At 44.4% G+C, this 144,179-nt stretch overlaps 4 protein-coding genes and 3 non-coding genes across 7 annotated transcripts; 3 read left to right on the top strand and 4 right to left on the bottom strand.

The window, feature by feature from the left end:
* Positions 1–5,746: 5,746 nt before the first annotated feature.
* Positions 5,747–5,841, bottom strand: trnai-uau (transfer RNA isoleucine (anticodon UAU)). The gene is made up of 2 exons: positions 5,804–5,841; positions 5,747–5,782 (listed from the first exon to the last, which is right to left on the bottom strand). It is a non-coding gene; the product is annotated as a tRNA-Ile (tRNA).
* A 12,117-nt stretch (positions 5,842–17,958) lies between these two features.
* On the top strand, positions 17,959–32,987 carry LOC137315216 (beta-1,3-galactosyltransferase 5-like). Its single transcript, XM_067980091.1, has 2 exons — positions 17,959–18,167; positions 30,737–32,987. The coding sequence occupies exons 1-2, from the start codon at positions 18,060–18,062 to the stop codon at positions 31,673–31,675; spliced, it is 1,047 nt and encodes a 348-aa protein (XP_067836192.1). The 5' UTR covers positions 17,959–18,059; the 3' UTR covers positions 31,676–32,987.
* Positions 32,988–34,735: 1,748 nt separating this feature from the next.
* Positions 34,736–40,573, bottom strand: LOC137315201 (beta-1,3-galactosyltransferase 5-like). Its single transcript, XM_067980079.1, has 3 exons — positions 40,451–40,573; positions 37,770–38,457; positions 34,736–34,755 (listed from the first exon to the last, which is right to left on the bottom strand). The coding sequence occupies exons 1-3, from the start codon at positions 40,571–40,573 to the stop codon at positions 34,736–34,738; spliced, it is 831 nt and encodes a 276-aa protein (XP_067836180.1).
* Positions 40,574–55,877: 15,304 nt separating this feature from the next.
* LOC137315200 (probable G-protein coupled receptor 139) lies at positions 55,878–89,492 on the bottom strand. Its single transcript, XM_067980078.1, has 3 exons — positions 89,429–89,492; positions 78,250–78,600; positions 55,878–56,854 (listed from the first exon to the last, which is right to left on the bottom strand). The coding sequence occupies exons 1-3, from the start codon at positions 89,490–89,492 to the stop codon at positions 55,878–55,880; spliced, it is 1,392 nt and encodes a 463-aa protein (XP_067836179.1).
* A 9,111-nt stretch (positions 89,493–98,603) lies between these two features.
* On the top strand, positions 98,604–103,561 carry LOC137315222 (probable G-protein coupled receptor 139). Its single transcript, XM_067980093.1, has 2 exons — positions 98,604–98,802; positions 102,663–103,561. The coding sequence occupies exons 1-2, from the start codon at positions 98,604–98,606 to the stop codon at positions 103,559–103,561; spliced, it is 1,098 nt and encodes a 365-aa protein (XP_067836194.1).
* A 9,205-nt stretch (positions 103,562–112,766) lies between these two features.
* trnar-ucg (transfer RNA arginine (anticodon UCG)) lies at positions 112,767–112,855 on the bottom strand. The gene is given in 2 exon segments: positions 112,767–112,802; positions 112,819–112,855. It is a non-coding gene; the product is annotated as a tRNA-Arg (tRNA).
* Positions 112,856–115,649: 2,794 nt separating this feature from the next.
* Positions 115,650–115,746, top strand: trnai-uau (transfer RNA isoleucine (anticodon UAU)). Its single transcript has 2 exons — positions 115,650–115,687; positions 115,711–115,746. It is a non-coding gene; the product is annotated as a tRNA-Ile (tRNA).
* Positions 115,747–144,179: the final 28,433 nt, after the last annotated feature.

Genomic DNA, 144,179 nt, shown 5'->3' with positions numbered 1-144,179 from the left:
CGTTTTCCAGATGTTTTTCCTATTACATCTGTGAGTAAAGATTCCATTATCTTTCCAACCTCAGAATTTAAGCGAACTGGTCTATAGTTCCCTGAACTTGTTCAATCTCTCTTTTTAAATACAGGAAGAACATTAGCTGTCCGCCAGTCGTCTGGCACTATTCCCTTTTCTATTGATTTTTATTTATATATTATAGTTCCTCTGCAATCTTTTCCCGAACATCTTTCAATATATGTGGATGAAATCCATATGGATTAATGGTTTCATCCTCTCTATGTTTGAATTGTTTATCAATTATTTCTCCGCCCCCCGCCCCCGCCCCCCGACACCGTGCCTTTTACTTTAAATGTCTTTAGATCCATTTTGATCTATTCATCTGATATCATACCCACTTTATTAGTCTCCCTGGTAAATACTGAGGCAAAGTAACTGTTCAATATTTCTGCCATTTCACTGTCATTACCTCTGAGCTAATCTTGTGCATCCCTTATTAGCCCTACCCCTATCCTATTTTTTCTTTTGTTGTTTACGTGTTTGGAGAACACTTTAACTATTTCCTTTTATATTCCTTCATACTTTAATTTCGTAGTTCATCTTTGCTTTCTGAATTGTTTTTTGACATCTTTCCGAACTTCTTCTTATTCCCCTTAGTCAACCTTTCCTTTATTGTCTGTACAATTGGAATATGCCTTCATCTTCAGCTGCTTATGTATCCAATTTTTTTCATTATTGGCTCGATCTCTTTTGTTTTTTGGAGCAATATATTTCTCCTGGACTCTATTGATCACCATTTTAAATATTTCCCACTTTTGTTCTATCTCTCTGTCTTTCAACATTTTTTTTTTCAGTTTAACTTCCCGAGATCCATTCTCATCCCCTCAAAATTCGTTTTTTTCCCCAATCTATTTCTTTGGTCTTTGTCTTATTTACGTTTTTTTCAATCATTATTTTAAACCTTATTATGTTATGATCGCTATTGCCAACATGTTCCACTATGCGTCCCTCTCTTACCTGCTCCTGTTCATTTCCCATTACTAGATCCAGCAGTGATTCCTCTCTTGTTGGGCTTCTCACATTCTGAGTAAGAAAGGAGTCCTGTACACACTGAAAAAATTGCATCCCCCTTCCCCCTTTACCGACCTCTTCTTGTCAGTTTATTTTGGGGTAGTTGAAAACTCCGATGATTATTATTCACTGTTTTTTACTGATTTGATAGACTTGTCTAGCTATTTCTTCCTCCACTTGGCTTCCATTATTCTGTAGTCTGTAGAATATACATATTACCGTGGTCGATCACTTCTTATTCTTTGCCTCAACCCACATGGATTCCCTTTCTATCCTAATATTATTCAAGTCCCTTTTTTCCATTGCCATTATATTGTCTCTAATTCGTACAGCTGCTCCTTCCCTTTCAATCATTTCTAAATACGTCATATCCTGAAATATTTAACAGCCAGTTCTGTTCTTTCTGTAGCCATGTTTCAGTGATCCCGATAGCATCTGGCTCCTCGCTTCGAATTACTGCCTCCAGTACCCCCGTTTTGTTTTGGATGCTGTACACAATGCTGTACAGGCAACTTAATTTGTTTTTAATATTTGCTCCCTCTCGCTTCATTTTTAACAGTCAGTTTGTACTGATATTCTTTACCTGTATTTGTTCCGTGACTGTTTAGTTCCTTTCCGTGTTCTTCCCTTTAATCTCATATCCTATTTCTTTTATCTTCAGACTTATATTATTTTCACGAGATCTCTCCCCGTTTAAGGTCCTATCCACAAACCCTTTTATCCTTTCCGCTAGGACATTGGTCCCATTCCGTCCTAGCGGTACAGCTCCAAACTGTCCCAGTACTGATGACAGCATTGCATGAAATGGAACTCTTCCTTCCCACACCAGTCCTTCAGCCACGTATTCACCTTCCTGATCTGCCTATCCCTGTGCCAATTATCACGTTTCTCGATAACAATCCCGAGATTACCTCTCTGAGGTCCTGTTTTTTCATTTAGTTCCTAACTTCTGATAATCCTTCAGCAGGAGCTCCTCCCTTATCTTCCCGCCGTCATTGGACCCTAGATGGCCCACGACAACTTCTTCCCCCTTCCAAGTTCCTGTCAGGAATATAAGATGTTGAGAACAGTATTTAATATTCTGCAGGATAATGAATATAAACAGCAGGAATGTTGTGTGAAAAAAATGGATAAGAGCCGTTTTTGGGTGCAGGTAGCGGAATGCGCTATTAACCGCGCCCAATGACACTTGCACAGGCAAGGTTCAGCTGGACCGAGGAACAAGCTCCCATCAGCGTTCCATTCCGGGCCTGACACGTGGAATCAATGCAATTCATACTTTCCACCACCAGGGGAGCTCAATCTCTGAAACGCAGCATGGTTCTTCGAAATTTCTTAAAGGCATCTTATTTGCTCAAAAAATAACAGGCTACTGTCTGCACCGAGTCCGAACGGAGATCAGCCATTGCACACGTAAAACACAGATGCAGGTTGCATCCCTATGTTTGCACACTGATGTTTAAACATTGAATAAAGGCTGTGCACTCCGAAATCCCACATCCTCCAATCTGCACGACAGACCTCACCAATCTGCCGATCTGAGTTGGTACCAGGTCTGGAGAGTCCATGCACCAAGGTTCTCTGCTGATGCTGAGAGATCTTCTTCCAAAAGGTGGAAGAAGGAGTGACATCCTATATCCGCAGAGCGGGAGGGAGTGGGGGGTGGTGCAAGAGGTCCTCCAGACATATATCAAAAAGGCAGCGGGAGGCAGCGGGGGACGATGTCAATGCCAGGCGCACAGCTTCATGAACATGGAAGCAGTGCAGGAAGAAGTTCAATGCTCGGACATCAGTCGTCAAGGTGAGTGAGGTCAACTCTCAAGTGGCGTCTCCTATGGACTGCACCACGCAATACACCCACCATCTCCCATATCCCAACAAACTCTTCCATTAGTACTCAACTCTTTGAAGGAGAGGCTTTCTCTCACCCTCACACATTACCACTGTTGCAAGCCGCCCACCCACAACTCACAGGTCACACAAACTGGCAGCTATTCAAATATGACAGGCACATCACCGAAACACACGTCCTGCTTTCTTGAAGGAAAAGGTGGCGCATATCAGGAGGCAGCAAGTGGCAGTGGCATTTAGCCCGCCGAGCCTGTTCCACCATTCAATGAGATCATGGTGGACCTGTGACCTAACTCCAAGTCCCCGCCTTAGCCTTAATACCATTGTTTCACAGAAATCGATCAAACTCAGATTTACCATTCACAAGTGAGTTACATCAACTACCGTCTGCAGAAGTGCGTTCAACACGTCTCCCACCCTTTGCCTGTAGAAGCAGAGGTTTTGTGGATGCAACTAATGTGGAGAAAATAAAATATCTCCAGATGTTGTGCAGATTGAAGCTGAATATGAATTTATCCCAATTCACGCGATGTTATGAATGCAGAATGAAAATGCTCCTGCATTGGCTGGTAATCGAAAACCAGCTTCCTGAAAGGCACGCAAGAAATCGACGTTCCTATGCAGCAGTTGGCTGCATGTGTCCACTCGGAAACCTGTCTGAAAGAACATACAGACTCACATGCCGAAAATGTCAGTGTTTGATGAGACCATCTCTAGTGGCGCAATCGGTTAGCGCGTGGTATTTATATAATAGCATCAGGCTTGAGAAATACCGAAGTTGTGAATTCGAGCTTCACCTGGAGCAGTTTACCGTTTTGCTTCTGCACATTTCCAGCGGAGTTCAAGGTACAACTGGTCAGTTCCATAAAGCATTTCATTCTTCGTGTTCTCATGTGGGCATTTCGGGTCCTCTGGCCGGCGGTATTGCAATAGCAGGTGTGAGTTTATTTCTTCACAGGCCGGACAGGGGGAGATTGGTGACAGCGTGAAATGGCAAAGGAGGCGGCACGAGATCTCTAAATCTAAAGAACCGAAATCACAATTCTTCTTTACGTGAAATAGACATGCTTCTGTTTGAAGTGTCGTGTAGGAAAATGGGGATCGGGCGGGAAAATGGAGTCGAGGTCGAAGATCAGCCCTGATCTCATTGAATGGCGGAGCAGGCTCGAGGGGCCGTAAGGTCTATTCCTGCTTCTATTTCTTATGTTCTTATGTAACAGCTGACCCGATCCTCGTTGCTTGGCGGTTTGATTTGCAAAATCCCGACGCCTATCCGCTTTATCCAGTTTGTTGCTCCCACTTTCACGTTCAACTTGTTTCACTTCCTGGTCATGTGATATAAAATAGCGGAGTGCAGAAGGTTCATCGCCCGCAGGAAGATCAACGGTGGAAGGAATGAAAGCAGCAATTTTGCGTCGCCACTAATGATGAAACGCACACGTTCCCTTTATTTTTCGTTGTTCTCTCTTCGAGTAAACTTGGGGGAAAGTGAAGCGAATTTCAGTGACTGGAAAATCACCAGCGGTTCCGGCTGCATATGAAGAAATTGGCGACATGGGCATCTGAGAGGCTGAAATGGTTCACATTGTTCCCGAGTTTCGGTAAGAGGCAGCACGGATTGATTTGTAGCGCTGAATGTCTCTGCATTCTACCGCCCACGGAGATGATGCTGGAAGTGTCTGCAAGGAGTGGGTGGAGGATAAAAAGTATCTAATTTATTCGAAAAAAGAAATCAGATCAGCCCAACTAAACTCAGTGTTAACCATCCAATTAACAAGCTGCAGATAACTGCACCAATCCAAACATTTCCAGGTAACTATGGAAGAGACTCACTTTGAAGCAGTTTAGATACTAAGCAATCTCTGTACAAACAAGGGACGGGTGGTGTGAACAGGCAATCAGTGGTCTTTCTAACTGATCATCTACTGTCCAAATGTTTCTGGTAAAAATGGTGATCAGAGAAGATCAAAGCCCTTTTCTGAGAATGTTCACCAAAGTTCAACATATTGACAACACAGCGCAGGCATCGTATCTCCCGCAGTTGTTGCTCCGCTGGAAAAGCAGAACTGGACAGCTGTTCTAAAATTAACTACCGAAACAGGGACTTGGGTCCTGGACCTTCAGTTCACTTCTTTGCTTAAAAGTCGAATGATCGAACGACTGAGCTATCCAGGCTCGTGGTGGTGTGAGTTTCCATCATACAGATTCATGGTCGTTCTCGGAATTATCCCTTGTGGGCGTCGAACTCGGGTGAGGGTCCATTTTATAAAATTTTCAGTAACGTTTAGAGGGGAATCCTTGTTTGTGTTGTAAGAAATATGGAGAGGAAACTCGTGAGTTTACAATTCTTCTTGTTTGTGCCAAATGTCCTGTCATTCGTTCGCACCAATTAAAAAAACACTTTACCCAGTGGCTCAAAAGCTAAACTTGTCCCACACGGGATCTGGTAAAGGTCTCTCGACCTGTCAGCGGACCAACAACTTAAAGCGGAATAATTCCACGTTACTCAGTGACTCCGGGAAACACATTTACCTTCCGAATTTTCCAACACGACACTTCAAACAGAAGAATGTCTGTTTCATGAAAAGAAGAATTGTGTGTTCGGTTCTTTAGATTTCAAGATTTCGTGCCGCCTCCTTTCCCATTTCATGCTGTCGCCAATCGCCCCCTCTCCCGCCAATTAACAACTAAACTGACACCTACTATTGCAATGCGGCCGGCCAGAGGACGCGAAGTGCCCACATGAGAACACAAAGAGTGAGATCCTTTCTGGAACAGACCAGCTGTCCGCTGAAATCCGGTGGAAATGTTCAGAAGCAAAAGGTTAAATTGCTCCAGGTGAGGTTCGAACTCACAACCTCGGCATTTCTCGAGCTGGTTACTGTTATATAAGTACCGCGCGCTAACCGATTGCGCCACTGGAGCCAAGTGGAAACAAAGCTCCAATCAAACCCTCTAATTTCCGGCCTGTGAAAGAGTATGTTCTTTCAGACAGGTTTCCAAGTGGACACACGCAGCCAACTGCTGCTCGACCATTGGTGTTTTAGTGGTCGAAGACTTGCCTGCCACACAGGAAGCTGGGGTTTGATTACCGGAGCATTTTCATTCTGCATTCATGACATCGCGTGAATTGGGATAGATTCATATTCAGCTTCAATCTGCACAATATCTTGAGACATTTTCTTTTCTCCACGTGTCTTGCGTCCGCAAAACCTGGGCATTCTGTCCTCTTGCGCTGAAACATGCTCTGGAATCAATTCAATCCTGCCGTCTGTATCGCTGAAATAATGTGGAAATCAAATGAGAGAATGTTCACTGTAAGTGGGGATACTGCCGGACTTGATTGGGATTTGAACCCTTCACCTCTCGCATATATAATCAGTTGAACCGCCCGAAACGAAAATTATAACCCGAGCCACCACGCACAAGCCCATGTAACCAGACCAAAATTCGCAGCCATCCCGAGCCGACCAGCCAGCCTTTCAGGCCACTTCTGACCATCCAATCTCGTTTTCTATTCCGATGTTCAACAATGTCAAGTTGAGCACTAACGACTTCAAGTCACCAATATTAAGCTCTCGTTTTGAATGAACGACTTGTATTGTCAGGTAAAAGTTTGCAGAATTCATTGCTCTGAAGCTACATTGTCATCTGCAGGTTATACACTGAACCATAAGTATAATAAAATTGCTAATTTTTCAATGTGAGAGCGAAGAGACATAAATGTGGAGACATTACTCCGAATTCATCAGCTGGGTTTGTGTTTTGCTTTTCCCCCTGTCTCTCTCCCTCTCATTTCTATCTCCCTGTCTGACTTTCTTTGTCTTTTTTTCTCTCTCACCCTGTTTCACGTTCTTTGTTCCTCTCTCTCTCTGCCCCGTCTCTCTCCCTTCCTTTCTCATCCCTCTATCTTTGTTTTTCTGTCTCTTTTTTTATCTCTATCTCTCTATTAGCCTCTTGTCTCCGGCTCTTTTTTTCTTCGTCTGTGTCTCCCCCTCTTATCTCAGTCTTTATCTGTCATGGTCAAACTGTCCCTCCATCCTGTCTCTTTTTCCCCTCTTTTCTTTGTCTTTTCCTTTCTCTCCCCTCTCTCACTATTTCTCGCTCTCCCTGTCTTTCTCTCTCTGTTTTTATTTTACTTTCTCAATCTTGCCTCCGCCTCAACCATTTCTCTGTCCCTCTCTTTCTGCCTTTCGGTCTTTGTATATCTACTTTGTCTCTTTCTGCGACCACACTCTCCCGCTCCGTCTTTATCCTCTCTATTTCTACTCTCTCTTTCATTCGCGCACTGTATCTCTCTCTGGCTCCCCTCTGCCCCCTCTCCGCTCTCTCTCACTCTCTCCGTGTCTCTCTCTCCCCCTATCTTTTGCTTGTGTTGATCATTACAGAGTTGTTTCCTCACACTTCACAGTCTATCTCTCTGTTTCACTCTGCCTTTCTCTCTCACACTCTCTCTATCTCTCTTTGTGTGTCTCTCTCTGCCCTCTCCCTTTCGCCCTGACTCTCTCTTTCTCTGTATCTCTCTCTCTCCATCTACCTCTCTACCTGTCCCCCTCTCCCTCTCTGTTTCTCTCCTTCGTGTCTGTCTTTCTCTCACTGATTCCCTCTCTGCCGCCTCCCTGTTCTGTCTCTTATCTCTCGCTATCTTTCTCTCTCTCGATCTCTCTCTGTTTCTCGCTCGCTGTCTTTCTATCTGCCTTTCTCTCACTCTCGCTTTTTGTTTCTGTTAATCATTACAGATTTATTTCCTCTCTCTCTGTCTCTCTCCGTATCTCTCTCCCTTCCTCTATCTGACTCTCACTGCCTCCCTTTCTATCTCTCTCGCTGTCTCTCTCTCTCTCATCTCCCCCGTCTCTGTCGATGTCTCCTTTTATGTCTTTGTCCCACTGTGAGATTATGTCTCTGTCTCTCTCCACCTCTGTGTCTCTCTGTCTGACTTGTGCGTGCGTACGTGTGTTTGTTTTTCTCTTTCTGTCTCTTCCTCACCCTCGATCTCCCTCTATCTCCCCTTTCTGACTTTTTTACACATCGAGTTGTCGTGATCAGGGATGATCACCCTCCTAAGAGAGAGGTTGAGGCAGATTCAATCATGGCATTCAAAAGAGAATTGGATAAGGACTTGAATGGAAAAAAAATCAGGGCAACGTGGATAGGGCGGGGTGTGGGACTATCTGGAATGCTCTTGCAGAGTGCCGGCACGGAATCGACGGGCCGAATGGCCTCCTTTCGTGCTGTAACGATACTCTGAATCTATGATTCGAACAGTCCTCTGGGTTGAGCGGGAATATTTTCGGTAAATATGCCATCTTCCAGTTGCAGAGAGTTTTACAACTCTGAGTTCGTTGAACCCAACAGCACAGGAGGAGGCCATTCGGCCCATCATAGCGGTGTCGGCTCTTTCTCGGCTATAGAATTAGTCCCACTCCCCTCCTCTTTCACAATAGTCCTGCAAGTTTTTTGCCCTTCCAGTATTTATCAAATTCCCTTTTTTAAAGTCACAATTGAATCTGCTTCCTCCACCCTTTCGTGCAGTGCATTCCAGATCATAACAGCTCGCTGTTTAAACGGAATTTCTCCTCATCTCCCCTCTCTGGTTCTTTGTTTAATTATCTTAAGTTGGACATGAATTTAGATTTGAGGTTAGGATCAGATCAGCCATGATCTTATTAAATGGCGGAGCAGGCTCGAAGGGCCGATTGGCCTACTCCTGCTCCTATTTCTTATGTTCTTATGTTAAATCTGTGTCCTATGGTTAGCGACCTTCAAGCCAGTCGAAACATTTCTCTTTCTTAACTCTATCAAAACCTCTTGTAAGTCTGAAGACCTGTAATAAATCTCCCCTTAAACTTCTCTGCTCGAAGGAGAACAATCTCAGCTTCTCTGGTCTCTCCACGTAACCTACGTCCCTTATCCATGGCTCTATTCTCGTTAATTTCCCCTTAACCGTTTCTGCTCGAAGGAGAACAATTCCAGTTTCTCCAGTCTCCCCATGTAACTGAACTACCTCATCCCTGGAACTATACCAGTAAATGTCCTCTGCACCCTCTACAAAACCTTCCTAATGGCCTTCCTAATATGTGGCGCCCAAGAATTGGACACAATACTCCATCCGAGGCGTAGCTCAGTAATTTATAAAGGTGTTGCATAATATTATTTTATGACTGTAACTAGTTCACTGTGCAGTATCTACCAAATAGGCAAAGCCCTGCGTTCAGAAGGTGACCAGCAAGAATGTTTCCTTTGCAGTATGCCCTGTCCGTGAATTTATACGTTCTGCCACTTCACAGCTGCTATCAGGGCACCTATACACAACTCCAACTACAGCCTTATGACCTTTTTGATACATTAATTCTACCCATAAAGTCTCCACTGCCTGCTTACCTCTCGTTATATCCTCTCTTATCATCGAAGCATTTCATCATTAATCACTAAGGCTACTCCTCCCCCTCTTCCAGTTTCCCTATTCTTCCTGTACACCTTATAACCTGATTTATTCAGTTCCCAGTTCTGATCGTCTTGCAGACACGTCTCAGTAATGGTTACCATCCCGTACCCTCGAGTTTGCGTATGCAGTTCATTCAATTTCTTCCTGATACTCCGTGTGTTTGTAAAAAGAACGCTTTATTTGGGTCACAAACCCTACCCTGTCCTTCTGCTCTAATGTTGTTTTTCCAACAAATTTCTTATTTCTCTCTCCTAATTTAATTACTTTATATCTTTTAGATTTCCCATTACCTGTCGTGCCTAAACTGTAATTTCTGAGCACTACTTCATTCTCTTCCCTTTCGTTTGTTTTAGAATCATTATTCATACTACCTTTTCAACCTGAGCCCTCCCCCCCCCCCCCACCATTTACTAGTTTAAAGTCCTTGTGACCTAGCTTTCCGCTAGGACCCAGGACCGAGCTCGGTTCAGGAGCAGTACATTCCAATGGTACAGTTCCTTCCTGTTCCAGTACTTGTGCCAGTGTCGCATGGAATGGAATATTCTGTTACATGCTCAAATAAATAAGGTCTGTCGGTACCAGGCAGCGCTTACTTCTCTTAGAGCTTCAGAGATCCTCCAGCCCAATGTTCAGCTGGAAGATTTCACCACATGAGATGGAATTTCCTTTAAGCCGCACCTTCAATTCTGCTCAGTCACAGAACTTGGTGAGTTTTACTCTTTTTTACTTTGCATGTTTCTCTCTATCTCTGCCTCTGTCTCTTACCCCTCTGTGTTTTCCCCTGATGGACTTCTCAGGTTTCCTTGAACGGGCAGTTCTGGAACCCCGGCATGGGAACGTGAAGGTGGTGTCGTTCCCCTCTGCCTACTGCCCATGTCCTTCCACGTGTTAGAGGTCGCGGGTTTGAGAGGTGCTTTCTAAGAAGCCTTGGCAAGTTGCTGCAGTGCAACCTGTGGATGGTCCACACTGCAGCCACGGTGCGCCGGTGGTGAAGGGAGTGAATGTTTAGGGTGGTGGATGGGGTGCCAATCAAGCGAGCTGCATTGTCCTGGATGGTGTCGAGCTTCTTGATTGTTGTTGGTGCTGCACTCATCCAGGCAAGTGGAGAGTATTCCATCACACTCCTGAGTTGTGCCTTGCAGATGGTGGAAATCATTGGGGAATCAGAAAGTGAGGCACTTGCCACAGAATACCCAGCCTCTGACCTGCTCTTGCAGCGACAGTATTTATGTGGCTGGTCTAGTTAAGTTTCAGGTCAATTGTGACCCCCAGCATGTTGATGGTGGGGGATTCGGCGATGGTTATGCAACGTCCAGGCTTGGGCTCCTAAGTGGCAAGTAACATTCGCGCCAGACAAGTGCCAGGCAATGGCCATCTCCAACAAGAGAGAGTCTAACAAACTCCGCTTGACATTCAACGGCATTACCATCGACGAATCCCCCACCATCAACATCCTGGGGGTCACCATTGACAAGAAACATAACTGGACCAGCTATAATATATATATATATATATATATATATATATACACACACACTGTGGCTACAAGATCAGGTCAAAGGCTGGGTATTCTCGGCGATTGACTCAACTCCTGACGCCCCAAAGCCTTTCCACCATCTACAAGGCACAAGTCAGGAGTGTGATGGAATACTCTCCACTTGCCTGGATGAGTGCAGCTCCATCAACACTCAAGAAGCTCGACACCATCCAGGACAAAGCAGCCCGCTTGATTGGCAATCCATCCACCACCCTAAACATTCACTCCCTTCACCAGCGGCGCAATGTGACTGCAGTGTGTACCATCCACAGGATGCACTGCAGCAACTCGCCAAGACTTCTGCGACAGCACCTCCCAAACCTGCGACCTCTACCACCGAGAAGGATAAGAGCAGCAGGTACATGCGAACAACACCACCTGCACGTTCCCCTCCATGTCACACACCAACCCGACTTGGAAATATATCGCCGTTCCTTCATTGTCACTGGGTCAAAATCCTAGAACTCCCTTCCTAACAGCACTGTGGGAGAACCATCACCACACGGAATGCAGCGGTTCAAGAAGGCGGCTCACCACCACCTTCTCAAGGGCATTTAGGGATGTGCAATAAATGCCGGCCTCGCCAGCGACGCCCACATCTCATGAACGTATAAAAAAAAACTAAGCCAAAAAATCACCTCCAGCGGAATGCACTGTCTTTGTAAATGACTGGGATTCGAACCCAAGGACGAAGGAAACCTGAATGCAGGTGCCTTCAACTCCCAAATCCTGGGAGCAGCAGTCACACTCCCTAATTTACAGATTAAAACCAAAAGACATGTTCACTGATTCCAGACTTCGTTAAATGCTTCTGGAGGACCGAGAGACTGGGATTCTGCAGGGTAGTCTGATCAGATCAGGTTGGTACCTCGTTTTTAGGTACGACTGGTGCTGCTCCTTGCTTGCTCTTCTGCACTCCTCATTGAACCAGTGTCAATCCCCTGGCTTGTTAGTTTATGTTAGAGTGAGGTCTATGCCGGGCAATGAGATTACAGATTGTGCTGGAATACAATTCTGCTGCTGCTGATGGTCCACACTTCCTCATGGATGCCCAGTTTTGAGCAGCTAGATTTGTTCGGAATCTATCCCATTTCCTACGGTGGTAGTGCCACACAACACGTTGGATGGTGTCCTCCGTGTGAAGTCGGGACTTTGTCTCCACAAGGGCTGTGCGGTGCTCACTCCAACCAATACTGTGATGGACAGATGCATCTGCGACGGGTAGATTGGTGAGGACGAGGTCAAGTAGGTTTTTCATTCGTGTTGGTTCGCTCACCACCTGTCGCAGGCCCAATCTGGCAGGTGTGTCCTTCAGGACTCTGACAGCTCGGTCAGTAGTGGTGCTACCAATCCACTCTTGTTGATGGACATTGAAGTCCCCCACTCAGAATAGGTCAAGGGTTCATTCACCACTGCAGAGACTTATGACCATGATCCAGGCTGACACTCCCATTGCCAGTACCGAGGGACTGCTCCAACATCGGAGGTGCCGTCGTTCGATTGAGATGTTAAACCAAGGCCCCTCTTAGAGCAGAAAAGGTTAAGGGGAAATTAACGAGAACAGAGCCAGGGATAGTGGCCTTCAGTGACGTGGAGAGACCAGAAAAGCTGAGATTTGTCTCCTAAGAGCAGAAAAGGTTATGGGAAGATTTATTAGAAGTCTTCAAATTTAAAAGGGGTTTCGATAGAGTTCAGAAGGAGAAATTGCTTCGACTGGCAGGTAGGTCGGTAACCAGATGACACAGATTTAAGATTATTGGCCAAAAAACCAGAGATGGGGGATGATGAGGATCTTCATTTATGCAGCGAGCTGTTATGATCTGGAATGCACATCTGGAGGAAGCAGTTTCAATGGTGATTTTAAAAGGGAATTGGATAATTACTTGTCGGGGAGAAAATTGCACGGTTATGGGGAAAGAACAAGAGAGTGGGACCAATTGGATACCACTTTCAAAGAGCAGACACAGGCACGATGGGCTGAATGGCCTCCTCCTGTGCTGGAAGATTCAGCGTACACTAAGGTGCAATACTGCGTGCTACCAGAAGATGGCACCGTTGCCTAAAATATTCCCGCTCCTCCCAGAGGACTGTTGATTAAATGCAGCCATGTTTGGCTCTCGACATTTTACAGTAACATTAACTATTCACTTTATATTGATGTTTTCTTTCTTCCTCCTCCAACCACCTACAGGTACCGACTGTCGCTGAGGGACGGGCCTCACAGACCCAGGCTGCCTCACTGACACGGCGCGCCAAAGGCTGTATCTCCTGCATCACAAGAGACACTCGGTGTCAGCACCTGCCGCACTTTCCAGCAGGAGGCATCACTGAATGGAGTGGTAAAGGGAGAGAGACAGACAGAGGGGGGCGGGGGGTGGTGGTGGTAAGTGAGAGAGACAGACAGAGGGGTGGGAAAAGAGACACAACATGGGGGTGGGGGTGGGAAGAGAGACACATCGAGGGGGTTAGAGAGACACATTGCGGGGGGGTTAGAGAGACACATCGAGGGGGGGGTAGAGAGACACATCGAGGGGGGGCAGAGAGACACATCGAGGGGGGGGGTAGAGAGACACATCGAGGGGGGGTAGAGAGACACATCGAGGGGGGGTAGAGAGACACATCGAGGGGGGGTAGAGAGACACATCGAGGGGGGTAGAGAGACACATCGGGGGGGGGGTAGAGAGACACATCGAGGGGGGGAAGAGAGACCCATCGAGGGGGGAAAGAGAGACACATCGAGGGGGGGGGGAAGAGAGACACATCGAGGGGGAAGTAGACAGATATTATCGGGGGGAAGAAGACAGATATTGTGGGGGGGGGGAGGGAGACAGATATTGTGGGGGTGAGGGAGACAGATATTGTGGGGGGAAGGAGACAGATATTGTGGGGGGGAGAGAGACAGATATTGTGGGGTTCAGAGAGACAGATAGAGGGGGGTGGGAGAGACAGATAGAGGGGGGTGAGAGAGACAGATGGAGAGCGGTGAGAGAGACAGATAGAGGGGGGTGCGAGAGACAGATAGAGGGGGAGAGAGAGACAGATAGAGGGGGAGAGAGATGGAGGCAGAGCGAGAGAGAGACAAAGGACAGCTGGAGAGAAAGAGACAGAGAGAGATAGAGATGGAGAGAGAGAGAGACTCAGGACACCTAGAGAGGAAGAGACAGAGCAAGAAGGACAGAGAGAGAGAGAGAAAGGGGCAGAGAGAGAGAGAGATAAAGGGGCAGAGAGAGAGAGAGAGAAAGGGGCAGAGAGAGAGAGAGAAAGGGGGAGAGAGAGAGAGAAAGGGGCAGAGAGAGAGAGAGAAATGGGCAGAGAGAGAGAGAGAAAGGGGCACAGAGAGAGAGAGAGAAAGGGGAAGAGAGAGAGAGAGAGAGGCAGAGATAGAGAGAGAGACAGGGGCAGAGATAGAGTCAGGGGCAGAGAGAGAGAGGGGCAGGCAGAGAGAGGGGCAGAGAGAGACACACACACACAGGCGCAGAGAGAGACACACACACAGGGGCAGAGAGAGACACGCACACAGGGGCAGAGAGAGACACACACACAGGGGCAGAGAGAGACACACACAGGGGCAGAGAGAGACACACACACAGGGGCAGAGAGAGACACACACACAGGGGCAGAGAGAGACACACACACAGGGGCAGAGAGAGACACACACACAGGGGCAGATAGAGACACACACACAGGGGCAGAGAGAGACACACACACAGGGGCAGAGAGAGACACACACACAGTGACAGAGAGAGGCACACACACAGGGGCAGAGAGAGACACACACACAGGGGCAGAGAGAGACACGCACACAGGGGCAGAGAGAGACACACACACAGGGGCAGAGAGAGACACACACACAGGGGCACAGGGAGACACACACACAGGGGCAGAGAGAGACACACACACAGGGGCAGAGAGAGACACACACACAGGGGCAGAGAGAGACACACACACAGGGGCAGAGAGAGACACACACAGGGGAAGAGAGAGACACACACACATGGGCAGAGAGAGACACACACACATGGGCAGAGAGAGACACACACACAGGGGCACAGGGAGACACACACACAGGGGCAGAGAGAGAGTCACACACAGGGGCAGAGAGAGACACACACACAGGGGCAGAGAGAGACACACACACAGGGGCAGAGAGAGACACACACACAGGGGCAGAGACACACACACACACACAGGGGCAGAGACAGACACACACAGGGGCAGAGAGAGAGACACACACAGGGGCAGAGAAGGAGACACACACAGGGGCAGAGAGAGAGACACACACAGGGGCAGAGAGAGACACACACACAGGGGCAGAGAGAGACACACACACAGGACAGATAGAGAGACACACACACAGGGCAGAGAGAGACACGCACACAGGGGCAGAGAGAGACACACACACAGGGGCAGAGAGAGAGGCACACACACAGGGCAGAGATACACACACACACAGGGGCAGAGAAAGACACACACACAGGGGCAGAGACACACACCCAGGGGTAGAGAGAGAGACACACACACAGGGGCAGAGAGACATACACACACAGGGGCAGAGAGAGACACACACACACAGGGGCAGAGAGAGACACACACACACAGGGGCAGAGAGAGACACAAAGAGGGCAGAGAGAGAGAGAGAGGGCAGAGATAGAGAGAGACACACCAAGAGTGCAGAGAGAGAGAGACAAACACACAAAGGGCCGAGAGAGAGAGACACACACACAGGGCAGAAAGAGAGAAACACACAGAGGGCAGAGAGAGAGAGACACACACACAGAGGGCAGAGAGAGAGACACACACACACAGAGGGCAGAGAGAGAGACACACACACACAGACGGCAGAGAGAGAGACACACACACAGAGGGCAGAGAGAGAGACACACACAAAGGGCAGAGAGAGAGACACACACAGATGGCAGAGAGAGAGAGAGAGAGACAGGGGCAGAGAGTGAGAGACAGAGGGGCAGAGAGTGAGAGAGAGTCAAACAGAGACAGAAACACAGACGGAGACAGATCAACAGAGAGACAGACAACGACACAAAGAGACAGAAGGAGCGACACACACACACAGACAGAGAGTGGGGCAGAGAGCGAGACAAAGAGAGAAAGAGACAGATTCTTTAGAGAGAAGGGGAGAGAGGCAGAGAGAAACAGAGAGGCTGTGCAGGTTGAGGAAACAAACCTGTAATGATCAACAGAAAAAGAGAGTGAGAGAAAGAGACAGACAGAGAAATAGCGATAGAGATAGAGGTGGATGGATAAAGAGAAAGAGACAGAGCAGGGAGTGGGCAGAGGGGATTCAATGAGAGTGAGAAAGACAAGGAGTGGTGGAGAGAGAGGGAGGCGGAGAGAGAGGGAGGCGGAGAGAGACAGAAAGAGAAAAATAGTGAGACACAGACAGAGAGACAGTGAGAGAGAAAGAGACAGTGACATGCACGGGCACAAAGCGAGACAGCATTTGACAGATTCAGAGAGAGACAGAGTGAGACAGAGAGATCAGCGAGGGTGACAGGGTTGAGACAGTGAAAGAGGGAAAGACAAAACGGAGAGACTGAGAAAAAGACAAAGTGAGAGTGATAGAGTTCATACAGAGAGTACAGACAGTGTGTGGAGGGAGAGAGAGAGCGACAAAATAGACAAAGAAAGACAAAGAGCAGGACAGAGAAAGCATTGAGCAGATGCACGAATGTGAATTTAAAATAAAGACACAGCGAGAAAGATAGGGAGAAATATAAATTGAAGGAGACAGAGGGGAGAGAGAGAAACAGAAAATAGGAGAGAGAAAGAGCGGCAAAATGGAAGGGTAAAGGGATAGTGGGACAGTGATAGATAGAGACAGAGACAAGCGGGTGAGACAGAGAGCACAGAAAGTGAAAAAGAGACGGAGGCAAGATGGAGATCGAGACGCACAAAGAGACATAGAAACAGAGATAGAGAGCAGAGAAAGAGAGACGGGACGCAGAGAGCGGGACAAAGAAATTGAAACAGTATGTGCGAGAAAAGCAGACAAAGAGGGACAGGGAGGTGGAAATGTAAAGAGAGAGAGACACCAGCAGACAGCGAGAGGGAGGCAGAGAGAGAGAGAGATAGACGGAGACAGAAAGAAAGAGAGGGGAAAGATAACGACAGGGACAGACTGATAGGGAGACAAGTACAGAGTGAGACAAGTACAGAGTGAAACAAGTACAGAGTGACACAAGTACAGAGTGACACAAGTGCAGAGTGATACAAGTACAGAGTGACAGACAGGGAGAGTGACAGACAGACAGAGAGAGTGACAGACAGACAGAGAGAGTGACAGACAGACAGAGAGAGTGACAGACAGAGTGAGAGACAGAGAGAGTGAGAGAGTTCTGTGTCTTTCTCTGTTTGAAAGGGATGTGCTGTCAGTCCCGGATCATTCGATGTCATGGAATCATAGAAAGGTTACAGCACGGAAGGAGGCCATTCGGCCCATCGTGTCCGCGCCAGCTCTCTGCAAGAGCAATGCAGCGAGTCCCACTCACTTGCCCTTTCCTCGCAGCCCTGTAAATGTTTCCTTTCAAGTCTGTATCCAATTCTCTTTTTTGAAAAAGGATGTAACGTTTGCAATTCTCCAGTCCTCTCTGGCACCACCCCCGTAACCACAGATGTTTGGAAGATTATGGCCAGTACCTCCCCAATTTCCGCCCGTACTTTGGAGCGGCGGAGGCGGCGGCGCGGACCGAGTGCAGCGGCGGTGGCGGCAGAAGGAGCGAAATAAAAGCCACGGCTTGACGGCCTACATTCATTGAGCAGCGGAGGCGGCGAGAGCGGAACTAGTGGAGCGGCGGAGGCGGAAGAGGGAGCGAAATAAATGCCCCGGCTTGAAGGCCTGCACGCAATGAGCAGCGGAGGGGGCGAAAGCCGAACTTGTGGAGCGGCAGAGGGAGCGAAATAAAAGCCCCGGCTTGAAGGCCTAGATTCATGAGGAGCGGAGGCGGCGAGAGCGGAACGAGTGGAGCGGCGTAGGCGCCATAGGAGCGAAATAAATGCCCCTGCTCGAAGTCCGAAACTCACTTGAGGCGGCAGGAGCTGGCCCAGTCAGTGAGACGAGAAAAGACCCCGCTTCCTGTCGCAGTCTAAATATCTACGGCGCATGCGCGGACCGGAGTTTCCGTTGCGGGCCTGCGTCTTGTGCCCATGCGCCGTTACCTGCCGACTGCGCGTGCGCAGTGTATGACTCACGCTGGCCCGAATCAGCCAAAAACAAGGAGTGACGTCACAGGACAGCAGGTGGGCGATTGGCTGGTAAGTTTTGCAGTTTTTTTTTACCTGGAAGTTAGGGAATTGGGTAAAATCAAATTAAAAGCTGGAAGCGTAAATCCGCTGTAAGTTTATTAATTTTAATAACTTAAATTAGTTTATTGACCAGGCTAATAAAACTGTAAATTAACAGGGATGCTCTGCTGCGTCTGCCAGAGTTGACCGATGCCGTCCACCAACTCTCCAGAGGGAATTTCCCCAGGGCTGGACGGGCTGACCGTGGAGTTCCTCAGGGCCTTTTGGGACGTCCTGGGGGGCGACTCCGCGCGGGTCCTGGGGGAAAGTCTGGCGACCGGGCAGATGCCCGTTTCGTGGCGCAGGGCAGTCGTCGACCTATTGCAAAGGAAGGGGGATCTCCGTCACCTTAAAAACTGGCGCCCGGTCTCCCTCCACAGCACGGATTATAAGTTCTTCACCAAGGCGATGTCTGCTCGCCTTGGCACCGTGCTGGCCCACATGAAACACCCCGACCAGTCCCGCACGGTCCCGGGCCGGAAGATCCACGATAACATCCACTTGGTCAGGGACCTGATCCACCATTCCCAGAGGGCTGGTCTGAGGCTCGCCTTCCTTTCCCTGGATAAGGAGAAGGCGTTCGACAGGGTGGTTCACGAGTACTTATTCGGGATCTGTGCGCTTTCGGGTTCAGGTCACATTTCGTCGCCCAGATCCGACTTCTATACGCCACCGCGGAGTGTCTGATAAAGGTTAACGAATCCTTGACGGCGTCCCTTCGTTTCGGGAGAGGAGTGCATCATGGATGCCCCATGTCCGGCCAATCATACACAGTCTGCGTGGAGCCTTTCCTGCTCCTCTTGCGGAAGAGGTTGTCGGGACTGGCTCTGCGCGAGCCGGGCATGGAGGTCATCCTTTCGGCTTACGCCGACGACGTGCTCCTCGTGGTCACTTGCGGACGATGCACGCGTGCCAAAAGGTGTACTCTGCAAATTCCTGCACCAGGATCAACTGGGAGAAATGTTCTGGACTCCTGGTGGGTCAATGGCGGGCGGACTCCCTGCTGGTGGAGCTACGGCCTTTTGCCTGGAGCACCACGCACCTCCGGTACCTGGGAGTCTATCTTAGCCCTGCCAAGGTAGCCTGTCTGGCGAACTGGCAAGAGCTAGAGGCCAAAGTCACCACTCGCTGAGCACGCTGGACAGGACTGCTCCGAGTGTTATCCTACAGGGGTCGAGTGCTGGTCATAAACCAGCTGGTGGCCGCCATGTCGTGGTACCGGTTGGTCACTTTGATCCCTCCTCCTGAGTTTGTCGCCAAGATTCAGGAGAAGCTCATCGACTTCATCTGGGCCAAAGGGATACACTGGGTCGCTGCTGCGGCCCTGAGTCTCCTGCTTCGGGAGGGCGGTCAGGGGCTGGTGTGCGTCCACACCCGGGTGGCGACTTTCTGCCTTCAGACCCTGCAGTGATACCTGTACATTGACGATTCTCCTAGATGGCGTGCGCTGGCGACGTATTTCTTCCACCGGCTGCACGGCCTGAATTACGACACGCAGCTCCTGTTTATCATGTTGCCGGGCGGCCGCACGTCATTGCAGGAGCTGCCTGTCTTTTACCAGGATCTGATCAGGGTCTGGAATATGGTTGCCTCCCGCCCGTGCTCTCGCCCGTCGGGGCTTGCGGCCGTCCTGCAGGAGCCGCTGCTCAGGAATCCGTTCCTCCACGGTGTCGGCTTCGGCCGCACGCGGCAAATGGAGCGCATGGCCCTGGCCGGTGAGTTAACCAGAGTCTGGGACGTCCTTGATGGCGAAGGGGCGGGCTGGATGGCGCCGGACATGCTGGCTGCCCGGATGTCCTCGTTGAGTGTCGGGGGCACGGCCGCCGTAATCCGGGCGTTGAAAGTGGCAGTCGAGCTATCCCGTCCGATCTGACCCCCGTCCGGACGGAATTCCTCATCGGCGTCAGGCCCCGAATCGTCCCTCTGGGGGCCGTGCCCCACAACTTGAGCCATCTCTCGGAAATTCCCTCCGTTCCATTTCGCTCTGCACGGAGGGATTTCCTCTACGGGCTGCTCCTGCACAGTCTCCACTTCCTCGCCCTCTTCTCTCGCCGGGACATGCCCTGGCGTACCATCCTGCCGTCCGGCAGAGGCGGGGGTCCCGAGTGAAAGGCTCTCTACTCGGGGATCCTCCCGTGTGCCATTGGGGATCTGGGGTGGAGAGTGTTGCACGGAGCAGTCATGTCCAATAAGCGGTTACGCCATTTCACGGACTCCCAGGCCGCCTGCACTTTCTACGGCCTGGACGAGTCTGCGTTTCATTTGTTCACTGCATGTGGGAGGCTGCAGCCCCTGTTTGATTAGTTAAGGGGGCTGCTTCTCAAGTTCTGGCTGCACTTGAGTCCCACACTCCTGATCTTTGGCCGCCCTGTGAGGTGGAGGGGGGCGGGCAGATCGGTGGGCGTCCTCTTGGGCCTGTTCCTGGGCCTGTCCAAGGTGGCTATCCACAGGTCCAGTTTGGGCGTGGCCCTTTGGGGCGGCCGCTCGGACTGTCTGCCTCTCTTCCGCGAAATTCTCCGCGACTGGGTGGCTCCGGAGATGGAGCTCGTGGTGTTTTACCGGAACGCTTGAGGCTTTCCGCGACCGGTGGGCACCGCAGGGACTGGAGGGCATCCTGGACCAGCATAATTACATTTTAATTTGACACTTGTTTTTGTTTCCTTTGGGTTTTCCTGCACATAATCACACCCTAAACCCTCCCCTCTTATAAAAGGGTGGCCTAAAAACACAAAAAAAGAAAAATATAGAAAGAGAAAAAAAAATAACAGGGAATGGAACAGATTGGCTGGTAGTTGGTGAGCGTTTCTTTTGGTATTGAGTATTTGTTTAAGTCTTAATTTATTTTTGTTATGTTTGGTAAACAATCAAATAAGTCAAGGTGTGTCAGGGCAGCTCACACCCGTCGAATGCACGGCCTGTGCTGTGTGGGAACTCCAGGGCGTTTCCCGTTTCCTGGACAACTGTCGGTGCAGGAAGTGACGTCAGCTGGAGGAGATTGAGCTCAGGATTTTAGAAATTGAGCAGCAGATGGCGTCACCACGCTGTAACCACGAGGCTGGGAGCTACGTGGATGGCACGTTTCAGGAAGAGGACTGCCCGCAGCTTAAGAAAGTGCAGGCTGAAAAGTACTGGGTGATCGCCAGACAGACAAGGAGGACCAGGCAGGTAGTGCAGAAATGCCCTGTGGGCATCTCACTCTCCAACCAGTGTTCAGTTCTGAATACTGGTGGTGGAGAGGGTTCCTCTGGGGAGTGCAGCCAGAGCCATGTCCACAGCACCATGGGAGACTCAGCTGTATAGGGGGAAGGGGTAGGAGAAAGGACAAGTGAGAAATACTGAGAGGGGATTCCATAGTTCGGGGAGCAGACAGGCGTTACTGCGGCTGTAAACGTGATTGCAGGATCGTATGTTGCCTCCCTTGTGCCAGGGTCATGGATGTCACTGAGCAGCTGCAGAACATTCTGGGCGGGAGGGGGTTATGGTGAAGAGCCAGATGTCGTGGTACATATCGGCACCACTGACATAGGTAGAAAGAGGGATGAGGTCCTGCAGACAGAGTTTAAGGAGTTAGGAAAGAGATTAACAAGCAGGATCTCAAGGGTACTGATCTCCGGATTACTCCCAGTGCCACACGCTAGTGAGTATAGAAATAGGAGGAGAGCAGATGAATGCGTGGGTGGAGAGATGGTGCAGGAGGGAGAACTTTAGTTTCCTGGAGCATTGGGACCGGTTCTGGGGGAGGTGGGACCTGTTCAAGCCGGATGGGATGCACCTCAATGGGGCTGGGTCCAATATCAATGCGGGGAGGATTGCTCGTGCTATTGGGGATGGAATGAACTAACTTGGCAGGGGGATAGTAAACTGGAGGCGATTCAGAAGGGAGAGTAACAAAGCTGGACGTGGAAGGCAAGAAAGTAGTAAGTGAAATTGGAAGGCAGCGGAAGCAAATAAGAACAAAATCGGAAATAATGTTAAAAAGGCAAAATTAAAGGCAATTTATTTGATAGTAAGCAACATTCGCAACAAGGTAGTTGAATTGACGGCACGAACAGAGATGCATGGGTAGGATCCAATTGCCATTGCAGAGGCGTGGCTGCAGGGTGACCAAGGCTGGGAACTGAATATTCAAGAATATTCGACATTTAGGATGGACAATCAAAAGGGAAAAGGAGGTGGGGTGGCGCTGTTAATAAAGGATGAGATCAGTCCAATAATGAGAAAGGTTCTTTGCTCAGAAGATCCAGATGTAGAATCAGTTTGGGTGGAGCTAAGAAACAGCAAGGAGCAGAAAATATTGGTGGGAGTTGTTTACAGGCCACCAAACAGTAGTCGTAATGCAGGGCACGGTATAAAGCAGGGCATTAGAAGAGCATGCAACAAGGGCAATACAGTCATCATCGGAGACTTTAATCTACATATAGATTGGGCAAACCAAATTAGCACTCATATTGTGAGGGACAAATTCCTAGAATGTAAAGGAGATGATTTTTTTAGATTACTATGATGTGGAGATGCCGGTGTTGGACTGAGGTGGACAAATGTAAGGAGTCTTACAACACGAGGTTATAGTCCAACAGCTTTATTTGAAATCACAAGCTTTCGGAGGCACCTGACGAAGGAGGAAGCCTCCGAATGCTTGTGATTTCAAATAAAGCTATTGGACTATAACGTGGTATTGTGCGACTCCTTACATTAGATTACTATGTTGAGGAACCAATTAGGGAACTGGCTATTTTAGATCTAGTATCGTGCAATGAGAATGGGTTAGTTAATAATCTTGTTGTAAATGAGCCCTTGGGGATGAGTGACCATACTATGATATAATTCCTCATTATTTTTGAAAGTAATGTAATTCAATCCGAAACTAGGGTCTTAAATCGAAATAATGAAACTGCAAAGGATTGAGACGCAAGATGGCTGTTGTTGGGTGGGGAACTACATTAAAAGGTACGACGGTAGAGAGGCAATGGCTAACATTTAAAGAATTAATACATAATTTTCAACGAATATATATTCACTTAAGGCACAAAAACCCAACAGGAAATGTGGTCCAACCGTGGCTAAAGAGAGAAATTAAAGTTAGTATTTAATCAAAGAAAGAGGCATATGAACTTGCCAGAAAAAGCAGTAAACCTGAGGATTGGGAACATTATAGAAGTCAGCAATGGAGAACCAAGAAATTGATAAAGAAAGGGAAAATAGAATATGAGGGTAAATTAGCGAGAAACATAAAAAACGGACTGTAAAATCTTCTATAGGTATGTAAAAAGGAAACGATTGGCGGAGGCAAACGTGGACCCGTTATAGACAGAGACGGGAGAATTTAAAATGGGGAATATGGAAATGGCAGAGAAATGAAATAAATGTTTGTGTCTGTCTTCACTGAAGAAGACACAAAAAACCTTCCAGACATACAAGTGAACCAAGGGTCTGGCGCAAATGAGCAACTGAAAGAAATTAGTAATATTAAAAAAATAGTATTAGAGAAATTATTGGGACTGAAAGTTGATAAATCCCAAGGACTTGATGATCTCTATCCTAGGGTTTTGAAAGAGGTGACCATAGAGATAGTGGAGACATTGGTTGTTATCTTCCAAAATTCTACAGATTCTGGAATGGTTCCTGCAGATTGGAGGGTAGCAAATGTAACCCTACAATTTAAGAAAGGAGAGAGGGAGGAAACAGGGAACTACAAGCGTGTTAGCCCGACATCAGTTGTAGGAAAAGTGCTAGAATCTATTACTAAGGATGTGATAACAGGACACTTAGTAAATAATAATAGGATTTGACAGTGTCAACATGGATTTATGAAAGGAAAAGCATGTTTGACAAGCCTATTGGAGTTCTTTGAGGATGTAACTAATAGAATAGATAAGGGAATCAGTGGATTGGTGTATTTGGATTTTCAGAAGGCTTTCGATAAGGTATCACACAGGAGGTTGGTGATCAAAGTTAGAGCACATGGAATTGGGGTAATATATTGGCATGGATTGAAAATTAGTAAACAGACAGAAAACAGAGAGTAGGAGTAAACGGGTCTTTCAGGTTGGCAGAATGTTACTAGTGGGGAACAGCGGGAATCGATACTTGGATATGAGAGGACCAAATGTAATATTTCCAAGTTTGCTGATGTCACAAAACTGGGTGGGAATGTGAATTGTGAGGAGGATGCAAAGAGGCTTCAGGGGGATATAGACAGGTTAGGTGAGTGGGCAGGAACATGACAGATTGAATATAATGTGGAAAATGTGAAGTTATCCAACTTTGGTAGGAAAAACAGAAATGTGGAGTATTTTTAAATGGTGAGAGGTTGGGAAATGTTGATGTTCAAAGGGACCTGGGTGTCCTTGTATATGAGTCACTGAAAGCAAACATGCAGGTGCAGCAAGCAATTAGTAATGAAAATATTATGTTGGCCTTTATCAGAGGAGAATTTGAGTACAAGAGTAAAAATATCTTAATGCAATTATATAGGGCCTTGGTGAGACCGCACCTGTAGTATTGTTTACAGTTTGGGTCTCCTTACCTCAGAAAGCTTATACTTGCCATAGATGGAATGCAACGAAGGTTCACCAGACTGATTCCTGGGATGCCGGGATTGTCGTATGAGAAGAGATTGAGTAGACCAGGCCTATATTCTATAGAGTTTCGAAGAATGAGAGGTGATCTAATTGAAACATGCAAAATCCTTACAGGGCTCAACGGGGTAGATGCAAGGAGGATGTTTCCCCCTGGCTGGGGAATCTAGAATCAGTGGTAACAGTCTCAGAATAAGGGGTCGGTCATTCAGGACTGAGATGAGGAGAAATTTCATCCTGGAGACCAATGGCCCTGAAACTGCTCAGAATTCTCTTCAATACAGTTTTTTTTAAAACTCGTCAGTGGCCTTATGGCCTAATGGATAAGGTGTCTAATCTTTGGTGCTGAATTGTGGTGTTATCAGACGATTGCTGATTCGAGTCCTGCTGTGGTGGTTTTATACAGTGGGTTTTGATATAGTTCAGAAGGCGATATTGTTTCCACAGTGAGGAAGGTCATTGAGGACACAAATTTAAACTAATTGACCGAAGAATCAGAGCGGGGAGATGATGTGGATTTTTTTTTTCTGCAGCGAGATGTTATGATCTGGAATACACAGCATAAAAGGGGGTGGACGCAGATTCAATGGTGACTTTTGAGAATAAATTTGATAAAATCATAAAGGGCAAAATTTGGCAGAGCTATGCGGAAAGAGGAGGGGAATGGGACTAATTGGATAGCTCTTTCAATGAAACGACACACGCACGATGGGCTGAATGGCCGCCTCCTGTGCTTCAAGGTTCAACGAACGCTGAGATGAAATATTCCCTGCCACATGGAGGTGGCACCTGTACTTAAAAAACAATCGCTCCCCCGAGAGGGGCTTTAGTGAAAAGCAACCAAGTTTGACCCTTCACATTTAACAGTAACTCTGGGAACATTAGTGATTACTTTATATTGAACTTTCCATTCTCCCTCCTCCCACCACCACAGATACTGACTGTCGCTGTATATTAATTATTTGGACTTAAATATAGGGGGCATGATTAAGAAGTTTGCAGATGATACAACAATCGGCCGTGTGGTTGATAGTGAGGAGGAAAGCTGTGGACTGCAGGAAGATATCAATGGACCGCTCAGCCGGGCAAAAAAGTGGCAAGTGGATCGGTGAGAGATGGATGACGGAGAGACGAATTGTTGAGAGACGGATTGGTGAGAGACGGATGGGGAGATATGAATGGGATGGGATGGGTGGGGAGAGATGAATTGGAGAGACGGATGGAGTTGAGACGGGTGTGGGTGAGATGTTTGGGGGAGAGCCAGATGGGGAATGGGGGATGGGGAGAGAAGATGAGGAGTGACAGATGGGGAGAGACGGACGAGGAAGGACGGATGGGAAAGACGGATGGAGAGAGACAGGTGGGCGAGAGATGGATAAAGGAGAGATGGATTGTGGAAAGATGGATGGGGAGAGATGTTGAGGAGAGGTGGATAGGGAGAGGCGGCTGAATAAGAGATAGATGGGGAGAGACAGATGGCGAGAGACGTAGGGTGAGAGGCGGGTGGAGAGAGATGGATGCGGAGAGATGGATGGAGAGAGACGAATGGGGAGAGAAGGATCGGAGGGACGGATGAGGGAGAGGCTTATTGGAAAGACCGATGGGGAAAGATGGATGGAGAGATGCAGATGGAATTGGACGGATTGAGGAGACGGATTGAGAGAGACGGAAGGGGGTGAGCAAGATGGAGAGAGACTGATGGGGGAGAGACGGATGGGGGAGAGACGGATGGGGGAGAGACGGATTGGGAGAGACGGATGGGGAGAGACGGATGGGGAAAGAAAGATGGAGAGAGGCAGTTGGGGAGAGAGGGATGGGGAGAGACGGATGGGGAGAGAGGGATTGTGGTGAGATCAATGGGGGAGATGCGGTTGGGGAGAGATGGAAGAGGAGAGGTAGATGGGGGAGATGTGGATGGGGAGAGATGGATTAGGTTGAGATGGATTGTGGGGAGATGGATGGGGACGACGGATGGAGAGAGACCGATGGGGAGACTATAAGCCCATAAGAGAAAGGAGCAGGAGTAGGCCATTCGTCCCCTCGAAGCTGCTCCGCCATTTAGTGAGATCATGGCTGATCTGATTTTTACCTCAACTCCACTTTCCCACCCTTTCCCCAGATCCTTTGACTCCCTTGCTGATCAAAAATTTGTCGAACTCAGCCTTGAATGTATTCAATGACTCAGCCTCCACAGCTTTTATGGGTAAAGAATTCCAAACATTCCCGACCCTCTGGGAGAAGAAATTCCTCCTCATTTCCGTCTTAAACGGGCGACCCCTTATCCTGAAATTATGCCCCTAGTTTTAGATACCCCATGAGGGGTAACTTCTTCTCAGCATCTACCCAATCGAGTCCCCTCAGAATCTTGTATGTTTCAATAAGACCTTCTCTCATTCTTCTAAACACCAATGATTATGGACCCAAGTTGTTCAAGCTTTCCTCATAAGACAACCGTTCCATGCTCAGAATCAATCGAGTGAAACTTCTCTGAACTGCCTCCAATGCAAGTATGTCCTACCTTAAATAAGGGCACCAGAACTGTACGCAGTGCTCCAGGTGTGGTCTCACCAACATCCTGTACAGTTGTAGCATGACTTCCCTGATTTTATACTCCATGCCCCGAGAAATAAAGGCCAATATTCCGTTCGCCTTCCGGATTATCTGCTGCACCTGTATGTTGATATTTTGTGTTTCATGTACGAGGACACATAGATCCCTCTGTAAAAAATATTTTGTAATATTTCTCCATTCAAATAATATTTAGATTTTTTATTTTTCCTCCCAAAGTGGATGACTTCACATTTTCCCACTTTATATTCCATCTGCCATTTTTTGCCAATTTGCTTAAGCAATCAATATCCCTTTGCAGACACTTTGTGACCTTATCGCAACTTGCTTTTCCACCAATCTTTGTATCATCAGCAAATTTGGCCACAAGACATTCTGTTCCTTCATCCAAGTCATTTATATATATTGTAAATATCACTGATCCCTGCGGCACCCCACAAGTTACAGATTGCCATTTTGAAAATAACACTTTTATCCCGACTCTTTGTTTTCTGTTATTTGGCTAATCCTCGATCCATGCCAATATATTACCCCCAACATCATGAGCTCTTATCTTGTGCAGAGTGACGGACGCGGGGCAGACGGATGGGTGACAGACGGATGGGCTAGAGACAGATGGCGTGAGAGGGTACGGAGGAGATGGACCAGAATGGAATCAGTGATCAGGGACTTCAGTTACGTGGAGAGACTGGAGAAGCTGGGGTTGTTCTCCTTGGAGCAGAGAAATATTTAATAGAGATGTCCAAAATATGAGGGGTTTTGATAGAGTAAATGTTGAGCAACTACGAACACTCGTCGGAGGATTAGTAACCAGAGGACACAGGTTTAAGATAATTGGCAAAAGAACCAGAGGAGAGATGAGGAGACATTTTTTTACACAGTGAGTTATGATGAGCTGGATTGCACTTCCTGAAAGGGTGGTTTAAGCAAATTCAATAGTAACTTTTAAAAGGGAATTGGACACATACTTGATGGGGGAAAATTGCAGGGCTAAGAGGAAAGAGTTGTGGAGTGTGATTAATTGCTTAGTTCTTTCAAAAATCCTGCACAGGCACGATGGGCCGAGTGGCCTGTGCTGTCTGGTTCTATGATCCCATTATCCTCTCTGATTCTTTTTTTTTACCTGTGCACTAACTATTAGTGTCACGTGTAACTGGACACCCAAATCCCTTTCCTCTTCCACAATTCTTAATCTCTTGCAATTAAGAAAATGTTCCTATTTCTATTTCTTGTGGATATGGATCACCTTAAACTTCACCACATTAAATTTCATCGAACAAAGTTATGCCCATTCAATTAGCCCGTCTACTTCATTTTGTATTTCCTCTCATCTACATTAATTACTGCGCCTTGTCATCTACAAATTTCGATGTACAACTCTATCGTCCTTCATCCAAGTCATTGATGTAGATGGTGAAAAGCTGCGGCTCCAGTACAAAACCCTGGGGAACATCACTTCTCACATCCCGTCAATCACAGTGCAGTCCCATTATCCCTACTCTCTGTCTCTTACCACGCAATAGTTTCCAACTCATGTCACAACTATTGGCTTTTTTAATGGACTGGCATGATTCAGAATCTTCGATACAATATGCGAGAGACTGTCTCTGGCTTTCTCCTCCTGCGAGCCTTGAAGTGGGAGCGTCACCGTATGTTCGAATTTGTGCTTCTCAAACTACAGTTACTTAAATTAATTTAAGCACTGCTTTGCTGTTGGAAACAGAACTGGCCCCTTTCGAGTACAGAAGCCTTTGATTTAAGTTTAGCGAAGTGCAGAGATATTTGGCAACTGAGCCCGAAGCTCCAGAATGGAAGTTGGTTGGATCACTGTTGGATCAGTGCGTAACTTCAGAAGCCGGTTAATTAATGATGGACGAGTCTCCATCTTTTGCCTCTGATGAAAGCTGATTTTATCCAGTGTGTTTCTGAGCGACACAGAGCGGGACGGCCCAGGATCTATCGTTGGCCTGTGATGTTGGCTGATTTTATCCAGTGTGTTCCTGAGCCACACAGAGCGGGACGGCGAAGGATTCATCCTTGTCCGCTGATTTTAGCTGATTTTATCCAGTGTGTTACTGAACCACACAGAGCGGGACGGCCCAGGATCCATCCTTGTCCCCTGATTTTAGCTGATTTTATCCAGTGTGTTACTGAACCACACAGAGCGGGAGGGCCCAGGGTCCATCCTTGGCCGCTGATGTTCGCTGATTTTACCCTGTGTGTTACTGAACCCCACAGAGCGGGCCGGCCCAGGGTCTATCCTTGGCTTCTGATGTTAGGTGATTTTATCATGTGTGTTCCTGAGCCACACAGAGTGGGACGGCCCAGGATCCATCCTTGGCCTCATTGAGCCCAGCTGTGATGCTCCATACATGGTAAAATACCCTGCCAATACTCACCATCTGGCCCCGCAACGAAGAACAAGGCTCTTGTATCAGAACACGAGCTGTGCCCGTGAAACCAGTACCGCAGTGAGAGTCAGCAGCGATTCGAACCTGTGTAACAGTGCACATAAAAGTTAAATAATGTTTACACAGGGAGGGACACGAGGAGCAAAGGTGAATTAGATACCTGCAGGGAATCGATAGTCGGAGCAATTTAGATACAGTCGCAATGAGCAACCAACGTTGTTTTATGGGTGTCAGGCGTGATCACAGGACGAAAGAGTGATTGGTTGTTCTGGGACGCCCCCAAAGCATCATTCAACGAAGCCATCGACATGCTGAGGGCGCGGGGGACACAGAGCCGGTAGGATTCAGGCTGCAGGTCATTCTGTATTTTCAGGGATCACGGGACCTGTTCTCAAAATTTTGTGAGCTTGTATTTCTGAGCTTTCAATCGCAAACATGATACCTGGGTGTAATTGCAAGATTCACAGCACAAGATCGAAGCTGGACTGAAAGAGTTTTGGGGAAGTGACAGATATCAAGAAGTGTGGGCTTTACTCTGTACCTGTGCTGTATCTGCCCTGGGAGGGTTTGATGGGACAGTGTAGAGGAAGCTTTACTCTGTATCTAACACGTGCTCCATGTGCCCCGGGAGTGTTTCATAGGACGGTGCAGATGGGACTTTATTCTTTATCTACCCTGTGCTGTATCTCCCCTTGGAGTGTTTGATGGCACAGCGCAGAAGGAGCTTTACTCTGCATCTAACCCGTGCTGTGCCTGCCCCAGGAGTGTTTAATGGGGCTGTTTAGAGGGAGCTTTACTCTGTATCTAACCCTGTACCTGCCCCGGGAGTGTTTAATGGGGCTGTGTAGAGGGAGCTTTACTCTGTATCGCCCTTAGTTTTATTTTGTTTATTTTGCTCAACTATATTCTTGTTTGAATTCAGTAATTTTCCTGATTAATTGTGTACATTGGCCATTCATATTCTGATGCCCTTGTTTTGCAGATGAATCTCAGGAAGCTAAAATACTACCTGCTCCTGCTCTGCTCTCTATCTGCTCTACTCATTCCGGTTTACATTTTGATAATTAGAGTATATCATTCCCAACGTATCATTCAGAAGGATGCAGAATCCACCTCAGGCCAACTGCATGGTTTCCTGGCGATTCCTGACTCCCGGTGCGACACCGACCCTCCATTTTTGTGCACACTGGTGACCACGAGACATGAGCAGCTGGAGGAACGGGCCGCCATCCGGGAGACCTGGGGCAAAGACAGACGGATTGGGGAGAGACGGATTTGTACATATTTCCTCCTGGGTTACGATGGTGCCCACCAGTCAGATATCGAGAGAGAAAATCACCTCCACAAGGACATAATTCAGAGCAATTTCACCGACACCTATTACAACCTGACGATCAAAGTGTTAATGGGAATGGAATGGGTTCATCGATTCTGCTCTTCAGCAGTTTTCATCATGAAGACAGACTCAGACATGTTTGTGAATACCAATTACCTGACCCAGCTCCTGTCGGTGAAGAATACGCACAATTTCTTCAGTGGAGTTGTCTTCTATAATTGGGGCCCAATAAGGGATAAAAATAGCAAATTTTATGTTAGTGAGGAGGAATATCCTCATTCAAAGTATCCGACATTTTGCTCTGGGACAGGTTATGTCTTTTCCGGTGACTTGGCGGGAGCGATCTGGAATATTTCGAGGGATGTTCCTTTCCTCAAACTGGAAGATGTTTTCGTTGGGTTGTACCTGGCCAAACTTCAAGTCTCCCAGGTCAGCCTGAGTTCCAGGGAAGTCTTCTCCACTGGCAAGGTTCCATTTTCAGTGTGCAGATTTCGGAGCATAGTGACCTCACACTGGGTTAGACCTTTTGAGAACCGTCTCTATTGGAAAGAACTGGAAGACTCAACAGATGCAGGATGTTCTTAGAATTGTAGAGTCATGGAATCAGACAGCACAGAAGGAGGCCAATCGGTCCATCTTGCCTGCACGTAGAATGAAGATGATGATGTGGAACGTTTCCCTCGGGTGTTCGAGCTGCTGGTCAATCACCATCAGTGGGACAGAGAGAGGGGGTCGAGTTGCCCTGTGCCATCATTAAGCGGCCCAGCACCTCTGGCCGACTGCTAGTGCCATTCTGGGAAACATGGTGAGCTGTGAATACCCTAGTCGAGAACTCTATGTACGCCCTTTTATTCAAGACTCTGTAAACTTTTATTCACTCTGAATCTCATTCTCCCAGTATATTTTTCTATTGATGGATTTCCCTTACTCCATCTCTGTCTTTCTCTGCTACTCTCTCTATCTCTATCAGTGCTCCTTTCACCACTCACGGACTCCTTGTGTCACTCTGCTGCTCTCACCATTCACAAATTCACTATGTCTCTGTGCTGCTCTCACCATTCACAGACTCCCTGTGTTTCTCTCCTTCCCTCACTATTCACAGACTCCCTGTGTCTCTCTGTTCCTTTCATCATTCACAGACACCCAGTGTTGCTCTCCCCCTCACCATTCATAGATTCCCTATGTCTCTCTGCTTCTTTCTCCATTCACAGCTTAACTGTCTCTCTCTGCTCCTGTCAACACACTCAGACTGAATGTGTCTCTTCTCCTCTCACACCGACAGATTCCCCGTGTCTCTCTGCACCTCTCCCCATTCACAGACTCCCCTTTTCTCTCTGCTGCTCTCACCATTCACTGACTCCGTGACTCTCTCCTCCTCTCACCAATCACAGACTCCCTGCGTCTCCCTGCCCTTCTGCACATTCGCAGACTTCCTGTATCTCTCTGAACCTCTCCCAACTCGCATATTCCCCTTGCCTCTCTGCTCCTCTCATCACTAACAGACTCTCTGTGTCTCTCTGCTCCACCCACAATTCATAGACATCTCTCCCTTTCCCTCTCAACTTCCACTTCCCTTGTTTTCGTTTTCATTTTCTCTCTCAGTCTGTGTCACTTCCTTTCTCTCCTTACTTGTACCGATATTAAACAAATGTGCCCCTTAAGCCGACATAATTATGGGGTAGATCTTCAAATTGAGGTTTCATGATCACCCTGTAGCACGATCACAGAATCTGTAAGGTTCCTGATTAAGGGACCGTCATCGCGTGTTACTTTTGGGGATAATATCGCCGCAGTTATTAATAGGAATTTAATCCTTCCTCTTCTGAGGTCTCCGTCCACTGGGAGCGGTTCTGTCCGATAATGGGTTGTTGTGTTTAATTAAAGCCTGTCTGCTTTACTCAAGCGTGTCCAGTGATCCATCAAGTTCACGGGTAACTAACATTGCAACAGCAAAAGAGCTCAGGGTTAATGAGAAGTTAAACAGGTCGAAATTACAGTGAGAATATAGCAGAGTGATTCGTCTCACAGGACCAGAGGGGCACTTGGACCCCAAACATCTACCGAGGCTTGAAATTACAGTAAGAATATTGCAGAGTGATTCCCCTCACAGGACCAGAGGGGCACTTGGACCCCAACCATCTACCGAGGCTTGAAATTACAGTGAGAATACGGCAGAGTGATTCCCCTCACAGGACCAGAGGGGCACTTGGACCCCAACCATCTACCGAGGCTTGAAATTACAGTGAGAATACGGCAGAGTGATTCCCCTCACAGGACCAGAGGGGCACTTGGACCCCAACCATCTACCGAGGCTTGAAATTACAGTGAGAATATGGGAGGGTGATTCCTCTCACAGGACCAGAGGGGCACTTGGGCTCGAACCATCGGTAACTCAGCACGGTCCGAGGAAGTTACCTGGGCCCTTCCTGAACTGTGCTCGGCTCAGTATCACGCGGGGTGAGATCAACATCAGCAGAGGCCGGGAGTGGTATCTCGGGCGTTCACCACACGGACTGCAACGGTTCAAGAAGGCGGCTCACTCCCACCTTCTCAAGGGCAATTACGGATGGGCATAAATGGTGGCCTTGCCAGCGACGCCCACAACCCATGAAAGAATCATAAAAGAAAAATTGTGTGCGGCCAATATCACACTGGACTCACATCCACCAGCTCAGCGCAGCTCGGGTAGAGAAGCTGTGGTTAAGCTGCTGTATATAACTTTGTTCGTTTTATCTTTCAAGCATTTTAAAGGTTTCACCGATTTCCCACCGGATTGTTAAAGTAATCGAGGGCACTTTGCGCAGGTCGCACCATTCCCCTTGTATTATTCCTGGATCGTGTGGATCGACACCAGAACCGCCCTCATCGTTTGAGAAAAGGGAGAATTTTGTTGCACCGTACAAGGTTCACAACCGGATAAAGATCAAACGGACTTATTCATGTGCAGAGCAATTCACAGAAGGGCGCAGTGTGAGTGAGATGTGAAACCACATTAAACAGAGTTCACAACAGGCTAAATAACTAAACGGGGTTTATTCATGTACAGGGTAACTGACAGAAGGGAGCATTGAAACCCCGTCAAACACATTAGCTGGAGATCGTTCACAGAGGGTTAATCAGACAGACCAGAGCGGGCAGATCCTTTGCAGGAGTTGAGATGAAAGTAATATTATTTTTACAGAGGGAGATAGCATTCCAATTCCCCGTCACGACAACAGATTCCAGATGATGTAGGACTGAGGTGAGTTTACTTCGACGGAAATAAATTCCTTCTTTACTCCTTTTACCTGACATGAGTTAACGAGTAATGGTTGGCAGTTCCTTAATGTATGCCCGAGGTTCCTCTGGACCCTAACGTCAGTTATCTTTTACTTGTTGTGTCCAACCCGTACTCATGATCTTTACAAGCTGAATACACCATCAAAGAACAATCTACAAGGAAACGAGCTGACAATTCTCCATCATCCGAAAGGTAACCCAGAAGTGTGTTTGTGCCGCATCTACACTAAACTGCTCTGCACTTCATACAATTCAAAAGTTAATGTATTCGGGGTATTGCAGTAAACAAACACACAAATTGGCAGCAAGCAAACGGGCTGCAATTCAACCCATGTGCAACGTTTATTCCAGGCGTGATTATTAAAATTACGAGCAACGAAAGGAGACTGGAAAGAAGAACGGAGAATCAGCAATCAATACTTAATTTTACTGGGATGGAAAGAGTTATACCCCTGAAACAACAAAGCTCACACGGCCGCTAGCTCCATATTTCCAGTCGGATGCCTGTCTGAAAGAACATGCAGCCTGACAGAGTGCAAAATCCACCCAGATCACACGTGTCCAATAAGAACCATCAATGAGAGAAGGGAAAATGGCCCCGCTCAGCCTGGACCCCGGGATCTCTAGTTGATCAAACAATTAATCCACAGATCTGGGTATCATTGTATTCATTACAGCGACTGATGTCAGTGTTGACCAGCTGTCTGGTACTGTTTCCTGATGTTTCAGGCATTTTACTGACAGGAAACCTCTTCTCCCCGTTCATTTCACTTGTGTATTTCTGAGTTAGAGGATGTGAATCTCGGTGGCTGGCTGGGGTCAAAGTGCCGCCCTGGTCCTGTGAGAGGGATCATCCTGAAATATTATGTGTTCGTGCTGCAGGGTTAGAATGAAACCTCAGTTTCAAGAGCTATCCCATAATTATGTCAGCTAAAGGTGTCCATTTATTTAAGGAGAGGAGAGAAAGGTAGAGACACTAACTGAGAGAGAAAATGAAATGGAAGAAGGGACGTGAAAGTTGAGAGGCAAAAGCAGAGCTCGAGAATGACATGTGCTCTGAGAATGAATATTGGAGAGACAAGGACACAACAAATGTATTCAGAGAGACACAGTGAGTCCGTGAGTGGTGAGAGGAGCAAAGTGAGGCAGGGACATTGTGAGTGGTGAGAGGAGCAGAGAAACACAGGGAGTTTGTGAGTGGGGACAGGAGCAGAAAGGCAAAGAGATGCTTTGAATGGCGAGAGGAGCAGAGAGACACACTGAATCTGTGAGTGATAAGGGTCACAGGGAGTCCGTGAGTGGTGCGAGAAGCAGAGAGTCAGAGGGAGCATGTGAATGGTGAGAGGAGCAGAGAGACACGAGGAATATGTGAATCGTGAAAGGAGCAGAGAGACACATGGAGCCTGTGAGTTGTGAGAGGAGGAGGAAGACACAGGGAGTCTGTGAGTGCTGAGAGGTTCAGAGAGACACGGGGAGTCGGTAAGTGGTGAGACGAGCAGAGAGACACAGTTCATAAGACCATAAGAGATAGGAACAGGAGTAGGCCATTTGGCCCCTCGAGCCTGCTCCGCCATTTAATGAGATCATGGATGATCTGATGTTTACCTCAACTCAATTTTCCCTCCCTTTCCCAATATCCGTTGACTCCCTTGCTGATCAAAAATGTGTCTCACTCAGCCTTGAATGTATTCACGGACTCAGCCTCCAATTTTTGGGGTAGAGAATTCCAAAGATTCACGACCCTCTGGGAGAAGAAATTTCTCCTCATTTCCGCCATAAACGGGCGACCTCTTACTCTGAGGACATGCCCCCTAGTTTTAGATTCCCCTATGAGGAGTAACAACCTCTCAGCATCCACCCAATCGAGTCCCTTCAGAACCTTATATGTTTCAATAAGACCTCCTCTCATTCTTGTAAACTCCAATGACTATACAGCCAACCTGTTCAATGTTTGCTCATAAGACAATCTTTCCATACCTGGAATCAACCTCGTGAACCTGAACTGCCTCCAATGCAAGTATACACTTCCTTAATTAAGGACACCAGAACTGTCCGCAGTACTCCAGGTGTGGTCTCACCAGCACCCTGTAAATTTGTCGCATGACTTCACTGTTTTTTTGCGCCATCTCCCTAGAAATAACATTCCATTTGCCTTCCAGAATAACTGGTGCACCTGTATGTTGACTTTTTGTGTTTCATGTACGAGGACACCCAGATCCTTCTGCACCGCAGCATTTTATAGTATTTCTCCAAGTAGCTTCTCTCGCCACTTAAAGACTCCCTGACTCGCTCTCCTCCTCTCACCATTCACACACACCCTGTGTCTCTCTCCTTCTCTCGTCATTTAAAGACTCCTTTTAGCCCTCGACTCGTCTCAACATTCACAGGCTCCTTGTGTCTCACTGCTCCTCTATCCTTTTCACGGTCTTTCCTGTGTGCGACTGCTGCAATCACCACTCACTGTCCCTCAATATTTCTCTGCTCTTCTCAGATCATGGCTGATCTGATTTTTACCACAACTCCACTTTCCCGCCTTTTTCCCATACCCTTTGACTCCCTTGCTGATCAAAAATGTGTCTAACTCAGCCTGTAATGTATTCAATGACTCAGCCTCCACAGCTATTTTGGGGAAATGATTCACGACCCTCTGGGAGAAGAAGTTCCCCCTCAATTCCGCCTTTAACGGGCGAACCCATATTCTGACAATATGCCCCTGAGTTTTGGATTCCCCCATGAGGGGTAACATCCTCTCAACATCTACCTTATCGACTCTCCTCAGAATCGTTTATGTTTCAATAAGATCTGCTCTCATTTGTCTAAACTGCAAAGAGTATAGACTCATTCTATTCAACCTTCCCTCTTAAGACAAACCTTCGGTATCCGGAATCAACCTAGTGAACCTTCTATGAACTGCCTCCAATGCAAGTACATCCTTCCTTCAATAAAGGCACAAGAACTGTACGCAGTGCTCTACGTGTGGTCTCATCAGCACCCTGTAACGTTGTAGCATGACTTATCTGCTATCATTCTCCATCCCCCGAGAAATGAAGGCAATATTCTATTCACCTTCCAGATTACCTGTTGGCTTTTTAAGTTTCATGTACGAGGACACCATGATCCCTTTGTACAGCAGCATTTTGTAGTATTTCTCGAACTAAATAATATTTTGCTGTTTTATTTTTCCTTCCAAAGTGGATGACTTCACATTTTACCACATTATATTCCACAGGGTGTCTGTGAGTAGTGAGAAGAGCAGATAGTCACATGAAATATTGTGAAAGGATGTAGGAGCAGAGAAACACTGAGAGAATGTGATTGGTCCAGAGGAGCACAGGTAAACATGGAGAGAGAAACAGAGAAAGGCAGAGATGGAGGAAGGCCAATCCAGTGAGAGACAAACGTTCTGGGAGAATGCGATTCAGATGCCGGGGGTGCTGATCGGCTTTATTGATGGCACAGGCGAACTTGTGCTTTGGATATTCCTCCTCACTAACGTAAAATTTGCTATTTTTATTCCTTATTGGGCCCCAATTATTAAACACAACTCCACTGAAAAAATTGTGTGGATTCTTCACCGACAGGAGCTTGGTCAGGTAATTGTTTTTCACAAACATGTCTGAGTCTGTCTTCATGACGGAAACCGCTGAAGAGCAGAAACGGTGAACCCATTCCATGCTCATTAACACTTTGATCGTCAGGTCGTAATAGGTGTCGGTGAAATTGCTCTGAATTATGTCCTTGTGGAGGTGATTTTCTCTCTCGATATCTGACTGGTGAGCACCATCGTAACCCAGGAGGAAATATGTACAAATCCGTCTCTCCCCAATCAGTCTCTCTTTGCCCCAGGTCTCCCGGATGTCAGCCCGTTCCTCCAGCTGCTCATGTCTCGTGGTCACCAGTATGTTCAAAAATGGAGGGTCGGTGTCGCACCGGGAGTCAGGAATCGCCAGGAAACCATTGAGTTGGCCTGAGGTGAAATCTACATCCTTCCGAACGATCCATTGGGAATGATGTACTCCTTTCCAAACCAGAATGAGTCGAACAGAAAGAGAGCTGAACAGGTGGCATCTTGCCTTCCTGGGACTCATCTGTAAGAAGGGCATCAGAATCATATAATCAGAGAAATTTAGGGCACAGAATGAGACCATTCGGCCCATCCTCTCTGTGCCGGCCGAAAAAGAGCGATCCAGCCGAATCCCACCGTCCAGCACTTGATCCGTAGCATTGCAGATTATGAGACTTCCAGGGCATATACAAGTGATTTTTAAATATGATAAGTTATTCTGCCTCTTCCACCCTTTCAGGCAGTGAGTTCCGTACCCCAACCACCATCTTGGTCAAAAAAATTCTCCTCAACTCCCCTCTCATCCTTCTACCAATTACTTTAAAACTTTGCCCATTTTTTTTGATATCTCTGCTCAGGGAGATAGGTCCTCCCTCTCCAAACTATCTATGTCCCTTATAACTTTATACACCTCAATTAAATCTCTCACCACTTGCCGCAGGCTCAGTCTGGCAGCTATGTCCTCAAGACTCGTTCAGTAATTGTGCTACCGAGCCAACCTTGGTGATTGATATTGAAGTCCCCCACCCAGAGTACATTATGTGCCCTTGCTACCCTCAATACTTGCTCCAAGTGGTGCTCAACATGGAGGAGTACTGATTCATCAGCCAATGGACAGCGGTCGGTGGCAATCAGCAGGAGGTTTCCTTGCCTTTTTTTGACCTGACGCCATGATACTTCCTGGGGTCCACAGTCATTGTTGAGAACTCCCAGGGCCTCTCCCTCCTGAATGTATTCCATTGTGCCCCCACCTCCGGTGGATCTATTTGGCCAGTTGGACATGACATACCCAGGGACGGTGATGGAATAGTCCGGGACGTTGGATGATAGGTATTATTCTGTGAGTATGGCTTTGTTAGGTTGTTGCTGGAAGAGTCAGTGGAAAATCTCTCCCAATTTTTGGCACAACCACCCAGATGTTAGTGAGGAAGATTTTGCCGTGTTGACTGGGCTTGGTTTTTTGACTTTGCCGTGTCTGGTGCCCAGTGGTCCGATGCCGGGTGATCCATCCGGTTTTAAACTTATTATGACTTTTTTAAGCGGTTTTGTACAACTTAGTAGCTTTCTAAGCCATTTCAGGTGGCGATTAAGATTCAACCACATTGCTGTGCGTCTGAAGTCACTTATAGGCCAGACCAGGTGACGAGGCAGATTTCTTTTCATAAAGGACATTAGTGAACCTGATGAATTTTTGTGACAGTGCGGTAGTTTCATGGTCACCATTACTGATACTTGCTTTTTATTCCAGATTTTATTTAATTAGCTGAATTTAAATTCCCCAGCTACCATGGCAGGAGTTGAATTCATGTCGCCAGATCATTACCCTAGGCCTCTCGATTACTAGTCCAGTAACATAATCACTGTTCTACCGTAACCATATCCTGCGTTATTTGCATTTATGCACATGCACTCTAAACCCATCTTAGACTCCTGTAATAAATCCGACCCTGACACCTTGTGGATGGTGAAGAGTTCTTTATTGAGGTGATCAAACCAAGCACAAAATAAAATAATTACAACGCTCACGCCATAATTATAGGAACGGAAAAAAATGACTCCATTCGCTTCTGAGTAGAGATGCTCGACCTGCTCGGGTGTTTCCTTCTTCTTTGAATCTTCTTCCTCTCCGACTGACCCCTTACAATCACCTGTACTTACACTGGTCTTATATTCGGTACCAGCCCGACCCTTGCACCCGGAGCCTCGAAAGGTGACGTCGTTTTTCGAACATAACAAGTCCATGAAAGATGAGGTTGATTGGTTATTGTCAGATCGATGAGTGGGAGATTTGAGGGCCTTAGCTCAACAGGCTAAATTCTTTACCGCGGTGACTAAGGTACGATTGGTCGACGATGAATAGTTGATCTCTACTACGAAGCATTATCACGAAATTCCTTTACAAACATTGCCTAAATCTACAGCACAGAATTTTAGTTTTTACATTTTCATTGCCAGCAGCTTAGTAAAATGATGTACGCATCGTATTTTCATGGGCTCTTGCTCAAACATACCCTTACCTGTCCATTCTTGCACTGCCTCACATTTGCCATCTGCTTGATCCATCCTATTTCTGAACTACCCTTTACTCGAGTGCTGTTTGTCTCTCCTAGTCCTCTGTAAACCTTGTTTCTCGTCTCCATTGTTTCATCCTGGTGCCCATTCACTTGTCAATTTCCCCACGGCTCTCGTTAACCACCCCACGAGGACATTGATCCCAGCTCTGTTGAGGTGCAACCCATATATGTTGACCAGATTCCTTCTGCCCGAGAACTGGTCCCAATGCTCTTGGAATCTGAAGCCTTCCCTCCTGCACCGTTTCTCTAGCCACGCGTTTACCTCTCTGATCCTGCTTTCTCTGCCTGTTCCCTGCATCGATTCCGGTGTTAAATGTCTGTTCACTGTACCGAGTCGTGTATTAAATGTCTGTTCACTGTACCGAGTCGTGTATTAAATGTCTGTACACTGTACTGAGTCATGTATTAAAAGTCTGTTCACTGTACTGAGTTATGTATTAAATGTCTGTTCCCTGTCCCGAGTCATGTTTTAAATGTCTGTTCACTGTACCGAGTCCTGTATTAAATGTCTGTTCCATGTCCCGAGTCCTGTATTAAGTGTCTGTTCCCTGTCCCGAGTCCTGTATTAAATGGCAGTTCACTGTACCGAGTCCTGTATTAAATGACAGTTCCCTGTCCCTAGTCCTGTATTAAGTGTCTGTTCCCTGTATCGAGTCCTGTATTAAATGTCAGTTCACTGTCCCGAGTCGTGTATTAAATGTCTGTTCACTGTCCCGAGTCGTGTATTAAATGTCTGTTCCCTGTCCCGAGTCCTGTATTAAATGTCTGTTCCCTGTCCCGAGTCGTATATTAAATGTCTGTTCACTGTCCCGAGTCCTGTATTAAATGTCTGTTCCCTGTCCCGATTTATGTATGAAGTGTCTGTTCCCTGTCCCGAGTCCTGTATTAAATGTCTGTTCACTGTCCCGAGTCCTGTATTAAATGTCTGTTCACTGTACCGAGTCCTGTATTAAATGTCTGTTCCCTGTCCCGAGTCCTGTAATAAATGTCAGTTCACTGTACCGAGTCCTGTATTAAATGTCTGTTCCCTGTCCCGAGTCCTGTATTAAGTGTCTGTTCCCTGTCCCGAGTCCTGTATTAAATGTCTGTTCACTGTCCCGAGTCCTGTATTAAATGTCTGTTCACTGTACCGAGTCCTGTATTAAATGTCTGTTCCCTGTCCCGAGTCCTGTATTAAATGTCAGTTCACTGTACCGAGTCCTGTATTAAATGTCTGTTCCCTGTCCCGAGTCCTGTATTAAATGTCTGTTCCCTGCCCCGAGTCCTGTATTAAATGTCTGTTCCGTGTCCCGAGTCCTGTATTAAATGTCTGTTCCCTGCCCGAGTCATGTATTAAATGTCTGTTCCCTGTCCCGAGTCCTGTATTAAATGTCTGTTCCCTGTCCCGAGTCCTGTATTAAATGTCTGTTCCCTGTCCCGAGTCCTGTATTAAATGTCTGTTCCCTGCCCCGAGTCCTGTATTAAATGTCTGTTCCCTCTCCCGAGTCCTGTATTAAATATCTGTTCAGTGTACCGAGTCCTGTATTAAGTGTCTGTTCCCTGTACCGAGTCCTGTATGAAGTGTCTGTTCCCTGTCCCGAGTCCTGTATTAAATGTCTGTTCCCTGTCCCGAGTCATGTTTTAAATGTCTGTTCACTGTACCGAGTCCTGTATTAAATGTCTGTTCCATGTCCCGAGTCCTGTATTAAGTGTCTGTTCCCTGTCCCGAGTCCTGTATTAAATGGCAGTTCACTGTACCGAGTCCTGTATTAAATGACAGTTCCCTGTCCCTAGTCCTGTATTAAGTGTCTGTTCCCTGTACCGAGTCCTGTATTAAATGTCTGTTCCCTGTATCGAGTCCTGTATTAAATGTCAGTTCACTGTCCCGAGTCGTGTATTAAATGTCTGTTCACTGTCCCGAGTCGTGTATTAAATGTCTGTTCCCTGTCCCGAGTCCTGTATTAAATGTCTGTTCCCTGTCCCGAGTCGTATATTAAATGTCTGTTCACTGTCCCGAGTCCTGTATTAAATGTCTGTTCCCTGTCCCGATTTATGTATGAAGTGTCTGTTCCCTGTCCCGAGTCCTGTATTAAATGTCTGTTCACTGTCCCGAGTCCTGTATTAAATGTCTGTTCACTGTACCGAGTCCTGTATTAAATGTCTGTTCCCTGTCCCGAGTCCTGTAATAAATGTCAGTTCACTGTACCGAGTCCTGTATTAAATGTCTGTTCCCTGTCCCGAGTCCTGTATTAAGTGTCTGTTCCCTGTCCCGAGTCCTGTATTAAATGTCTGTTCACTGTCCCGAGTCCTGTATTAAATGTCTGTTCACTGTACCGAGTCCTGTATTAAATGTCTGTTCCCTGTCCCGAGTCCTGTATTAAATGTCAGTTCACTGTACCGAGTCCTGTATTAAATGTCTGTTCCCTGTCCCGAGTCCTGTATTAAATGTCTGTTCCCTGCCCCGAGTCCTGTATTAAATGTCTGTTCCCTGTCCCGAGTCCTGTATTAAATGTCTGTTCCCTGCCCGAGTCATGTATTAAATGTCTGTTCCCTGTCCCGAGTCCTGTATTAAATGTCTGTTCCCTGTCCCGAGTCCTGTATTAAATGTCTGTTCCCTGTCCCGAGTCCTGTATTAAATGTCTGTTCCCTCTCCCGAGTCCTGTATTAAATGTCTGTTCACTGTCCCGAGTCGTGTATTAAATGTCTGTTCCCTGTCCCGAGTCCTGTATTAAATGTCTGTTCACTGTACCGAGTCCTGTATTAAATGTCTGTTCCCTGTCCCGAGTCATGTATTAAATGTCTGTTCCCTGTCCCGAGTCCTGTATTAAGTGTCTGTTCCCTGTACCGAGTCCTGTATTAAATGTCTGTTCCCTGTCCCGAGTCCTGTATTAAATGTCTGTTCACTGTCCCGAGTCCTGTATTAAATGTCTGTTCCCTGTCCCGAGTCCTGTATTAAATGTCTGTTCCCTGTACCGAGTCCTGTATTAAATGTCTGTTCCCTGTCCCGAGTCCTGTATTAAGTGTCTGTTCCCTGTACCGAGTCCTGTATTAAATGTCTGTTCCCTGTCCCGAGTCCTGTATTAAATGTCTGTTCACTGTACCGAGTCCTGTATTAAGTGTCTGTTCCCTGTACCGAGTCCTGTATTAAGTGTCTGTTCCCTGTCCCGAGGCCTGTATTAAGTGTCTGTTCCCTGTCCCGAGTCCTGTATTAAGTGTCTGTTCCCTGTCCCGAGTCCTGTATTAAATGTCTGTTCCCTGTCCCGAGTCCTGTATTAAGTGTCTGTTCCCTGTACCGAGTCCTGTATTAAATGTCTGTTCCCTGTCCCGAGTCCTGTATTAAATGTCTGTTCACTGTACCGAGTCCTGTATTAAATGTCTGTTCACAGTACCGAGTCCTGTATTAAATGTCTGTTCCCTGTACCGAGTCCTGTATTAAATGTCTGTTCCCTGTCCCGAGTCCTGTATTAAATGTCTTTTCGCTGTCCCGAGTCCTGTATTAAATGTCTGTTCACTGTACCGAGTCCTGTATTAAGTGTCTGTTCATTGTCCCGAGTCCTGTATTAAATGTCTGTTCCCTGTCCCGAGTCCTGTATTAAATGTCTGTTCCCTGTCACGAGTCCTGTATTAAATGTCTGTTCCCTGTCCCGAGTCCTGTATTAAGTGTCTGTTCCCTGTCCCGAGTCCTGTATTAAATGTCAGTTCCCTGTCCCTAGTCCTGTATTAAATGTCTGTTCACTGTACCGAGTCCTGTATTAAATGTCTGTTCATTGTCCCGAGTCCTGTATTAAGTGTCTGTTCCCTGTCCCGAGTCCTGTATTAAATGTCTGTCCCCTGTATCGAGTCCTGTATTAAATGTCCGTTCCCTGTCCCGAGTCCTGTATTAAATGTCTGTTCCCTGTTCCGAGTCGTGTATTAAATGTCTGTTCCCTGTCCCGAGTCCTGTATTAAATGTCTGTTCCCTGTCCCGAGTCCTGTATTAAGTGTCTGTTCACTGTCCCGAGTCCTGTATTAAATGTCTGTTCACTGTACCGAGTCCTGTATTAAATGTCTGTTCCCTGTCCCGAGTCCTGTATTAAATGTCAGTTCACTGTACCGAGTCCTGTATTAAATGTCTGTTCCCTGTCCCGAGTCCTGTATTAAATGTCTGTTCCCTGCCCCGAGTCCTGTATTAAATGTCTGTTCCCTGTCCCGAGTCCTGTATTAAATGTCTGTTCCCTGCCCGAGTCATGTATTAAATGTCTGTTCCCTGTCCCGAGTCCTGTATTAAATGTCTGTTCCCTGTCCCGAGTCCTGTATTAAATGTCTGTTCCCTGTCCCGAGTCCTGTATTAAATGTCTGTTCCCTGTCCCGAGTCCTGTATTAAATGTCTGTTCCCTGTCCCGAGTCCTGTATTAAATGTCTGTTCATTGTCCCGAGTCCTGTATTAAATGTCTGTTCCCTGCCCCGAGTCCTGTATTAAATGTCTGTTCCCTCTCCCGAGTCCTGTATTAAATATCTGTTCAGTGTACCGAGTCCTGTATTAAGTGTCTGTTCCCTGTACCGAGTCCTGTATTAAATGTCTGTTCCCTGTCCCGAGTCCTGTATTAAATGTCTGTTCACTGTCCCGAGTCCTGTATTAAATGTCTGTTCCCTGTCCCGAGTCCTGTATTAAATGTCTGTTCCCTGTACCGAGTCCTGTATTAAATGTCTGTTCCCTGTCCCGAGTCCTGTATTAAGTGTCTGTTCCCTGTACCGAGTCCTGTATTAAATGTCTGTTCCCTGTCCCGAGTCCTGTATTAAATGTCTGTTCACTGTACCGAGTCCTGTATTAAGTGTCTGTTCCCTGTACCGAGTCCTGTATTAAGTGTCTGTTCCCTGTCCCGAGTCCTGTATTAAGTGTCTGTTCCCTGTCCCGAGTCCTGTATTAAGTGTCTGTTCCCTGTCCCGAGTCCTGTATTAAATGTCTGTTCCCTGTCCCGAGTCCTGTATTAAGTGTCTGTTCCCTGTACCGAGTCCTGTATTAAATGTCTGTTCCCTGTCCCGAGTCCTGTATTAAATGTCTGTTCACTGTACCGAGTCCTGTATTAAATGTCTGTTCACAGTACCGAGTCCTGTATTAAATGTCTGTTCCCTGTCCCGAGTCCTGTATTAAATGTCTGTTCCCCGTCCCGAGTCCTGTATTAAATGTCTTTTCGCTGTCCCGAGTCCTGTATTAAATGTCTGTTCACTGTACCGAGTCCTGTATTAAGTGTCTGTTCATTGTCCCGAGTCCTGTATTAAATGTCTGTTCCCTGTCCCGAGTCCTGTATTAAATGTCTGTTCCCTGTCCCGAGTCCTGTATTAAATGTCTGTTCCCTGTCCCGAGTCCTGTATTAAGTGTCTGTTCCCTGTCCCGAGTCCTGTATTAAATGTCAGTTCCCTGTCCCTAGTCCTGTATTAAATGTCTGTTCACTGTACCGAGTCCTGTATTAAATGTCTGTTCACTGTACCGAGTCCTGTATTACATGTCTGTTCCCTGTACCGAGTCCTGTATTAAATGTCTGTTCCCTGTCCCGAGTCCTGTATTAAATGTCTGTTCCCTGTCCCGAGTCCTGTATTAAATATCTGTTCACTGTACCGAGTCCTGTATTAAATGTCTTTTCATTGTCCCGAGTCCTGTATTAAGTGTCTGTTCCCTGTCCCGAGTCCTGTATTAAATGTCTGTCCCCTGTATCGAGTCCTGTATTAAATGTCCGTTCCCTGTCCCGAGTCCTGTATTAAATGTCTGTTCCCTGTCCCGAGTCCTGTATTAAATGTCTGTTCCCTGTCCCGAGTCCTGTATTAAATGTATGTTCCCTGTCCCGAGTCCTGTATTAAATGTCTGTTCACTGTCCCGAGTCCTGTATTAAATGTCTGTTCCCTGTCCCGAGTCCTGTATTAAATGTCTGTTCCCTGTCCCGAGTCCTGTATTAAATGTCTGTTCCCTGTCCCGAGTCCTGTATTAAATGTCTGTTCCCTGTCCCGAGTCCTGTATTAAATGTCTGTTCCCTGTCCCGAGTCCTGTATTAAATGTCTGTTCCCTGTCCCGAGTCCTGTATTAAATATCTGTTCCCTGTCCCGAGTCCTGTATTAAATGTCTGTTCCCTGTCCCGAGTCCTGTATTAAATGTCTGTTCCCTGTCCCGAGTCCTGTATTAAATGTCTGTTCCCTGTCCCGACTTATGTATTAAATGTCTGTTCCCTGTACCGAGTCCTGTATTAAATGTCTGTTCCCTGTCCCGAGTCCTGTATTAAGTGTCTGTTCCCTGTCCCGAGTCCTGTATTAAATGCCTGTTCCATGTCCCGAGTCCTGTATTAAATGTCAGTTCCCTGTCCCGAGTCCTGTATTAAGTGTCTGTTCCCTGTCCCGAGTCATGTATTAAATGTCTGTTCCCTGTCCCGAGTCCTGTATTAAATGTCTGTTCACTGTACCGAGTCCTGTATTAAATATCTGTTCCCTGTCCCGAGTCGTGTATTAAATGCCTGTTCCCTGTCCCGAGTCCTATATTAAATGTCTGTTCACTGTACCGAGTCCTGTATTAAATGTCTGTTCCCTGTCCCGAGTCCTGCATTAAATGTCTGTTCCCTGTCCCGAGTCCTGTATTAAATGTCTGTTCCCTGCCCGAGTCATGTATTAAATGTCTGTTCCCTGTCCCGAGTCCTGTATTAAATGTCTGTTCCCTGTCCCGAGTCCTGTATTAAATGTCTGTTCACTGTCCCGAGTCGTGTATTAAATGTCTGTTCCCTGTCCAGAGTCCTGTATTAAATGTCTGTTCACTGTCCCGAGTCCTGTATTAAATGTCTGTTCCCTGTCCCGAGTCATGTATTAAATGTCTGTTCCCTGTCCCGAGTCCTGTATTAAATGTCTGTTCCCTGTCCCGAGTCCTGTATTAAATGTCTGTTCATTGTCCCGAGTCCTGTATTAAATGTCTGTTCCCTGCCCCGAGTCCTGTATTAAATGTCTGTTCCCTCTCCCGAGTCCTGTATTAAATATCTGTTCAGTGTACCGAGTCCTGTATTAAGTGTCTGTTCACTGTCCCGAGTCCTGTATTAAATGTCTGTTCCCTGTCCCGAGTCCTGTATTAAATGTCTGTTCCCTGTACCGAGTCCTGTATTAAATGTCTGTTCCCTGTCCCGAGTCCTGTATTAAATGTCTGTTCACTGTACCGAGTCCTGTATTAAGTGTCTGTTCCCTGTACCGAGTCCTGTATTAAGTGTCTGTTCCCTGTCCCGAGTTCTGTATTAAGTGTCTGTTCCCTGTCCCGAGTCCTGTATTAAGTGTCTGTTCCCTGTCCCGAGTCCTGTATTAAATGTCTGTTCCCTGTCCCGAGTCCTGTATTAAGTGTCTGTTCCCTGTACCGAGTCCTGTATTAAATGTCTGTTCCCTGTCCCGAGTCCTGTATTAAATGTCTGTTCACTGTACCGAGTCCTGTATTAAATGTCTGTTCACAGTACCGAGTCCTGTATTAAATGTCTGTTCCCTGTACCGAGTCCTGTATTAAATGTCTGTTCCCTGTCCCGAGTCCTGTATTAAATGTCTTTTCGCTGTCCCGAGTCCTGTATTAAATGTCTGTTCACTGTACCGAGTCCTGTATTAAGTGTCTGTTCATTGTCCCGAGTCCTTTATTAAATGTCTGTTCCCTGTCCCGAGTCCTGTATTAAATGTCTGTTCCCTGTCCCGAGTCCTGTAATAAATGTCTGTTCCCTGTCCCGAGTCCTGTATTAAGTGTCTGTTCCCTGTCCCGAGTCCTGTATTAAATGTCAGTTCCCTGTCCCTAGTCCTGTATTAAATGTCTGTTCACTGTACCGAGTCCTGTATTAAATGTCTGTTCACTGTACCGAGTCCTGTATTAAATGTCTGTTCCCTGTACCGAGTCCTGTATTAAATGTCTGTTCCCTGTGCCGAGTCCTGTATTAAATGTCTGTTCCCTGTCCCGAGTCCTGTATTAAGTGTCTGTTCCCTGTCCCGAGTCCTGTATTAAATGTCTGTCCCCTGTATCGAGTCCTGTATTAAATGTCCGTTCCCTGTCCCGAGTCCTGTATGAAATGTCTGTTCCCTGTTCCGAGTCGTGTATTAAATGTCTGTTCCCTGTCCCGAGTCCTGTATTAAATGTCTGTTCCCTGTCCCGAGTCATGTATTAAGTGTCTGTTCACTGTCCCGAGTCCTGTATTAAATGTCTGTTCACTGTCCCGAGTCCTGTATTAAATGTCTGTTCCCTGTCCCGAGTCCTGTATTAAATGTCTGTTCCCTGTCCCGAGTCCTGTATTAAATGTCTGTTCCCTGTCCCGAGTCCTGTATTAAATGTCTGTTCCCTGTCCCGAGTCCTGTATTAAATGTCTGTTCCCTGTCCCGAGTCCTGTATTAAATGTCTGTTCCCTGTCCCGAGTCCTGTATTAAATATCTGTTCCCTGTCCCGAGTCCTGTATTAAATGTCTGTTCCCTGTCCCGAGTCCTGTATTAAATGTCTGTTCCCTGTCCCGAGTCCTGTATTAAATGTCTGTTCCCTGTCCCGAGTCCTGTATGAAATGTCTGTTCCCTGTCCCGAGTCCTGTATTAAATGTCTGTTCCCTGTCCCGAGTTATGTATTAAATGTCTGTTCCCTGTCCCGAGTCCTGTATTAAATGTCTGTTCCCTGTACCGAGTCCTGTATTAAATGTCTGTTCCTTGTCCCGAGTCCTGTATTAAATGCCTGTTCCATGTCCCGAGTCCTGTATTAAATGTCAGTTCCCTGTCCCGAGTCCTGTATTAAATGTCTGTTCCCTGTCCCGAGTCATGTATTAAATGTCTGTTCCCTGTCCCGAGTCATGTATTAAATGTCTGTTCCCTGTCCCGAGTCCTGTATTAAATGTCTGTTCCCTGTACCGAGTCCTGTATTAAATGTCTGTTCCTTGTCCCGAGTCCTGTATTAAATGCCTGTTCCATGTCCCGAGTCCTGTATTAAATGTCAGTTCCCTGTCCCGAGTCCTGTATTAAATGTCTGTTCCCTGTCCCGAGTCATGTATTAAATGTCTGTTCCCTGTCCCGAGTCATGTATTAAATGTCTGTTCCCTGTCCCGAGTCCTGTATTAAATATCTGTTCCATGTCCCGAGTCGTGTATTAAATGCCTGTTCCCTGTCCCGAGTCCTATATTAAATGTCTGTTCACTGTACCGAGTCCTGTATTAAATGTCTGTTCCCTGTCCCGAGTCCTGTATTAAATGTCTGTTCCCTGTCCCGAGTCCTGTATTAAGTGTCTGTTCCCTGTCCCGAGTCCTGTATTAAATGTCTGTTCCCTGTCCCGAGTCCTGTATTAAATGTCAGTTCACTGTCCCGAGTCCTGTATTAAATGTCTGTTCCCTGTCCCGAGTCCTGTATTAAATGTCTGTTCCCTGTCCCGTGTCCTGTATTAAATGTCTGTCCCCTGTACCGAGTCCTGTATTAAATGTCTGTTCACTGTCCCGAGTCCTGTATTAAATGTCTGTTCACTGTACCGAGTCCTGTATTAAATGTCAGTTCACTGTCCCGAGTCCTGTATTAAATGTCTGTTCCCTGTCCCGAGTCCTGTATTAAATGTCAGTTCACTGTCCCGAGTCCTGTATTAAATGTCTGTTCCCTGTCCCGAGTCCTGTATTAAATGTCTGTTCCCTGTCCCGAGTCCTGTATTAAATGTCTGTTCACTGTACCGAGTCCTGTATTAAATGTCTGTTCCCTGTCCCGAGTCCTGTATTAAATGTCTCTTCCCTGCACCGAGTCCTGTATTAAATGTCTGTTCCCTGTCCCGAGTCCTGTATTAAATGTCTGTTCCCTGTCCCGTGTCCTGTATTAAATGTCTGTTCCCTGTCCCGAGTCCTGTATTAAATGTCTGTTCCCTGTCCCTAGTCCTGTATTAAATGTCTGTTCCCTGTCCCGATTCCTGTATTAAATGTCTGTTCCCTGTCCCGAGTCGTGTATTAAATGTCTGTTCCCTGTCCCGAGTCCTGTATTAAATGTCTGTTCCCTGTCCCGAGTCATGTATTAAATGTTTGTTCACTGTACCGAGTCCTGTATTAAATGTCTGTTCCCTGTCCCGAGTCCTGTATTAAATGTCTGTTCCCTGTCCCGAGTCCTGTATTAAATGTCTGTTCCCTGTCCCGAGTCCTGTATTAAATGTCTGTTCCCTGTCCCGAGTCCTGTATTAAATGTCTGTTCCCTGCCCCGATTCCTGTATTAAATGTCTGTTCCCTGTCCCGAGTCCTGTATTAAATGTCTGTTCCCTGTCCCGAGTCATGTATTAAATGTTTGTTCACTGTACCGAGTCCTGTATTAAATGTCTGTTCCCTGTCCCGAGTCCTGTATTAAATGTCTGTTCCCTGTCCCGAGTCCTGTATTAAATGTCTGTTCCCTGCCCCGATTCCTGTATTAAATGTCTGTTCACTGTCCCGAGTCTTGTATTAAATGTCTGTTCACTGTCCCGAGTCTTGTATTAAATGTCTGTTCACTGTTCCGAGTCCTGCATTAAATGTCTGTTCACTGTCCCGAGTCCTGTATTAAATGTCTGTTCCCTGTCCCGAGTCCTGTATTAAATGTCTGTTCCCTGTCCCGAGTCCTGTATTAAATGTCTGTTCCCTGTCCCGATTCATGTATTAAATGTCTGTTCCCTGTCCCGAGTCCTGTATTAAATGTCTGTTCCCTGTCCCGAGTCCTGTATTAAATGTCTGTTCCCTGTCCCGAGTCCTGTATGAAATGTCTGTTCCATGTCCCGAGTCCTGTATTAAATGTCTGTTCCCTGTCCCGAGTCCTGTATTAAATGTCTGTTCACTGTCCCGTGTCCTGTATTAAATGTCTGTTCCCTGTCCCGAGTCCTGTATTAAATGTCTGTTCCCTGTCCCGAGTCCTGTATTAAATGACTGTTCACTGTCCCGAGTCCTGTATTAAATGTCTGTTCCCTGTACCGAGTCCTGTATTAAATGTCTGTTCCCTGTCCCGAGTCGTGTATTAAATGTCTGTTCACTGTCCCGAGTCCTGTATTAAATGTCTGTTCCATGTCCCGAGTCTTGTATTAAATGTCTGTTCCCTGTCCCGAGTCGTGTATTAAATGTCTGTTCACTGTCCCGAGTCCTGTATTAAATGTCTGTTCCCTGTCCAGAGTCCTGTATTAAATGTCTGTTCCCTGTCCCGAGTCCTGTATTAAATGTCTGTTCACTGTCCCGAGTCGTGTATTAAATGTCTGTTCACTGTCCCGAGTCCTGTATTAAATGTCTTTTCCATGTCCAGAGTCCTGTATTAAATGTCTGTTCACTGTACCGAGTCGTGTATTAAATGTCTGTTCACTGTCCCGAGTCCTGTATTAAATGTCTGTTCCCTGTCCCGAGTCGTGTATTAAATGTCTGTTCACTGTACCGAGTCCTGTATTAAATGTCTGTTCCCTGTCCCGAGTCGTGTATTAAATGTCTGTTCCCTGTCCCGAGTCGTGTATTAAATGTCTGTTCACTGTCCCGAGTCCTGTATTAAATGTCTGTTCACTGTCCCGAGTCCTGTATTAAATGTCTGTTCCCTGTCCCGAGTCGTGTATTAAATGTCTGTTCACTGTACCGAGTCCTGTATTAAATGTCTGTTCACTGTCCCGAGTCCTGTATTAAATGTCTGTTCACTGTACCGAGTCCTGTATTAAATGTCTGTTCCCTGTCCCGAGTCCTGTATTAAATGTCTGTTCCCTGTCCCGAGTCGTGTATTAAATGTCTGTTCACTGTCCCGAGTCCTGTATTAAATGTCTGTTCCCTGTCCCGAGGCGTGTATTAAATGTCTGTTCACTGTCCCGAGTCCTGTATTAAATGTCTGTTCCCTGTCCCGAGTCCTGTATTAAATGTCTGTTCCCTGTCCCGAGTCCTGTATTAAATGTCTGTTCCCTGTCCCGAGTCCTGTATTAAATGTCTGTTCACTGTACCGAGTCCTGTATTAAATGTCTGTTCACTGTCCCGAGTCCTGTATTAAGTGTCTGTTCACTGTCCCGAGTCGTGTATTAAATGTCTGTTCACTGTCTCGTGTCCTGTATTAAATGTCTGTTACCTGCCCCGAGTCCTGTATTAAATGTCTGTTCCCTGTCCCGAGTCCTGTATTAAATGTCTGTTCACTGTACCGAGTCCTGTATTAAATGTTTGTTCCCTGTCCCGAGTCCTGTATTAAATGTCTGTTCCCTGTCCCGAGTCCTGTATTAAATGTCTGTTCCCTGTCCCGAGTCCTGTATTAAATGTCTGTTCCCTGTCCCGAGTCGTGTATTAAATGTCTGTTCCCTGTCCCGAGTCCTGTATTAAATGTCTGTTCCCTGTCCCGTGTCCTGTATTAAATGTCTGTTCCCTGTCCTGATTCATGTATTAAATGTCTGTTCACTGTACCGAGTCCTGTATTGAATGTTTGTTCCCTGTCCCGAGTCCTGTATTAAATGTCTGTTCCCTGTCCCGTGTCCTGTATTAAATGTCTGTTCCCTGTCCCGAGTCCTGTATTAAATGTCTGTTCCCTGTCCCGAGTCCTGTATTAAATGTCTGTTCCCTGTCCTGATTCATGTATTAAATGTCTGTTCACTGTACCGAGTCCTGTATTAAATGTCTGTTCACTGTCCCGAGTCCTGTATTAAATGTCTGTTCCCTGTCCCGAGTCCTGTATTAAATGTCTGTTCCCTGTCCTGATTCATGTATTAAATGTCTGTTCCCTGTCCCGAGTCCTGTATTAAATGTCTGTTCCCTGTCCCGAGTCGTGTATTAAATGTCTGTTCTCTGTACCGAGTCCTGTATTAAATGTCTGTTCCCTGTCCCGTGTCCTGTATTAAATGTCTGTTCACTGTCCCGAGTCGTGTATTAAATGTCTGTTCCCTGTCCCGAGTCGTGTATTAAATGTCTGTTCACTGTCCCGAGTCGTGTATTAAATGTCTGTTCACTGTCCCGAGTCGTGTATTAAATGACTGTTCACTGTCCCGAGTCGTGTATTAAATGTCTGTTCACTGTCCCGAGTCCTGTATTAAATGTCTGTTCACTGTCCCGTGTCCTGTATTAAATGTCTGTTCCCTGTACCGAGTCCTGTATTAAATGTCTGTTCCCTGTACCGAGTCCTGTATTAAATGTCTGTTCACTGTACCGAGTCCTGTATTAAATGTCTGTTCCCTGTACCGAGTCCTGTATTAAATGTCTGTTCACTGTCCCGAGTCCTGTATTAAATGTCTGTTCCCTGTACCGAGTCCTGTATTAAATGTCTGTTCCCTGTCCCGTGTCCTGTATTAAATGTCTGTTCCCTGTCCCGAGTCCTGTATTAAATGTCTGTTCACTGTCCCGAGTCCTGTATTAAATGTCTGTTCCCTGTCCCGAGTCCTGTATTAAATGTCTGTTCACTGTACCGAGTCCTGTATTAAATGTCTGTTCCCTGTACCGAGTCCTGTATTAAATGTCTGTTCCCTGTCCCGAGTCCTGTATTAAATGTTTGTTCCCTGTCCCGAGTCCTGTATTAAATGTCTGTTCACTGTCCCGAGTCCTGTATTAAATGTCCGTTCCCTGTCCCGAGTCCTGTATTAAATGTCTGTTCCCTGTACCGAGTCCTGTATTAAATGTCTGTTCCCTGTACCGAGTCCTGTATTAAATGTCTGTTCCCTGTCCTGATTCATGTATTAAATGTCTGTTCACTGTACCGAGTCCTGTATTAAATGTTTGTTCCCTGTCCCGAGTCCTGTATTAAATGTCTGTTCACTGTACCGAGTCCTGTATTAAATGTCTGTTCACTGTCCCGAGTCCTGTATCGAATCAGCAGCAACAGGCAGAAGATTTAAGGATCACTGGACCAGGCCCTGAATTTTATCCAGGGATTGGGGAAGCTCATTGACTCCTTTTAATTTCCGCTCTTCATCATTTTTCTGACTTTCTCTTTTCTGTCTCAAACTTCGTTATATTTTCCTCTCGTTCCTCATAATTTCTCATTATTTTATGTTTGTCTCTTTCCCTTGAGCTCCTTTCCCCATTCCTATCACTTCTTTCTCTTTCATTCCTTCATTACTTCGAATCACTTTCTTCCTTCTGCCTTTACCTCCTTTTCCTCTTTTTGCTTCCAAAATGTCTCCATTTTCCATTTCTCACCTGTTTCACTTTCTGTCTCCGCTCCATCTATCTCTGACACACTGTTCGATTACTCTCGCTTTTTGTGTTATGTTCGCTTCCCTCGTCTCATTATTGTTTCCCTTTTTGCACTCACTTTGTTTCTGATTTTCTCCTTAGCAGAATATGAAGAGGATGGAACTGGCGGAAAACAGGTGTGAAGAAAGGCAACACGGGGAAAGAAGAATGAACGAGATGAAGCGATAGATGGGAGAGGTGACAAAAACAGAGAGGGAGTGTGATAGATCGGCCGTAACATAAATACACTGAAAAACACTCAGGAAAAGGCAAGAGATACAAGAGAATGAGGGAAATATATGGAGTGAAAAGTAAAACAGAATGAGCGAGAAACGGAGAGAAAGGGGCGTTGATGTAAGAAGACAGACTAAGACCGAGAGTGAGAGAATGATAACAAAAATCACCAAACAGTAAGGGAGGTGTAAACACAGAGGAAATATGAAAAGAAACTTAGTGAGGAACAGGGAAGGGTGTACGGAAGGGAAAAAAACAAGAGAACACGAGGCAGATGGAGAGAAACAGACTGATCAGAAATACAAAAAGATCAAGAGAGACGAGAGAAAAAGCTGAGAAGTAAGCGGCCCTGTTAGTTAAAAGAAATAATAACTTCAGGAATCTTTAATAAAACCAGAATTATAAATAATCAGTTGAAAGATAAGGAGTTTTACTGCGCAATAAATCTTCATATTTTGGGTTAAAATTCCCTCAGTTTTTTTTCATTATTGTTATTTTTTAACTGTTGTTTTGTTTCAAATATTGCAGAAACATTTCTCTGAACAACATCCCACATCCTCTAGACTAAAGCCCAGCCCTGTCTGTCTGCCTGTTGAAGAAGGCCTCACTCTGGAAGCTCCGATTTGAATTGCTCCACGAAATGGCGGAACGGACTCTTTGCAGAAGAACTCAAATGGTGCACCTGTCAATCAAAAGAGTGACGTCTCCCTAAAGACAATGGCGGACCTGTCAATCATAAGAGTGAGGTCTTCCGAACACAATGGAGCACCCGTCAATCAAAGGAGTGAGGTCTCCCTAAAGACAATGGCAGACCTGCCAATCAAAAGAGTGAAGTCGCCCCAAAACAGAATGGCGCAACTGTCAATCAAAAGAGTGACGTTAGCAAATAACAGAATGGCGGACCTGTCGATCAAAAGAGTGATGCGCCTAAACATAATGGTTGGCCCATCCCAGGTCACGAGCGATTCTTGCTGCAATTCAGGGGAGGGAAGACCACGGATAAATATGAGATTAATTGACTGGAAACAGGCAGTATCACTCCTGGGCTGGGCTCAGTTATTATTATAATTAATTAATTTGGTAATTAAGGTCACATGATATTTCACCGCGCTTTTGAACTGCTCTCTGAATTTGGACTGAGTCACCGCATAAATAAATGTGTTTGTGCAGGATGATAAATTCTGAAGCATATATCCGACTTGTTGAAGGGTAAATAAAGAATCATTATAATCTCGGGGACTTGTTCCTGCAATGTTATAATATAAGAAATCTGCAACAGTTGTCAGCCACAGAAGTATGAAGCTGCCGGATATGGCGAAGAGTAAAATCACAGACTTCCTCCTACTCTCCATCTCTGTGTCATTGCGATTGTCTCCCTTGCTCTGACTCCTCAGTCCCTTACGAACCCGACTGGACACTAAAATGTGTCTGACTGTCAGAGCGTTGAGCAACAAAATTAAGGTGAATGGGAGCAATGGGTTTAAAATCGTATCAATCCAGTTAAAGCTCACCCATCCGGGCTCGGTAAAATAGCTTGTTTTTAAATTGCAGAACCATGGTAAGTTGTCGATTATCTCAACAGGTTCAAACGTCAAGTAGAAGGGAACGTCTTTCAAACAGAGCAGAATGCAGGTTGTCGCTAAAACCACAGCCGCAGTTTTCCCGGTGCAATATTTAGTTTTCAGCTTCATGCAACAGATGGCGACAAATCGATCAAAGGAAAAAGTGACGGTGAACCAGACAGAACAGTCTATGGCTGCACGAGTCAGAACAGCGATAACACGACACACAGGGGTGATCTCCAGGAAAGATATTGGGAAATAATAATAATTGATCCGAGTTAATACGACCTCAGTGATAATGACCAGTCGATCCGCCGCTGCCATCGCCACCAGGTAGCGAATGGTGCAGGTGGAGAGACCGCACTTTCCCCGGGATAGGATCACAATCGCAATTAAATTTACTGTAAGAATAAGAAGGAAAAGGGATTGGAAATTACTGCTCAAACTCAACGGGCCATTCTCCGTGACTGAGCCCACACAGTAAGTATATGAGTTTTGGAATACTGCAGTGTTCTCAGCCCAGGCAGTTAGTACGTGAGTGTGGGGATATCACAGTGTTGTCCTGGGCCCAGACAGTAAATATGTGAGTGTGGGGATATCCAGTGTTCCCTGAGCCCAGACAGTAAGTATGAGAGTGTGGGGATATCTCAGCGTTCCCTGAGCCCAGACAGTATGTATGTGAGTGTGGGGATATCCCAGTGTTGTCTTGGGCCCAGACAGTAAGTATGTGAGTGTGGAGATATCCCGGTGTTTCCTGAGCCCAGACAGTAACTATGTGAGTGTGGGATATCCCAGTGTTCCCTGAGCCCACACAGTAAGTATGTGAGTGTGGGGATATCCCAGTGTTTCCTGAGACCAGACAGTAAGTATGTGAGTGTGGGCATATCCCAGTGTTTCCTGAGCCCAGACAGTAAGTATGTGAGTGTGGGCATATCCCAGTGTTCCTGAGACCAGACAGTAAGTATGTGAGTGTGGGCATATCCCAGTGTTTCCTGAGACCAGACAGTAAGTATGTGAGTGTGGGGATATCCCAGTGTTTCCTGAGACCAGACAGTAAGTATGTGAGTGTGGGGATATCCCAGTGTTCATTGAGCCCAGACAGTAAGTATGTGAGTGTAGGCGTATCCCAGTGTTTTCCTCAGTCCAGACAGTGAGTATGTTAGTGTGAGGGTAATGCAGTGTTTGAAACATAGAAACAAAGAAAAAGTTACGGCACAGAAGGAGGCCATTTGTGCCACCGTGTCTATGCCGGTTGAAAAAGAGCTTCCCAGCCTAATCCCACTTTTCAGCACTTGGTCCGTAGCCCTGTAGGTTCCGGCAATTCAATTGCATATCCAGGTTCTTATGAAATGAGTTGAGGTTTTACGCCTCTACCACTCTTTCAGGCAGTGAGTTCCAGTTCCCCCACCACCCTCTGGGTGAAAAAATAAAATCCTCAGCTCCCGTCCAATCCAATTAGTTTAAATTTATGCCCCCTGGTTATTGACCTCTCTGCAAAGGGAAATAGGTCCTTCCTTTCCATTTTATCTCGGCTCCCCATAAATGTATTCACCTAAGCCTCCTCTGTTCAAAAGAAAACAACCCCACCCAATCCAATCTTTCCTTATGGCTAAAACTCTCCAAGTTCTTGCAACCACCTCGTAAATCCTCTCGTGCAATTACATCCTTCATGTAATGTGATGACCAGAACCCTACACAGTACTAAAGCTGTGGCCTAAGCAATGATTTATACAGTTCCAGCAAAACCTCCCTGCTCTTTTATTCTGTGCCTCGGCTAATAAAGGAAAGTGTCCAATATGTCTTCTTAACCACTTTAATAATCTGTCCTGCTACCTTCAGGGATTCGTGGACATGCACATCAAGGTCCCTTTGTTCCTCTAGGCCTCTCAGTATTCTTCCATTTATTCTGTGCTCCCTTGCCTTGTTTGATCTCCCCAAATGCATTACCTCACACTTCTCCAGATTGAATTCCATTTTCCACTTTTCTGCCCACCTGAACAATCAACTGATATCTTCCTACAGTCTACAGCTTTTCTCCTCACTATCAACCACACGGCCAATTTTTGCTTTATCCGCAAACTTCTGAATCATGTCCCTTACATTAAGTCCAAAGCGTTAATATATACCACAAAAAGCAAGGGACCTAATACTCAGCCCGGCGGAACCCCACCGGAAACAGCCGTCCAGTCACAAAAATAGCTTGATTTTACTTGCCCTCTCTTTACCTTCCAAATTTCTTTTTTTAATTTCACCCCTGCACTTTTTATACTCCTCAATGCTTTCTGTAGTATTGAGTTCTCGGTGTCTGACATAAGTTTTCTTTTTCTGCCCTATCTTACCTTGCCTGCTCCTTGACATCCAGTGGGCTTTGGATGTGGCAGCCCCACCCTTTTTCTTTGTGCAAACATGTTTACTTTGAACCCTTTGATTCGGCCCCTCGAATGCCTCCCACTTCTCTGACATTGATTTACTTCGAATAGCTGTTTCCAGTCCACGTTTGCTGAATCACTTCTTAGCTTAGTAAAACTGGCCTTTCCCCAATTGAGAATTTTTACTACCGTTCTATATTTATCCTTTTCCATGACTATACTAAAACTAACTGAATTTTGATCACTACCACTAAAATGCTCTCCCACTGATACTCCTTCCACCTGTCCAGCCTGGTCCCAGTCAGTAAGGATGCGAGTGTGAAGATATCCCAGTACTCTTCTGAGCCCAGATAGTAAGTATGTGAGCGTGGGGATATCCCAGTGTTCTCCTGAGCCCAGACAGTGAGTATGTGAGTGTTGGGATATCACACTGCTCGCCTGGAACAAGCAGTGGGCTTGTGGAACTTGTGGATATCCCAGTGTTCTCCTGTGCACAGCCAGCAATTGTGTGAGTGTGGGGATACCCCAGTGTTCGGCTGAGCACAGACAGTAAGGATGTGAGTGTGGAGATATCCCAGCGTTCTGCTGGGCACAGAGAATAAGCATGTGAATTTGGGGAAGTTCCAGTGTTCTCGTGAGGCCAGGCAGGGAGGATGTGGGTATATCCCGTGTTGTCCTGGTCTCAGTCAGTAATTCTGAGCGTGTGGTGTTATCTGTGTTCTCCTCATCTCGGACAGTAATTATATGAGTGTGGGCATATCCTAGTGTTCTCACCCCATACACCTGCACTTTGCGGCAGATTTACTGCACAGGGATCATGAGCTGGAACCTGAGACGATTCTTCCTTCCCAGCCCAGAGTCGCTGTGTTTAGCGTCCTAACCCTGGACCCTGCCCAAAATGGGGAATATTTTTGTTGTATATGAAAGCAAGGTCTTGTCATTTCAATGTGTAAAAAAAAACTGATCGTGCATTGTTTAAAGGAAATAGATGCAAGTGAAGTAAAATAAAACATCATGAGAGGGCGTGGAGTTTGAGCGGAACAGTAAGTAAAAGAAACTGAACCAATAGACTAGAAGTGAGGCCCCCCAAATATACGAGCGGGGGAAGGTTGTGGGTAAGTTTTCGGTGTCTGCTCTCTGGCAGGTATGATCCCATCCCCTGTGAGTTTGAGGGGAGCACAAGTTTACTGGTCTTCGGACCAGAGAGAAGGAATGAAAGGGGTAGAAATATATAAAGTTGCCAGAAAAAGTAGCAAGTCTGAGGATTGAGAACAGTTTAGAATTCAGCAAAAAGGACCAAGAGATTGATTAAGAAGGGAAACATAGAGTATGATAGCAAACTTGCAAGGAACATAAAAGTGGACTGTTAAAGCTTCTACAAGTATGTAAAAAGAGAAAGACTAGTGAAGACAAATGTAGGTCCCTTACAGTCAGAAACGGGAGAATTTATAATAAGGAACAAGGAAATTGCAGAGCAATTAAACACATACTTTGGTTCTGTCTTCACGGAAGAAGACAGAAAGAACTTTCCAGAAATGCTAGGGAACCAAGGGACTAGTGAGAAGGAGGAAATAAATGAAATTAGTATTAGTCAAAAGATAGAGCTGGAGAAATGAATGGGACTGAAAGCCGACAAGTTCCCAGGGCCTGATAACCTGCATCCCAGAGCACGAGAAGAGGTAGCCATGGAAATAGTGGATGCATTAGTTGTTATCTTCCAAAATTCTATAGATTATGGAACGGTTCCTGCAGATTGGAGGGTGGCAAATGTAAACCCACTATTTTAAAAAGGAGGGAGAGAGAAAACAGGGAACTGCAGACTGCTTAGCCTCACATCAGTAATGGGGAAAATGTTAGATTCTGACATAAAGGATGTGATAAGAGGGTACTTAGAAAATATCAAAGGGATTAGACAAAGTCAACATGGATTTATGAAAGGGAAATCATGTTTGACAAACCTACTGGAGTTTTTTGAGGATGTAACTGTTAGAATCGATAAGGGAGATGCAGTGGATTTTCAGAAGGCCTTTGATAAAGTACCACATAAGAGATTAGTGTGCAAAATTAAAGCACATGGGATTGGGGGTAATCAAGGGCATGGATTCAAAATTGTTTAAAAAACAGGAAACAGAGAGTAGAAGTAAACGCGTGTTTTTCGGGGTGGCAGATTGTGCCTAGTGGGGTACCGCAGGGATCAGTGCTTGGGCCCCAGCTACTCACAATGTGTATCAATGATTTGGATGAGGGAACCAAGTGTAATATTTCCAAGTTTGGTGAGGACACAAAACTAGGTGGGATGGTGAGTTGTGAGGAGGATGCAAGGAGACTTCAAGGCGATTTAGACAAGTTGAGTGAGTGGGCAAATACATGGCAGATGCAGTATAATGTGGATAAATGTGAACTTATCCACGTCGGAAGGAAAAACAGAAAGGCAGAGTATTATTTAAATGGTGATAGATTGGGAAATGTTGATGTAAAAAGAGACCTGGGTGCCCTTGTACGCCAGTCACTCAAAGCAAACATGCAGGTGCAGCGAGCAGTCAGGAAGACAAATGGTATGTTGGCCTTCATTGCAAGATGATTTGAGTACAGGAGCAAGGATATTTTACCGCAGTTTTGCAGGGCCTTGTTGCGATCACAGCTGGAGTATTGAATGGAGTTTTGGTCTCCTTACCTAAGAAAGGATATACTTGCATAGAGCGAGTGCAGCGAAGGTTCACCACACTGATTGCTGGGATGGCAGGACTGTCGTATGAGGAGAGATTGGGTCGACTCGGCCTGTATTCACTCGAGGTTAGAAGAATGAGAGGGAATCTCACTTAAACATATAAAATTCTGACAGTGCTGGACATAATGGATGCAGGGAGGATGTTTACCCTGGCTGGGGGGTCTAGAACGAGACGGAGCATGTCTCAGGGTATGGTATAGGATAATTAGGACTGAGATAAGAAGAAATTTCTTCACTCAGAGGGTGGTGAAACTGTGAAATTCTCCACGACAGAAGGCTGTGGAGGCCAAGTCAATGAATATCTTTAAGAATGAGCTCGATAGACTTCCAGACACAAAAGGCATCAAAGGGCATGGGGAAACAGCAGGAATATAGTGTAGAGATAGAGGATCAGCCATGATCATATGGCATGGCGGCAAAGTCTCGAAAGATCGAATGGAATACTCCTGCTCCAATTTTCCATTTTTCTCATTTTTAAAATGAAAATCTGGAACGAAGTGTCGTATGTCCTCGGAGCGTCGGGTCAGAACGAAACAATGGATGAAGATTCAGATCCAGAAAAAGGGCGAGAGATCTGAGACGAGAGCAACTGAGCAATCTCAAATAATAATTGAACAATTTGATTTAACATCATGAGTATTGTTTAATGACTGCTGACTGTGATTATCTAACATGAGTATTAGTTAATTACAGTTTCCTGTCATTAAACAGCATGAGTATTAGTTAATCACAGTCACCTGTCATTAAGCAACATAAGTATTAGTTAATCACAGTCACCAGTCATTAAACAACATGCATATTGGTTAATTAGTCACCAGTCATTAAACAATATGAGTATTATTTAATCACAGTCACCTGTCATTAAACAACATATGTATTAGTTAATCACAGTAACCAGTCATTAAACAACATGAGTATTAGTTAATCACAGTCACCTGTCATTAGACAACATGAGCATTAGTTAATCACAGTCACCTGTCATTAAACATCATGAGTATTAGTTGATCACAGTCACCAGTCATTTTATAATGTTGCAGATATTGAAGTGATTAATTTATTGAAGCAGTGCACTATTTATTTAACTATGAAGAGTTTACTAATTTATTATTTACTGCCCCCGACAGATCTCTGTATTATGGAAACCCAATATGTTTGTTCTTCAGTAATACGTGTCTCTCCTCACAGGAACATACCTCACTGAGCAAAGGGCATGGATCGGTGCAGGTTGCATGTGTAGAGACTCTGAATCAAGTATAAGAACTGGTTGATTAAACCTTGATCAGTTACACGAGTGGGCGAATCAATAACCACAGACCAACATTCAGCCTGTGGAAAAGCAAGGTCATAAATTTGAACAGTCATGACCCACAAACTGTCAGGACCGCATCGGGGCAAAGGGACTAATCAGCACCAACACAACTAAAGTGTTCGCAGTAACTATACATTGAGAAAGAATAAGTCATTATAAACAAACGTTGAATACTGTAAAACTGCTGTCCTGTTGTTTATCTGTTCGTAAATAGTTAACATTTGTTTCAGCTGGTGCAGTTCAATTGATATTCTGATGCCATTGGGAATCTGTACAATGCATTGAATGGAGGGGGATAAGTCCATCGAGAGTGAATGGGAAGAGGGTTGACTCATTGGTATCCCATATAATGGGAGTGAGTGGGAAGCGCTTCGGTCCATTGACTTTCAGTTCAAAGAGAGTGAATGGTAAGGGGTTTGACACATTGGGATTCTGGACATTGCGAGTCAATGGGAAGTGGGTTGACATATTTGGATTCTGTATATTGGGAGTGAATATGAAGGGGTTTGGTTATTGGGATTCTGTAGAGTGGGAGCGAATGGGAAGGGGTTTGGTCCTTTGGGATTCTGTACAGTGGGAGTGAATGTGAAGATGTTTGGTAATTGGAATTTTTTACAGTGGAAGAGAATGGGAAGGTGTTGTGTCATTGCGATTCTGTGCAGTACGAGTGAATGGGAAGGCGCTTGGCCCATTGGGATTCTGGTCAGCGGGAGTGAATGGGAAGTGGTTTGGTCATTGACAGTATGTACATTGGGAGTGAATGGGAAGGGGCTGGTCCTTTGGGATTCTGTACAGTGGGAGTGAGTGGGAAGTGGTTTGGTCCTTTGGGATCCTGTACAGTGGGAGTGAATGGGAAGTGGTTTGGTTCGTTGGGATCCTGTGCAGTGGGAGTGAATGGGAAGGCGTTTGGTCGATTGAGATTCGTTAGAGTGGGACTGATTTGGAATGGGTTTGTTCCTTTGGGATACTACACAGTGGGAGTGAATGGGAAGGTGTTGTGTCATTGCGATTCTGTGCAGTGCGAGTGAATGGGAAGGGGTTTGGCCCATTGGGATTCTGGTCAGCGGGAGTGAATGGGAAGTGGTTTGGTCATTGACAGTATGTACATTGGGAGTGAATGGGAAGGGGCTGGTCCTTTGGGATTCTGTACAGTGGGAGTGAGTGGGAAGTGGTTTGGTCCTTTGGGATCCTGTACAGTGGGAGTGAATGGGAAGTGGTTAGGTTCGTTGGGATCCTGTACAGTGGGAATGAATGGGAAGATGTTTGGTCATTGGGATTTTGATCAGTTTGAGGGAATGGGAAGGGGTTAGGACATTGGGATATTGTAAAGTGGGAGTGAATGGGAAGGGGTTTGGTCATTGGGATCCTGTACATTGGGAGTTAATCAGAAGGTGTTAGGTCTTTGGGATTCTGTACAGTGGGAGTGAATGGGAATAGGTTTGTTCATTGTAATTATGTACAGTGGGAGTGAATGGGAAGGGATTTGGTCATTTGCATTCTGTATAGTGGCAGCAAATGGGAAGCGGTTTTGGTCATTGGGATTCTGTACAGTGGGAATGAATGGAAAGGGGTTTGGTCCTTTCGGATTCTGTACAGTGGAAGTGAATGGAAAGGGGTTTGTTCATTGGGAATATATAGAATGGGAGTGAATTTGAAGATGTTTGGTCATTTTGATTTTGTACAGTGGGATTGAGTGGGAAGGAGTTTGGTCATTGGGATTTTGTACAATTCGAGTGAATGAGAAGGGGTTTGGTCCTTTGTGATCCTGTACAATGGGAGTGAACAGGAAGATGTTGTGTTATTGTGATTCTGTACAGTGCGAGTGAATCGGAAGGGGTTTGGTCATTGGAATGGTTGAAGTGGGAGTGAATGGGAAGGGGTTTGGTCATTGGGATTCTGTACAGTACGAGTGAATGTGAAGGTGATTGGTCATTAGGATTCTGTACAGTACGAGTGAATGTGAAAGGGGTTTGTTGCATTATGATTCTGCACAGTGGAAGTGAAAGGGAACGGGTTTGTGCCATTGTGATTCTGTACAGTGGGAGTGAATGGGAAGGTGTTTAATTATTGCGATTCTCTACAGTGGGAGCGAATGGGAAGAGGTTTGTTCATTGGGATTGTGTACGGTGGGAATTAATGGGAAGGGGTTTGTTCACTGTGATTTTGTACAGCGGGAGTGAATGGGAAGGAGTTTGTTCATTTGGGATTGTGTACAATGGGAGTTAATGGGAAGGGGTTTGTTCATTGTGGTTTGGTACAGTTGGACTTAATGGGAAGGGGCTTGGTCTTTGGGATTCTGCGCCTTTATCAGGTTTGTGTTCACTTTGATTCTATGAAGCTGGATGGAGATGAGTGATGTGTGAATGTTTCTGGTTAGAATGTGACTGGTTAGAATATGACTAGTTACGTTGTGACCGGTTGGGGTGTGATTGGTTAAGATTGTGACTGGTTCAGGTGTGACTGTTTAGCGTGTGACAGGTTAGCGTGTGAATGGTTAGGCTATGACTGGTTAGCTGATGACTGGTAAGCGTGTGACTGATTAGCGTGTGAATGATTAGGTTGTGACTGGTTAGCATTTGACTGGTTATTTTGTGACTGGTTAGCGTGTGACTGGTTAGCGTGTGACTGGCTAGCATGTGACTGGTTACCGTGTGACTGGTTAGCGTGTGACAGGTTAGCGTGTGAATGGTTAGGGTGTGACTGTTTAGCGTGTGACAGGTTAGCGTGTGAATGGTTAGGCTGTGACTGGATAACGTGTGTCTGGTTAGGGCGTGACTGGTTAGCGTGTGGCTGGTTAGCGTGCGAATGGTTAGCGTGTGACTGGTTAGCGTGTGACAAGTTAGGGTGTGAATGGTTAGCGTGTGACTGGTTAGCGTGCAAGTGTAAAAGTGTACTTGTGTTCAGACAGTTTATCTCATTACCGAGACTAGGCAGAAATTTGACAGGTTTACCTTGGCCGGTTGCTTCTGGTTGGTCTGATTTCAGGATTTTGAAAGGATTGTGTGTAGACCGCAATATGGCAGATTGGAGTCGTTGAGGCGACTAGAATAGATGTATTTAAGCGGAAGCTAAATGAACACATATGGGAGAAATGAATAGAAGGATATGCTGATAGGGTGAGATGAAATAGGAAGGGAAGATGCTCGTGTGGATTATAAACACCGGCATGGATTTCTTGGGCCGAATGGTCTGTCCCTGCGCTGTAGATTCGATGTAATTCTAGGCAATAAAACAACATCATTCATACTGAAGCTCAATAGGAGATTAAATGAAGGCAGCGGAATGATAGTGAATATTGGAGGTCCAGGTATGACTCGAGGATTATTTCTGAGAAAGGAGGAATTAATACCCAATCTAAGTCTGCACCCTCCCTAGATCACTGAGTGAAATACAGACATAGTTTGGCAGTCTCTTCAGGCTCAAAATTAGGCATCACAGATGCGACCGAGCAGCACCAGATAAGATAAATCGAGGGAGAAGGAAAGTGAGGACAAAATTCACAGATGCATCAATGCTTCAAGACCAGAGGAATCAGAATCAGGAGTATCATCGGGGAACTTTAGTATTGACACGAGGAAGTATTTCTTAGGACCAACATTGATAAACAGTTGACAGATATTCATAGTAATAAATGATCACTGGGGTCAGGTCTCCCACTCCGGTTAATGACCCACACTCAGTATAATTGTACACTGACAGATTATCCCAGTAATACATGGTCACTGGGGTTAGGTCTCCCACTCCGGTTAATGACCCACACTCAGTATAATTGTACGCTGACAGATACTCCCAGTAATACATGGTCACTGGGGTCAGGTGTCCCACTGCAGTTAGTGACCCACACTCAGTATAATTCTGCACTGACACACGCTCCCATTAATGCATGGTTCCTGGGGTCAGGCGTCTCACTCCGGTTAGTGACCCACACTCAGTACAATTCTACACTGAGAGATATTCCTAGTAATAAATGATCACTGACGTCAGGTGTCCCACTCCGATTAGTGACCCACACTCAGTACAATTCTACACTGAGAGATATTCCTAGTAATACATGATCACTGGGGTCAGGTGTCCCACTCCGATTAGTGACCCACACTCAGTACAATTCTACACTGACACACATTCACAGTAATACATGGTCACTGGGGTCAGGTGTCCCACTCCGATTAGTGACCCACACTCAGTACAATTCTACACTGACACACATTCCCAGTAATAAATGATCACTGGGGTCAGGTGTCCCACTCCGATTAGTGACCCACACTCAGTACAATTCTACACTGACACACACTCCTAGTAATACATGATCACTGACGTCAGGTGTCCCACTCCGATTAGTGACTCATACTCAGTACAATTCTACACTGACACACATTCCCAGTAATAAATGATCACTGGGGTCAGGTGTCCCACTCCGATTAGTGACCCACACTCAGTACAATTCTACACTGACACACACTCCGAGTAATAATTGGTCACTGGGGTCAGGTGTCCCACTCCGATTAGTGACTCATACTCAGTACAATTGTACACTGACACACATTCCCAGTAATAAATGATCACTGGGGTCAGGTGTCCCACTCCGATTAGTGACCCACACTCAGTACAATTCTACACTGACACACACTCCGAGTAATACATGGTCACTGGGGTCAGGTGTTCACTCCTGTTAGTGACCCACACTCAGTAAAATTCTGCAGTGACACACACTCCTAGTAATAATTGGTCACTATGGTCAGGTGTTCACTCCAGTTAGTGACCCACACTCAGTAAAATTCTGCAGTGACAGACGCTCCCAGTAATAAACATCCCCGGACATTTGACAGCAGTGAATGCAGCTTCAAATTTCCACAACCATCCACTAAAGGTAATAATTTGATCCTGTAACTTAACCATGAGACTTCAGCTGAAATATTTATATTGAGATAAGGTAAGGATCGTGAACAAATATGACATCTGATTTATTGAAATGATATCACTGTACCGCTAACTGTGTAATGCTCACCACTAGACCAGCATATAACTTTATCAATTACAGAGTAAAACCAGAGGACAGCTCACTCAGAGATTCACACAACTTAAATGGTTATATTCGCTTACCAGGCACACCAATGACGGCAAGGATCATGTAATATATTTTCTCGACGCTGTAAAGTGTTGCACCCATTTTCAGTGTGAAGTGATCTGTCCCTTCGTGCTGCAGGCAATCTCTTTGATTTAAACTCTGAGGCGATACATTCCCAGAGCCTTCAATTTATATCCTGTTGTATATCACTGGGGACTTGAGGTTGCAGCATCGTTCAAATTAGTTTTACTTATCTGAACAAACAGGTTGCTACAGCCGATCTCAGTCCCTATTGTGAGAGAATACATTTAGTGCTGGGATTGAATTGGAAAACCCAAAGACTGCACAATTTTGATAATATTAATTAACTAATGAAAATTATTAGCTGTATTCTGAGAGCAATGATGTTGTTCCTTCATCTCGATCTCATATTGTTTTGGTGAGGTCCTTCACTCTGCTGTGTTCATTCAGTAATTAAATTTCAAATGTTAGAGTGTCCTTCTCAGGGCTGTTCTACTCAATTCTGGGATGTGGGGTCCTCTTTAACTGTGGTTACCGGATTAAAGTGGGATATTGAGGGCAGGAAACAAACAGTTGACCAGACATCGATAGACATTGAGGGCTGAGAACAGTCTTCTGACCGGACATCGGTAGACATTGAGGGCTGAGAACAGTCTTCTGACCGGACATCTGTAGACATTGAGGACTGGGAACAGGCTGGAGAACGGACATCAAAAGACAATGAGGGCAGGAAACATGCTGCAGACCGGACATCGATAGGCAGCGAGGAGAGGGAACGGGGTGCAGACAGGACATCGATGGGCAGTGAGGGCAGCGAACAGGCTGATGACCGGACATCGATGGGCAGTGAGGGCTGTGAACAGGCTGATGACCTAATATCGATGGAGAGTGAGGGCTAGGAACAGGTTGTAGACCGGGCATCGATAGAAAGTGAGGGCTGGTAACAGACTGCTGACCTGATATCGATTGAAAATGAGGGCAGGGAACAGGTTGATGGCCGGACATCGATAGACAGTGAGGGTTGGGAATAGAATACTGACCGGACATTGAAAGACAGTGAGGGCTGTGAACAGACTGATGACCGGATATCATCAGACAGAGAAAGCTGGGGACAGGCTGATGACTGGACATTATTTGACAGAGAAAGCTGCGGACAGGCTGATGACCGGATATCGATGGACAGAGAGAGCTGGGTACAGGCTAATGGCCGGATATCGATAGACAGAGAGAGCTGGGGATAGGCTAATGACAGTATATCAATAGACAGAGAGAGCTGGGGACAGGCTGATGACTGGACATTATTTGAAAGAGAAAGCTGCGGATTGGCTGATGACCGGATATCGATCGATGGAGAGAGCTGAGGATAGGCTGATGACCAGATATCGATTGACAGAGAGAGCTGGGGACAGGCCGATGACCGGACATGAACAGAGAGTGAGAGCTGGGAACAGAATACTGACCGGACATGAATAGAGAGTGAGAGCTGGAAACAGAATACTGACCGGACATGAATAGAGAGTGAGAGCTGGGAACAGAATACTGACCGGACATGAATAGAGGGTGAGAGCTGGGAACAGAATACTGACCGGACATGAATAGATAGTGAGAGCTGGGAACAGAATACTGACCGGACATGAATAGATAGTGAGAGCTGGGAACAGAATACTGACCGGACATGAATCGATCGTGAGAGCTGGGAACAGACTGATGACAGGACATCGATCGACAGTGAGCGCTGGAAACTGACCGATGACCGAACATCGATTGAGAGTGAGGGCAGGGTGGATTCTGATGACCAAACATCGATTGGGAGTGATGGAAGGGAACTGACTGACGACGAGACGTTGATAGAGAGCGAGGGCAGGGAACAGGCTGATGATCGGGCATCGATCGACATGGAGGGCAGTTAACAGGAAACTAACTGGTCACCGACAGACAGTGTGCGCTGGGAGCAGAATAATGACCGGACATCAATAGATAGTGAGAGTTGCGAACAGGATACTGACCGGACATCGATAGACAGTGAGGGCTGGGATCAGGCTGATGACAGGACATCGATAGACAATTAGAGTTGGGAACAGAATACTCAGCGGTCATCGATAGACAGCGAGGGCTGGGAACAGAATTCTGAGCGGACATCGATAGAGATTGAGGGCTGGGAACAGAATACTGACCGGAAATCAATAGAGAGTGAGCGCTGGGAGCAAAATACTGACCGGACATCGATAGACAGTGAGGGCTTGGAACAGAATGCTGACCGGTCATCGGTAGAGAGTGAGGGCTGGGAACAGAATACTGACCGGACATCGATAGACAGTGAGGGCTGGGAACAGAATGCTGACCGGTCATCGATAGAGAGTGAGGGCTGGGAACAGAATACTGACCGGACATCGATGGACAGTGAGGGCTGGGAACAGAATGCTGACCGGCCATCGATAGAGAGTGAGCGCTGGGAGCAAAATACTGACCGGACATCGATAGACAGTGAGGGCTGGGAACAGAATACTGACCGGACATCGATAGACAGTGAGGGCTGGGAACAGAATACTGACCGGACATCAATAGACAGTGAGGGCTGGGAACAGAATACTGACCGGACATCGATAGAGAGTGAGGGCTGGGAACAGAATACTGCCCGGACATCGATAGAAATTGAAGGCTGGGAACAGAATACTGACCGGACATTTGGACAATGAGGGCTGACAACAGAATACTGACCGGACATCGATAGACATTGTCGAATGGGAAAAGAATACTGACCGGGCATCGATAGACATTGAGGGCTGGGAACAGAATACTGACCGGACATCGATAGACAATGAGGTCTGGCAACAGCGTATTCAGACGAGATGGAGTGGGGTAAAAAGGATGGTGGTGACAATATTGGTTAAAGAGCAATTACAGCTGTAAGGAGGGATGTTATGATCAAAGGATCATCAAATGAGGCAATATGGGTTGAGCTGAAGAACAAAAAAGCGGCAGTCACACTGCTGGGAGTGTATTATAGACTTCCAAACAGTCAGAGGGAGATAGAATAGCAAATATGTTGACAAATTTCAGAGAAGTTCAAATGAAATCGGGCAGTAATAGTCGGGGATTTCAGCTACTCTACTCTTAACTGGGATAGAATCAGTGTAAAAGATACAGAGGGCGCACAATTCATAAAATTCATTCAGGGGAACATTTGTAGCCACTACGTGGAAATTCCAGCAAGAGAGGGGGCAGTTCAGGATTTAGTTTTAGTGAGTGGAGCTGGGAGGATGGTAAGAGTATCAGTGGGAGACCATTTTGATGGTAGTGATCATAATTCAGTTAGCTTTAGCATAGTTATGGAAAAGGGCAAAGATAGAACGGGAGCAAAAGTTCTCAACGAGGGGAAAAGCCAATTATACTCAGCTGAGAAGTGATTTAACAAAAGTGGACTGGAAACGGCTCCTTGAAGTTAAATGAGTGTCCAGAGCAGTGGGAGGCGTTCAAGCGGGAGTTAGTGAGGGATTCAGAGCAGATATGTTCCCACAAAGAAAAAGGTTGGGATTGCTGAATCGAGAGCCCCCTGGATGTCAAAAAGCACACAGAGTAGGTTGAAACAGTAAAGGGAAGCTTATGTTTGATGCCGAGAGCTCAGTACTGCAGAAAGCCGAAAGGAGTATCGAAAGTGCAAGGTTGAAATTAAAAAGGAAATTAAGAAAGCAACGAGAAGGCACGAAAAAAACACTGGCCAGTTAAATCAAGAAAACCCCAAAAAGTTTCATAAATGCAGAAAGAGCAAGAGGATAACTAAGGAAAGAGTAGGACCTATTCGAGACCAAAAGGTAAACTGTGTGTGGAGGCAGAATGTGTGGGTATGGTTCTTAATGAATACTTTGTGTCTGTCGTCATAAAAGAGGGGGACGATGCAGACATTGTTAAGCAGGAGGAATGTGAAATATTGGATTGGGTAAACATAATGGAGGAGGAAATATTAAGGGGCTTAGCAACTTTGAAGGTTGATAAATCGCCAGGCCCGGATGAAATGTACCCAATGGTGTTAAGAGAAGCACGGGATGAAATATCGGAGGCTGCACGGGATACATTTCATTTTGCAATTCTCCCTGGCTCCAGGCGTGGTGCCGGAGGATTGGAGGACTTCCATTATTGTACCGTTGTTTAAAGAGTGAGAAAGGGATTGACCGACTAATTAAAGGCCAGTCAACATAACCACGGTGATCGGCAAATTATTGGAAACAATTCTGAGTGACAGTGTTAATTGTCATTTAGAAATGCACGGATTAATCAAGGTCAGTCAACATGGATTTGTGAAGGGAAATTTAGAAAAGTGGAAGTCCATGCGATCCAAGATAAAGTGGCAAGTTGGATCCAAAATTGGCTCAGTGGCAGGAAGCAAAGGGGAATGGTCGACGTATTTTTTTGTGACTGGAAGGTTGTTTCCTGTGGGGTTCCGCAGGGCTCAGTACTAGCTCCATTGCTTATTGTGGTATGTATTAATGATTTAGACTTAAATGCAGGTGGCATGATTAAAAAGTTTGCAGATGATTCAAAAATTGCTAGTGTGGTTGATATTGAGTGGTAAAGTTGTAGACTGCAGGAATATATCAATGGACTGGTCAGGTGGGCAAGAAAGTGGCAAATGGAATCCAACCCGGAGAAGTTTGAGATATTGCATTTGGGGAGGACAAACAAGGCGGAGGAATACACAATAAATGGGAGGATACTGTGTGGTGTAGAGGAACAGAGGGTCCTTGGAGTACATGCCCACAGATCCCTGCAGGTCGCAGGACAGGTAGATAAGTTTGTTAAAAAGGCATACGGGATACATTTCTTTCTTAGCCGAGGCAGAGAATATAAGAGCAGGGAGGTTATGCTAGAACTGTATAGTACACTAGCTGGGCCACATCTTGAGTACTGCGTACAGTTTTGATCTCCTTAACTGAGGAGGGATATACTTGCCTTACAGGCGGCGCAACAAAGGGTGGCTAGATTGATTCTTGAGTTGAGAGGGGTGTGCTTTGAGGAGACATTGAGTAGAATGGGCCTATATTCTCTGGAGTTTAGAAGAACAATGGGTGATCTCATTGAAACATTTTTAATTCTTCGCGGACTTGACAGGGTAGATACTGAGAAGATGTTTCCCCTGGCTGGAGAGGCTCGAACTAGGGATCATAATCTCAGGATAAGAGGTCGGCCATTTAGGACTGAGCGGAGCAAAAATTTCTTCACTCAGAGGGTTGTGAATCTTTGTAATTCTCTACCACAGAGGGCTGTAGATGCTCAGTCGTTCAGTATATTCAAGGCTGAGATCGATATATTATTGGACTCTAAGGGAATCAAGGGATATGGGGATCGGGCGGGAAAGTGGAGGTCGAAGATCAGCCATGATCTTATTGAAAGGCGGAGCAGGCTCGAGTGGCCGTATGGCCTACTCACCCTCCTTCTTTCTTCTGTGCTTTTTTCTTAAAGGTACAGATCTGCAATGATCGAAATAAATGGCGGAGCAGGCTGGAAGGGCAGAATGGCCTAATCCTGTCCCTCTGGCCTATGCCTCGAGCACCTTAAGTCATCATTACTGAAATGAGAGTTTAATTAATCGCATGTCCATTTTCAGTGTTACTGAAACCTCTACAGGTAAAATGATTTCTGATGTGTGTCGTGTATCCATTATAGCTCCCTGCAATTCATTGTAACCAGTTGCTGAGTGTAAAAATTCCTGTCTCACTGTATTACTGCTCCCATTCTTGGTCTGGAAATTTGCTCTGTTTGGCCTGAAGTCATTCTTTTGCTGCATTCCTGTCAGAGACAGTAATTAATAGAATATCACGATCTTCCTTTCCTCCATCTTCCTTGTCCCATGTGTTCATTGCCATTAAAATGTTATTTTAATCCAGTTATTTTCTATATTAAATGTCTCAGGGTGATGCGGATCTAAATGAGAATGTGAGCTGTATTCATTCACTGGGGTGCTGTCAGATTATGAAGTGATACTGAATTCCACAAACTGCAGTACAGAATTCCACCATATAAATACTGTGGCCACAAGAGCAGGCCAAACGCTGGGTATCCTGCGGCGAGTGACTCACCTCCTGACTCCCCAAAGACTTTCCACAATCTACAAGGCACAAGTCAGGAGTGTGATGGAATACTCTCCACTTGCCTGGATGAATGCAGCTCCAACAACACTCGACATCATCCAGGACAAAGCAGCCCGCTTGATTGGCACCCCATCCAACACCATACACATTCACTCCCTTCACCACCGGTGCACAGTGGCTGCAGTGTGTACCATCCACAGGATGCACTGCAGCAACTCGCGAAGGCTTCTTCGACAGCACCTCCCAAAACCGCGAACTCTACTACCAAGAAGGACAAGACCAGCAGGTACATTGGAACAACAGGACCTGCACGTTCCCCTCCAAGTCACACACCATCTCGACTTGGAAATATATCGCCGTTCCTTCATCGTCGCTGGGTCAAAATCCTGGAAATCCCTTCCTAACAGCACTGTGGGAGAACCTTCACCACACGGAATGCAGCGGTTCAAGAATGCGGCTCACCACCTCCTTCTCAAGGGCAATTAGTGATGGGCAATAAATGCCGGCCTCGCCAGCGACGGCCACATCCCATGAACGAATAAAACAAAATCTGTATGTCTCCACAACTCTGAGTATCTTCATTTCATCCACAGCCCTAAGTACCTTCATTCTCTCCACAGCCCTGAGTATCTGCATTATCTGCACCTTCCTGAGTATCTGTATTATCTCCACAACCTTGAGTATCTGCATTATCTGCACAGTCCTGAGTATCTGCATTGTCTCCACAGTCCTGAGTATCTGCATTTTCTACCCATCCCTGAATACCTGGATTGTCTCCATAGCCCTGAATATCTGCATTGTCTCTTTGCAACAATCAAGCCCAATGGCTGTGCAAGCTCGAGGTCAATTGAAGTTATCAAGCCTGAGATCGATAGATTTTTCTTGGTTATGTGTATCACATGGGATATGCAGAAAATGTGGGTCGCTGGAGTTAAGATACAGATCAGCCAGCATCTTATTGAATCGAGGAACTGGCCCGAGGAGCTGCACCGAAACGCTAACACTGCCCCAAACCTCGTTCTGTTTCTTTATGTTTCCATGAAAAAGTAAATTAGCCATTCCCGTGCTCTTGTCTCGAGGTGCAGTAATAATGCATTCAATCGACCATTGAGTGAAACTGCCTTTCCACAGTTCAGTGTTTTCATTGCTTTGTTTACTTCCTCAATTTTATTCGAACTTTGCTGTATCTGAGGAGTGATTGAAGTTACGTCTTGATTTGTTTTGTTTTTTGCTGTGATTTATGAGCTGGTTTGCCATTTGGAATGAGTTGGTGAGCTACTTGGTTTGGAGACTCTGGTGATGCGCTTTGACCGCTGCTATTCGGGGTTTCGCTTGATGACGCTCCTTAAAACCTTTTGATCACATGTCCTAATCCTTATGTGGCTCGGTTTCACATTTTTATTTGATAATGTTCAGGTGAAGCGCCTTGGGACGTTTTACTCGGTTCAGGACGCTCTGTAAACGCAAGCTGTTGTCGGTGTTGGTTTTGACCGAGCACATTATAAAATGAACAATGAATGTATAACTTGGCGCAATATTCCCCATGGAACAGAAATATGAAAAAAAAATATATCGGAGCAAAATCTCCAAAACTATTGCACTAATCAAGCAGGAGTTGACATGTGTGTTTGGGATAATTTCACACCAAGAACCGCTCTCACTTGCACTGCCAACGATATCGAAATGTTTCTGTGTTTTTATTATCGCGGAACATTTACGGAGGGGGATAAACTCAGAACAATATCAGTAATAAGGACGGCAGATCTTAACAAGAGGAAACAGGCAAGTGACAGTTCCTTGATGAGAGATCAGTGTTGCCAAAACATGTTATAATTTGATATATTTCCACAGACTTCTCCAATTATCTCTTTACCATTTAACCTTCACACCTCACTGGTATTGATTCATTCGGTCGCCCGATACACACCCGCCAAATTTACCCTCTTCCCAAACTTCAACCTTTCGCCCACTCATCAAAGGTCAGACTGTTAGAAAGTTTACTGTGTCGGACTACTAGCTACAGTTGAAATTTTCCACCCATCACCAAAATTATCTAATCCCACGCTAGAGCGTCATGACTGTTTCCATCATCTGCTCCGGACATCATCTGTAATATAGCCGCTGTATCAATTCAAACTGTTCATGTTCTTGTTGTTTCAGAGAATACAGACCGTACTGTGGTTGATATCAGAGGCCGGGTGGAGAATGGCTAAATATATAGAAACCCTCATTAAAGATCAAATCATCGAGCATCTGGATAGACGTAAAGTCACAATTGATCTCCAGTATGTGTTGATGAAGGGGAGTTTATGCCAATTTACCCGACTGGTATCCGTTCAGGGTGTGACAAAAGAGCTTGTTAGGGGAATTGAAATGACGGTTGTGCACTTGGATTTCAGTAAATACTTTGATACAGCTCCTCCAGAAAGGCTGGCACTGTCAATAATTAAAGCACAAATCAGTGCAAATATTTTACAATAGATATACAATTGTTTGCCAGATAGAAGCCAGGGATTAGTGGAACAGGGATTATCATCAGCCTGGGAGAATGTTACTGGTGGGGTCCCACATGAGTCTGTTTTGGGGCATATTTTATTTAATATCTTTATAAATGATGTAGAGCTCGGAAACACGAGCACAGTGGCTAAATTATCAGTTAATGAAGAAGGTGGACGACAAAGCTGAATAAGATAAACTGCAAGAGGATTTGACTGTACTTGGGGATTGGGCAGGCAGGTGACAGGTGGAATTCAATGTCGAGAAATGCAACGTGCTTCATATGGGGATGACAGATCCAGGAAGTGGTTGTTTCTTTAATGGAAAGTATGTAATATGCATGGGGAATGAAAAAGATCTGGGAGTCCCGATTGAGAGTAAATAGAAGCTACCGCAACAATACTTCTTGGTCTCCACAATACAAAAAAAGATGAGTTGAAGTAAAGTGGAACGAGGCTGGTCTGGAGCATGAACATCGGCAAAGACTTGTTGGTCCGAATGGACTGTTCTTGTGCTGTAAATACCATATAATATTATGTAATAATGATCTGGAACTATTGAAAGGTACAGAAGTGACCAAACGGAATGATTGAGTGGATGGAGGGATTAGATTCTGAGGAGCGATGACGCAAATTGGACATATTCTCATTTGAAAAGAGAAGGTTGAGATGCGATATGATTGCTGTTATTAGGATTCTAAATGGACTGGATACTATAGACCATTACAACCTATTTCACGTTGTCCAGAACAGTAAAACCAGAGGAAATGGTCAGTGTTTGAAGGATGAGAAATTCAAAACTAATCAGAGAAAATATATTTCAGTGAGCGAGTGATCAATGTATGGAACATTTTCCACAGGGAGACGGTGGAGAAAGTTAGTATTGATCAATTCAAATGAAAATTAGATAGATTTATTTCAGAAAATAACATTTTGGGACACAGTATATCAGTAATTTGAGTCCTGAGATATGTTGAGTCGAGCATTCTTGAACGGAGCAGATGGCTTGGACCTATGGTTTATAAAACTTTCCGTCACGGGGGCTTCCTCACCTCATATTTGGGTCTTTAGTAGACCCATTGAGAGAGATTGATTGTTATTATTAGTCAACAGCTCCATTATCATTATATCATGGGTCCACCAGGATGGTAGAAGGCAAATTAGATGGAACTTAGTCTTTTTACTTTTACCAGTTCATAAGTTCCTCTGAGTTGTGATCTGGAAAGTTTTCCATTGTTTCATTATTTAATGGAATTAACAATGAAAGTAAATGGATATTTCACCATACTCTTGAACTGCTCTCTGAATTTAGTCTGGGTCACTGCATAAATAGAGGTATTTGTGCAGCAACTCAGGAGCTGGAGCATGAATCCTATTTCTAATACATATTGTGGTGGAAATACATTATCATACCCCAAATAGTACAATCGTCTCCACAGTGAATATACCACAAACACAGCCCATAACAGGATGAAATTCCCCGAGATAAGAAACAGTAAAATTATGGATTTCCTTCGATTCTCGATCTCTGGGTCTCTGTGAATCTCCCCACTGCTGTGGCCCATGAGTCTCCTGCGGCCTTTGTTGGCCACTAAAATGTGTCTGACGGTTAAACCATTGAGCAGCAGAATTAGAACAAATGGGACCCCCGGGGTTAGAACATAATATAGGAATTCAATTGCTCTCCACATCTGTGAATATGTAACACTGAATGTTACAAAACAAAATCGGGGTTCATTGACAAGTAGATATTGGCCTGTATACGTAAAGTAAAAGCTTAAGTTTTTACAAAAGAATAGCACAGTCACTGTTGCTAAAACCACAGCCGCCGTTTTCTCGGTGCAATATTTTGTTTTCAACCTCTGACAGCAAATGGCCACAAATCGATCAAAGGTGAAAGTGACGGTGAACCAGACAGAACAGTCTGTGGCTGCGTAAAGAAGGACGGCGTGGATATGGGAGACTTTAATTTCCAGCACAAAAACAAACAGGGAATGAAACGTAATAGGAATTTGCCTCAATATCAGATCGATGATAACGACCAGTAGATCCGCCGCTGCCATGGCCACCAGGTAGCGAGTGACACATTTGGAGAGACCGCACTTTCCCCGAGACAGGATCACAATCGTCACTAAATTAACTGTAAGAAAAAATAAAGAAACTGCGGAATTCGACATCAGATTTAAAGCAAAAGAGACAGCTTGAGATATTTCTTTTTCCGGTTTTCAGGATGTTGCTGCATCCAGAGATAAAGTTTAATTACTTTCTGCCTTTGAGTGGGTTTGAAGCAAAATTACTCAGCATTGCAATTGGAAATAAACGTACAACTCTCATTAAATCCAAATGAAAATACTGCAGATGCTTGAAATCTGAAATAAGAAGAGAAAATGCTGGGAACACTCAACAGGTCAGGGGGCATCTGTGGAGAGAGAAAAATAGTTCACATTTCAAGTCGATAACCTTTCTTCAGACCTGGAAGGCGTTAGAGATGAAAAACGTTTTAGCAAATCGATGGTCAGGGAAAAGGTGGTCGGGGGAGAAAATGATAGAGTGGTCTGTGGTAGGGTGGCGGGCAGCAGTTATTAAATGACAATTGAAACAAATATGAAAAATAACAAGCGGAAAATGGCGAATATACGTGAAAACACGGCGTTCTGTAATGGGAATCCAAAAAGACCAACAGCTCCCAGATCAACTTCCAGATCGAAGTCACTGAGCAGTTAACTGGTGCCATTTGCCGCAGATCTTTTGGATAATGCAGGATAAAATCTCCCATGGTCACTGGTGCTGCTCACTGCCCATTGAGACAGGGTTGGGGAAGGGGAATCTCCCATGGTCCCTGGTGCTGATCACTGTCCAATGATACAGGGTTAGGGTTGGGCAATCTCGCATGGTCACTGCTGATCACTGCCCAATGATACAGGTATGGAGAAGGGGAATCCACCATTGTCACTGCCCAATGATCATTGGTTGAGGAGAGGGATCGCCCATGGTCACCGCTGCTGATCACTGGCCTATTATTCTCGGTTTGGGAGGCGGGAATTTCCCATGGTCACTTCTGATGCTCACTACACAATGATCCTGGGATAACGAAGGAGAATCTGCTATACTTACCAATGATGCTCACTGACCAATGATCCTGGGTGATGGACGGTTGAAGAGAAGCAATTTCAATCTTTGGATCACTTCCGAGTGATCGTGTGGTAAGGAGGGCAATACCCCCCCACCCCCACTCTATGTATCTGATCATCCTTCAGTTTCTCTCTTCTCGAAAGTATATGTGTGGATGGCGGGGAGGGAGATGATTGAGGGAGCTCTGATGGTCCACAGAAGAGAATCATCTTCTGCCATTATTCAGACGTTCAGAATCTGTACCTGGATGTGGTAATGAAGGGCGGATGAGGTCTATGGGACATCAAATCAGGAATTGAGTGTACCAGAGTGATCCTTTGGAACTAGAATCATCAAACAGAGAACGGCTTCAAGAGAGAGAGAGTAAGACTTTACAGAAATCAGTTTCACAAATAATTGGAAAAATGATCGATTCATGAGGAATTAATTCAATTGTTTTCTTTTTTATCTTCAAATTACAATCTGTAATTGATCAAACTGTTGCAATTAGAACCTCCCCACCTACTATAAATAATCGGAATATTCCACATCACAGCGAGGATGAATTTTCAATCACATACACAAACACTTTATCAGTATGGACTGTGATTTTAACTAGACTGTTTATATGTCCCACTGCTGATCATTGGCCCATTCATCTCGGTTTGGGAGGCGGGAATTTCCGATGGACACTTCTGATGCGCAATGATCCTTGGGACAGGAAAGGAGAATCTGCTATGGTTACCAATGATGCTCACTGACCAATGATCCTGGCACATTGGTCATAATATCACCATGTGTTTTATGTTAAACCTTTAGCATACAGGCTAGCCAGTCTAATGGCAGGGGTGGGAAAACTATTAGAGACCATTGTGAAGGTCAAAATGTATTCTCACCTGGCGAAGCATACGTTTATAAGGGACAGTCAGTCGCGGATTTGTTAAAGGCAAATCGTTTCTCACAAACCTGGTTGAGTTCTTTGATGAAGTATTAGAGATGTCTGTTGAGGGTTGTGCAGGACATCTGATATATGTGGACTTTCAAAAACCATTTGATAAAGTACCAAGTAACAGACTTATTCGGAAAATAGAAACACATGGGATTATATGGACGGTGGTAACTTGTGTACATAATTGACTAAGAGATAGGAGGTAGAGAGTCGGAGTGAACGGATTTTTTTTTTGCTGGATAGAAGTATGCGGTGGGTCCCACAGGGGTCGGTATTCGGACCATTGCTTTTCTTGTTATATTTCAATGATTTGGTCTTGTGGCTGGGAATGCAATTTCTAAGTTTGTAGATGATACAAAACTTGGCACTGTAGTAAGTGAGGAGGTTAGTATCAGAATTCAAGAGGACATGGACAGACGAGTGAAATGGGCAGTCACATGACAGTTGCAATTTAATCCGGATAAGAGGCACGTGATGAACTTTGGGAGGAACAACATGGAGAGGCAGTATAATCTCAATGTCACCATTTTGAGGGGGTGCAGGAGAAGAAAGTCCTGAGGGTGCATAGTCACAAATCTTTGAACGTGGCAGGGCAAGTTGATAAGGCAGTTAAGAAAGCATATGGGATATTTAGCTTTGTAAATAGGGGCATAGAATACAAAAACAAGGAAGCCATGCGAAATGTTTACAAATCACTAGTTCGGCCTTAGCTGGAGTAGTGTGTACAATTCTGGGCAGCACACTTTCAAAAGGATGTCAAGGTCTTGGAGAGGATATAGAGGAGGTTTAGTAGGATGATACCAGGAATGAGGGACTTCAGTTATGTGGAGAGATTGGAGAAGCTGGAATTGTCCTTACAGCTGAGAAGGTTAAGGGGAGACCTAATAAAGGTATTCAACATTATGAGGGGTTTTGATAGAGCAAATAGGGAGAAACTATTGCTTCTGGTAAGTGCGTCAGTGACCAGGGGTCATCGATTTAAAATAATTGGCAAAAGAAACAGAGGGGAAATGACGAAAATGTTTTCACACAGGGTGCTTTTGAGATCTGGAACGCACGAAGTGAAATGGTGGTGGAAACAGATTCACCAGGAGCTTTCAAATGCAATTGGACCTGAACTTGAAGAGGAGAAATTTGCAGGATTATGGGGGAACGATGGGGTGTGGGACTAAATTGGCCAGCCCATATAATGAGCCGGCACAGGCACTGCGGTTTGAATTGCCTCCGACTGTGCTGTCAGTTTCTACGATTCTATTAATAAAATGGAACATACATGATGCAGTCCTACCTGGAGCTAACAGTAAAAAGCGAGTGCCTTCCATTCATTCATAGTAGGTACACCATAGGAAAGGGCCATTCGGCCCATTGTCCCCGTGCCGGCTCTTTGAAACAGATATCAATCACGACCATTAATTGTTCTTTGCCAATCGCCCTGCATATTTTGTTTCCTTCAAGAGCTTCTGGCTCTTTTAACAATCGCCTTAAATCATTGTCCTCTTTTTACCGATCTTCTGCCACTGGAGACAGTTTCCCATTAATTACTCTGTCAAAACCGCTCATGATTTTGTACACCTCTGTCAAATCTCCCCTAACCTTCTCCCTTCTAAGGAGATCAATCCCAGCTTCTCAAGTTTCACTACATAACTGAAGCCACTCATTCTGGCACCATTCTCGTAAATCTCTTCTACCCCCTTTCTAATGCCTTGACATCTTTCCTATGGTGTGGTGCCCAGAATTGAACACAATGCCTCAGCTGAGGCCTCACCAATGTTATATAACTTCCTTGATTTGTTACTCTATGCCTCTATGAATAAAGCCCAGGTTCCCACATGCTTTCTCAACAGCCTGCTCAACTTTTCCTGCCACCTACAAACATTGGTGTACACACACCCCCAGTTATCTCTGCTCCTCCACCCCTTCAAAATTGTACCATTTCGTTTACATTGCCTCTCGTCATTCTTCCGAGAAAAATACATCACTTCATTTTTCTCTGCGTTAAATTGCATCTGCCATATGTCTGCCAGTTTCACCAGTCTGCCGATGTCATCAGAAAGTGGGTTACTATCCTTCACATTGTTTAATACATTTCCGAGTTTCGCGTCTTCTGCAAACTTTGAAAATATATCCTCTATACCCAAGGTCATTAATACATATCAAAAAGAACAGTGGTCCGAATACTGACTCCTGGGGAACAACACTGTATACTTCCCTCCAGTCTGAAAAACAACCGTTCACCACGACTCTCTACATTTTGTCCCTTAACCAATTTTGTATCCATGCTGCCACTGTCCCTTTAATCCCATGGGCTTTAACTTTGCTAACAAATGTGGTATGTGGCACTTTATCAAATGTCTTTTGAAAGTCTATATGCACAACATAAACCGCATTACCCTCATCAACCCTCTACGTTACTTCATCAAATAACTTAATCAAGTTAGTCGAACACGATTTTGCTTTAACAAATCCGTGTTGTCTTCATTTTATTAGCCCATACGTTTCCAATTGCCAAGTAATTTTGTCCTGGATTACCATCCCGAAAAGTTTCCGAACCACTGACGTTTGGCTGACTCACTTGCAATTGCCAGGCTTATTCCGTTCCCCTTTTATGTAAAAGGCTGTGACATTTGCAATCCTCCAGTCCTCCGGCTCCGTCTCCATACCAAAGGAGAACTTGGAAATTGTGGCCAGTGCCTTTGCAATTTGTATCCTCAATTCCCTCTATAATCTAGGATGCATCACATCGACATCGGGTGAATTTCTACTTTGAGTTCTGCCAATCTTTCAATTACCTCCTCGTTATCTCGCTTTATCCTATCGATTATCACAACTACTCCTCCTTTACTGCTACAGTGGCAACACCCTCTCCCATGCACTCTGCCTTCACAAGAAGATCTCTTTTGTTGTCCCTATTCGTTCCCACCCTTCCTTTGACTACCCTTCTACTATTTGTTGTTTGCAGAAGTCTTTTGGGTTTCCTTTTAAGTTAGCTGCTAATCTAGTCTCATATTCTCTCTTTGCCCTTCTTATTCCTTCTTTAAATCGAATCTCTACATTTTGTATTCTGCCTGGTTCCCTTCTATATTAGGAACCTTACGTTCATCGTAAAACTCATTTTTCTGTTTCCTTTTAATCTCTATTTTTCAATCATTCTGGGGGCTCTAGCTTTGGATGCCGCTGCATTCCTTCAGGGTGTGTCAACTTTGTACCTGAACCAACACCCCATTGAAGGCCTTCCATTGATCAATGACTGTTTTGCTCCAAATACACCATTTATTTCCCCAGAACGAGGTACAGCACCGTTTCCCTGCTGGTTGGTATGGAAACGTACTTTCCAAAATGTAAAGGGCACGATTAAGAAGTATGAAGAAAATACAACAATTTTCTGCTTGCTTTATAGTGAGGAAGAAATCTGTAAACTGCTGGAAGTTATCAATGGACTAGTCAGGTGGGCAAACAATTGGCAAATGGAATTCAATCCGTAGAAGTGTGAGGTCTTGCATTTGGAAAGGAAAAACAAGGCCAGGGAATATACAATAAATTGGAGGATACTGAGAAGTGTAGAGGAACAGAGGGACATTGGAGTGCATGCCCATAGATCCCTGAAGGTAGCAGGATAGGTAGTTAAGGTGATTATGAAGGCATACGGGATACTTTCCTTTATTTACCGAGGCATAGAATATAAGAGTAGGGAGGTTATGCTGGAACTCTATAAAACACTAGTTAGGCCACGGATAGAGTATTGCGTACCGTTCTGGTCACCACATTACAGGGAAGATGTGTTTCCACAAGAGAGTGTAGAGAGGATATTTACGAGGATGTTGCCAGTACTGGAGAATTTTAGCTATGGCAAATGATTGGATAGGCTGGGGTTGTTTTCATTGGAACAGAGGAGGCTGAGGGGTGATTTAATTTAGTTGTATAAAATTATGATGGGCCTAGATAGAGTAGATAGGAAAGACCTATTTCTCTTAGCAGAGAGGTCAATATCCAGGGGGCAAAGATTTAAAGCAATTGGTAGAAGGATTAGAGGAGAGTTGAGGAGAAATATTTTCACCCAGAGGGCGGTGGGTGTCTGGATCTCACTTCCTGAAACGGTGGGAGAGGCAGAAACCGTCAACTCATTTAAAAAGAGATGAAGTGTTGTAACCTACAAGGCTACGGACCAAGAGTTGGAAAGTGGCATTAGGCTGGATAGCTCTTTTTCAGCCGGCACAGACACGAGGGGCCGAGTGTCCTCCTTCTGTGCCGTAAATATATAAGATTCTGTAAGTCTAAAGTTCTCTTGAGCACATTTCAGGAATTCCTCCCCCTCTTTGTCCTTTACACTGTTGCTGCCCAGTCAACATTGTGATATTTTAATTCCCCCATTGTCACTTATCTATACTTCTGGCATCTTTCTACAATTTGCCTGCAATTTTGCTCCTCGATCGCCTTCCCACTATTTGGAGGCCTATATTATACACGAGTAATTAAATAGCTCCTCATTGTCCCTTAAATCCCACCAAATAGATTATGTCTTTGACCCCCTCAACTGCACAATCCCGTTCCAGAGCTATAAGAGTTTCTTTGGTCAATAGTGCCAGCCCCTCCTTTCTTTCTTTCTCTATCTTTCCTGACTAACTAGAAGTCAGGAATATTAAGTACCGGATTCTCCTCTTCTTTGAGCCAGGTCTCTCTTATTGCCGCAATATCATAGTCCCATGTTGAGACTTGATCCTGCACCTCACCAACCTTATTTGCCACAGTACGTGCGTTTACTCACTTTGGGTCTAAAATTATCTTAGATCGCCTCTCATTTGCCCCTGTCCGAGGTCTCCTATTTCTGAACTGTTCTTTACTCTCGTGCTACTTGTCACCCGCCCCCTGTCATCTTTGGACCATTTTACTCCTCTCCAATGTTTCAACCTCGTACGCATCCCACTATCAAATTAGTTTAAATCCTTCCCTACAGCACCAGTTAATCCTTTCTCGGGACATTGGCCCCAGCTCTGTTGAGGTTCAACGTTTTCATATTGTACAGACTCCTCTTACCCCAGAAGTGGTCCCAATGCCCGTGGAATCTGCAGCCCTACCTCCTGCACCATTGCTCCAGCCATGCATTAACCTGTGTCATCCTACTATTACTGTGCTCACGAGCGTGCAACACTGGAAGTAATCAAGCGATTACTACCGTTGAGGTCCTGCTTTTCAACTTCCTCCCCAGCTCCTGAAACTCTGACTGTAGGATGACGTCATTTCCCCCTATGTCATTAGTTCCCACATGGAACACGTGTTCTCGCTGTTCGCCTTCCCCCCTCAAAACATTCAGCAACCTCTCATTGAAATATGGCAAGTGCACAACTGTCATATCCTGAAAACATGGAGCATTATCAGACACATAAAATGGAGAGAAAGATTCGAATAAATAATGTGATAAACACGGGAAATTCTGCTTCAGCGATTGCGAGCTCGATATTTTCTGCTGATTAAGGTGAAACGCGCTGTAAATGACACGAACAGTTACAATTATTAACTGAATGAATCGGTGGAAATTTTTGTTAACAAAGAACACAGGTAACAGCAAAGATAGGACAATAAATATAAGAACAACAGTAAAATTTCACATCGTTCACCTGACGAAGGAGGTAGCCTCCGAAAGCTTGTGAATTTAAAATAAAATTGCTGGACTATAACTTGGTGCTGTAAAATTGTTTACAACATTTTAAATACCTCCTCATAGACTATTGTTATCCCATCCAATATCAACGCGATCTTATCCTTGACTGTCACATTGGCAGCATCCTCTTCTTAATGATGGCTGATGCAAAATTAGTATTATTTGCATCCTTCGGGTTATCTTTTATTTTAGCTGCTAAAGTATTCTCATACGCTTATTTTGCACCTCTTATTTCCTTTTTTAGTTGTCCTCTGTACATTTTATATTCAGCTTGGTTGTCTACTGTATTATGAATCTGACATTTATCATAACCGTCCTTTTTCGGTTTCTTTTTAATCTCCATATCTTTAGCCATCCACGGAGCTCAAGCTTTGGATGCCCTTCTTTTCGCCCTCGTGGGAATGTGTCGATTGTGTACCCGAACTATGGCCTATTTGAAGGCCTTCCATTCTGCAAACTCTTGCCTGATAATATAAGTCGTACATTCAAAAGAATTAGGTGAAGAGAGACTAACGTCGTTGTCTTGAAATAGTTAGTGAATCAGTTAACATTGCTGTACATCTTATAAGACAGCGAGATTGGATGGAGTGATGAAAGGGTGGCTGACCGGTTGTGGGTTGCAGGGAAATTTTACAATGGAAGTACGCCATCGTTCCCAGCGACTCGTCGGTCTTCGTGTACGAATCTCAATTTGGGGCTCTCGCGCTTCAAATCCCGGAGATGCACTGCTGTTTTCCATGTTTCGTCAAGGATCACCAGTTGGCTTCAGCCTTGCAGATTGCAGAATTGACTTATATCAAGAGCAGAGGATAAGATGCAGGTTGTTTGATGACGCAATAGACATAGAGAGAAGAAAATGTCGCAAGGTGGTGTGGACATTGAAGCCGAAGTGAATTTATCCCAATTCAGGCGATCTCATGAGTGCAGATTGCAACATGTCCTGTATTGACCAGGAGTCGAAGCGGGGTAGGCTAGAATTCTACATCTGAACCACCACTGCCCACACAGCAGCTAAAGGCAGGTGTCAACCGGAAAGAAAGAAATACAGTCTGACAGAGATGCTGTGATAAACCAATGCAGTCTGATCTACGGCCGTGCAAGATATGCCGCTTGGAGCTGGAGTATTTGTTCACTTCCGAGTACCACACTTTAGAAAGGATATCAAGGCCTCGGAGATGGTACAGAGAAGATTTACCAGAATGGTACAAGGGATGAGGGAATTCCGTTTTGTGGAGAGACTGGGAATGCAGTGATTGTTAGAGCAAAGAGGATTAAGGGGAGATCTAATAGAGTTGTTCAAAATTATGAGGAGTTTTAAGAACATAACAACACAAGGAATAGGAGCAGAAGTAGGCCATGCGGCCCGTCGAGCCGACTCCGCCATTCAATCAGGTCATTGCTGATCTTCGACCTCAACTCCACCTTCCCGCCCGATCCCTATATCCCTCGGTTCCCCTACAATGCAAAAATCTATCCGTCTCAGCCTCGAATATATTCAATGACTGAGCATCCACAGCCCTCTGGGAAAGAGAATTCCAAAGATTCGCAAGCCTCCGAGTTAAGAAATTCCACCTCATCTCAGTCTTAAATATCTGACCCCTTACCCTGAGGCTATGTCCCCTAGTTCGAGAACCTTCAGCCAGGGGAAATAACCTCTCAGTATCTACCCTGTGAAGCCCCCTCAGAATCTTATCTATTTCAATGTGATCACCTCTCATTCTTCTAAACTCCAGAGAACATAGGCCCATTCAACTCAGTCTCTCCCCACAGATGATCAGGAGGTGATCTATGAATCTGCAATGTTAAAAGGAACAGTGGGAGAGTGACATTTTTGTCATTAATTCTTGTGATATGGCATCGCTGGCAAGGACACTTGCTCAGTGAAACAAGAAAACATACATTCAAAACACCGACACGGAAAACCGTGCACATTCAGTGGCCGCGTGTCCTAATGGATAAGCTGTCTGACTTCGGTGTTTGCCATGATGTTATCAGAAGATTACAGTTTCGAGTTCTCTGCTGGTCCTTTTACACACTGCGTGAAAACGTGTCCTGCATATGCCGGAACTGTTTTACACCCGATCGATTCTAACAGTCCCTGTCCTGACCTGACACGCAAATTAATTTTGCTTACAGATGTTGGCAACAGAAGAATACAACTGGGGCAGAAATTATTCAGAGCAGCGAGAGCGAATGAGGCATCAGGCAGCCCAATACCGCCCATCTCAGGGAAACAAGCTACCACGGCCCGGTCAAACCTTCAAATACACGGAGCACAGGCTCGGAAAAACTGACGACATTGTATCCCGGTTACTCGGCCTTTTAGCAACATTTACCGAGGAACCGCAGAGAGCGAAACTTTCATTGTGCTTTATTATGAATTTCAGGGACACTGAGATGGAATACTCTTTACTTGCCTGGATGAGTGCAACTGCAACAACACTCAAGAAGGTGGACAAAGGAACCTGCATGATCGGCATCCACTCCCTCCATCACCGGCGCACTGCGGCTGCACTGTTTACTGTCTACAGGATGCAATGTCACAACTCGCCAAGGCTTCTTCAGCAGCACCTCCCAAACCCGCGACCTCTGCCAGCTGGAACAACAAGAGCAGCAATTACATAGGAACACCATCACCTCCACGTTCCCCTCAAAGTCAAACATCACCCTGACTTGGACATATATCACTGTACCTTCATCTTTGCTGGGTCAAAAATCTGGAACTCCCGATCTAACAGCACTGTGGAGGTACTTTCACCGCACGGAGTACAGTGGTTCAAGATGAAAGCCCACAACCTTTTTACAACCTTCTCAAGGCCATTTGGGAATGGGCAATAAATGCCTGCCTTGCCAACGAGGCCCCATGATGAATAATCAAAGATTCACAGACTTTGGTTCTCAGCTTCTCTCTTGCTTTCAGTCTCAGTTTTTTCCTCCTGTCCATTCGTGTTTGCTGCTTCTCCCTCCTGTCCTCGTTCTTTCCATCCCTCAACCCCAGCTTCTCCAGCCTATCCTCGTAACTGAAGTCCCTCATCACCGAACCAGAATTGGACACAATACTCCAGTTGTGGTCGAACCAGTATTTTATAACGGTTCATCATAACTTCCTTGCCTCTATTTATAAAGTCCACAATCCCGGATGCTTCTTTAACCACGTTCTCAACCTGTCCTGCCACGTTCAAAGATCTGTGCACATGAACCCCAGATCTCTTTGTTCCTGCACCCCCCTTAGAATTGTGCCATTTGGTTTACGTTGCCTCTCCTCGTCTTTCCTTGCAAAGTGCATCAATTCGTAATTCTCGACGTTACATTTCATCGGCCATCAGTCCGCCCATTCCACCAGCCTGTCTCTGTCCTCTTGAAGTCTATTACTATCCTCCTCACTGTATACTACAATTCCAAATTTTGTGTCATCAGCAAATTTTGAAATCGTGCCCTGTATGCCCAAGTCCAAGTCATTCGTATATATCAAAAAAGCAGTGGTCCCAGTACCGACCGCTGGGGAGCACCTCTGGATACCTTCCTCCAATCCTAAAAACAGCCATTTCCCACTACTCTCTGTTTCTTATCATTTCGCCAATTTCGTATCCATGCTGCCACTGCCCTTTTTTTTCCATGGGGTTCAATTTTGCTTAAAAGCCTATCATGCGGCACTTTATCAAAAGCCCCTGTTGTTCTGGCCTGTTTTTTTTCCAATAGTGTCGTGGGATCTTTCAATTTCACTAGAAGGCTGGCTGGGCCTCCATTTATTGTCCCCTCTGACATTGCAAAACTTCGTCAGTACTGCACTGAAGTGCCAGCCTCAATAATGTGCGCAAGTTTCGGCAGTGAGCCTGGAACTGACGACATTCATCACTTAAATGCCCGAATGCTGACACCTGACCCAAGGCTGCCAACAAAGGACCACTGATAAGCTCACTGTGCAGGTCTTTCATTGAAGGCCTGAAACTAAGGCGCTGTCAGGAAGGATCTCGAATTGTGCCTCCTGCAATTTCTCAATCCATCGAGTTATTTTTGTGGTTGAAGCTTCCGCGGGGAGAGCGGTGACCACTGGAGGGCGCCAAGTTCCACCATCTCATTCCTTGAGAAATCAGGAACGTGTCGTGATAGAACACTTCACTGCAGTTTCTGTCTTGTCGTTTATGCGGAGCTGATCAGATATAGCAGGAGAATCAAAGAACATCAAAATAGTCCGTTAATTTCGGGGTTATTGTTGCGTCGTTTTACAGAATCCGCTAACTGAGAGAATGGGCTGTTATGAATCTTCTGACACTGAATGCAGGATTGTTAATTTATTATCAGTTTTCCCAAACCACCTTTTTTCGGGCAGTGGACGTCGTCACATGTGGTTATGGTTAGGATTAGGGTTAGGGTAAGTGGGGTGATTATTGTAAAAGATTCAGTAACATTATGGAGCTGGTTATTCTACAGCATTGTATTTGGATAAAGTATAAAATTTGTCAAATGTTGGTAACTTTTTATTACAATAATTTCAGTTGATAATGAGTTTCTCTTTATCTAGAATAGACTGTGTCAAAGATCAAGGTGAAAGTGGATTAGACGGAGTATGAGGTGGGATTGAGTTCTGCTGCTGGAAGTCTTTATTTCATTTTATCATTTAAAAATTGTAATAATTAGAGTACAGGGATATTTCACCCCATGCTTCAACTGCTCTCTGAATTTAGACTGGGTCAGGGCATAAATACAAGTGTTTGTGCAACAAGTCAGGAGCTGGAGCATGAATCCAATTTCTCGTATTAATTCATGCATACGTACAGACTGATCCCCTAAACACCACATTCGTCTCCACGCGGAATAAATGAGAAACACCGCCCAAAACAGTATGAAATTCCCTGATATAATAAATAGTAAAATCATTGATTAAAATAGTCCCACTGATAAGCTGAACTGGAATGTCGCGCACTGTACAATATTTAACACTACACCAGTGTAATCCGGGGATGTAACAATATGCCTTATAATCTGAACTTGATATTCGCGTTTCTACATTGTCCCATATCGAACACTATGATAGCTTAAAACAGTGATGTAACAATACATAGATTTTACAACACAAAAACAGGTCATTTCCTCCCTCCACCTCATCCCATCCTATCAGCATGTGGTAGTTACTCTCAGCGAGCAGTTATGATCTGGAAATCGCTGCCTGAAACGGTGGTGGAAGCAGATTCAATAATGGCTTCCAAACAGGAATTGGATTAGAGAAAACAGTGAAAGAGCTTGGGGATCAGAATAACTGGCTTGCTCTTACAAAGAGCCGGCACGGGCTCGATGGGCTGAATGGCTTCCTTCCGTGTTGTGACTATTCTATGATTCTATGTTTCTATATATTTATCTAGCTTCCCCTGAAATGCATCTATGCCATTCGACACAACCACCACATGTGGTGGGAGGTTCCACATTCTAACCATTATCTGTGTAAAAAAAAACACTGAGTTCCTTCTTCGATTGATTAGTGAAATTTTATATTAATGAGCCCAAGGTTTGGATTCCCCACAAGTGGAAACATCTTCTCTACCTCCATCGTATCAAAACCCTTCATAATTGTAATGACTTCTATTAGATCACGTTCTCTTTTCTGGGGGATACAAAAAAGTCCCCGGCTGCTCAGTCTTTCCTGATAGTTATAAACTCTAGATTCTGGTATCATTCTTGTGAATCTTGTTTGCACCTTCTCCAGCGCCTCTATATCCTTTTTATGGTATGGAGACCAGGACTGTGCACAGACTTGAAACGTTAACTCTGTTCCTCTCTCCACAGACGCTGTCTGACCTGCTGAGTGTTGCAGCATTTTCTGTTCTGATTACAGTATTCTGAGTCTGGCCTAAGGAAAATCCGATACAAATTTATCATAACATCTCTGTTTTTCAATTTTATTCCTCTAGAATTGAACCCTTTTTGAATTGTTTGCGTTGTATGGCCCTGTTAACCTGCGTTGCAACTTTTAATGAATTTTCAATCTGTACCCCAAGACCACTTTGCTCCTCTGCCCCATTTACACTCTTGTTTCCCACAGTATGTGGCCTCCTTATTCCTAATACCAAAATACACCCCATCACAATTACCTCTATTGAAATTCAGTTTCCATTTTCACGCCCATTCTGCAAGTTTATTAACGTCTTCTTGAATTTTGTCGCCTTCTTCCTCAGTATTATCTACACCTCTGGATTTGGTGTCATTTGCAAATTTTGAAATTGTACTTCCGATTCCTGGGTCCGAAAGTTCGCCCTTATTATACGAACTGGATACTCGTGTTTCTCTCCGTTCCAATATCGAACAAGCAAAGCGATCACCCGAGCTGCGTTTGGTCTTCCCAATGTAGAGGAGACCGCATCGTAAGATTGATAAAAAGCTGTTAAATCTTTAACTTCTTCCAGTTCTGACAAAAGATCATAGACCTGAAAGGTTAACTTTGTTTCTTTCTCCACAGTTGCTGCCTGACCTGCTGAGTATTCCCAGCATTTTCTCTTTTCATCTCAGATTTCCATCATCCCCAGTATTTTGCTTTTGATTTCCAATACTGTGCCCATTCCTGGAATCCACATTATATAAAGGAGATAGACGCACTGCAGAAGGTGAAAGACAGATTCAAAGGAATGATACCAGAACTGCGAAAAGACTGAACAGGCTGGGGCTTGTTTCTCGAGAAAAGAGAACGCGGAGGGTAAATTAATGGAGGTCTTCAAAATTATGTAAAGGTTTGATAGGATTGAGGTAGAGACGATGTTTGCGCTTGTGGGTGAGTCTAAAGCGAGGTGTCACACATATGAGATAGTCAATAATAAATCCAAGAAGAAATTCAGGAGAAACGTCTTTGCACAGAGAGTGGTTGGAATGTGGCATTTGCTGCTACATGGAGTGGTTGAGGTCAATAGCATAGGTGCATTTTAGGGGAATCAGAACAACACATGAGGGAGGAAGGAATACAAAGTTATGCTGATTGGCTTAAATACGGAGGGGTGGGAGGAGTCTTGTGTCGAGAATAAATACAAGTTTATTCAGTCGGGCCGAATGGCCTGTTTCTGTGCTGTAAATTCAATGTATAGTTACATCTCTGTGTTGCACGATTTAATTGTTCGATATTTGGCACTGCAGTATCACGAATATCCAGTTCAGATTACAAAGGGGATTGTTGTTACATCTGAGGGTTGCCACATATATATATATGTGGCAACCGCGACAATCTCTCAGCAACATTCAATTACACAGAAACAAAGCCCAGTTTATAAAGCAGATAAATCTAAAGAGTGAAAGATTGAGAAACAAACATTATAGACAACAGCAACTTGTATTTATACATTACAACAACAACAAATATATTATATATGAATGTATATATATATATATATATATATATACATTCATATATAATATATTTGTTGTTGTTGTAATGTATAAATACAAGTTGCTGTTGTCTATAATGTTTGTTTCTCAATCTTTCACTCTTTAGATTTATCTGCTTTATAAACTGGGCTTTGTTTCTGTGTAATTGAATGTTGCTGAGAGATTGTCGCGTTGACTGAGTTAGGGATCTTTCTAACGCATTTGTTTTTTTTTTTAACTTCTTTGTTTTGACCCTTTAATTGTCATGAATTTGTTTTAACTCGTTGGCTAATTGAAAAAAAGCCACAAACTGTAAGCTGACCACAAACGACAGGATTTTTTTGTCCACTGCTAATTAAAACAAGAGAAAAGAGCAAAGGTAAAGTTCTTCCACCTTTGCAAACTGGATCAAAAGTGGTGAAGCAGTAAGAAACTGAAGGTTTTTGTCCCTTGCTCCAGGAACAGAAGAGAAAACGAACAAAGGGGCAGTTTGGACCCTGCAGCAAACACTAACAAGGAGAGGCAGACAGACCAGCACCTTTTAGGGGGAGTGAGTGATTCAATGAGTGGCAAAGCAGGAAAGAAAATCTTGCAAACTTGTATTAGACAGAGTGAGAGGGAGGCTCTTCAGTCTGTCCTGGGTGTCTTTCTGTCTCACTCTCTCTCAACTTTCCTCTCTTCTCTTTCGTTTCTCTGCTTTGTAACTGGGGATTCTGTCTGTCAGTAGTATTTGCTGAAAGATTGCCTGTGTAACGGAATGAGTGAGCCTCGACCTGTTACTGACAAAACCATAAGATACGGGTCTTCACGGATTTGAAACGGAAATCAGACATTGCACACGTTAAAAACAGATGCTGGTCCCGTCGCTATTTTTACAAAAGGTTGAGTTATTTAAAACATTGAATATATGTTGCACACTATTAAATCTCACATCCTCCAATGTGCAAGCCAGGCCTCGCCAATCTGCCGATCTGAATTTGGACTGGGTCTGCGATAGTGCGTGCACCAATGCTCTCTGCTGATGCTCGAGAGGCCTTGGTGCAAGAGGTGGACAGAAGGAGGGACATCCTATATCAGTAGGGGGGGAGGCCGTGGTAGTGTGGGGGTGGGGCGGGCTCATGAGGCCCTGAAGACGTATACTCAACAGGAAGTGCGAGGCAATATGGGACGCAGTCAATACTAGACGCATGACACCACGAACATGGATGCATTGCAGGATAAGTTCAATGCTTGGACACGAGTGGTCAAGGTGAGTGAGGTCAACAGTCAACTGGCATCTCCATCCACTGCCGTACGCACTACACCCCCATCACCCACACACCAACAAACACTTTTCATCAGAGGCTTCCTCTCACCCTTACACATTACCACTGTTGCAAGCCGTACACCCACAAATCACAGGTCACAAACACTGGCAGCTATCAACCATGATAGGCTTCTCACCCAGACACAGATCCCGCTTTATGCAGGAGATGGTGGCGCATAACAGCAGGCAGCAACTGGCAGTGACATTTAGCCTCTGGAGGCTGTTCCGCCATTCGCTGAGCTCATGTTTGTTCTGTAACCTAACTCCATATATCCACCAAAGCCCCATACCCCTTAATACCCTTGGTTCACAGAAATCTTTCAAATCAGATTTAAAATTCACAATTGAGCTATCATCAACTTCGTCTGCAGAAGAACGTTCCAACCTTCTCCCAGCCTTTGCATGTAGAAGCGTTTCCTGCACATCATGGCTCTAATTATTAGGCGATGTCCCCTAGTCATTGCATTCCTTGAAAGGAGACCTCCATGAACAAGTACAAATGCATCATCACCCAGAAGCAATAATCCAGCACATAACCTGTAAATCCTGCGTGCTCCCTGTAAATAGCGCTGTTGGGGGGTCCTGCAGGCACTCTTAGACATGTTCAGATAATCAGACAGTAGTGGAGCTAAAATGGTGTCTATCACTTTAAATCAGCGTTGCACATTGATCGAACGCATATTCTCCCGACTTTATGTGATGCTGGCGTTCGTTTTCTGAACATGCTTTGAACCATTTAACAAGATGGCGTCTGGTGAAACAACGGGCGCTACACGGCCCAATTTAACGTCCACATTCAGAATCCATATGTACGCTGACGACACCCAGTTCGATCTCACCACCACCTCCCATAACCCCTCCACTGTATCTCATTTGTCACATTCCTTGTCCGAGATCCAGTGCTGGATGAGCAAAAATTTCCTCCAACCAAATATTCGGAAGTCTGAAGCCATTGTCTTTGGTCCCCGTCACAAACTCCATTCCCTAACCACCGACTCCATCCGTCTCCCTGGTCACTGTTTGAGGCTGGACCAGACTGTTTTCAAACATGGCGTTCTATTTGACCTTGTGATGATCTTCCAGCCAAGTATCCGCTCCATCATCAAGACCGCCGACTTCCAACTCTGTATCGTTGCTCAACTCCGCACCTGTCTCAGCTCATCTGCTGCTGAAACCCTCATCCATGCCTTTGTTATCTCCAGAATGGAATATTACAATGGTCTCCTGGCCGGCCTCCCATCTTCCACTAATCATAATCTTAGCTCATCCAAATCTCTGTTGGCTGTATCCCAACTCATAGCAAGTCCCGTTCTCCCATTACCTCTGTGCTCGTAGACTTTCATTGGCTGCCGGTCCTGGAACGCCTCGATTATAAAATTCCCAACATTGTTTTCAAATCCCTCCATGACATTGTCTCTCCCTAATTGTGTAACCTCCTCCTACTCTAAAACCCTCCGAGATCTCTGCGCTTATCCATTTCTTGCCTCATATGCATCCCCGATTTTAATCGCTCCACCATTGGCGGGCGGGCATTCAGCTGATTAGGTCCTGAACACTGGAATTCACTCCCTAAACTCCTCTGGCACTCTCTCCTCATTTAAGACGCCCATTAAAGCTTACCACTTCGACCCCTGTCCTCATGTCTCCTTATGTGGTTTGGTGTCAAATTTTGTTTTTAACGCTCCTGTGCATCGCCTTGGGAGGTTTTTCTACATTCAAGCAAATATTGACGCTTGCTGTCGTTGTTGTTGTTGTTGTCGTCGTTGTTGTTGTTGTTGTTGGGGATCACCGTTGACCAGAAACTTTACTGGACCAGCCACATATATACTTTTGCTGCAAGAACAGGTCAGAGGCTGGATATTCTGTGGAGAGTGACTCACCTCCTGACTCCACACAACCTTTCCACCATCTAAAAGCACAAGTCAGGAATGTGATGGAATACTCTCCAATTGCCTGGATGTGTGCAGCTCCAACAACACTCATAAAGCTCGACACCATCCAGGACAAAGCAGTCGGCTTGATTGTCAGCCCATCCACCATCGTAAACATTCACTCCCTTCACCACCAGCGCACTGTGGCTGTAGTTTGTTCCATCGACAGGATGCACTGCAGCAACTCGCCAAGGCTTCTTCGACAACACCTCCCAAGCTCGCAACCTCTACAACCTAGAAGGACAAGAGCAGCAGGCACATGGAAACAACACCACCTGCACGTTCCCGTCCAAGTCACACACCATTCCAACTTGGAAATACATCGCCGTTCCTTCATCGTTGCTTGGTCATAACCCTGAAACTCCCTTTCCAAAAGCACTGTGGGAGAACCTGCATCACACGGACTGCAGCGGCTGAAGAAGGTGGCTTACCACCACCTTCTCAAGGGCAATTAGGGATGGGCAATAAATGCCGTCCTCACCAGCGACGCCCACATCCCATGAACGAATTAAAGAAAAGTTCTGAGCGCCGCAACTTGAGCAGGACATATTGACCTAGGAGGGAGTGCAGCGTTGGTTTACTAGAATGATACCCAGACTTAAAGGGTTAAGTTACGAGGAGAAATTACACAAATTGGGGTTGTATTCGCTAGAGTTTAGAAGGTGAAGGGGTGATCTTATCGAAGTTTATAAGATATTAAGGGGAACAGATAGGGTGGATAGAGAGAAACTATTTCCGCTGGTTGGGGATTCTAGAACGAGTGGGGCACAGTCTAAAAATTAGAGCCAGACCTTTCAGGAGTGAGATTAGACAACACTTCTACACACAAAAGGTGCTACAAGTTTGGAACTCTCTTCCACAATTAGCAATTGATGATACCTCAATGGCCAATTTTAAATCTGAGATGGATAGCTTTTTGCCAACAAAAGATGTTAAGGGATATGGGCCAAACGCAGGTATATGGAGATTGATCACAGATCCATCATGATCTTATGAAATGGCGGAGCAGGCTTGAGGGGCAGAAGGGCCTACACCTGTTACTATGTTCATATGTTCCTGTAGGGGTGATTCAATATTTACAGGGGTACTAAGTGGCGTACACATTTAGGGAGTCCACTGATTGTGTCAGGAAATCCGGAAGCGGACCAATATTTGTGTAAGTATCCAGAGACATTATTGTAGTCTTTAGAATTAATTACGGGAGAATCCAAGAGTCTGCCATTATTTTCAGTGAGATCCAGAGACTGCGCCAATAATTACAAGGAGTTCCATAGACTTGCCAATATTGATGGGGCATCCAGAGATTGCACCAATATACACAGAATGGTTTCCCAATTGACCAGTTTCCATCTTTGATTTTAAACCCAACCTTTGAAATTAAAGGATTTCACTCAGAAATAATTTGCAATCTGTAAATGAAGCTGCTCTCCCTTCACATCAATGCTGTGAAACTGCGGGTCTCTTAGTTTGTGTTCTTACTAATATCTATTACATAATAAACTGGGCTTTGGGCTTTCCATCTGTGTAATAGTTGGTTAAATCTATGTAGTGATATTAAAATTGTTCGACATAAAGTTGTGAACTGAATGTGTTTGTTCAGTGACTGTAATTAATCTCAGTCTCCGTGGGCCCTAATTGTGTAACAGGAGTGTTTTTCTCTCGGCTATAAATAAGCGAACTGGCAACGTGTTATCCCACAGCGTGAGTGGAACCATCTTCTTCGGCATTAATAGGGATCAGTGGCTCTACACAGATGGAAAGATTAGATCGAAATCTGAGATCAATAGATTGGAATGTTACAGCAACAGGTCGGAATCTGAGAACAATAGATTGGAATGTTACAACAATGGGTCAGAATCTGAGAACAATAGATTGGAATGTTACAACAATTTTTCGGGATCTTCCAGATTGGAGCAATCCATTCTGGACTATTCAATACCTGTATGAATATTATGATTCACTATCATTAGAGGATCGGATATATTTTGCGATTTTGGGTATAGAAGTAATTTACTACCCCGTCCTCGCTGCTGCCGGTGTCTCTGGTAAGTTTCCATATCCAGCTGTTAATTCTATAAACCATGTTTCACTGTATGACTGTTCTTTCCATTCTCTGCCCCTCACTCGCTGCCAACGGTGTCACTGGTAAGTCTTTATCTCCACCTATTAATTCTATAAACCATGTTTCACTGTATTACATTTCTTACCATTCTCTGTTCCACACTCTCTGTGTTCGAGTTGCTGTTATGCTGTCAAATCTAGCCTAACAATTCGAGCCGTACCATGGATAGGAGATATATTGAAGTGTTAACAGAGATGGCAGATAGATTTAAGTTGGGCCTCTGGGTTTGAGATTCAATTTACATTGGGACCATGGGAGAGAGGCTCTATCAAACGGTGCTGAGCATGCGCCTGAGGCAGTATTAATATTTACAGGGGATCCAGAGACGGTACAAAGAAAATAGAAAAATAAGAAAAAGGAGCAGGAACATGCCATATGGACCCTCGAGCCTTCTCCGCCATTCAATCAGATCATAGCTGATATTCGACCTCAACTCCACGTTCCTGCCCGATCCCGAAATCCCTTTATTCCCCTTGAGTCGAAAAATCTATCTATCTCACACTTGAATATACTCAACGACTCATCATTTAAAGCCCTATGGGGGAGAGAATTCCAAAGATTCACAGCCCTCTGCGTGAAGAAATTCCTCCTCATCTCAGTCTTAAATGGCCACTCCCTAATCCTCCCCTATCCCTTCGTTCTAGAATCTCCAATCAGGAGAAAAAACATCTCAGCATCTACACTGTCAAGCCCCCTCAGAATCTTTCATGTTTCAAGGAGCTCACCTCTCATTCTTATGCACTCCAGAGAGTATAGGCCCATTCTACTCAAAATCTCCTCATACGACAGCCATCTCATCCCCGGAATTAATCTAGTGAACCGACGTTGCACCACCTCGAAGTCTGTCCTTCCTTAGATATGGAGACCAAAACTGTACGCAGTACTCCAGGTGCAATCTCATCAAAGCTCTGTGCAATTGTAGTAAGTCTTCCTTACCTTGTACTCCAACCCCCTTGCAATAAAGGCCAACATGCTATTTGCTTTCCAATTGTTTGCTGTACCTCCATGCTAACTTTTTGTGTTTCTTGTACAGGGACACTCACATCTCTCTGAACACCAACATTTACTAGTTTCTCACCATTTAACAATATCCTGTTGTTCTATTCTTCCCAGCAAAGTGGATAACCTCACATGTCCCCACATTATAATTTATCTGCCACTTTCTTGCCCGCTCACTTAACCTGTCTATATCCCTTTGCAGAATATTTGTTTCCTTCTCTCAGCTTTCTTTGCCACCTAGCTTTGTATCGTCAGCAAACTTGGACAAATAACACTCGGTCCCATCATCGAATCATTAAGATATTCTGCAAATAGCCGAGACCCAAGCACCGATCCTTTTAGTACCCCATTAGTTACAGCCTGTCAACCTGAAAATTAGCCGTTTATTCCTACTCCCTGTTTTCTGTCCGTTATCCATAACTCAATCCATGTTAATATGTTGCCCCCAACCCCATGAACCCTTACCTTGCGGAACAACCTTTTATGTGGCACCTATTCGAATGCCTTTTGAAAATCCCATGTGTCTCCGCTTCTCGTTACATTCTCAAAACAACTCGAATAACTTTGTCAAAAACGATTGCCCTCTCATAAAACCACGTTGACGCTGCCTTATCACATTATGATGTCCTCAGTGCCATGTTACCTTTTCCTTACCAATGGATTCCAGCATTTTTCCGACGACTGATATCAGGCTAATTGCCCCGAAGTTACATGTTTTCTCTCTCACCCCTTTCTTGAACAGCGGGGTTACATTTGTTACCTTCCAATCCGCTGGGACCGTTTGACAATGTTGGGCAGTTTGGAAGGTCATAAACAATGCATCCACTATGTCTTCAGCCACCTCTTTTAGAACACGAGGATATAGGCCATCAGGTCTAGGGGCTTTATCTGCTTTTCGTCCCATTAGTTTCTCCTGTACTTTTTCTCGACTGATATTCATTGTTTTAAGTTCCTCATTCTCATGAGCCCCTTCGTTCCCTTTATTTCTTGTATGCTTTTATTGTCTTCTACAGTGAAGACAGATACAATGTATTTGTTCAACACATCTGCCGTTTCCTGATTCCCCATTATAATTTCTCCTGTCTCAGCCTCTAAGATACGAACGTTTACTTTTGCAACTCTCTTCGTTTTTACATACTTGTAGAAGACCTTACATTGCGTTTATACTTATATTTAAAAGTCGATCCAGAGATGGTTTTAATGTTTACAGGGGATGCACAGTCGGTACTAATATTTACAGGAAGATCCAGAATCGGTGCTACTATTTACAGGGGATCCGGAGAAAGTATTAATATTTACAGTGTTATCCAGAGACGGCATTATTACTTACATTGGGTTGCAGCGAATTACTAATACTTACAGGGGAATCAAGACAAGGTACTAATATTTTCAGTGGAATCCAGTGAAGTCGCTAATATTTCCAAGGGATCCGGAGACGGTACTAATAGTTACAATGCAATGCAGAGAAGTTAGTAATATTTACAGGTGATCCAGAGACGGTTCTAATATTTACAGAGGATGCAAAGACTGTGCTAATATTTACAGGGTTCCAGAGATGGTACTAATATTTATTGGGGAACCATGGACTATGCCAATATTTATAGCGATTTCAGAGAGAGCATTAATATTCACAGTGGTTTCCAGAGATAGTCCGAATATTTATAGGGATCCAAAAATGGTTCTAATGTCTACAGTGCGATCAAGAGATGGTACGAATATTTGCAGGGGAACCAGAGACGGTTCTACTATTTATAAATAATCCAGATTAGGTACTAATATTTACCAGGGATCTAGAGATGGTACGAATATTTACAGGGCTACAGGGACGGTACTAATATTTACATGGGATCCAGAGACGGTTCTACTAATTACACATGATCCAGATATGCTACCAATATTTACAGGTTTTCCCAGAGGCGGTACTATTATTGAAAGGGGGACCAGAGACAGTACCAATATTTTCAGGGGGACCAGAGACAGTACTAATATTTTAGGGGTGATCCAGAGTCGGTACTAATATTTCCGGGGGTTCCAGAGACGGTACTAATATTTATATGGGACCCAGGGATTGTTCTAATATTTAAAGGGGAACCAGAGACTATACTGATGTTTTCAATGCGATTCAATGACTGTGTAATATTTACAGGGAATCCAGAGACGGTACGAATATTTACAAGAGATGCAAAGCAGGTACTAATAGTTAGATGGGATGCAGAAACGGGACTAATATTTATTGGGGTAACCTGGGACAGTACTAATAATTACAAGGGATAAAGGGATGTTACCAATATTTGTAGAGGATGCAGGGACGGTACTAATATTGAAAGGGGAACCAGAGACAGTACTAATATTTGCAGGAGGACCAAGAGTCGGTATTAATATTTATGGGCTTTCCAGCGATGTTACAAATATATATCAGGGATCCAGAGACTGTTCTAATATTTAAAGGGGAACCAGACAGTTCTAATACTTTCAGAAGTTCCAGAGACGGTACTAATACTTCCAGGCGGAGCAGGGACAGTTATATTATTTACAGGCGTTACACAGACGGTACCAATGTTTATAGAGAGTACTAATATTTAGTGGGGTTCCAGAGACCGTATTAATTTTTACTGTGAATCCAGAGACTGTATTAATATTTACAGTGGAGCGAGAGACGGTACAAACATTTACAGCGAAACCAGAGACGTTACTAATATTTACAGTGGACTTAGAGACGGTATTAATATACACAGGGCGCCCTGTCTGATGTATATTTTCCCTCTTCATTTCCCTTCCTTACAGTTAACTTTGTGACGATTGTGATCCTGTCTCGGGGAACGTGCGGTCTCTCCAAATGTGTCACTCGCTACCTGGTGGCCATGGCAGCGGCGGATCTATTGGTCGTTATCATCGATCTGATACTCAGACACATTCCAATTGTTTATCCTGCACAGTTTGATTTCAGGTTCTTCATTCCCGTGTGTAATATCCACGCCGTCCTGCTTTTCGCAGGCACAGATTGTTCTGTCTGGCTCACGGTAACTTTCACCTTTGATCGATTTGTGGCCATTTGTTGTCAGAAGCTGAAAATTAAATATTGCACCGAGAAAACGGCATCTGTGGTTCTCGGAACAGTGGCTGTGCTGAGCTGTTTAAAGAACATCTCCTGGTACTTTATGTTCACTGGTCTATATACCCCGCGTAATTCCCCCTGGTTTTGCGATATAACAGACAATGTTCTAACTTCCCCGGTGTGGGGAGCAATTGAATTTATTCATAATATTCTCACCCCTGGGGTCCCATTTGTTCTGGTTCTGCTGCTCAATGCTTTCACCGTCAGGCACATTTTATTTGCCAGCAGAGCCCGCAGGAGACTCCGGAATCACAGCAGTGGGGAGAGTCCCAGAGACCCAGAGATGGTGAGCAGAAGGAAAGCCATCATTTTACTGTTTGCTATATCAGGGAACTTTATACTGTTATGGGTGGTGTTTATGGTGTTTACTATATGGCACAGGATGTGGTTTTTGGGTTTTCGGTCTATATTTCTACCTGTGTTTGTACAAGAACTGGGATTCATTCTCCAGCTCCTGAGTTGCTGCACAAACACTTGTATTTATGCGGTGACACAGTCTAAATTCAGAAAGCAGTTGAAGAATATGGTGAAATATCCCTTCATTCTAATTGTTAAATTCATCAAATAATGAGAAGATATGAAGATTTTCGATGAACTGAATCATTTATGTGTCATACGGTGTCTGATTCTCTCCCCACCAGACCGTGATTCTACATAACAGGATGTGTTTATTCTGCAAACACTGAACCCTTTATAACCTGAGGGTATTTATGAACTCATATTGCAGCGTTTGTCAAAGTTTGTATCTCACGTTGTAAAATAATATTTGGCTAGTCATTGAACCAAATGTTTGACAATATTGAAATAATTAAAAGGCAATAAAATAAACAACAATGCAAGGTGCCGGTAAACAGTGTGTTTAAAGAGCCCCAGGTTGGGGAGATAGGAAGACTGTAGGTGCCAGAGAATAGTGTGTTAATGGGCGGGAGGTAGAAGAGGTCCCGGATCTGTAGGTGCCGGTGACCAGTGTTTGAATGGGGCGGGAGGTAGAGGAGATCGCGAGATTGTTGGTGACGGTGACCAGTGTGTTAATTGCAGGGAGGTAGAGGGGATTCCGGGTATGTAGATGCCGGTGACCATTGTGTAAATGGGGCGGGAAGCAGAGGAGATCTCGGGTCTGTTAGTGACGGTGATCAGTGTGTTAATGGGGCGGGAGGAAGAGGAAATCCCGGATCTCTCGGTGCCAGTGACCAGAGTGTTAATGGGCGGGAGGCAGAGGTTTCCCGGGACTTTTGTTGCGGGGGGTGCAGGAACTTAACCTGTACTCAACACAACGTTGCAGCCAAAAGGCACATTGAAAAGGTGAAATTGTCAGACTGTGAACGTTATAAATAAACTCGAAAGACCCGTCCTTGGAGGGGCTCGAATCACCAACAACATTTTTAATTAATGGCCCAACGTGCTGATCGATTGCGTCACAGAGACAATTGATCAACTCCGTCACTGAACATTTACAGAGCTCTGGGAAAAGAACAGGGGAATAGAATGGGATTAATTGGATCGCTCTTTCAAAGAGGCAGCACAGGTACGATGGGCCAAATGACCTCTTCCTTTGCTGTACCTTCTATGATAGTTAAGATATAATTCATTGTATGTGAAGCGGTTGGGGGCGGGCTGTGGCGTTCCATAAATGTAATTGCTGTGTGTTTTTGTGTCGATTTGTTAATGTATTTTCGTTGCATCAGGTCAGGGACTGTTAGAAATGGTCGGGTGTGAAACAGTTCCAGGCAAGGTAAAACACGTTTTCACCCAGTGTATAAAGCAACAGCAGTAGAACTCGAACCTGTAATCTTCTGATTGATATCAAAGCGCACTAACCAATATCAGACGCCTTATCCATTACGCCACGCGATCAATTATAAACAGTTATCTGCAAATGATCTTAAACCCGGAGCAGTGATTAAACACTCAGATTCCATCTCTCTCTTCCTTTCACTTTGTTGATGTTGTTCATTTATTGTCTTCTCTCTTCATTTGGTAAGTTGCCTCTTCAGCTTCCGAATTATCAGAAAACTAACAACTGAACTCCCGCTGAGTCTCCGAGAAATCTACAATCAGAATAAACAATGTTCAGATCATTCATTTAAATGTTTAGCCACCAAACCGAACCTATTTCACACTCCACCCAGAAAATAGAGAGTGAAGGAATAAAATAAAAGACAAATTAGTCACATTAAACTCCACACTTAGAACAGCACAGAGCTGATGGAGTGAACAGAATTTACTGTCCAATCCGCACGGGCCGAGTGGCTTCAGATTTTCTTTTTATGTTAAATCTAAAGGCGGACGGGGTCCCTTACCTGTGGTTAACAGCTGCGATACACATCTGGCGCTCAGTGCGAATATATGTACTCTCGCCCTTTAATAAATTAAATGGCGGGTTTCTTGCTTTCTACTCGACACATGCCCTGTATTATGTATACAATCTCGGCAGAGAATGTATCGCGGGTTTCGTTATTTTAAATTTGCAGGGAATTAATAAAATTGGGAAAAAATCTCAGCAATCATTGCAATATTCTAAACATCTCCAATACTTATATCGAGTCACATCGAGTGTCCAGCAGAGAAACAGGCCTTTCGGCATTTATGCTCCATACAAAACTGTTCCCGCCTACTTTTTCTGACCCTATCAGCACAACCTTCTGTTCCTTTCCCCCGACTGTGCTTATCTAGCTTCCCCTTAAATGCATCTATGCTATTTGCCTCAATTACTCCTTGAGGTAGCGCGTTCCACATTCTTATTATTCTTTGGGTGAAGAAGTTACTCCTGAATTCCCTATTGGATTTATTAGTGACGATCATTCATTGATAACTTCTAGTTTTGGACTCCACCACAAATGGAAACATTTTCTCCACGTCCACCCGACCAAATTCGTTAATTTCCTTCAAGATCTCTATCACGTTAGCTCTCAGCCTTCTCTTTACTAGAGGAAAGAGCCCCAGCCCGTTTAGCCTTTCCTGATAATTATATAACCTCAGTCCTGGGATCATTCTTGAAACTTTTTTGCCTACTCTCCATTTAATAATATTTAGGCCGGAACTGTGCACAGTACTCCAAGTGTGGTCTCACCAAGGTTACATACAAATTTAACATTACTGCTCTCCTTTACAATTCTATCCCTCTCGAAATAAAACCCATGTTTGGTTTGCCTTTTTTATCGCCCTATTAACCTGCGTCATTACTTTTAGTAATTTTGTATCTGTACCCCTAGAACCCATTGCTCCAGTGCTCCATTTAGACTCTTATTATCCAAGCAATATGTGACCTCCTTAATCTACCTCCCAAAATGCATCACCTCACACTTATCTATATTAAAATTAATTTGCCAATTACACACCCATTCTGTAAGTTTATTAATGTCTTCGTTCATGTTGACACATTATGCCTTTCTATTAACTGCACCTCCCAGATTTGTGAATTCCCCAAATTTTGAAATTCCTGAGTCCAAATCGTTAATGTAAATTGTGAACAACAGTGATCCCAGCACCGATCCCTGTTGAATACCTCTTCCCACCCTTCGCTGCTTGAAGTAGCTACCCTTAATCCCTACTCTCTGTTTTCGGTTTTGTAGCCAGCTTGCTATCCATTCTGCTACCTGTACCTCGACTACACTTGCACTGACCTTACTCATGTGTCTGCAAGGTGGTAACTTATCGAAGGCCTTTTCAAAATCGAAATATATTACATCTACTGTATTACCCTTTTCTAATATTTCTGTTACTTCTTCAAAGAATTCAATAAGTTTGGTCAAGCATGAATTTCCTTTCTGAAATCTCTGCTGATTTCTTTTTATTATATTTACTTTTTCCAGATGTTTCTTTTCTGTTACATCTTTGAGTACAGATTCCATTAGCTTTCCTACCACAGACGGTAAGCTAACTGGTCTATAGCTCCCTGGACTTGTTCTATCTCACTTTTTAAATACAGGAAAAACATTACCTGCCCGTCAGTCCTCCGGCACTATTACCTATTCTAATGAATTTTTAGATATATGCAATAGTGCCTCTGCTATCTCTTCCCTAATATCTTTTAACATTCATGGATGTAATCCATCTGGACTGATGGTTGTATCCTCTCTAAGTTTGATTAGTTTATCAATTATCTCCACCCCTTCTATCTTCGATATCTTTAGATCCGTTCTCTTTAGTTTCAATTTTACCATTCGCTCTCTATTCATTCATGGTGTTTCATTTGATATCATACCCACCTTATCAGTCTCCCTGCTAAATACTGAGGCAAATTAACGAAACAATATTTCTGCCATTTAGCTGCCATTATCTGTGAGCTTATCTAGTGCATCCCTTAGTGGCCCTACCCTTATCCTGGTTTCTATTTTGTTATTTATTTGTTTGTAGAATACTTTAATTATTGTTTTTAACATTCCTTGTTACTTTAATTTCGTAGTTCCTCTTTGCTTTCCGAATTATTATTTGACATTTTTCCTAATCTCTTCTCATTCCCTTTTGTCATCTTCTCCTTTATTGTCTACATACTTAGAAGATGTCGTTTTCGTTCGTTTCATTTTTACCCTCAGCTCCTTATTCATCCATGGTGTTTCATTATTGGCTAGTTGCGTTTGTTTTTCAGAGGGATATATTTCTTCTTCTCTCTACTGATCACCATTTTAAATATTTCCGACTGCTGTTCTCACTCTTCGTGTTTCTACATTTTTTCCAGTTTATCTTCACCAGTTCCATTCTCATCCCCACAAAATTACCTTTTTTCCTATCTATTAATTTGGTCTTTGTCTTATTTATGCCATTCTCAATCATTATTTTAAATCTTATAATGATCTGATCGCTATTGCCTACATGTTCCCCAATGATCCGGTTCTTTTCCAATTCCGAGATACAGCAGTGATTCCTCTCTTGTTGGGCTTCTCACATACTGAGTAAGAAAGGAGTCCTGCACACACTGTAAAAACAACATCTCCCTTTCCCCTTTCCCTACCTCTTCCTGTTAGTTTATTTGGGGGTAGTTGAAATGTCCCATGATTATTATTCGTTGTTTTTAACTCATTTCATAGAGTTGCGGACATATTTCTTCCTCAACTTGCCTTCCATTTTTAGCTGGTCTGCAGTATACCTCTATTACCGCGGTTCATCACTTCATATTCGTTGTCTCAATCCACATGGATTCTGTTTCTATCCTAATATTAATAATGTCCCTTTTGTTCTCTTGCCATTAAATTGTCTCTAATTATTACAGCTACTCCTTCCTTCCCTATCGTTTCTAAATACGTCATATCCTGCAATATTAAACTGCCAGTCCTGTTCTTTATGTAACCATGTTTCAGTTACCCCGAAACCATCTGGCTCCTCGCTCCGAATTATTGCCTCCAGTTCCTCTGTTTTGTTTTGGATGCTCTACGCGATGCTGTACAGGCAATTTAATACATTTTTAATATTTGTTACACCTCCCTCAATTTTTAACAGTCATTTAGTACGTATATTCTATACCTGTATTTGTTCCCTGACAGTTTATGTTACGCTCGTTTCTTACCTTGGTCTGATCATTACTCTCATATCCTATTTCTTTTATCTTCAGACTTATGTTATTTTGAAGAGATCCCTCCCCATTTTACTAGGTCCTATTCAAAGACCTATTTATCCTTTCCGTTAGGACACTGGTCCCATTCACGTTCAGGTGGAGCCCGTCCTAGCGGTGCAGCTCCAACCTGTCCCAGTACTGATGACAGTGTCACATGAAATGGAACCCCTCCTTCACACAGCAGTCTTTCAGCCACGCATTCACCTTCCTGATCTGCCTATCCCTGTGCCAATTATTATGTTGCTCGGGTAGCAATCCCGAGATTACCACCCCTGAGGTTCTGTTCTTTTCATTTCATTCCGAACTTCTGATATTCCCTTGGCAGGACCTCCTCCCTGATCTTCCCGATGTCATTGCTCCCAACATGGCCCACGACAACTTCTTCCCCCTTCCAAGTTCCTATCAGGAATGTAAGATGTTGAGAACATTATTAAATATTCTGCAGGATAATTAATATACACAGCAGGAATATTGTGTTCTGCTCCCACATGAAACAGATCAGCCTCAGCCTCTGCTACCTGCCCGCTGGTTGTTACGGCGAAAGGTTACGCTGTTGGATTCGACACTCACTGAGCCTTGAGACGTTTTACTAGGTTAACGGCGCAATAAAAATGCAAGTTGTTGATGTTATTTTTGTTTCCCGTCTCAGTTTCCTGCCTGGTCTGTAGCGCGTTCTCTCAAAATTTTAAATGTCTCTTTTTAACATTATTCCTTTTCCTGCGGAGAACAGGATCTAAAAACAACCAGAATTCGTTCTGCGTCTTTGCATTAAACAATCTCGCTTACATTTGATACAAAGCTTCGGAACATAAGATGATAAGAAATAGGAGCAGGAGTAGGTCAGACGGCCCCTCGAGCCCTCTCCACTATCCACTATGATCATGGCTGATCTTTTTCCTTATCTCCGCTTTCCCGCCAGATCCCCATATCCCTTGATTCTCCCAGAGTCCAAAAATCTATCGATCTCAGCGTTGAATATATTCAATGACTCAGCATCCACACCCTCTCGGGTAGAGAATTCCAAACCCTCAAAACCCTTTAAGTGAAGAGATTCCTCCTCATCTGAGTCTTAAATGGCCGACCCCTTATCCTCAGACTATTCCCCCGAATCATAGACTCGTCAGCCAGGGGAAGCAACCTCTCAGCATCTACCCTGTCAAGGCCCCTCATATTCTGATATGATTCAATTCGATCACCTTTCATTCTTCTAAACTCGGGAGAGTACAGGCTCTATCTACTCATTCCCTCCTCAGAGGACAACCCTCTCATCCCAGGAATTAATCTATTGAACCTTTGTTGCACCGCCTGTAAGGCAAGTATATCCTTCCTTAGATGAGGAGAATAAAGCTGTACGCAGACCTCCAGTTGAGTTCTCCCTAAAACCCGTACAACTGCATTAAGACTGCCTTACTCTTTAAGGTGATTGGCAAAGGAACCAGAGTCGACTTGAGGAAGAAATGTTTCATGCAGCGAGTTGTTGTGATCTGGAATGCACGGCCTGAACGGGTGGTGGAAGCAGATTCAACAATAACTTTCAATGGGGAATTGGATAAAACATTGCAGTGCTACAGGGAAAGAGCAGGGGAGTACAGGATAGCTCTATCAAAGAACAGGTAAAGGCACGATGGGCCGAATGGCCTCCTTCTGGGCTGTGTGATTCTATAGTTCTATGATATTGCTGTATATTGGATTAGAAAGCGAATTTGGATGGACAGAAGCGGTCTGGAAGGATTGACTTCTTTGTACTAATTTTTAAAATTTGTTTTTTTTTCCAACTTGCTCTGAGCAGGTGGTGAAACCTTCTTGTTGTGAGAGTCTCGTCAATCCAGTTCAGAGACAATGACACATCAAGAAAGACGGTTGGGACAGGATCCACTTGTACAACGGGAAGTGTTGAGGCAGCAGTTTCCCTTCCTCGAAGGACTTGAATAAACCAGTTGAAGATTTAATGCAAGATTTCAGCGCCGAAAGCAGCTGGCCTAAAATTCGACTCCACTGGGAATGAAGCTCACAACTTTTAAAATCCCTGTTTTGGATTTGATCTAAAAGCCCAATACGTCACAATAGCCACGTTATAATATAAACGGCTCGAAAGCCAAGTGTGATTTGTGGAGTGAGGGTGCTCAAATCAGCTACTGAATCATCTACACTGTTACAGATTGTGTTTGCCCATTACATGGAGCGTTCCCCATCTCTTTCTCTCGTACAGACATTCTCTATCTTTCTCTCTATCTCTCTCGCTAAAACTCTCTCTCTCTCTCTATCCTTCTAACTTCCCCTCTCTCTCTCTCTCCTGATGCCGATTCGGAAGGCCCAGGCTTGGGGACCCCGAGTGTCTGCAGGGGGAAAACTGCATGTCAACAACTAAATTCCAGTAGCAACCAGCACACCGCACAGGTAAACTTCCCCATTCTTTGTCAGGACGGATTCAACGCTCCCCATTAGGGGCTGAACTTGCAGGCTACCGGGAGCGCGATGGGAAATAGCTGGCAGGTGAAGCTCACGGCAGAACCGTTTGGAACCAAAGAGCATCGGAGCAAAAGGAGGAGCAGAGAATGAGAGTCGGTTCATGGAGAGAAAACAAGGTAACGAATGAAAGTGCAGAAACCGCAATGTATCAGGATGTGGGAGGGATTGATGTTTTCTGTTTAAAATGCTGATTAATTGAATGTCCTTAGTGTCCCAGATCAGTGCAGTCCTGAGGGATAAGTGGCGGGAGGTTTCAGAAGAGACGATTAAATGAGGCCCTGTCGGTGGATGTTAAAGATTCCCCAGCGCTGTTGAAAGAAGCGCAGAGAATTCTCCCGCTGTCTTGACCAAAATTCCTGACTCAGTAACACCACCAAAAACAGCTGAACACTAAGAGCGAACTGAAGGGTCCAAGTTTAAGGGAGGAAACCAAAGCCCTCAAGGCGTTCCGCAGCCTCCCATCGACCATCGGACCTCACACTTCGATGGGCTCCAATGTCCGATCATTGAGAAACACGTCCCTCCTGCGCTTGGCTCTGTCCTTTGTGGGAATGGGAATTCGAACGTTTCAGCGACTCACGAAGTGTCCCTGGAACAGAATGAACAGCATTCCCTGTGTCTCGGGGTTTCAGTGACGGATTCTTGTCTGTCTGTCACAGGGCTGATCAGAACTCGATTCCTGATCCAAACAGTGTGTCGTCTTTTAGAGACATCGAGAGAGAACTGAAACAGAGAAGGAAACAAACTGTGGACTGGATTCCAATTGCGCTCCCGCGGTTATTGTTAACTAAACACACCGTGGAATGGGATCAACAGACGGATTGTTGGGGATTAAAATGTTGGGGAATTAAACCCAGCCTTTCTCCCATGTTCCCAAATACCGATCGAATAATCCGGAGATGGTGAAATGCAGGAGATGCAGGAGGGACCGAAGTCCTTCAATCTCTGCAGCAGTTACTGGGAACCGAGTCGGGAGTGGGATTCTAGTTCAAAACGGGAGACTGTTAACAATGAGAGCGATCCGGGGCTCAAATCTGGACCGGACTTCCTTCGAAATTTATTTTTTCTTGATTATGAGCGGGTGGAGGAATTAAATTGAACGGAAAAATGTGCAGATTTGGTTCAAATCTAAAAACAGGACTGGTTCAAGATTGTTAAAAAGTTTTGAAATTAGATTTCTTCCTGATTGGTAAAGTTAACCCTTTATGTTCCAGCTCCCTCATCATTTGCATTTCCCGTTAATCTTTCATTCGCTGTAAACCACAGAGGAAGCAAGGAAGGACAAAAAGATGTACCTCCGATCCGTCCTCTCCACTCGACATTTATTCCATTACAGCAAGTGAAAAATTGAAATTATCCCTCTCCATTTAAACAAAATATAAACAATCCAGGGACACAGACTTAAAACTCCCGTGTCGGATTGATAATAATAGCATTCAAGCCCATTTTGATTGTACAAAACTTCAGTCGGGCCGCATCATAAGTTCAAGACAATAACGACGAGGGTGGGATTCGGACGCATACGTGCAGAGCACAGTGGATTAGCCGACCATTTCTGAATCCAAACAGTAGAAATAAAGTCACTTTTACACTCTGTCCTGCCCGAGCAGCCAGATCGACAATGTTGAAAGTGCAGAGTCAACATCGGTAAACAAAGGAATTTACGGATTTCCGTTCGATCCGATTGTTGGAAACGGTCGGGTGCAAAACAGTTCCGCCGCATGTTGGACACATTTTCACCCAGCGAGTAAAACAACCGCGGCAGGACTCGAACCTGCAATCGTCTGATAACAACTCGATTAATACCGAAGTCAGACGCCTTATCCATTGGGCCACGCGGTCCGGGAGGGAAGCGCTCTCCAAATGATGTTAAACCCGAGGCAGGGATGGTTAAGACTCTGCTTGTATTTTTCTCTTACTTTCACTTTGTTGATTTTGTTAATTTATTGTTTTCTCTCTTGCAGCATATTCCGTTGCTGTTTCCGACTAATCAGGAAATTGAGAACTGAACTCCCGCTGGGTCTCCGAGAAACCTACAATCAGAATAAACAATGTTCAAATCTTTGATCAAAATGTTTAGCCTCGAAAGCGAATCTCTTTCGCACTTAGTCTGCAAAATGGAGAGTGGGGAAATAAAAGAAAAGACAAACATGTACACTAAAAATGTACACGGAGAACAACACCGAGCGGAGAATGTGAACAGAATTTACTATCCAAGCCCGACGGGCCGAGTGGCCTCATCCTGTCCTTTAAAATACGAACAATTCCCAATTCTGCTGGGTGTGATTATTATTTCCTGTTTTTCTTTTTTTGGTAAATATAAACGCGGTCGGGGTCCCGCACCACGGGGTAAACGGGTCAGATCCAGACCTGGCGCTCAGTGTTAATGTTAATATTGAGCACGGGATTCTATCCGTGTAATAATGAAATCGCGGGTTTCTTGCTTTATATTCGACACATCCCCTTGCTGTTTGTTTAATCAGGGCAGGGACTGTTTTGCTGATTATCTTTGCTGATAATCATTTTTCAGGAAATTAGTAAACTCGTCTCGAAACATGAGATTTCCAGTTTCTAATTCGCGAAATGGAGTTGAGGTGCAGATCAGCGATGAGCTGCTGTGACTCCGCCGCGCCGGTTTTACGTTTCAGTGAAGTGAAATGAACCGTCTCAATCCGGTTTATTTCTTTATTTCTAACATTGTTCATGTTGAGTGACAGATTTATCGAAAATTCATTGAGGATTCAGTTTTCAGTTTCTGATCAATTGGAATCTGAAGCAGATAAAAATAAGGAAAGAAAAACATTACAAAAGTCAATAGTCGAACTGATACAATCACCTTGTCTTCACCTTTAAGGGTAATTAGTTCTCCCCGGAGCCCCGTTCAATATTCATCCCTCCAGTAACATCACTATAATACATTATCTCTTCATTGTAACATCGCTGTGTTTGGGATCTTGCTGTGTGCAACTTGGCGGCCTCGTTTCCGACATGTCAGCAGTGACTACACATCAAAAAGTGCTACATTGTCCGTAACGCGCTTTGGGACGTCCGAGGTGGTGAAGAGGGCTGTCTCAATGCAATCATTCTTCCAGTGGCCCCATTTGCCAGGTACCATATCCGAATCCTGTCGACTGGCGCACGCAGGAAACGTTGGGGGGAAAATTGGATAAGGGTCGTTTTTGGTCGCAGATAGCGTGATGCCCTGTTACCCCGTGCCCAATGACTCTTGGGCAGGCAGGACGCAAGATTCAGCTGGTCCGAGGACTCACCTGCCATCAGCGTTCTTTTTCGGGCCTTGCACGTGGAATCAATGCAATTCGCACTTTCCACCCCCTGGGGGAGCTCAATCTCTTAAAAGGAGGTTGTTTCTCAGAAATCGAATGAAGACAGCTGGTTACTGTTATTTGCTTAAAATAACAGTCTACTGTCCAAACGGAGTCTGAACGGAGATCAGACATTGTACACATAAAACACAGATGCAGGTTCCATCCCAATGTTTGCACACTGATGAGTTATGTTAAAACATTGAATATAAGTTGTGCACTATTAAATCCCACATCCTCCAATCTGCACACCAGACCTCAACAATCTGCCGATCTGAGTTGGTACCAGGCCTGGAGGGTGCATGCACCAAGGTTCTCTGCTGATGCTGAGAGACTGTGGTGCAGTTGAACAGAAGGAGGAGCATTCTATATTCGCAGGGGTGGGCACGGGCAAGAGGCCCTCCAGGCATAAATCAGTGGGAGGCAGCGGGGGACGAAGTCAATGCCAGGCGCACAGCATCATGAACATGGATGCAGTGCAGGAAGAAGTTCAATACTTTGACGTGAGTGGTCAAGGTGAGTGAGGGCAAATCTCAAGTGGCATCTCCGCCCAAATGCACCACGCAATACAGCCCCCATCCCCCACATACCAACAATCTCTTTCCATCAGCACTCAACTCTTGTAATCAGAGGCTTCCACTCACTCTTACACATTACCACTGTTGCAAGCCGCCCACCCACAACTCATAGGTCATACACAGTGGCAGATATTTAATCATGACAGGCACATCACCCAGCCACACATCCAGCTTTCTTGCAGGTGAAGGTGGCGCATATCAGGAGGCAGCAAGTGGCAGTGGCATTTAGCCCGCCGAGCCTGTTCCACCATTCAATGAGATCATGGCGGACATGTGACCTAATTCCATATCCCTGGCTTAGCTCCATATCCATAAATAACCATGGTTCACAGAAATCTATCAATCTCAGATTTAAAATTCACAAGTGAGCAACCATCAACTACCATCTGCAGAAGAGCGTTCCAAAACGTCTCCCACCCTTTGCGTACAGAAGCCGAGGTTCAGTGACAGTAACACACCGGAGAAAAGAAAGTGTCTCAAGATGTTGTGCAGATTGAAGCTGAATATGAATTCATCGCAATTCTCGCGATGTGATGAATGCAGTATGAAAATGCTCCTGCATTGGGCGTTAATCGAACACTTGCTTCGTGTGTGACAGGCAAGAATTCGATCTCCAAAACACCAATGCCCAAGTGGCAGGTGGCGGCATCTGTCCACTTGAAAACCTGCCTGAAAAAATATGCAATCTTACAGGCCAAAAATGAGTGTGTTTGATGAGATTATTACAACAACGCGGCTCTAGTGGCGCAATCGGTTAGCGCGCGGTACTTATAGGACAGTATTTCAAGCTCAAGAAATGCCGAGGTTGTAAGTTCGAGCCTCACCTGGAGCAGTTTAATCTTTTGCTTCTAACATTTCCACCGGAGTTCAAGGTAAAGCTGGTCTGTTCCATGAAACATCGCCTTCTTCGTGTTCTCATGTGGGCAGTGTAACATAAGGGTGAACTCTGCGACATATCACAAGTGTTGTCAGCAGCTAAATGTGTTCTCAACGCGCATGACGCCTGAAGCCACCAGCTGTTTGACCTGGCCGTCCGCCACAAATGCACTTGTTTGTGCCCCAGTACAAGTATCGGGAACTTTCCAGACTCTGAGGACTTCACCGAGGACTGCGAGTGAATACGGTGCCTTGGAGAACCACAGGCTCAATTACCAGCCGTCGACTTCAGGGGTCCCGGACGGGCAGACGGACGTGAGCTTGTGATTGATTGTTTGTCTGTTACAGTACTTGTATGTTATAAGTGTTACAATAAAGTAGTACCTTTTACTTTCGCCTGTGTACTATATCGTCTCAGATCCAGAACCTGTGTTTAAAACAAAACACTACACAATACGACAGTGTAACCCTGCGATAAAACAATACATAGATTCTAGATAGAATTTACAGAAACGGGCCATTCAGCCCAACTGGTCTCTGCTGGTGTTTATGCTCCACACAATAATCCTCCTAGTCCACCTCATCTAAACCTATCAGCACATCTTTCTGTTCCTTTCTCTCTCGTGTACTTATCGAGCGCCCCCTGACATGCTTCTGGGATATTCGCCTCAACTACTCCATGTAGCAGTAACTTCCACATTCTCACCACTCTCTGAGTAAAGATGTTTCTCCTGAATTCCTTATTGGATGTATTAGTGACCAGTTTCAACTGATCACCCGAAAATTTCGACTCTCCGCAAGTTGAAACATCTTCTCTATCCCCATCTATCAAACGCTTTCTTAATTGTGAAGACCTCGACCAGGTCACCTCTTAGTCTTCTCTCCTCTAGATTAAAATGTCCCACACTGTTCAGTCTTTCCTGACAGGCATAACCTTTGAGATCTGGTATCATCCTCGTGAATATTTGTTTTCGTTCTCCAGTGCCTCTCTATCCGTTCCCGTAATATGGAGACCAGAACAGTTCAGACCTAAAACGTCATCTCTGGTTCTCTCCCCACAGTTGCTGCCTGACCTGCTGAATTTGCAGCATTTTCCGTTTTTATTCTAAGCCTGGTTCGAAACAAGGTTCTGTACATGTTTAACATATCTTCTCTGCATTTCAATTCTATTCCTGTGCATATGAGCCCCAGTGTTTGGTTAGCATTTTTATGGTCTTGTGTTGCTTTTTTTAATGATTTGTGAATCTGTACCCAAGATCCTTCTGTCTCCTTTAGCCCATTTGCACTCTTATTTTCCACAGTATGTGGCCTCCTTATTCCGAATATCAAAATGTACTATATCAGACTTAACTCTATTGAAATTCAGTCGCCATTTACACGCCCATTCTGTACGTTTATTAACGTCTTGTATTTTGTCGCAGTCCTCCCTGCGATTATCTATACCTCTCAATTTGGTGTCATCTGCAAGTTTTGAATTTCTACTTCCAATTCCTGAGTCCAATGGTTCCCGCTTATAATCTGAAGTGGATTTTCATGTTGCTGTACTGCCCCATATCTAACAAGACGATTGTATCATTCCGGGATTTAAAAATACATGGATTTTACATAGAAACTAAATAGAATTTAAAGCATAGAAACAGGCAGTTCGGCGCATTAGTTGCTCTAGGTGCTCACACTCAACACGAGATTCCTCCCATCCCGATTCATCTAACTTTATTAGAGCATCTTTGTATTCCTTTCTCCCTCATGTAATTATTTAGCTTCCCCTTAAATGCATCTATGCTGTTCCCCTCAACCACTCCATTTTGTAGCAACTTCAACATTCCAACCCCTCGCTGGGTAAAGAAGTTTCTCCTGAATTCCTCACTGGATTTATTAGTGACTATTTTATATACTCACCCCAAGTTGTGGACTCCCTACAGCTTGAAACATCTTCTCTACCTCTACTCAATGAAATCTCTTCAGAATTGTAAAGACCTCTATTAGGTCACCGCTCAGTCTTCTCTTTCCTCGAGAGAAAATATAGAACAGCCTGCTCTCTGGTTGGCTCGAGAAAGTGATGCTCTAAGAAACTGTCCCGAAAGCACCCTGTGAACTCATCTTCCAGGCTACCTTTCCCAATCAGATTCTTCCAATCTATATGTAGATTAAAATCACCCTTGATTATCGTTGTTCCTTTCTCACAAGCCCCCATTATTTCTTCCTCTATTATATCCTGCAGTATTAATTCAGTGTCTCTCTCTCACACACCCTGGGACAGACTGCAGTATTGAATGTTGCCTCGCTCTCTCGCACATCCTGGAAATCCCGCAATATTAGTTCATTTTCCCTTTCTTGCACCCTGGAATATCCTATAGTATTTATTCAGTGTCTCTCTCTCTCGCACTGTGGAATACCCTGCAGTATTAAATCAGTCACTCTCTGTTTCGCACACACCCTGGAATAACCTGCATTTTTAATTTAGTGCCTCTCTCTCTCACACGCAGTTATATTCTATAATATTCATTCCGTGTATCCCTCTCACACACACACTGGAATATCTGGCAGTATTAATTAAGTGTATCTTTCTCGCGCACACCCTCGAATAAACTGCAGTATTAATTCAGTGTCTGTCTCTCGCACACACCCTGGAATATCTTGCAATATTAATTCAGTGTCTCTCTCGCACACGTCCTGCAATATCCTGCAATATTGATGTCAGGCACCGAGAACTCAATATTGCAGAAAACATAGAGGAGTATAAAAAGTGCAGGGGTGAGAGAGGAAATATTAAGGGGCTTAGCATTTTTGAAAGTGGACAAATCGCCACGCCCGGAACAAATATATCCGAGGCTCTTAAGAGAAGCAAGGGAAGAAATAACAGAGGCTCTGACCATCATTTTCCAATCATCCCTGGATGCAGGCGTGATGCCGGAGGATTGGAGGACTGCAACATTTGTACCATAGTTTAAAAAGGGAGAAAGGGATAGACCGAGTAATTATAGGCCAGTCAGTCCAACCTCGGTGATGGACACATTATTGTAAAACATCTGAGGGACAGTAATAATCGTCATTTAGAAAAGCACGGAGTAATCAAGGACAGTCAGCATGGATTTGTTAAGGGAAGGTCGTTTCTGACTGACCTGATTGAATTTTTTGAGGAGGTAAAAAGGAGGGTCGATGAGGTTAGCGCATTTGATGTAGACTACATGAATTTAGCAAGGCTTTAGACAAGATCCAACATGGCAGATAGGTCAGAAAAGTAAAAGACCATGTGATCCAGGGGAAAGCGGCAAGTTGGATCCAAAATTAGATCAGTGGCAGGAAGCAAAGGGTAATGGCTGACGGGTGCTTTTGTGAATGGAAGGCTGTTTCCAGTAGGATTCCACAGGATTCAGTACTAGGTCCCTTGATTTTTGTGATATATATCAATGATTAGGACGTAGATCGAGGGGACATGATTAAGAAGTTTGCAGATGATACAAGAATTGGCTGTGTGGTTGATAGTGAGGAGGAAAGCAGTAGAGTGCAGGAAGATATCAATGGACTGGTCAAGTGGGTAGAAAAGTGGCAAATGGAATTCAATCCGCAGAAGTGTGAGGTAATGCATTTGGGGAAGGCAAACAAGGCAAGGGAATACACAATAAATGGTAAGATACTGAAAAGTGCAGAGGAACAGAGGGACCTTGGAGTGCAGCTCCACAGATCCCTGAAGGTAGCAGGACAGGTAGAAAAGATGATTAAGAAGGCATATGGAAAACCTTCCTTTATTCGCCTAAGCATAGTATATAAGAACATGGAGGCTATGGTAGAACTGTATAAAATATTGGTTAGGCCACAGTTTGAGTACTACGTACAGTTCTGGTCACCACATTACAGGAAAGATGTGATTGCACGAGAGTGGGTACAGAGGAGATTTATAAGGAGTTTGCCAGGACCGGAGAATTTTAGCTATGAGGACAGATTGGATCGGCTGGGGTTGTTTTTTTGAACAGAGGAGGCTGTGGGGCGATTTAATTGAGGTGCATAAAATTATGAGGGGCCTAGATAGAGTGGATAGGGAGGACATATTTCACTTAGCAGAGAGGTTAATAACCAGGGGGCATAGATTTAAAGTAACTGTTAGAAGGATTAGATGGGAATTGAGGAGAATTTTTCCACCCAGAGTGTGGTGGGGGTCTGGAACTCATTGCATGAAAGGGTGGTGGAGGCATAAATCCTCATCACATTTAAAAAGTACTTGGATAAGCACTTGATGCACCGTAACTGGAAAGGCTCCGGACCAAGAGCTGAAAAGTCGGATTCGGCTCGAAAAAACTTTTTCGGCCGGCATAGACACGAGGGGCGGAATGGCCTCTCTTTGTGCCGTAAATTTATATGATACAATGATTACATTTATATACTTGTATATGACATAGACTACAGTTCGGCACAGAAACAGGCCACTCGGCCCATTTGGATACGGAAGTTTCTCCTGAATTCCTTATTTGACAACAACAAATTCTTGTATATATAATATAAAATATATATATTACGTAGAATACAGCACGGCACAGAAACAGACCAATCGGCCTAACTGGGTAAAGAGGTATCTCCGAGAAGCCCCGGCCCACAACAACAACAACAACAACAACAACAACAGATTTTGATGCTGCATAGAACTTCATAGAACGTACAGCAGAAGAATTGTGGGCGTTCGTCCCAACTGGGTAAAGAAGTATCCCATGGTATTCCCACAGAGTCCCAGAGTTCCCACAGTGCACCCAATGATCCCACAATGTACCCAGTGATCGCACAATAATCCCACAGTTGCCCAATGATCCCACGATCCTCCCAGTGATCCTATGATGCCCCAGTGATCCCACAGTGTCCCAGTGATCCCGCAGGGTTCTAGTGATCCCATAATGATATCACCGTGTCCCAGTGATCCCTCAGAGTTCCAGTGATCCCACAGTGATCCCACAGTGTTCCAATAATCCCAAAGTGCTCCAGTGACCCTGCGAATCCCTACGTGGTCAGTTTTCGGTAAAATATTAAAATGTCTACGTGGCAAAGAAGCAGAATGCAAAATGGTTAGAAAGGGTTAATTAGTTAGTAACTGAGATTGATACAAGTGGCCTGGCCCTCCTGCTGGGCCATATGTTTGCTTAGTCAGCAGGCCTGCATTGTCTTATCAATGATAGGTCTTTGATGTGAGTCAAGGACTGGTCTGAATGTCTCCATGTTTATGGCAGATCAATATAGGTAACGAGCTTAGCCAAAGTTGAAAGACATTCCAGGTTGGGAGATAAGGAACAGAAGGAACAGGGAAGAACATTCTAAGTTGGAAAGTGAGGAAGTTATCCCCTTTGATGTCTAACAGCAGCATGATCAGCACATGGACGATTTATGATTGGCCGGAAATAATGTAACCTCGCATGGCAACCTATGCCCGGCTTATGATTGGTGTTGACCCTCGTTAAGTATGTTCCAACCCTATTGATTTGTATAAAAACGTGTGGATTTCTGTATGTTGTTGTTCTTGCTCTGCCAGCATAGAGGGACTCTATCAGGAGTCCAAATCAATGCTGCAGACTAAGAACCCTGCTATTAAAGATGTGTTGAACTTTAAAATGTATTCGACTTCAGTTATTACTGAACCAGACTGAGGGGAAAGAATCCGGTTCGTCATTTGGTGGCAGCGGTGGGATCTTAACGGTCGTTCACCGAGAGTTCGCGGAGTAAGAGGCGGATTGTCTCAGACACGGAGGAAGGAAATGGCGCCCCGATGTAAGTAGTCTTAATTTACTATGTCGGTTTTCCTCCAATCCGTCAGTCTGACGACGAATCGTCCAATCGCTAACACTCGTGTGCGTCCTTACAAGATTCAGGTCAGTCTGGCGAATACACAGAAATAGCAGGAGGAGGTCAGTGGTCGAATATCACTGAGGGGATAACGTGTAAGCGGTAGGTCAGTGGTCAATATCACTGAGGGTAGTCAGGGTTTAAGTTCCTGATGATTGGATATAAACAGGAACTATTGATAAAACTTAGATGCCGAAAAAAAGGCTCAGGAATTAATTTGGAAAAATAACAGAGGTACCTCAGCCAAAGAACTAATTGCTTTATGGAGACAGTACTGTAAAAAAAAATGGATAGAATTAAGTGACTCGACAAATGTTTAAAAGACAGAGACCCGAAAAAGAAAGGTTTTGTTGTGTAAGTGTACTGTCCCTTTAAAAAGCCTGTCTTGATCAGTGTTTTTTTTGTCGGTGTTGTGGGCCACACCCCCTTCTTACTGTGTCTTACGTGTTTTCTTCCTTTGTGTAATGTATCTGTCTTGTCGTGTGTTTAATTCTGATACTGCCGAATTAAAATTGGAGTTATTGAGGTTAAGTGACCTGTTGAATTCTGGTTCTTATGAAGTGTGGGCATGTTAAATTCCAGACATGGAATCTTCAAAAAATTGGCATTTTGAATGTTTATTTTGTGATTGGCTGTAGTTTAAAAAGAGGTTAAAAATTAACGGGATACATTAAAAAACTATCTGGTATCATTGTGATAGGAAAAGTCAGAAAGCTGGAACAGCTCGCAGCGTTGATTATAATCACATCCACTAAAAGTATGTGAAAAAATAGTGTGCAAAAATATAGTATAAAGCAATCCACAAATGTGAGAAGTAAAAAAATCAGTCAAACCTGTGTGAAGTGAAATTTGGAAGGTGGGAACTTAATCTCAAAAGGGAGAAGGATCAAATTACTCCTACCACAAGAGCAAGTTAATATTAACCCCTTCCATCCCAAGAAGCCAGACTGTCATGCCAAGAGCAGTTCAAACAGATAGAAATGACCCAGTCGGTTGAGAACTGTCTGAGGCTTGCCCAGAACACAGGTGAACATGAGGTAATAATTGGTATAGGTTATATTAGTAAAATTGTCCCAATCACTCGGAAATGCCAAAGGCTACAATTGACTGAGATATAAGTTTTCACGCTACAGTGAAAAATTGATAAGAAAGGAATGTAAAACAAATCATATGAAAAGGAAGCATAGGTTAGACAATTGGAAGTCCATTACTTGAGCTATGTACTGACACAGGGTACTAAACACCTATCAGTTTTACCCTGCCACAGTATGATAAGGAAGTTTTGACAAGTTCTGGGGCTATTCAATTTTATTTGAAATTAATAGTAGAATACAAGATCTGACCAAAGAGGGGAGACCTTCCCTGACAAATTATATAACTCGCATTGAGACTGCTAAGAAAACTCAACAATTAGATCAACACCTCCTAACTCAAGTGTTAAAACAAAGAGCCACATGGAATGGAGGTGGACATCGTAAAAAGAGATAGGCAAATATGGAGACGTAAAGATCTGTGATAAGTGATATAGCAACTGCCTTTGCCTCAGTTGTTAACACCATTGATTTGACAACATTAGATCAAAAGGTCAGAGATTTAGGGTCTCGCATTAAAGATATATTAAAAGATAAATGAAAATACAGATAAGGAATTGTCTGAGGATCAAATGCTGACCATATATTTGCAAAGGATAGCTACAGTGCTAGAAACACATGCCCAAACCATTAATAAATTAATAAAAGAGGAATATAACGTATCTTAGCAAGCGGCTGCTAATGATATCTGCTTAATGTGGTTACATCTTGAAAACACAGAGATTAGGACTTGGAGTTAGAAATTCCAGTCTGCAGCCCTGCGTACATCTGTATGTGGGAGAGGACAGTGTTTATTTCAGACAGGCTGCGTGCTTCAGAGAGAGTGGAACTAGGCAATTTCTCTCTCCTGTTTTGTTTTCTAAATTTGTTTTGGGTATAGGGATTATTCCTTTGGATAAATAATAAATGAAGATTTGACAAATTAATCACTTGGGCTCTCAAGAAGAGCCGCAATGGATTTTCTGTGTTTCTTTTAAAACAGGTGACCCTGGTTTTTTTTTGGGACCACGTGAGTGTTGATGGTGCAGGATTACCAAGAGTAGTTACAAAGTTACGGTGCAACCTTTGCTGGAGAAATTTGGTGCAGGAAACGATCCAGTGGTGTTAAAGATTTAAGACTTTAGCTGCAGACATCAGCGGATACCAAATGTCACAGCGTGGTGATATCAACCTGATTCTCTTCTTTTGAAAACATTTTGATTTGTTTTGTTTTAACCTATTTGTTGTCTTCCGAGACAGAATGCTCGAGGTGGGGAGATATGGGAATTTCTCTAAAGTCATTGAATTGGGCATGATAAAAAATCAATCTGGCATAAATATACAATCTAGTGGAAGTCAGGAAAGTGTAGTTGAGAATAGTAAATTGATAGCTTTCTCGTGGAGATATTTGTGTCCTTGCCTATAATGAATAATGAGAAAACTACACTCAAAAGCCTGGCCACTACCCTGACATCGGGACCATGCAGGGGGAGATAAGCACTCTAGATACCCCTGATCTTTTTGATAAGATAACCTGAAAACCTAAGAATGGCTACAGTGGACATAAAAGATACAAATGTATGTTGCCATCATCTGAAACGGAGATCAGGATGAAGAACATGATTACAAAGGCCTATGGCCTGGTGAGCTATTGCAACCACTCTTTAAACAAACCAGTTGCTTTTACAGGACTGAATCCTACAGGACATATGATGTGTGCCATGGAAAATGTTCGGAAATACCATGAGGAAGAAGAGACTGGCCAGCAGAAAGTTAATATCCAAGAACACTAAGCTCATTCCTATGAGATGCTGCTAGTATGCGGAGATACATGAAGAAGATACATTGAAGAATGAGTCTCAGACGGGCTCAGTTACTTGACAACAGCACAACAGGAAAATGGTTAATGTGGTCCAGGCGAGTGAGAAATCCTTTTAAATAAGGCACTGACACATGGTCCATAGAGAAACCAACTAATTAATGAAACAGTCAGGAAACACTGGTATCAATCAAAAGGACTGAAATTAAAGTAAAGAGGGACACAGTAATTTGGATTTCCAAAATTCAGGGTTAGGTTCCCGTCAGTTAACAATAAAATTGGGAGAAACAATATTTAGAAGATATCCGCACGATGGATACAAAATTACAAGATTATGAGGGGCCCAGATAGAGTCGACAGGAAGTACCTGTTTCCCCTAGCAGAGGGTTCAAGAACTGGAGGACGTAGATTTAAGCTGATTGGCTAGAACAAAATTAAAGGGATGTGTTACTAGACATGCTGTCACTGTGTGTCCACATAGTGTTGGACACAGCCCAGAAGCACAGTGTGGGTTTAATAATACCGGTACCAATCGGGATATTAACTGTACCATGGAGGCCCTAGAGGTGGATCTAAAACCCACTTAAGTGGTATATGCCGGAGAGGGCGAATACTGTGTTACAACTAATTTGAAAACGTTTAAATATGCCAATCTAACTTGTGATATTTTAAGTCCAGAATTCTACTCCATTTCTGAAGTCCCGGTTCGGATTGGACCCGAGGAACTGGTAGAGATACACCGGCATAACCTCACCACCGTACAAGTTTCTGAGAATGTCAGAAAGGACTTAAAAGCATATCAGGACACATTTGGGTATCTGACACCCCTGTTGCCTAAATACTTGGAAGTATTGCGAATGGAGATACGCCTCTCCCAGAAGGTTTATTATAACCTACAACAGGACAGCAACATTAAGCATGACATTGACCAAATTAAAGTCACCACCTGGTGAAATGACCCCTGGAATTTGGGACTGAATATACAGATCCATCTTTGGATTAGATTAGTTTCATATATATTAGTCGTAGTGCAGTTTGTTGTAATGTGCTTCTTGATTTTCATTGCATGTAATAAATGTAAGCAGAGGATGAAGGGTTTGGCAAAGATAGTAAAACAGAGCCTGGGTGAGAATGTCCCCATTGTCTCTGTGGTTTCAACTAAGAACACATCTTAATGGTACCGGGAGTAGCACCCGCTGGGGTAAGGTGCATGTAAAAGGGAAGACAATTATAGTTTGATAGGATTATCAGATGCTCTGCCTCTCTTCCACCCGGACTGGTGGCCAACACGAAGGGAACCTGGTTAAGATGAGGTACAGCATCTAATGGGATACTGTAGGGAGAATTTGGATTAAGGGATATAATGGGGAGGGCACCAATTCACAGGTGTAAAATGGTCTGAAAGGTACCATTCAGTCTAGTTAGGCTGGAAACAAAATATAAAGCACCATGGGATATTTGACTATGTTAGCCTTTTCAAACTAACATGAATAGGTTTAGCTGACCAAGGACATTCGCAGCTTACTTGAGAGATGTTTAGAAGGAGTCTGTTCCTGAGAACAGATAAGATACAAAGGCGTATTGATGAAACATGTCTGTGTTCTATTGGGACTTCTCTAGTTCAAGGGCTAGTCATATTCATTGTTATAATTCTTATAGTTTATTGCTTACTTAAATGTTGCTGCACTGCAGAACCAGTGAGCACCGTAATAATTGGTTATCATAAAATGATAAAAGGGGGGAATGAGAATCCCTACGTGGTCAGTTTTCGGTAAAATATTAAAATGTCTACGTGGCAAAGAAGCAGAATGCAAAATGGTTAGAAAGGGTTAATTAGTTAGTAACTGAGATTGATACAAGTGGCCTGGCCCTCCTGCTGGGCCATATGTTTGCTTAGTCAGCAGGCCTGCATTGTCTTATCAATGATAGGTCTTTGATGTGAGTCAAGGACTGGTCTGAATGTCTCCATGTTTATGGCAGATCAATATAGGTAACGAGCTTAGCCAAAGTTGAAAGACATTCCAGGTTGGGAGATAAGGAACAGAAGGAACAGGGAAGAACTTTCTAAGTTGGAAAGTGAGGAAGTTATCCCCTTTGATGTCTAACAGCAGCATGATCAGCACATGGACGATTTATGATTGGCCGGAAATAATGTAACCTCGCATGGCAACCTATGCCCGGCTTATGATTGGTGTTGACCCTCGTTAAGTATGTTCCAACCCTATTGATTTGTATAAAAACGTGTGGATTTCTGTATGTTGTTGTTCTTGCTCTGCCAGCATAGAGGGACTCTATCAGGAGTCCAAATCAATGCTGCAGACTAAGAACCCTGCTATTAAAGATGTGTTGAACTTTAAAATGTATTCGACTTCAGTTATTACTGAACCAGACTGAGGGGAAAGAATCCGGTTCGTCAACCCAACAGTGACCCAGTGATCCCACAGTGGTCCATTGATCTCACAATGATCCAGTGATACCCCTGTGATCCCAGAGTGCACCAATGATCCCATTGTGTCCCAATGATCCCACGGTAAACCAGTGACCCCACAGTGCACCCGGTGATCCCACAGTAACCCAGACACATGAGCCTCATTGCGTGCAGCCTGTGGTGAAGGCCTCGGTCGGTTCTCTCAGGAGAGAAAGCGTCTTTTGCAAGGATTCCTCCCACTCCCAAATTTTCTCTTTCCACACCTTCATATATTTCAATAAAAACATTCATCTGGAGATAAAGAGAGAGAGAGAGAGAGATAAATAATTCATTAAAAACAAACACACACACAAACACACACTCCGTTACACGGGCAATCTCTCAGCAAACCCCATTGACAAACAAAATCCTTAGTTACAAAGCAGAGAATCTAAAGAGAAGAGAGAATAATTGGCAGATTGTGAGAGAGACAGAAAGACAATCAGTACAGACTGAAGAGCACATGTTGCTTCTCTTTCTTTCTCTCCGCCTAATACAAGTTTCCAGGGTTTTCGCTCCTGCTTGGCCACTCCTTCCCCGTGAAAAGTTTCAGTTTGCTTCTTCTGTTTGCGTCTCCTGGTCAGTGTTTGCTGCAGGTTCCAAACTGCCCCTGTGTTCGTTTTCGCTTCTATTCCTGGAGCAGGGGACGAAAAGCCTGATGATTTCTTGCTACCTCACCACTTTTTGTTGCAGCTTGCAAAGGGTGAACGAACGTTCCCTTTGCTCTTTTCTCTTGTTTTAATCAGTAGTGGATAAAAAGCCTGTCGTTTGTGGTCAACTGACAATTTGTGGCTTTTTCCAATTAGCTGAAGAGTTAAAACAAATTCATGACATTTAAAAGAGCCAAAGCAAAGAAATGTGAAAAACACAACATGATTCCTCATTCCGTTACGGGGACAATCACTCAGCGACATTCAGTTACACAGAAACAAAGCCCAGTTTCTAACGTAGATGAATTTAAAGAGTAAAATATTGAGAAACAATCTTTATCGACAACAACATGTATTTCTATATTACAACAACAACTCGCTTATATCATAATATATGTTTATAATTTACATAGAATACAGCACAGCACAGAAACAGGCCACTAGGCCCAACAGGATAAGGATGTTACTCCTGAATTCCTTATTTTATAATAAAAGCAACATCAACTTGTGAATATAATATATCTTTCTAGATTACAACAATTACTACAAAGCTCCCATAAGAGCTATGGGGAAAGACCTGGAGGCAGGGGAGATGACACTAATTGGATAGCTCTTTTAAAGTGCGGGCGCTGGCATGATGGGCCGAATGGCCTCCTCCTGCGATCCGATGGCACAATGCTTCGATGCCTTGAACCTGGAAAATGGCAGCCCGCCCTGAAAATTAAACTAAATGGCTGCCATGGACTTGAATCAAACTGGCCGTCCAAAAATAAAAAGGCCATCCTCAAATAAAATCGCAGCCAGTAAGAAAATATTACTGAGGGTTTCGGCGGCGAGAAAAAGAGCAAGTTCATTTGCTGTTCTTGTTAAATCACTATTGCACTATAGTTAAAGAAAAAAATGGAGTGAGAATGGCACTCACACACTTCCTCACCCACTCAGTCACACACTCATCCGGTGACACAGGCATGTAATCTCTCAGCAAACACCATCGACAAACACAACCCCCCAGGTACAAAGCAGAGAATCTAAAGAGAAGAGATAAAAGTTGGGAGAGAGAGAGAGGGAAACAGACACCGAGGACAGACTGGGGAGCCACATGTTTTATCTCTCGCTCCAATAATAGTAATCAGACCAGTTTGCCCACGTTATGTCTCTTGATTTGTCACTTCCTCCCTCCCTTCCTCCCTCCCTTCCTCCCTCCCCCTAAAAGGCACCGGTTTGCTTCTGTCTGTCTGTCTGTCCTGGTCAGCGAACAAACTGCCCCGGGTTTTTTACCTCTCCTGTTCCTGGAGCTGGGGACAGACTAAAAGCTTGTGGTTTGATACTACATTCTGTTATTTTTTTTTTTATTCTTCCATGGGATTTGGGCGTCGCTGGCGAGGCCAGCATTTATTGCCCATCCCTAATTGCCCCTGAGAAGGTGCTGATGAGCCGCCTTCTTGAACCGCTGCAGTCCGTTGCAGTTTGGAAAGGGTGAATTAAATTTAACAAAGCTCTTTTCTCTTGTTTTAATTAGCAATGGACAAAAATCCTTTAGTTTGCTTGTGGTTAACTTACAGTTTTGACATTTCCAATTCGTCAACGACTTAAAACAAATTCATGACATTTAATAGAATCAAAGCAAATAACTTAATATTTTCTTTAATCAGAAACAATAACAGTATTTGTAACAGTAACAGAGCAGGACAGTGCGGAGAGACCCTGTCCAGTTTGGTAACACAGCAGAATGGGGAAGAGTACAATGTGATGTATTACAGAATCCAGCAGCTCACTGTGAAACTTACATATGGTAGAGATGGAGGAGCAAAACGATGCAAAGTAAGTTCATACTTTAATTTGTGGCAACGCGTTGTTACCTGCATAAGGTTTAATTTTACATTTAACTTAATGTACACTTTTTCCAAAAGAAACTTCAGGCACAAACCGTGGCTTTATAAGGAAAACAATCATTTATTATTCGTAATACACTCGTAAAATTGCCATTAGTAACACCGCATATCGAAAGTTATATCCACATGGTTGTTTCAAACTTGCCGGGAAGATTCCAGGTATTTTAATGGATACCGCTATAGTGTAGCTAGGTCATCTGCTTCACAGGCTATCTGTAAACCTGTATCGAGGCATCAAGCTTTGAGTAGCGAGTAGTCAGGAAGATTCCAGGTGAGGTGGTGCTGCAAGAAGCGAAAGGCGAGGTTGGAGCAGTCGTGGTGGATCTGCGTCTCTCCCCACTCAACTTCTGCCCAGTGTTTAAAGATCTTTTTAACTCAGAACCACACCTTTTGCACGGTGACTTGTCAACAATAGGTTCCTACAAATACAACCCACGATTGATTGACACTTCACTTGTTTTCTCTCAGTGTCCACAACATAACCAAGTTAAGTCGGCAGGTGTTCAAACTACCTCCGGACACACTGGAATCGTTCTTGTTGCGATGGTGATCTACCCTCTGCTGTGTTATCTTTTACATTGTGTCATTAACAATCTTTTTAACAGTCCTTCCACCTTTTAGAGTCCTTTTCCTTCTGGCATGCTGAAGCTGATTTACGATCAGGCTTTCGTTTATTGGGTGAATTTTACGACACAGAGCAGCTGGGAAACATCTGCAGTAAGTAATGGTCAGTGTCAGGTAAACAAGACTTTATTGTGCAGCCTCCAGGCATCACCTTTCGAAGCGTCAAAATTAAATCCACAGCGGTGTTTCCCCAGAACAAATATGAACTGTCTGACAGCTTCATCTGCTGCTGTTCTGCTGGTCAGCTCTCTCACACACTCCAGGCTGATTACAGTTTGTTTGTTTATTTCATGCTTTCTGTTTTCTATTCTCACTCCTGTCTGGACCCTCCTTTCAATATATGTTTGTCCGTCTTTCATTGTATCTGTTCTCCGTGAATATCGTGTATCTGTTTATTTTCTGTGTATTTTTCTATCTTGTAATTTCCAATTCTACTTCAATCATTTTGTAATTCGTTGTCAGTGATTGTCTCTCGTTCCATCCATGTCTGCTTGCTCTCTCTCTCTCTATATATATATATATTTTCTATATATATATAAGCTTTTCTTCACTCCTTCTTTCTCTCTTTATTTCTCTCCGCCCTTGAGTAACTCTGTCTCTGTCCCTCTTTATTTCTATCTGTCTCTCTCACACACACACTCCTTCCCTTTTGTGTGAACCTGTTTTAATATTCTACACTTTTTTAATCGTTACAATTCTTTTGTCGTTGTTCTCTCTGTCCCTCTGACTCACTCTCTCTCTTTCCCTTCGTCTCTGTCTCTGTCTCTGTCCCCCTCTCTCTCTTTTTCTCTATCTCCCTCTCTCTCTCTCTGTCTCTCCCTCTGTCTCTCTCCAAGTCCCCCTCTCTCTCGTTCTCTCTGTCTCTGTCTCTCTCTGTGTCGCTTGCTCTCTGTCACTACCTCTCCCTCTCTCTGCATCTGTCTCTCTCCCTCTCCTGCTCTCTCCCTCTCTCTGCCTCTCTCTCTCTCTTTCTGTCTCTCTCTCTCTGCATCTCTCTCCACCTCTGTCCGCCTCTCTCTCTCTCTCTCTCTCCATTTCTGTGCAGTAAACCCATTCTCTTCAGACCCACAGCAGTGACTTTGATCAGCAGCTTTGGCCAATTTGCCCGGCTGCCATTAAGTTAAAGTCCAGCTGAGTTCTTGACTGCCGTCATTTTAGTAACAATTCACGTGCCGTCTGCAGAGTGAATCCGGCCATAATAGGTCAGGTTATCAATACAATATATCGCAATCCGATTTAAGGTAATTTCATGGTGCTGCTAATATAACATGTACTTTCCGTCCCCTGGGGAGTGTAGGGGATGGAGTATGAAATGGGATTTAGTTCTCCTGCTTGAAACCCTTCAGCTCTTTCTATGATTTCACTAATTGAACAATTAGATTGAGTGGGTATTTCACCGCGTTCTTCAGCTCCTCTCTGAATTTAGTCTGGGTCAGGACATAAATACACGTGTTTGTGCAGGAACTGAGAAGCTGCAACATAATTGCTATTTGTTGTATAATATAAACAGGGTCAGTGAAGGAGTAAAAAAACCGAATGTCTGCAATTCGCAGATAAATGTAAAAGACAACCTTAGTCACCCATAACAATATAAAACTGCCCGATATACTGAAGAGTAAAATAATGGATTTCTTTCGGTTCTCACTCTCTGTGTCCTTGTGATTCTCTCTAGTGCTGCTGCGCCGGAGTCCTCTGCGGACTCTACTGGCCACAAAAATACGTCTGGCCGTAATAACATTGAGCAGCAAAATCAGACAGATCGGGACACAAGGGGTTAAAATGAGGTCAAACACGTCAAATGCGGCCCATGCAGGGGAAGTGCGGTAGCTCCGTATATTCTCACAACCCCAGGGAACATTATCAATTATATCTCGAGGTTCATATACAAAGTACCAGGGCAGACTCTCTAAACAGCCCAGCGCACTTACTGTTCCCAGAACCACAGCCGCCGTTCTTTCGGTGCAATATTTAACTTTCAGCTTCTCACAACAAATGGCCACAAATCGATCAAAGGTGAAAGCGACTGTGAGCCAAACAGAAACCCCCGTGGCTGCAACACTCAAGTAGAAAATAAAACTACACACGGGTGTAATATCCAGGAATGACACTGGGAAATAAATCACTTTAACCCTCCTCAATATCACATCAGATATAACGACCAGGAGATCGGCCGCTGCCATTCCCACCAGGTAGCGACTGATACATTTGGAGAGACCGCATTTTCCTCGGGACAGGATCACAATCGCCACCAAGTTAACTGTAAGAGAGAGAAAAGGAAGCAGATAAATTACTGGTCAGACCTGGAGCCAAAACATCAGTTTGAGAGGATCTGGGGTGAAATTTCCAGCTTTGATGCTGCATCGAACGGTGGAAAGTGATTCATTGGCCTGGGCAGCGCTTTCGGGCAGCGATGTTTTAAACACAATGATCAATAATGAATTGGGAAATCGATACAGAAAGTGAATAAAGTGAGCACCGGAGCCACTGGAAGGGCTGAGTGAGGGCGCAGTGCCGGTGGGGAAGGAAGAAGGGGTTTTACACACCGGAAATCCAGCGGATTAAGTCGGATTTGGGGCGCAGACGGAGGGGAAAGAGTGCGAATTGTCGGGAAGGTGAGTGGACAGGGGGAGTTGCATCTGGTTTGTTGAGCTGGGTTAAGAGAGCCGACAGGGGCTGGAACTAAACGGGAAAGGCAGCTGGAGACAGAGCCAGTGAGTGAGATTCGGAGGGAGAAAAGGAATAGGACATGAAGGAGCTGAAGGGGAGTCAGGAGCAGATGGTTTGGAAAAGCGGATAAACTGAAGCAAGGGATGAGGAGACAGAAGATTCAATGCAGTGGGAGGAGAGGCTGAGATTCCACAGGGAGAGACTGCAGCAGAGTGTTGGAGGAAATCTAATCTATAGGTCCAAATAACACAAACCAACTAATAAATTCAACAGTTCATTTCTGTGGTTATTGATGTTGGAAACCGGTGTTGTGTATCAAATGTGTTCAATAAATTTACTTTGTACATTAATTTAAAATTAAATTGAAAAGTTTTAATTAAATCATCCTCGTTGTTCATTGAATTCAACCGAGCTTTATAAATACAATATGCGAATTATTCATCAGGATCAAGAAATTACTGATTCTATTCTTGAAGTAATTTTTAATTATGTTTAGTGTTAAGTTGGAAAACAAGGAACATTTACAAAAACAGACTGAGGACCTGACAGGGATATGAACATGAGGAGCGAGACCCACAATAAAAACTCACCCAATCTGAACACATCATAATAACACCTTCAAGTCTCATTTTCTATGTTTAATTGCACTGGAAGTTTCAGCTGGTCATTCTGATGAATTATTCACACCACAGCCTCGCGCTTTCCCTCTCAGTCGCCCTCTCTATCACTCACTCCACTTTCTTCGTCAAGTCCATTTTCATATCCGAGTAAATCTTATCATCCTGCCCCTCCATTCTGTTCAACAGCCCCGTGTTCCACCGATCCTATTTTCAGTGTCAGTTTGTTGAATAGTGAAGCGTCTGTTGAATAGTTTAATATTTCTACAGACCATTCAATCTCCACCTGTTCACCTACACTGTTCACTTCATCTGCAAATCATTGAATAAACAGAATCAAGTGCCTCTTCCAGACAGATTTAACAATGATTGAGATTGCTTACCCTGTCGTTATAAAGTAAAGGGAGAGATGGCGGGACTGTCCAATTAACAATACGCAAACATTATAATTAGAATCTACAAATAAATAGAAAGGTTCCTGATTCCAACAGATACAATGCAAACTGAGACAACATGACATCAAAACATTTCATTTTCCAATGAAGTCCAGTGACAGTCAGTAAATTAATCCACAGTGAAGCAAAGGAGGAGATGTGAAAGATTCAGCATCACACTCCGTTCAGTGACCAGACATCTGAAGCGGCGTCAGATACGTACATAATGAGGTAACATTTCATAACAGTGATAACCAATAAATACATTGAAATCCCAATTAAACTGAATCATGTTATTGGGGAGGGAGGACATTGTACTGCCTCCTTGTAACACTGAGACCGTGAGCTGTCTCCTTATCAATCATTGAAAACACATTTACGAAACAATATTCCAGGACAGTTTAGTTCCACAACATGAAACTGTTAACAGCTCCTGTTGGTCTGATACCAGCCATTAGCCCAGACAGCTGTTTCCATTATGGAGAATAATCCAGTAACAATGTCAGGTGTGTATATACAAAGGTCATTACAGATTAAATGTAACTCCTACAAGACCGAATGTTTCGAAGCTAATGGCATACTATTATTCCACAGTACATTCAGTGCAGAGAATAAACCAGTAACAATGCCAGGGTTGGATATACAAAGTTCGTTACGATCATAATGCAGCTGCCACAATATCGAAAGAGCAGAGACTTAACACATTCCATCATTCAACCGATAAAACAGAATAGGCGACTGTGTGAAACATGCAGGGAGAAAAAATAATTTGCCAAATACAGCAGCAGAGTTAACACCGATTTACAACATTAACAGCTGAGATAAAGGCTTACACGGAATTCCAACGGCTGCAAGAAGAGGATAGTAATTCTCTTGTATCTGATGAATTACTCGATATTCCATTTCTGTATGAAGCACTGACTTCTGTTGGCCTGTAAACTACAGCTCCGGCAGACACTCTGAGCTGATGCAACCACACAAGCCCTTATTTATACAGGGGATAGGTCTCCACTGACACGGTTATACTCCTGATCATTGCTATTAGTTACAGTCCGTGGAACAAACACATTACATCAGCAGCTTTGACTCCAATGGAAATAATGTAGTGGATATAACACAAGCAACTCTAAGTCCAACACATTATCTGAATCAATTCTCTCTCAGGAATAAAGTTAAACGCTGTTCTCATACAGGACTGATCCAAGAATAATGAGCGGCATCATTTACAGTTTTTCTATTGTTGTATTGACCGTGTTCACTCCTGGTGATTCATTTATAATTTATACCGACTTCCCCGCAGTATTGACTGAATCCAGGGACACAAGCAGACACGTTTCATTCTGCTCCTGCAGTTTCCCAGTTAAAAGTCTCTGACACGGGGACAGTTAAAGGGCAGTTTGAGAATTGCAGCCTCGAAACGTCTGTGGGTGATATTAGGGGACGGACACTGAACGTGTTAAAGGGCAGGTTGAGGATTGCAGCCTAGAAATGACTGTGGGTGATATCAGGGGACGGACACTGAACGTGCTAAAGGGCAGGTTGATTATTGCAGCCTAGAAATGACTGTGGATGATATTAGGGGACGGACAGTGAACGTGCTAAAGGGCAGGTTGAGGATTGCAGCCTAGAAATGACTGTGGGTGATATCAGGGAACGGACACTGAACGTTTTAAAGGGCAGGTTGATTATTGCAGTCTAGTAATGACTGTGGGTGATATTAGGGGACGGACACTGAACGTTCCACATTGACATTCCTCTCTCCGCTATTTTACTGCAAATATTTACCTTTTTATTCTACATTGGTTAACGGCTCCAGTAAAATTTTCGCCATGGATCACAGAGCTGAGATCACGACCCGATTTAACTTCTATCACAAAGACCCTCTGATTCCCTCAGCCACCTCCATTCATTCCTCGGCCCATTGCCATTGAACCCTCATCAATGTCTCTCTCCTCTCCAGGCTCCATTCCTCCAATGCACTCCGGGCCGGCCACACAACCTCCACCTTCCAACCACCACCAAGTCCTGCTCGATCTCACTAACACTCACTGGCTCCCAATTCCATACCCGTCAAATTTAAAATTCTCTCACATCCCTCCATTGCCCACCCTCCCCCATCTCCACATCTGCAGCAAACCGACCCGTGACCTCCTCCTTCAAAATAAGGGTACGGTAGCATAGTGGTCATGTTACTGGATTAATAATCCGGAGTCATAAGTTCAAATCCTGCTACTAACAGCTAGAAAATTTAATTTGAATTAATTAAATAAAATCTGGAATAAAAAACACTAGTATCAGTAATGGTGGCTATGTAACTATTCTTAATCAGCCTCTGAAAAGGCCGAGCAAGCCACTCAGTAGTGTAATCTCGCTACATAAAAGTCATAATAAGCAAAAAAACCGGACGGACCACCCGACATGGAGGCACTGGGCACCGGACACGAAAAAGGCAAACCAATCCCAGAACACTCTGCAAAGTCCTGCTCACTAACATCTGGGGATTTGTGCCAAAATTGGGAGAGCTGTCCAACGTCCCATAGTATTCCATCATCATCCTTGGGTATGTCCCATCTCACCGGCAGGACAGACCGAACAGAGGTGGCGGTACAGTGATATACAATCAGGAGGAAGTGCCCCAGGGATTCCTCAACATTGACTCCGGATCCCATGAAATCTTATATTATCATGTCAAACATGGGCAAGGAAACCTCCTACTGATTACCACCTACCGCCCTCCCTCAGCTGATGAATCATTGCTCCTCCATCTTGAGCACCACCAGAAGGCAGCAGTGAGGGTCGCAAAGCCACAACATTTCCGCTGGATGGGGGACTTCAATGTCCAAGAGTGGCTCGGCAGCACCAAGACTGGCCGAGCCCTGAAGGAGATAGCTGCCAGACTGTGTCTGCGGCAGGTGGTGAGTGAACCAACTTGAGAAGGTGGTGGTGAGCCGCCTTCTTGAACCGTTTCACTCCGTGTGCTGAAGGTTCTCCCACAGTGCTGTTAGGTAGGGCGTTCCAGGATTTTGACACAGCGACGATTAAGGAACGGCGATAGATTTCCAAGTCGGGATGGTGTGCGACTTTGAGGGGAACGTGCAGTTGGTGTTCTTCCCATGTGTCTGCTGCCCTTGACCTTCTAAGTGGTGGTGGTCGCGGGTTTGGGAGGTGCTGTCGACGAAGCCTTGTCGAGTTGGTGAAGTGCATCCTGTGGATGGTACAGACTGCAGCAACGGTGCGCTGGTGTTGAAGGGAGTGAATGTTTATGGTGGTGGATGGGGTACCAATCAAGCGGGCTCCTTTGTCCTGGATGGTGTCGAGCTTCTTAAGTGTTGTTGGAGCAAAACTCATACAGGCAAGTGAAGAGTATTCCATTACACTCCTGACTTGTGCCTTGTAGATGGTGGAAAGGCTTTGGGAAGTCAGGAGGTGAGTCACTCGCTGCAGAATACCCAGCCTCTGACCTGCTCTTGTATCCGCAGTGTTTATATGGCTGGTCCAGTTTCGTTTAATGTCATTGAATGTCAAGGGGAGGTGGTTAGACTCTCTCTTGTTGGAGATGGTCACTGCCTGGAACTTGTCTGACGCGAATGTTACTTGCCACTTATCAGCCCAAGCCTGGATATTGTCTAGGTCTTGCCGCATGGGGGCACGGATTTCTTCATTATCTGAGGGGTTGCGAATGGCACTGAACACCGTGCAATCATCAGTGAACATCCCCATTTCTGACCTTATGATGGAGGGAAGGTCATTGATGAAGCAGCTGAAGATGTGTGGACCTGGGTCACTGGCCTGAGGAATTCCTGCAGCAATGTCCTGGGGCTGAAATGATTGGCCTCCAACAACCACTAACATCTTCCTTTATTCTAGGTATGACACTAGCCACTGGAGAGTTCCCCCCCTGATTCACGTTGACTTCAATTTTACTCGTGCTTGTTGGCGCCACACTCGGTCAAATGCTGCCTTGATATACACAACAGCAACAACATTACTCTCACCAACCCTCTCAGTTATTTTAAAAAGAGCTCAATCAAGTTACCCAAACACAATTTTCCTTTTATAAATCCTTGCTGACTTTCATTTCTTCGCCCAGACTTTTCCAAGTGCCAATTAGTTTTCTCCCGGATTATTGCCTCCAAAATTTCCCCACCACCGACGTTCAGCTGACTGGCGGGTAAGTTTGGATTGATCCCTATCCCCTTTTTTGAACAAGGTTGTAACACTTGCAATCCTCCCGTCCTCCGGCACTATCCTCTATAATCTAAGGAGGATTTGGGAAATTGTAGCCAGAGCCTCCGCAATTTCCATTCTAACTTCCCTCAGTCACCTAGGATGCATCCCATCCTGACCGGGTAACTTTTCTACTTTGATTCCTGCCAATCTTTTAAGTACTTCGTCTTTATCTATTTTCATCCTATCCAAAATAGCTGCTCCCTCCTCCTTTAAAGCTACAATGGCAGCATCTTCTTCTCTAGTGAAGACCAATGTGAAGTATTTATTTAGTACCTGAGCCACGCCCTCTGCCTTCATAAAAGGATCGCATTTTCTGTCCCTAATCCGACCCGCGCTTCCTTTGACTACCCTTCACTATTTATATGTTCGTTAAAGATTTTGAGTTCCCATTTATGTTAGCATTAATCTATTCTCACATTCACTCTTATGCCCCTCTTTTCCCCTTTTTATACCTGCTCTCTACTTTTTCTATTCAGCCTGGTTCGGTACAATGTTGTGAAGCTTAACTTTGTCATAAGCCTCCGTTTTCGATTTCATTTTAATCTCTATCTCTTTCGTCATCCAGGGAGCACTAGCTTTGGATGTTCTTCCATTATCCCTCGTCGGGATGTGTCTATTCTGTACCCGAACCAACTCCTCCTTGAAAGCTTTCCACTGTTCAATTACAGTTTTGCCTACCAATTTAGATTCCAATCCTGTGCAAGATCCCCATTACACGAACTGAAATTGGACCTCCTCCAATTAAGCATTTTTACATTTGATTGTTCCTTTTCCTTTCCCATAAATATTCTAAGCTTAATAATATTATGATCGCAGTTCCCGAACTGCTCTTCTGCTGAAACATGCTCCACTTGTCCCACTTCATTCCCCAGAGCTAGATTCGGAACTGTTTCCATCCTCTTTGGGCTGGTAACACACTGTTCCAGAAAGTTCTCTTGAACACTCTTCAGGAATTCCTCCTCCTCTTTGCCCTTGTCTTGAAAGGTGATCAATAAATGCAAGTTCTTTCATTCTTTCACACCTGACAGCAAACTCAACTCTTGCTTCAAGCTTTTCCCATCCTTCCTAATATCTCCTTCTTTCGCTGGGGATCCATTTGATATCTAATTATGTCTCACTGAATCGCCTTAGGTTAATTATCTATGTCAAAGGCGCTATATAAATGCAAGTAGTTATTGTTATATTTTACCATCCTCCACTCTCTTCATCCCTCCACTGTTGGCCATTCTTTCAGACATCTAAATTCTACTCTCGATAATCAACCTACTTATCTCCTTTTCTCCAATTCCATCTCCTCCTTTGACACACGCCTGAAACCAAATCGCTTTTCCTCATTCCTCTTAATCCCCTTGGGATTTTTTATCATACAAAAGGCGGTCTATGAATGCACGTTGTTGTTGATTTTCATTGTAATGCGTTCACTAGTTGTCCATTGGAGGAGCAGAAGTGATTTCTGCGCTAATATTCTTGCACCAGAAAGTGGTTAATATCATCGACGGACTTGTTGAGATAAATTAACATTGGAAACTACTCGTGCGCATCTTTTCGTTCGAACAGCATAACTTGGTTTATGTAGAGAGATCCCGTTGAAATAGGTCTGCACAACTATGAGGCAACTTTCAGGGAATCCTCTTTTTAAGATGGGAGCAGCAACTGTGACTCGGATGATACTTTATTCGATATTTGTCTTTATTCTGTTTGGTTCGAGACAGTTTTACTGCTCTCTGGGGATGATGGCCATGATGAATCAGTTATTAGTTTTTCCCTATGGTTAAAGCCGGTAGTTCCAGGATATTGTGTCCAATTTTGTTGCTCATATATAGAAGCAAAATTAAAGCCATCGAGGACACAATGTAGAATCATTCGAATGATGCCAGGGAAGGGAAAGCGACTATCAAAGACTTGAATAACCAGGATTATCTCCACAGGAACTGAGAAAAGGAGACTCCTATTTAATATTATGAAGGTGGCTGATAGAGTAATAGAGATTTACCGTATCCTCTGGTTGTTAGTATCAGTGAGAATTTTAGCTCGTCGTGAATGTGTTCAAATGTAAATTCTTCAATCAGCGGTTTTTGGAGCATCGAATGTTTTACTACGGGGAATGGAAGAAACAGAAAAGAGATCATTGCATCTTTAACCATTGCATCGTTTAAGAGCAAATGGAATAAATATTTTAAGTGACAACAATTAATGGCATTTGGAAGGAAGTTTGCCATGACATACGTTTTGAATTGCTTTAACCCAGGGATGTAAAAATAGCGTCCCTGATAATCTGATCTTGATATTCGTGTTTCTACATTGTCCAATATCGAACACTATGAAAGCGTAAAAAGGGATGTAACAATATATAAATTTTACATAGATTCTAAATAGAATTTACAATACAGAAACAGACCATTTTCTCCCACACCACCTCATCTAACTCTATCAGAATTTAATAGTTACTCCCAGAGAGTAGTTATGATCTGGAATGCGCTGCCTGAATGGTTGGTAGAAGGAGATTCAATCGTGGCTTCCAAAAAATGAATTGGATAATGGAAAAAATTGGAAGAGCTGGGGAATCAGACTAATTGGCTTGCTCTTACAAAGAGCCGGCATGGGCTCGATGGGCTGAATGGCTTCTTTCCGTGTTATAACCATTCTATGATTATTTGATTCTATACATTTATATAGCTTCCCCTGAAATGTGTCAATGCGATTCGCCTCAACCACCCCATATGGAGGCCGGTTCCACATTCCAACAACTCACTGTGTAAAAACGTTTCTCTTGATTTCCTTATTCGATTGATTAGTGACAATTTCATATTGATGAAACCAAGTTTTGGATTCCGCACAAGTGGAAACATCTTCTCGACTTTCACCATATCAAAACCGTTCATAACTGTAAAGACCTTTATGAGGTCACCCTCTCTTTTCTAGGGTATAAAAGTCCCAGTCTGTTGAGTTTTTCATGATGGTTATAAACTCTCGGTTCAGGTATAGTTCTTGTCAGTCTTTTTTGCACCTTCTCCAGAGCCTCTATATCCTTTTTATGGTATGGAGACCAGAACTGTGCACAGACTTGAAAGATTAACTCTGCTCCTCTCTCGACAGAAGCTGCCCGACCATTTGAGTGTTGTAGCGTTTTCTGTTCTGATTACAGTATTCTAAGTCTGGCCTAACCAAAATTCTATACAAATTTAACATAACATCTCATTTTTTCAATTTTATTCCTCTAGAATTGAACCCTTTTAATTTGTTTGGATTTTATGGCGCTGTTAACCTTCGTTGCAACTTTTAATGATTTTTCAATCTGTACCGCTCGATCTCTTTGCTCCTCTGTCCCATTTACACTCTTGTTTTCCAGAGTATGTGGCCTCCTTATTCCTAATACCAAGATGTACCACTTCCCACTTATCTCTATTGAAATTCAGTTACCATTTTCACGCCCATTCTGTAAGTTTATTAACGTCTTCTTGTATTGTGTCGCATCCTTCCTCGGTATTATCTTTAACCCTCAATTTGGTGTCATCCGCAAATTTTGAAATTGTACTTCCAATTCCCGGATCCAGTAGTTCGTCCTGACGATATGAACTGGATATTCGTGTTTCTGCAATTTTCAATATAAAACTATACGATTGGGCAGCCCAGGATTGTAACAACAATATCCTTTGAAATCTGAACTGGATATTCGTGATACTGAAGTGCCAAATATCTATCAATTAAATAGTGTAACCCATGGATGTAACAATACATAGATTTTACGTAGAATATAGAGCACAGAAATAGGCCATTCGACCCAACTGGTTTATGCCGTGCTTAAGCTCGACAAAGTTTCCCCCGACCCCTCCTCATCTAAAGCGATCAGAAGAACTTTCTATTGTTTTCTCCCTCATGTACTAATCGAGCTTCCCCTTAAATGCACCTATGCTATTGGCCTCAAGTGCCACATTCTAACCACTCTCTGTGCAAAGAATTGTCTCCTGAATTTCTTATTGCATTTATTATTGACTACCTTGTATGTTTGACCACTCGCTTTAGACTCACCCTAAAGTGCAAACATCTTCTCCACCTTTATCCTATCAAACCTTTTCACGATTTTGAAGCCCTCTATTAAGTCACCCTCCGTCTTCTCTTTTCTAGAAAAGCAATGCCCAGCCTGTTCAGTCTTTTCTCAGTTCTGGTATCATTCCTGTCAATTTAACTTGGACCTTCTCCAGTATTTCAATATCCTTTTTATAATCGTGTGACCAGAAATTTGTACAGTATTCTAAATCAAAAGCAAAATATTGCGGACGCTGGAAACCTGAGATGAAAACAGAAAATTTTTGAATAATCAGCAAGTCAGGCAGCAACTGTTAAGAAGAAACAAAGTTAATGTTTCAGGTCGAAAACCTTTCGTCAGAACTGGAAGAAGTCAAAGGTTTAACAGCTTTTAATCAAGTACAGAACAAGGAAATGGGGTGAGGAAGGGGATGGCAGGAAAGAATAAACGGGAACGTTTGTTATAGGGTGGAGGGCAGGAGTAACGACAAATGGGATGATATTTTAAGGCAAGGAGGGTGTTAGTTGGACAAGTAAAGAAACAAAAGAAGGGTCTTGAGCAGCTGTAAATGGCAACTGCAGGACCATTACCAACACCTGCTGTCCAACAAAATGGGAGCAGTGGTTCTGATTTCTTGAAGTCAGTGTTGAATCCGGAATGTTGTAAAGTTCCGAATCAAAAGATGAGGTGCTGCTCCTCGAGCAAAGGGTGAGCTTCATTGAATCGATGGAGCAGGCCGAGGACACGCAGGTTGGATTGGGAGAGGGGCGGGTATTTAAAATGATAAGCGACCGGAAGGTCATGGTCACTCTTGAGGACTGAGCGGAGGTGTTCAGCAAAGCGATCAACCAATCTGCGTTTGGTCTCCCCAATGTAGAGGAGACTGCATCGTAAGATATATATAGTTTTTTATTGTAATAAATAAATACAAGTCGTTGTTGTCTTTAAAGATTTTCTCAATCGTTTACACTTCGGATTGATCTGCTTCATAAACTGGGCTTTGTTTCTGTGTAAATTAATGTTGCTGAGATATTGTCGCGGTGACTCAGTTCGGGATCTTTCTAAAGCATTTGTTTGTTTTACAACTTCTTTGCTTTGACTCTTTTAAATGTCATGAATTTGTTTTAACTCGTTGGCTGATTGAAAAAAGCCACAAAATGTAAGCTGACCACAAACTACAGGCCTTTTTTTGTCAACTGATAATTAAAACAAAAAAAAATGCAAACTTAAATTTCTTCCACCTTTGCAAACTGCAACAAAAGTAGTGAAGTAGCAAGAAACTACAGTTTTTTTTTTGTCCCCTGCTCCAGGAACAGAAGTGCAAACGAACACAGGGGCAGTTTGGGCTCTGCAGCAAACACTGACCGGGACAGGGAGACTGACCGGCACGTTTTAGGGGGAGTAAGTGAGTTAGTGAGTGGCAAAGCAGCAGAGAAAATCCTGCAAACTTGTATTAGACATAGAGAGAGAAGCAACATGTGCTCTTTAGCCTGTCCTGGGTGTCATTCTGTCTCACTCTCTCCCAACTTCTCCCTTTTTTTATATTCTCTGCTTTTGACTGGAGATTTTGTCCGTCAGTGGTATTTGCTGAGAGATTTCCTGTTTAACGGAATGAGTGAGGGAGCGAGTGTGAGGGAGTGTGCGTGATCTCTGGGCTCCAGCTGTGCCGTTGAAATATCTTGCTTTGTTTTTGGTCAAGTCATTTTCTCCCTCTCTCCAGATGAACTTTTTGGTGGAAACACTGCATCATGAAAGAAATGGCGAGAAAATTTTTGGGTGGAGGAGGATTCCTTGACCAAGAAGCTTTATCTCCAGAAGAGACTGACCAAGGCCTTGACCACAGACTGCACCCAATGGGGCTCACGTGTGTTCAGTCCACTGTGGGATCACTGTGGGTTCATTGGGTCACTGTGGGATCACTGGATAAATGTGAGATCACTGCTTCATTGTGGGATCACAGTGTGATCTCTGTGGAATCAATAGATCACTGTGAGACCACTGTTGAATCTCTGAAGATCTGTGGGATCGCTGCGGGATCACTAGGGCAGTGAGACACAGTCGGATGACTG

The sequence above is a fragment of the Heptranchias perlo genome, unplaced genomic scaffold (genome assembly GCF_035084215.1).
Source record: "Heptranchias perlo isolate sHepPer1 unplaced genomic scaffold, sHepPer1.hap1 HAP1_SCAFFOLD_54, whole genome shotgun sequence".
Classification (NCBI taxonomy): Eukaryota; Metazoa; Chordata; class Chondrichthyes; order Hexanchiformes; family Hexanchidae; genus Heptranchias; species Heptranchias perlo.
This window is presented reverse-complemented; position numbering and strand designations above follow the sequence as displayed.

Coding starts and splice junctions, on each gene's coding strand:
- LOC137315222 (XM_067980093.1), top strand. CDS start 98,604: ATGGGTCAGAATCTGAGAACAATAGATTGGAATGTTACAACAATTTTT. Junction 98,803..102,662: donor CGCTGCTGCCGGTGTCTCTG/GTAAGTTTCCAT, acceptor CCTTCCTTACAG/TTAACTTTGTGACGATTGTG.
- LOC137315216 (XM_067980091.1), top strand. CDS start 18,060: ATGCGCCGTTACCTGCCGACTGCGCGTGCGCAGTGTATGACTCACGCT. Junction 18,168..30,736: donor AGCAGGTGGGCGATTGGCTG/GTAAGTTTTGCA, acceptor CTTGTTTTGCAG/ATGAATCTCAGGAAGCTAAA.
- LOC137315201 (XM_067980079.1), bottom strand. CDS start 40,573: ATGGAGACGAGAAACAAGGTTTACAGAGGACTAGGAGAGACAAACAGC. Junction 38,458..40,450: donor GGCAGTGCAAGAATGGACAG/GTAAGGGTATGT, acceptor CCCTTCTTACAG/ATGAGTCCCAGGAAGGCAAG. Junction 34,756..37,769: donor GAATCGCATTCTCCCAGAAC/GTTTGTCTCTCA, acceptor TCTTCTTTCCAG/TCTCCTTTCGTTGCTCGTAA.
- LOC137315200 (XM_067980078.1), bottom strand. CDS start 89,492: ATGAAATGTAACGTCGAGAATTACGAATTGATGCACTTTGCAAGGAAA. Junction 78,601..89,428: donor GAAAGACGAGGAGAGGCAAC/GTAAACCAAATG, acceptor TTTTTCTTACAG/TTAATTTAGTGACGATTGTG. Junction 56,855..78,249: donor AGTGACTGTGCTATTCTTTT/GTAAAAACTTAA, acceptor GTGTGGGCTCAG/TCACGGAGAATGGCCCGTTG.